We start from the raw sequence: 137,015 nt of genomic DNA on the forward strand, positions 1-137,015 counted from the left end.
GGCGGGCAGAAGGGGAAGCCGAATGAGATCGACTGGGGACTTACCGGCAGAAGTTGGGTCTTAGGCAGCAGCAAACCTTGTAGATCCCTGTGCCCTGGGTCAGAGGGATAGACGGGACTCCCACAGTGGACAAAGTTGGCTTTGATCCAGGCTGGAATGTGCTTGGCTTGTACATCAAAGACGCCAGGCCCACGGCCCAGCTGGCAGCCCACACAGCTCTCTGGTGGTTCTGGGGATCTGCACTGGGCTAGACACTGGGCAGGGGAACAGGGCCTGGGACACCCAGGAGCAGCCGTGGTGGCCAGGACCCAAGACAGCTGACGTCCAGGCAAACAGGACCCCTATAAACATCTTCCCAGCAAAAGCACTCTCTTAACATTTGTATTAGTGACCAGTGGATTTCCCCACCCAACTATGCAAAGGTCTTAATAATGGTCTGTCTTCATAAAGTTAAAAATAGCTTTCTCCATTGTTGATCAATTCAGCATTTTACTCTTGACATAATAAATGTGTTTACAGACGACTGGTTCCAGTTTAGCACAAAAAGTACATAAGTAAAAAAAAAAAAATGAGGTACAGAGAGGGGGGTCCCACAGATTAGAGACAGGCACCAGGCTCCAGGGCTGAGAGGCCCCTGAGGAAGGAGTACAGGAGCCTGGAGCCCGCTGGACCTGGGGCCTGGAGGCTCGTCTGGGAGCAGCCGAGGGCTCTGGGAGGCTGACGAGGGCCTCTGCTATCCTGGGGGAGCAACTGCGAGGATCTACCTAGAAATGTATGAAGCCAAGCAAACCTCATGTGGTTTGGAGTATTCGTGCTGTATTTAAGAATAAAACAGATTTTTTTTTAAAGGATAAAATCCAAAAAAAAAAACAAAGGACAAAATCCCAATCTGAAAATTTTGAAAAATTAAAACCTGGGACAGAAGAGGCAGCGTCAAAGCGTCTTCTTCTATGAAGTCCTCCTCCGCTGCCCGCCACCTTCTCCCCTTTCTTTCTTGCCCGGTGTCTCTGAGGGCAGGTGCTTCCGCCTCTGCCCAGGAGATGCAAGAACAGCACTCAGCTCACCCTCTGTCCCGCCCTCCAGCCCCTCCCACACTGAGAGCCCCAGACTCCTGCGCCCCCTGCGGGGACTCCCCCACAATGAAGTGAATCTCCTCTTGGTGCATCTGTCTCTGTACACCTGGGAGCAGGTCCAGGTGGGCCTCCTCCACCCTCCCTCCTCAAGCCCAGGGAACCCCCAGGCTCCTCTCCCTCCCACAGAGATCCAGTGAATTCGGTTCCAAACGAACAGCCCTTTCTGCGTCAGCCTGGGTGACATAGTAAGACCCAATGGATGAAATTAAATAAAGATAAAGTAGAATAAAGTAAGATGCTGGAGTTGAGGCCTAGGGTAGAGGCTTGCCTGGCACGTGTGAGGGGCCCTGGGTTCAAGCTCCATCATAGAAAGAAAAGAAAGAAAGAAGGAAAGAAGCAAGGAAGGAAGGGAGGGAGGGAGGGAGGAAGGAAGGGAGGGAGAGATACAGGGAGGCAGCCCTGGCCCTCGGCCTTCCCAGGCCCAACCTCAAGGAGTCTGTTTCCCAGTCACCGCCTCCTGCCTCCCTGTTGGCATGTCTGCAGCCATCTTCCTTCCCCACCCCCACTTTATGAATAGTCCTTATTCCCAAGAAGTAGAAACCACCCGAGTTAAAACCTCCCGGCTTGGAGACGACCCATCTCTCCCTGTTCTCTCACTGGGAGGTGGGAGACAACTTACCGGCTCCCAAGATGGGGACGTCCGGGTTTCCCTGTTCTCTCCTTGAGAAGATAAGGGACATGTCTGTTTCCTTGTCCCCTCTCTGAGAGACAGAAAACTGCCTTTCTCTGTTCCCAAGAAACCAACTTGCCTTCCTCGAGATCAGGGGATGCTTATATTGTGTCAGTCAAGAATAAACCTGTCCCTAATGCGTGGCCCTGATTCTAGCCTGTATAAGGTGACATTCAAGGGGGGGGGGGTGGCTGCTGCTGTCCCTCTCTCTGCTCAGAGCTCCTGACAGTAAACCCGCGTCTTATGCCCGGTATGTGTGTGTGATCAGTCCTTTCACACCCTCCTCCAGGGCACCAAAGCTAAGCCGTGCCCACCCCTCCCGTAGCCCCTTTTTCTTGTATCTCATAAATTCCTGGTCTGTTTCTTTGGATTTTTAAACATAGCCAAGACCCTTTTTCATTTTTGTAAAAAGAGCATATCCCCAACCACAAGCCTTAGCCCAGAGGTAACCAAGAAGGCCAAGGAGACACCAGCAGCTGACACAGGGTCACAAGGAAGGGATACATTTGCTCTGACCAAAGACAGGCCAGAGGCCTCAGGGTGAGCAGGTAAGCGCGGAGGGCAGGTCGCGGAGGACTCATGGCCAAGGAGATGAGATGCGCGGCCCGCAGCCAGGCCAGGGGAAATCCTGCTTTGCCACTAAGCTGGGTGGCCCCAAGCAAGTTACCTCAGTTGACTCCTGATTTCCTCATCCATAAAACGGGGAAAGCCGTAGCTGTCCTTCTACCTTGTCAAGTCATTGTGAGGAGTAAGTGCCATCAGGATGGTCCCCCCAGGAAACTTGGTGCTATTTCTGGGGGGCCACAGCAGGAAGGAGACACCCAGGGAGAAAGGGGCTCTGTCTGGGGACCACTGAGGGTGCCGTGGAGCCCATGGGGGGGGCTCTTCTCAGAGGGCGTGCTGTGGAAGGTGCCAGGGTCAGCAGGTGGGAGCAGGGAGACCGTCCCAGCCTTGGGCCAGAGTCCAGGACCTGGGCTGGGCCGCGGAACTCTCCAGAGCCCTCTGAGGACAGCTGGCCCCTTATCACTGAGGATGAGCCTGCCTCCCGCTCTCTCACGAGAGCCGTCGGCACCCGCTGTGTTCGGAAGCATTTTATGGAGACGATTGAGCCCCACAGTGGGGTCCCAGCCCGCGTGCACATCCTAAGTCCCATGGAGACCCTTCAGGTCCCTTCATCCCCAACTGGGAGTGGAGAGGAGGAAGTCACATGCCATGAACAAAAGTCAAAAGCATCAGATTTGCCAGTAAGGCTCTGAGAGCCCTGCGACCTACATTTTCCTGATCACTAAAGTAGACCATAAAGCCAGCCCCTAAGGCAGGAGGGAATGCTGGCGGCCACCCATCTGCTTTCCAGAAAGTGGGTGTGACACAACCCATTTCCTGTCCCCCGCCTGCTGAACACTCATCAGTTCTAACCAAATATTAAAAAAAAAAAAAAAATCTTTTTGTGTCTTCAGGAAACTTGCAACACGCACAAGCGGTGACTGGAAGCTTCCAGTGGAAAGTCACACGTCACTGCACAAGTGCCCTCTGTGGCGGGGTGCGGGGGTCTGATCTAGGCTTTTATCGCCTCTCAGCTGTTTTCCATCTCTGCAGAGTGACCGTGACTGACAGCAGCGGAGACCTGTCTATAGATGGGCCGATAACTCCTGCCCCCTCCCCCGGCCTCGCACCCCCCACGTACGCGGCTCTGTAAGTAGAAATGTGCCTGGTTTGGGGGGCTCTCCTTAAATGGGGTGTGACATCTGCTTGGTTCCCTTGTTAATAATGAATTGAATAAAATCCTTAACATGTGTTCCTTTTATAACTGCATGAGTTTATCCCTTTTTATAGATTTATTCTTGACAGCGTTTGGTGGAGACTGGAGGTAAAACCGTGCTGTGCCCGCATCACAGGGGCTGGGGACAGGGGAACCGCTGGCCACTGAGGGTCACTCCCACAGCCCTTCCTTCCTGTCCTCCAGCCCTTAAAGAGACTGGAGGGGGTTGGTCACCAAGGGCTGTTCTGCCAGGTGATGGCGGGTGATGGCTTTCATCACCTTGATGGTGGTGACACCAGGAACTGACTCTGCTCCCTACAACTCATGTCCCCACCTGACCCCAGCCTTATCTCCAGGGCCGGCCTGCCATGAGGCCGCCCCACGTCAACAACCCCCTTTGCCATCTCTCAGACTCATGCTCACCACTTCCTGGATCATTCAGAACTACCAATTGCAAAGAATCAACTTACCCACCGGAGAGCCATGGAAAGTTCTGGACTAACCACAGTCCGTCCAGAGAAAAGCAGGTTCTCAGTCTGCCTGTCCCCGTGCCCACCTCCACAAGGTAATTGCACACATTTGCAACTAGGAACACAGGACACAGAAGCGGGGCACCCTGCAGGACCTGGCAGGTCCTCGTCAATAGCAGTGACGGAGGCCTTCCCCACCTCTCCTCCAGCTCCCACAGCCTCCTCATGAAGCCAGCTCCCTGTGCTGTGCAGCCCCCCATCCCAGCCTGCCCTCTCTGAGCCCATCAGCTCCCTGGTGGCCCAGCTTCTCACTGGAGTCTCCCTCCCAGGCTCCGGTTTCCCAGCCACCCTGATCTGCACACGTGTGGGACGTCCCCCCACCTTGAGGACAACTAGACTCTCTACTTCCAAACCTCCACTTGCGCAGTCTCTCCATCAGATTTCTCCTCAATATTGATGGGTAGAATGGGGGGGGGGGGGGCAAGTACCGACTTTGGGGGCTGGGGTTGTGGCTCAGCAGTAAAGCGCTCGCCTAGCACGTGCGAGGCCCTGGGTTCGATCCTCAGCACCACATAAAAATAAATAAAATAAGGGTATTGTGTCCAACTACAACAGAAAAATAAATATTAAAAAGAAGAAAGCACCAACTTTTGTTTTTGAATTAAGAACAATTGAAAAAGAAACTATCACTTTTGTCCCCGTCACTTCCCACTTTGAAGGTCTGCTTCTAGTGTTCGTTGAGACAGGCCTCACTATGTGCCCAGGCCAGTCTCAACCTCTGGGGTTCGAGTGGTCCTACTGTGGGTTTCTCATTCCACAAAAGGACAGTGAAAACATCCGCACTCCATCCTGGTCTCCACAGGGGCCTTGGGGACCTCACCACAGGGTCCTGCCAGCTGCCCTGGCAGATTTGACCATGAGACCCAGACGCATGCAGCTGGGGTTTCACAAATTGAAACTGTTAGACTGAGAAGTCCTCTGGTGGCACTCCTCTTGATGAGTTCATAGACATGGTCCAGGTCTACCCCCTCCAAGCTTGACCCCAGGGAGTCAGCGTCACTTCCTGAACCCAGACTGTGTTCTTTTTTTCCTACAGTTGTAGGTGGACACCGTACCTTTATTTTATTTATTTATTTTTACGTGGTGCTGAGACTCGAACCCAGCTTCCTCCCAGGGGCTCGGCGGGCGCTCTGCCCCTGAGCCACCCCCAGCCCCGACATGTGTTCCTCTGTCCTAAAAAACCCAACAGGAGCTGGACGGTGTGGAATGGCAAGTTCGGTGACCTGGGCAAGTCTCTCTGGGAAGCCCCTGATGGAAGCCAGGTGTCACCAGCCTCAGGCCCCCATGTGGGCATGTGGGGGGCTGGGCAGCCAGTGTGGCGGGCACCAGATGCCCACAAGGACAAAGCCCAGGTAGCCTCTGCTGCCCCTGGGGTGCCCAGGGCCAGGTCGGAAGGCCTCCCCTCTCCAGGCAGAGAGCAAGGTGATTCCTTTTGAGCCTCTTGAAAGGGCACTCCTTATATGACACCAAAAGACTTGTCAAAAAATGACCCTCTTTATTTCCTATTCATGACATGACCAGGCACAGGGCGGACATCTGCCTCAATCTCCACTCTGCTTGAAGGTAGCCTTCCTCAACCTCCTGGACCATCCCACTCTCCTTCAGATGGTGCCCACACCAGCCCATGACCCCCAGGAGCCCCTGCAGTGGCCAGAGGGAGCGGGTGCCAGGGCCCTGTGATGCCCAAACACAGTTTTCGTTTATACATTTGAGACGCTGGCAGAGTGACTCCCCTCTAATATTAAAGGGAATTCCGCTCACCCCCATCCAAACAGCTTTTGGAATCATGAGATCCCAGTCTCAGGGCGCCTGAGCGGGAACCAAGACAGGCTGATTTGTTCAACTAACTCCACAGCTCTGCCACCCTTTGGCCTGAGTTCTGTGACCCACGGTGATTCTGGGTACCCTGCCTCCTGACTCTCCGTGTTCCGTATTTTACTGGCTATGATCACACTATTGCTCTTCCAAATCATCTTTATAATCCACTCAGCAAGTCATGAAATGTCTTTTTGTGAATGTTGCACTAAATGTAACTCCGACTTTGCAAAAAATCGGACGGTTTGGACCACGTGGTAATACGGGACCTTCTGAGCCAGTGACCACAGGTTCCCATATACTGAGGGATCTTACTTCAGCAGATTTTTGAAGTTTCATCCAGGTTCCCACTGGAATCATTCCTGGGTTCGTGAGATGTTTCAGGGCCGCACCCTCCACCCCTCCCCTTCCCCTTTCTCTCTATTTTTCTCTTGCTGTTTTATGGCTGATCTCTCCCCAAGCCATTTTATTTCATTTGAGTATTATCAGTCGAAGGCAAAGCGATTGACCTTTTGTGCGGGGAGATACCCAGCTCCTTCCTGATTCTTCTTTGATGAATGATTCTTCATTAGAGTTCACAGGTGCCCTGGCCGCACAGCGCTGTGAGCCTGCCCAGCCGGGAACGACGCTCTCTCTCATTTCTAATGCTTTTTTACTTATGGCTCCTGTCCAGTCGCATTAGCCAGAATGTTCAGAACAGCCCTGACCAATCTCAGAGTCTCCCCTGAGATTTACAGGGAGAGACCAATGTTTTCCCGCTCTCAAGACTTCCTGTTGACTTCTGAAAACCTTCTGTATCCCGTGGCTCTACACAGGACGGCAGGGATCACGCTCACGATCCACGTCCAGGGAGATGTCTCTGCCTCCTCCACCCCCACGTGGCCTCGTGAGACAGCGAATAACATGAACCGCCGCAAGGCTCCCGTGGCTGGACCCCGGAGGCCAGTGACAGGCTCTGACCCTGGGCCCCAGTGTCCCCGCAGCCCCACGAAGCTTTAGCGGGCTTCTTGCTCACTCTAAACCCTGACCCGCCTTTTCTTAGAGCATTTTCCTTAGAAAACTTAATATTAAAATTCTTCTTCTGGGCTGGGGATTCAGCTCAGTTGGTAGAATACTTGTCTCGCAGGCACAAAGCCCTGGGTTCAATCCCCAGCTCCACCAAAGAAAGAAACAAACCGATGCAGGTAAATCGTTTTTACAGCCTCCTGCCAGTTTTCCGACCTAGCACATTCTCCCCCAAGGACCTGGGCGCCCTCTCTCTGTAGTGTCATCACCAAGGAAGATGGCGGCGCCTTCTCGCTCAATCCCCGTGGGTGGGCGGGAGCCTAACTTCCTCTGGGTCCTTCCTTCAGGTTATAAAACCACATCAAGCCACAAGGGCACAGGAAAGCTTGCTTTTCCTTTGGGTGAGACCAGTTAGCGAGCACACGCGGCCCAGGATCCTCCTCACTCCCAGGTCTGAAAGGCCTCCCACCATCCTGGTCCTGCAGGGTGGAGTCCAGTCTTGGTCCTCAACTCTCTACTGCGATGGCATCAAATAAAGTCTTCCCTGTCTGATAACTTTGACGCAATTTTTGCTTGGACAGTGCCCACCTTGGTGACAAGAAACTGGCATGACAGTCCCTGGGATCCCTAAACAAGGGGTCAACTGCGCCAGGGACTTCTAACGTATAGAAGATTCATTTACAGGGTCTCTCCTTTAATTCATTGCACCCATTGATTTCCTATCTTGGTATTTATTATGGGAATGAGTTCTACTTGGTCTTAGATTCCTTAAAAAAAAAACTGCTGGATTGGATTTGCTGATATTTCACTGATGATTTTGTGCCTGCATTGATAAGTAAGTGTAGCCAGTAGATCTCTTTTTGTGTTGCCTTGATCAGACTTGGGGAACACGGAAGAAAAAGTTACAAACAAAAATAATAAAGAGCATTGCCTTACCGTTGGACTTTCAAGATTTAACACCATTTGAAAGTTCTGGTAAAGAGCATTTAATTGATACATAATAATTGCACATACTTATAGAGTATGCTGTGATACTTTGATGCATGAATGTGTAGTGCTCACGGTAATTATATATCCATCACCTTGAACATCGATCATTTCTTTGTCAAGAACATTCAAAATTCTTTCTTCTTGCTATTTTGACATATACAATGAATTATTGGGAAAGATAGTCAATCTACTGTGCTACAGAAGGGAATTTTTCCCTCTCCCCTTACTGGGTTTTTGACCCCATAACCACCCTCTGTCCACGCCACCCCACTCCCATATTCTTGGCTTCTCTCTAGTAGGGGAACACTCGAGCTTCTGCTTATATAAGATCAGCTTCCATAGATGAGGGAGCAGGGATAGTTCTGCCTTTCCCTGCCTGGGTACTTCATGTAGCATGATGTCCCCCAGCTACCGTCCACGGAGGTGATCCAGTCTCTGAGGATCATGAGTCTTTAAGAATTTTGCCGAATGTTCAGTTGAATCATTTATGTAGACCGACATCATTTTTGGAGCTATCATCAATTTTCATGAACTGTGTAATTTAGCCTGAACGATGTTTCACAAGCACTTGAGACAAGTAAATTATTCAAAGAGTCTTAATATGTGTCACTAAGAATAAATGGTGTGTTTATAGCATCAAGGGATCTCTTCTCCCGACCCCAGGCAGGAGTTTGAGTTTAAGCAAAGCAAAAATGGGAGGTGGGGGGTGGGGGTGGGGGTGGACTTTGAGCCCCCCGCCCTCCCCACCAGGTTCCGAGGAGCACGGAGCTGACCTCCAGTGCAGAGAGGACCTTGCCCCCCAGGTCCAGATTCTCTTTCTAAAAAGGGGCCTGCGTGCTTTCTCCCCACAATTCCAGGATGGGAAGCTGCACTGAACCAATTGGGAAGATTTCCCTCACCTCAACCTTCCCAGGTTCTAAGAAATCGCACAGGGATTATCTGTTATTTCAAAGTAATTTGCCCCCCAAGAACTCACAATTTTAAATGAGCTTAAAAACTTTAAAGAGCTTGCCCGCTAAGCCATGGAAGCCTGATGTATTCATAAGTGGTTTATTATTAAATAAGCTTTTCTATTTTTTTCTATGATTATGCTGTTTTCCGGTATTTTCCATTTAAAGGAGACTGTGGGTTTCCGGAAACACTCATCAGTGCCAAGGCAAAATATTGTACAGGTTGACTGTACATTTCATTTAGAGTTCACAAATATCAGCATCAAACTCCATGTTTTCTTACACTGTATGAACTTTCTCCCTCCCTGTGGCAGTATGTACTTTTTTCATTTGTACATTCTGTGCTTTTGCTTTCTTTTAAAATTCTGATAAGCTGGGCACCTCGGGGACACCTGTCATCAGAGAGACTAGGGTGGTCAAGGCAGGAGGATTGGAAGTTCAAGGCCAGCCTGGGCAACCCAGCAAGACTCTGTCTCAAAATAAAAAAAGGGCTGAAGATGTATCTCAGCGATAGAGCGTCTGCCTCGGGTGTGCAAGGCCCTGGGTTCAATGCCCAGTACCACCAAAAAAACAAGAAAAATGTAGACAAAGGAAGGATAAAGGCATATAAAATACTTGGAGAATAACGTTTTGGATACCTTCCCCGAGTACTGCACACGTGCACTCATTCACTCGATGTTTTCTAAACCAGGAGCAGAGAGAGACCTGGTTGTTGTAGCCTCCTGGGTATTAACATGCCACCTCACTGGGTCACTATGTCCATCCCCGGGAGCATTCCTCCATGGAACCTGAGAACTCAGGATGGCATGACCCACGGAGGACCCTGGGGGGTGCCTGACTTGCCCTGGCTCATCCCCGGGGTCCAGGTAGAGAAACTGGGAGGTGGTAGGCTGGTCCTGAGAAGGAGGGGACCGCAGGAGGGTCCACCGTGACTGATCGTAGGTGGCCCAAGGGAAGGGGACACAGGCTCGGAGCAGAGGCCTCTTCCACCAACATTCCAGAGACATAAAAATGAAAGGAAGTAGGAAGTGTGTGTGTGTGGGGGGGGCTCCTTCCTCAGAGATGGAGCTGGCTGTGGGGGGGAGGGGAGCTCCCTTGGCCCAGCACTGTGACAAACGTGTCCCATCAGGGATCACGATATTACACGGGAGTTCTCTTAGGGAATAATGGCGATGTCACATTGAAAGAAAAAGAAACTGAGAAAAACAGATCAGTAGGTAATTTACAGAAAAAATACAACTCGTCAATAAAAATGTCCCAGAACAGGACGTTCCCACTCGCCCTCTTCCCTGGCCACCCCACTCCTGGTCGGGAGAAACTTGTGGCAATTCAAACACGGTTTTTGGCATAAAAGCAGATCAGAGTTATGCTCTGACCAGTGCTCGGCACGGGCACATGGACCAGGGTTCGTTCAGGAAAGCCAAGCCCTGCACACATTGAGAGTGTGAGGAGTAAATGTGGCCCTGGAGGCTGACGATGTTGATGGAAGGGGAAAGAAAGCAAAGATGGGGGACGTTATGGCAAAGACCTCACCAGGTGGCTGGTTCTGGAGTTTTCATGAAGCTGTGAGCCTCATTCACACAGAGTGGCTACATCCGCTCCCTGAGAGCCATGGCTCCCCACCGCTCCTGCACTCCCCGCCAGCCTCCTGGGGTGCCTCATCTTCAAACAGTCCACACTGAAAAGGATTCTGGGAATTGTAGAAAAGACCGCAACTGGGGTGATGCCAATTGATTCAGACCAATCCACGCTGTCCACCTGGACCCACACGCCCACGCAACACGTCTCTAATTTCCAAATAGAGGCAGTATGAGGATCCAGCCCTCCTGCGTGAAACCAAGCTGCTCTCACTCTTGCCCCCAGAAGACCTCTCCAAAGTGTCATTTACCTCCAACTTTTCCTAACTCTGTCATGAAGCCCCCTCAATATCTTAAAAATAAATGTAGAGCCAGGCATGGTGACGCACGCCGGTAATCCAAACAACTCAGGGAATCTGAGCAGGAGGATTGCAAGTTCAAGGCCAGCCTCGGCAATTTAGGGAGACCCTTTGTCAAAATAAAAAATAAAAAGCGCTGGGTATGTGGCTGACTGGTAGAACACTGGCCTAGCGCCCAGCAGGTCTTGGGTTGTACTGCAGAGAAAAAAAGAAAAAAAAAATATATATATATAGAGAGAGAGAGAGTATCATATACCTGCATGAGATAAAGAAGAACAAGAAACAGACCTCAAAGGGCAAAAGACTCAAAGAAGAACAAGGCAAATTTAGGTGAAGGTATTTTAATGCTGGGTTTCAAACTGAAGATGTCTCTGGAAAATCCCTTGAAAGATACTCAAATGGTTCAGGTCAGGGTCACAAACAGAACTGACCTGGCTGCGTGGGCCAGGCGTCAGGTCCTCCTAGAGTTTTGATAAATAATAAAACAACAACATAGAGGAAGACTGGCCGGCCCCACTGCCCTCTCCTCGGCACCCAGCTCCGCGGCCTCGCTTGCCAGGACACTTCTCCCACGCCCGTCCCCTGATCCCCTGCCTGCTGCCAGCACCATGGCCTGGCTCTCCTCCTGGCTCTCCACCTGACAGGGTGACCACAGCGACCATCCCCCTCAGCCGCCTGTGCCCTGGGACTGCAGGTGCACCCCACCCCGGGCCACCACACGGTTCTCACAGGTGGCTGTATCTGGGTGATTCTTTCCTGTTACCACCAAACGTGGGGACAATACAATACATGTGTGTTGCGATGACCCCTGTTCTGTCCAGGTCGGAAGGGACCCTGAGCAGTGCGGAACGCCCCCGGCCTGCTGGGCTTGTGGCGGGAGCAGCTCCAGTGTCCAGCTGCAGGGTGGCGAGCCGCATGATGGGCCTTGGTCATCTCCTGTCGCAAGCCCTTCCTCAGAATCAGGAAGCAAGTGTCCGCTGGCCCACCAAGGCCAGTCCCGGCCCCAAGTAGGAAGCCACAAAACAGTCCTCCCCAAAATATGACAGACAAGGAAACATGTGGCCGCTCGGCCTTCCTTCCCTGGGCCCTGAAGCAGGGCAGAGAGTCACCAGGACCCAAGGTCCTTCTGCCCTTCTCCTTTTTGCTGCCCAAAGTCCAAATGATGATTATTTTCAGGAAACTCTTGCTTCTCAGCTCAGAAATGGCCAGAGGAATCTGCCAGCAGCTTTCTTCTCATAAATTTACCTTATAGTTTTCCACCTCTGATACCTGGGCCTTGTCATTCCTCTAAAATGTATTGTTCTCTTTTGAAATATGATTTAAGGTGAGACTCTTCCTCTCTCTCTCTCTCTCTCTCTCTCTCTCTCTCTCTCTCTCTCTCTCTTTCAGTGCTTAGGATTGAACCCAGGGTGCTCCACCACTGAGCCACATCCCCAGCCCTTTTTATCTTTAATTTTGAGAAAGGGAGGACCTCACTAAGTTGCCCAGGCTGACCTCAAACTTGCCATCCTCCTGCCTCAGCCTTCTGGCTTGCGAGAATTACCGCGTGCGCCACCTCACCTGCCATAAGGCAGACCCTGAAGCCCATCTTGACTTTTCTGCTGGGTGGGGTGCACAGCACACATTAATAAACGTTCTCATTTTTCTCTTGTTAATGTATCTTGTATTGCTGGAAACTGTCTCAGCTCCACAAACTTATAAGGGTAGAAGAAAATCATGTTTTCCCTCCTTTGTGACCCTTGTTCTTGGGCCAATAATCTTCCAAAAGTCTGAGTGGCTCCCTTTATGGATACAGAGACCCTTAGGAGAAGACGAGAAGAAACATTTACCCTCTGAATTCTTGGCAGTGTAGCAGGGTCCCTCCCCACAGGGGCCTACACTTCCCTCCCCTCCAGGGCTCTGGGTCTGCATGGGGGCTCAGTTCTGGACACAGAGCCCAGCTGTGTCAAGTCCGACCAGTGTTGACTCAAAGTTTCTTCACTTGACAGAGCAAAGCTTTGATAGGCTGCCCAACTGCATCCGTCCTAAGGACCCCATGGCTAATCAGGCTCTGCAAAAGGTCTCTCGGGTGGTACTTCATCATCCCTCTTCATTCCACTTCCAGTTATCATGCCACACCCCCCTGACCAAGGCCTCTCCTGGCTTCTCTTTCCCTGGGGCCCACTAAGTTCAGGGAGCCCCTTTCAAAGGTAGCATGTCCCGAGTCAGGAAAAGTGAAGCATGACTCACAGGGCCACGGGCCCAGCACATGTCCACCCAGTGTGCCCCTGGGTGAGCCCAAGGAACACACGCAGGTGCTCAGCAGATAGGCTGGAGCGAGTGCCGTCTGGGGGAGGGGAGATGCTTCCTTTTACATCCTTCAATAAAAAGAACCAAAATAAGCTATGAATAATTTTTTATTTTTGCGTGTGCTGTTTTCTATAACAAAACATGTTGCCTTTAGTAATCGCAAGTTTAAAAAAAAACAATAGAGCGATTAAAAATTGAGTTGGCAGAAGAACAGATAATCCCTGGGAGCCCGCTGCTTTGGGAAATCGCTAGGCTTTCTGGAAAAGCGTCCAGGTCACCTGCCAGAGGCCCATTTCCTTCCCCAGGCCACCCACTTCCTTCCTGGCCCGGCTCAGCCTGCTGCTGCCACCTAGAGGTTGGAGTCAGACATTACCTCAACCCCTCCGCCAGGGCTGTTCCCAGTTCTCATTTTAAGCCCTGGGATTTCAGGGTGAAGATGGAGATTTCCCAGGAACCTGAGGAGAATCCTGTGGGCGCATCTGTGCACAGAGCCCAGTGCAAAATGAGAACGCAGGGCCACCTTGTTAGAAAATTATTGAGAAGTTTAAGAACGTAACAGCAGAGCCAGGCGTGGTGGCGCACACCTGGGATCCAGCGACTCAAGAGGCTGAGGCAGGAGGATCCCAAACTCAAGGCCAGCCTGAGCAACTCAGCTAGACCCTGTCTCAAAATAAGCTAGCGATACTTTGCGCCCAGGTGTGTACATGCATGGGCGTGGATGCACTGTGGGGTGAACCTGTTTGCACAAGCACATGTGCCTATGTGCATGCAGTTGCTTAGGTGGTGGTACCTTGTTCATGCATGGCACACTGTGTGAGTGTGTGCGTGGGGGAGACAGCGGATCCGCGTGCCGAGACGTGCGGTGGTCAGGTATCGGCTCTGGAGAGGCTGCAATGGCAAATGAGCTGGCTCTCGGCACTTCGGCCTCTGTCCAACCTTGGGCACTCAGAGAGCACCAAACTCTTTCAGGACTTCCAGGCCACGTCCCCAGACGCCCCCACCTCCCTGGGGGAATGCCTGCCTGGAGAAGGCACAGGGTGCTCCAGCCAGCACCTGGCCACCGGCCCCTGACCTCCCTTTCTTATGGCGTTTACTAAAAAGGGCTGACAAGTGGCAAGTCCTCCCTTGTCCCTCCCAGATGGCTACGTCCCTCCCATAACTCAGGAGTTTCTTTCTCAAGGTCCTGGCAGCCCTTCCTTTGACACAAAACCATCAGGAAGGACAGGGCCTCTCCGACTCCCCGTCTCTGGGGAGGACGGAGGCCCAACTGTTAGCATGCTGGCTCCCTTGCCCTGTCCTTCTCCCTTTCAAACACCCATTCACCTCTGTGTCAACCAGAAAAAAAAGCTTGGTCCTTTCCCTGAGGTCAGTAACGTCAAACAAAAATTGCAAGAAGCCACTGTTTCAGATCCAGCTCCTGCACTCCACAGAACTGGCTAAAAATCAAAATGGAGTCACTCAGGCCAGAGCTGCACACGGCAGAGCTAAAATTAAGCTCTGAACACCCCAGAAATTATATTAGAGAGCTAACAGACAAAATTCCCAAACATGCCAGTTTCAATGGGCATGAGAAGGAAGTTCCTTGTGCCTTAATCCTGACACCAAAAGTCACCTCCAGTCCCCTGAAGTCAACCAGCTCCTCCTCTGTCCTGCCTTGCAACGAAGGCAACTTTTTTCAGCCCATTTTGGTCTCCAAACCAACCTCCTCCACCAGCTGCTGCAACATTATCTTTTATGGAGTGAAGTCTTGCCTGATTCTAGAATAGAAAATAAAGTTAATTAATATATTTAAATTGTGCACTATTTCCTCTCATAGTGATCGCCAGATGAAATCTGCTTTTGCCATTTTAACTATTGAGCAGCTGGGTTTCTCTGACACTGAGCCCCTGGACCACTCCAGGTGCTCGCCTGGCCCCCATGAGGACACTAAGTGGAGCTTGCCCAGGTGCCAGCCTCAGGGAGGTGGCAGCCAGGAGCCCTTCACCCCGCTGGTGGACCAGGTGAGGTGCTTGGATCCCCCTGGCTCCCCAGAGCTCCTGGTCGAGTGGTCATAGGCTTAATAATGCCCACTGCAATGTCCTCCTCCCTCTCTCCACTGGCTCCTGCCTCTTCCAGGAATAGCTCCTCAGCAAACCTTCGCCTGGGAATCCTAGGGCTCTCTTCTGGGGAGCCCCAATTCTAAGTCCACCCTCTGAGGTGCATCCCCAGCCACTCTGACTGTCCCCAGGGGCTGGTCTTGGAGAGTTTTGCTCGTTTCTTTGTTTGCTTGTTTTACCTCTCGGCATAGGCGGTGGCCCTGCCCACTCGGCCGGGAACCTGACTTCAGCCCCTACGGCTGCCCCCCATCTTTTCTTTCAGCTCCTCAATGGGCATGAGAATGAAGTTCCTTCTGCCTTAATCCTCACACCAAAAAGTCACCTCCGGGAACCTGAAGTTAGCTTCCCTGGTCTTCTTTTTCTCCTTCGAGGGTCAGTTTCTCTGTCCACGTGGGGAGCCTCAGGGGAACCTCTAAAGACTCCAGCCTCTGCCTTCAGCCTCCTTCTGTGGGGGGGAGGGGAGCACGGAGGTCCAGTGGCTTGTGGTCCTGTGCGGGCGGCCACCTGCAAGTGCTACTCGGGGTCGTTTTCCTCGTGGGCAGTGCGCAGCTTTTCCCGGGTTAACATGCATGAACGGAAGGACCTGGGAATCATGGGGGCTGGTTGCACGGGGGCCAGGCAGGGGCTTGGAGATGGCAGCGGGGGACAGGCTGTGGGAACAGGCTGGCGGGAGGGGAGGCAGCAAAACCCTCCACCTGTGACCTCCAAAAGACCCGGTCACCAGGTCACCAACTCCCTTCTCTCCCCTCCCCAGAGATCTGAAACCTTCTACCCTGCACAGGACCCTGTGCTGACGTGGGGATCCTGCAACCTTGACCTCAGGGGGCCTGGGGCCTGGGCTGTGCTTCCACAGCCACCCACCCCCGGGAGCCTCCAGGCTGTACCCTTCCTCCTGACGCTTTCTTCTTTGCACTGAGCTCATCAGTGTCCCCACTGTCACTCAACCCCGTCTCCTCCATGGTGCCACACACTCAGAACATAGTAGGCATCAGTAAATACTGGCTCACCAGAACGACACCTGGACAGGAGAAGCCTGGCCCACCTCCCTGGACAGTCCCCCAACCCCTCTCGCTGGTTGTAACACGGGCACCCCAGGCTCTCAGGAGGCTGGGTGCCCTCACTCAGGTGGAGTGGTGTCGTGCCAGCCACAAAAGCCATGTGCCCCCTCGTCCTGAGGTGGGCTCACTCCTTTGTTATCTGTGGGGGACAGGTTCCAGGACCCTTCCCCACTGCACACACCAAAATCCACGGAAGCTCAAGTCCTTGCACACCCCCACCCCCTGTAGAGGACTTCATGACTAATACACTGTGACCGCCATGGAAACAGGGTCCCTCTGTATTAAAGGAACCAGGATGAGGAGACCATCTGCGGGTGTGAGTGCATATATGATTCTTTTTCCGAGTGTTTCGATCTGTGCTTGGTTGACTCTGTGGACTCATAACCATGGATACTGAGGGTTGGTTGAATTTCTCTGTCCCCAGGTGGAATGCCCATAGCATTGGCCAGAGACTAATGGCCCTTTGGCAGGCAGCCTGCTCTACACATCTGTGCGAGTCAGCTCTGCAGTACTGTAATGAAACACTTGACATCATTAACTTATAAAGAGAAAAAGCTGGGTTTGGGCTCACAGTGTTGGGAGTTCCAGTTCCCAACCAAGTGGACTCGCTGCAGTGGGCCTCTGGGGGGGATGCCGGACAGCCAGGGGGGAGCACAGAGAGGGAGCTAACTGCTCACCTCGTGGCCAGGAAACAAAAAGAAGGGACCCGAGTTCCACAATCCCCTTCAAGGGCACAGCCCCAGTGACCCAAGAAGCTCACACCAAACCCCACTTTCCCAACGGTTCTGCCACCTCCCTAAGGTGCCCCCTTTAATACTGGGACCAAGCCTTTAATACTGGCCCTTGGGGACATTCCACACCCAAATGACAGCAACAGCAGTCCATCTAAGCACCCCGAGAAACACCACTACTCTTCCCAGGGACTTCCTGGGAATTGGGAGCACATTTTCTTGAGAAATCCTTACAATAACCTCCAAGAGGGACCCAGCTGGACCTCGACTACTACGCCCGCAGTGAGGCCCAGCTCTGACCGGCCAGAACCAGCTCTGACCTTCCCATGCCACCTCTTGACTGTGCACCCGCTCTGCTTGTTCCTGTTTATCGCATGGACAGCGACTCCTGGGGCAACAAAGGAAAAGGGTCCGCCTGCCGGGTGCCGTCACGGAGCTGGAACTTGCAAAGCAGGCAGCGTGGAGTGTTCTCAGCGTGGAGTGTTCTCATGGAGAGTAGTCATATATTTGTTGCGCGGAGCCTCAGTTTCATCATCCATAAAGTGGAGCTGTGGGTGGCAAGCAGGAGAGCGGGTGGCAATGCGGTAGGAAGAGGTGGCTAAGTGGTCTGAAGGACCCCTCCTTGTGGGGGCTTTGTGGCTGTTGGTTCCTAAGCGCTGGGCCTGCGATTGGGAGACACTGCCACCAGGGGGCGAGCTGGCCTCAGATTCTAGCCCTGTGCAGCTAGCTCTTCACACCCCTGTGGGGCTGGGGTGCCACCAAGGGAGGTTTGGGGACTGCCCAGGGCAATGGCTGGAGGCAAGCCAGGGCCTCTCCAGGTCCAGGTGCCTTTAAAGTGGCTGGTATTTGCTGACACCTACTATGTGCTGAGTGTTTGGCACCATAGAGGAGACAGGTTGAGTTATCCTTGGGTCACAGGGCTCCCAGAAGAGGAGGTGACAGTGGGGAACATGGACACAGCTGGTTAACTGTGTCCTAGCCCAGAGCATCCTAAGTGGCTTTTGGGGGTGAATTGGAATATAACACGAATTATGAAGTGGGTTCTGAGTCACTGAGCAAATGAAGCCCTTCCTGGATTGAAGGGTGAAGAATTTTTTACAATGTCACTTAATGCTCCCAAGACCTGGTCACACACCTCTGTGAAACTGTGAATCTCACCGTCCAGGGACCTCGAGGCTCATGAGGGCCAGGAATGCTGTTGGGAGGAGCACACCAGTGTTGCTTCCAGGTCTCCTTTAAGCTAAAAAAAAATTTTAAATGATATTTTATTTACTTCACCAGGGGTCACAGCTTCAGCACTTGGGGGGGGGGAGAAAGCTTGATTGAAAAGGCTTCCTCTGAATGTTCTGGAGGCATCTTTAATGGAGGCAGAGCCGTAAACCATGGCACACTGCTTCCCCCATGTCCAAATGGGAATTTCTCGCTCAGACCAGCTCTCCAGCATTGTGTCACTAGGTCACTCTCGGTGGCATTCTGAGTTCTCTCATTTGGAGGCGTCCTGGCAGCTCCCGCAAGGCTGTTTCCGAAAAGTGCTAAGTGGAACGTGACGTCAGGCTTCAGTAGCATCTTCAGGCCGCTCTCCGTCCTCTCCCAGGCGAACCCGGAGCGATAACGGACGGGCACTTCCTACGGCGGCTCCTTCTGCGGACAGTCACTTCCGCCCTTTGTGATGTACAGGGGGACCTCTGAGTGTGTGGCGTGTCCCTCACGATTGTCCTGACTACCCCTTTGTCTGCTCTCCTATTGAAGGACACGCAGGGTCCCTCCCGTTACAGCCCCACCACGGAGCCTCCATGCGTGCAGAGCTCGCCCTGCGCCCGAGGAAGGCCTTCTCCAGGTGCAGAGAGCATTTCCCTTTTGCCGAAGGCTCCCGGGATGTTCTTGGCTCCTAATTCATTGGATGCACGAGAGTCTTCGCTTCCCTCATTTTCGACTACATTTGCATTTAAACATTTGTCAATCTGATGCATTGTTTTAATTTGCATCTGATTATGTGGAATATTGAGCCTATTTTCAACTTCCCCATGCGGCTTCTTCAGTCATTAACCCCTTACATTCACCCAGGCTGCACACTCCTAGGAGGGGGACTGGGTATGAATTCGGGGCCCAGCCCGTTGGGCACCAGCTCTGCCTGCCATTCCTACCTCCCTTGGATCCCTCCTTGGAGCCCGATCTTCCCACAGTCCCACCCAACTCTCCTCCCAGTCCTGGGATCACAGGGACTATGAGAGGTGGGCGTGTGCAGGGTGGAGGTCCAGGGACACTGTGGGACCCCAGGGCGCCACACAAGGAGCCGGCTCAGATCGGTGCCTTCCTTTGTTAGCACCAGCAGGACCCACCCTCCTGCCTCTCTAGAACTTCCTGAGCCACCTGTAGCTCCCCAAATACACTATGCTGGGATTTGGTTCACACCGTATCCTCTGTCTGGGAAGGACACCCCTTTCAGTTCTCCTGAAGGTACCTGTCCATGTCCCAAGATTCATCTCAAGAGCTGCCTCCTCTAGGAAGCCTGGTGCATGACCAGCAGCCCTGTGCAGGTGACACCACGTTCTCCTCCTTGCTTTCCTGGCCCTGTGTGAACCTGATGCCTGTGTCACCTCCTGGACACCTAGTTACTGAGGTACCTGAGGGCAGGTGCCTCGTCTTACCACCTTTGCATTCCCAGCTCACTGGGCAGGGCAGGGCAGTGCAGGAGGAGGTGCTCTGTCCATGTTGGTCGCATGAGTGGAAGAGCCTCAGAACCAGCTTCTTTTGCATCAGACTGGAAATGTCTGAGGTCCAGGGCTGCATTGCACCCATACGGCCCTCCCCATGGCACCTAACAGGGCTGAGCATTTGTGAGGCTCAGAGCACATCTGGTGACACCAGGGCATGATCAGCTGGTGGAGTAGGAGATGGCTTCATTGGAGGCTGCTGCCTTGACCCAGCTGCCTATGGGGATGACCTTGTGCTGCTTCTCCGGCTTCTCCCAGCCTGTTCTTCACCTTCAGGAGGGGGTGACAGTGGCTTGGGGGGCTGGTGTCAGGATGAAGCAAGGTTATGTGCATAAGGCACGTGGCGCGTGAACAATTTTTTGCACCAGGATAGTGGAGCAGTCACTGCCTGAGCAGTGACCCCTTGGGTGACTCCGTTGTCAGGAGCCTGTGTACCAGGCACAGTAGCTACTAATAAGACGAAGTTCATGCAAGTTTGAGGCCAGCCTGGGCATCTTAGCAAGACCCTGACTCCCAGTAAGAGCTTTACAAGGGCAAGGATATAGCTCAATTGAATGCTCCCAGGAGGAGGAGGTGGAGGAGGAAGATCCAGCTTTCCCAGCACCAAGAAAAATCTAGTTACCCAAGAAGGAAGCAGCATGCTTGGGGCCTCATGATAAATCAAGCCAAACCACTTTCCTGTCCTGCACCCTGAACCCACCTCATCTTAGAGTCATTTCCTTTTGGGGGAAAGGGAGTGGTCGGGAGAAGAGTGGGAACATGGCTCCCCTTCTCCTGGCAATGACTGTGTGAGTTTTCCCTCCGCTTTGATTTTTCCACAGCAAGAGGGTCACCCGCTAGACGCTATTCCAGTGGTCTCCAGTGAACCCCATCCACCCAGAACGACTCCTCCTGGAGCTTCCTTGCAGAGTCCAAGTGTGACCGTGTGTCCCTTGGCCATGCTGACCTGTCAGTTCCACGTGCAAGCCTGGATCAGCCCTTGCACTTGGATCTTGGACTGTTGGAAGACTGCTGAGAACCAGAAGCCCAAGACAGCCTCAGAGAGAGGCCCCGGGGAGGGCCAGCCAGCCCAGCCTGCCCCAGCTGGGGTCCCCTCCCTAGCCCAGAAGTCACTGCAGCTGACGCACCAGGGCTGTGGGAGCCCAGGCCACCTTCACGACAGATGCCACCCGGAGCAGAAAGGAGGCGGGCTGCGGAGCCTGCCCTGCTGCACACGGCGGGTAATAAACTGGAGCACAGCAAACCAGGCCCCGGGACGGGAGCACGTGCCCAGTGTGCCCACCAGGACCTGGGTGGGTGAGCAGCGGGCACACTGGGCTTCAGACAGTCCCACCCAATTCTCCTCCCAGACCTGGGATCACAGGGACTGTGAGAGGTGGGCGTGTGCAGGGTGGAGGTCCAGGGACACTGTGGGACCCCAGGGCGCCGGGCAAGGAGCCGGCTCAGATCGGTGCCTTCCTTTATTAACACCAGCAGGACCCACCCTCCTGCCTCTCTAGAACTTCAAGTTCTTGGCTTTGCTCTTTTCTCCATATTTCTCTTCCAGCGCTTTCTGCAAGTTCATGTTCATAGCATTTTTCTGGTGCCACCGTCCTACAGAGAGGAGAGAGAAGCAGGCACAGGTCACCAGCAGCCTCCGGAGGGCCCAGGCCCCAGGGGTGACCCCTGGCCCCTCCAGGTCCACCCAGGGCTCTCAGGTCCACCCAGGTTTCTCTCCAGTCCTCAGGCCCAGGCTCCCCACCTACCCAGGTCGTCCGTCCTCCTGCCGTGCCAGTGGCCTACGTCTCGCACCGATTTCTCAATCACCTCCGGCGTGTAGGAGGCCTTCATGAGACTCTTGGTCTCCTGGGGGGGCCCTGTGGGAGACCGCAAAGAACACCTCAGTGTCCACAGCTGGGGAGGCTGGGCCTCAGTTTCCACTGCTGAGCTGGGTTGTGGCCGTGAAGGGGTACAGGGAGGGGCTCAGCGCAGAGCAGGTGGGGGTTCAAACCCCAGCTCTACTGTCTGTGGACAAGTGTCGCGTCTCTCAGCGCCTCAGTGTCTTCATCTACACCAGGGAGTAAAATTCTCTGGCAAAGTTGGAAAGGTTAAATGATTGGGCATTCAGCGGAGCATCCGACACGTGCTGTTTAATACCTGTATTTCAGAAAATTCATCTCAATACATAAAATTAAAGCCCAAGGAGGTAGGTACCATGGTCACAAGTTGGCAGAAACATCTATCAGAGGACCAAATCCCAAAAGATAGCAAGGACTTAAGTGACCAGAAACAGAGGATGGAGGGACAGCTCAGTGGCAGAATGTTAGCCCCAAAATACCCCATTCTCTACCCTTTTTTCCCCCAGTACTGGGGAGGGAGCCAGGGCCTCATGCATACAGGGCAAGTGTTCTATGGCTCCACCACTGAGCCACGCCTCCGGGCCACTAGACATTTTTTAAAATTTACCAAGTGCTAAAAACAGTTCTAGGGCCTTTATATGAACTTGCTTATTGAATCCTCTCACCCACCTAAGAAGTAATTATGATTACTATCCTCATTCTACTGCTGAGGTCACTGAAACACAGGATGGTTAAGTAACTCGTCTCAAGCCACACAGTTGGTATGTGAAAGGTCTAGGATCTCAACCCAGACCCTGTGCTTCAGCCCCACAGCTTAAGCTATGCTGCTCACGTGGAAAATTCAGGAACATACCAACCTCCAGACTGAGGAAGGAGTGGGAGGGTAAAGCTGAAGCCTTTGATGGTCCTTGTAGTGTTCATGAAAACCTAAATACCTTGATTAACTTTAGAAGTTGCTAGCCATGCCCATAAAAATCTCAAAGGTAACCACCACAGGAACAGGAAGAGCAGCAAAGGACACAAAGTGACCGAGAGGGCTCGGGGGTCAAGCAGGTGTTGAGCATGCGCGAGGCCCTAGGGTGGAGGCCCTAGGGTGAAGGCCCAGCCCCAAGTACATACGTGCAGGATTGAGAGGAAAAGAAAATTCAAGGAAATCCAAAAAATCAAAAGAAAACACAAAATAAGGTCATGGAAATAGAAACAAATCTATCAGCAAGTAGAATAAATATAAATGGGTACGTCCGTTGGTCAAACAACAGTTCATCGGACTAGAGGAGAAAACATCTTCCAGATACATGCTACTTAAGGAGCACTTTTTTTAAAGCACACAATGAGAAGATGAACCGAGGGATGGAAAGAGATCCAGCAACCAAATACTAAGCAAAACTAATCTGGGCCAGCTCTATTTGTAGCAGACAAAATAGACCATCAGGCAACAGCCTGTGAGATATTAAAAAAAAAAAGTTGCAATTCAATAAAGTGACGCGATAATTCTAAACTTGCTGCACTGAAATAATCTCCAAATAGAGCAAAACCAACAGAGCTACCAGGAGAAACAGGCAGATCTGCCAACACAGAGGAAGAGTGCAAGGAGCTCTCTCAGTAATTAATACATCAAGCACAGAGTATTTAGAAGGCGTGACAAAATCAGGGCAGAGTGAGTGACAAGCCTGCTCTTTTCTAGCAGATGAACGCAGAACCCTGGACTCAGGAGGTCATTTCAGGCACACACAGGTCATCTACAAAGGTGACCGCCAGTTGGCCTATAAGCACCCCTCCACCATTTCAAAGGACAGGACCCGTCCCGGGCTGTGTCCTCCTGCAGGTGTCCCGTGGAGCCGGAAGCCATGTTTAAAGCCATCTTTAGAGTCTGGTGTCTCTGACTGGACGTGCTTATGTAACAGAATGCTAAGTTTGGGCTGAAGCCTTCCTTCAGTCCTGTCCACGGTCACAGATCAAAGCCACCCAGAAACCCGCTCCTCGGATGGGACTTGACAGCAGGTGTCTAACAGGTGCTGTCAGATGGCTAGATACCGGAAAACCATCCGGCCAGGATAACCGGAGAGGGTTCCGCGGTCTTCAAGGTTCTGAGTCGCCCCTGCCCAGGTGGAGGTGGTGACCACCTCCCCCTTTCACCTCAAGTCTGATTAGTGGGGCCTTGTGAGGCCAATTCAGGAGGCTGTCTGAAGACAAGGGCTCGGGGGCCACCAAGGCTTTGACCAGCCATGGCCAGCCGTGCCCCACACTGCAGGATGCATAGATGTTTCTAGAGACCAGGTCAGCCAGTGGAGAGAGGATCATCCCAGAGCCCCGACCCCAGGCCTTCAGAGGGCTGATGGGTACCAAGAGGAGACGTGCTGCAGAGGACACCCCCAAACCTGAATCATCAGGAAGCCAGGGGGGTGCTGGCAGGATGGTGGATCCCTGGCCCTCAGAATGCACAGCATGGTCTCAGTGGGGGCTCTGTGGACCCCACAAAAACACCCAGGGAAGGAACGCTGGGCTCCAGGCCCCTGACATCAGACAAGATGGCAGGAACAGAAACACACCAGGCCACCTCAGGGCCCCACCCACCCACCCTGTGTCCTTGGGGCTCAAACTGCAGCCGGGAAAAGGTCAGCCCCAGCCAGCCCTGCACCAGGGTGGCCATCCACCTTCTCGGTCCTTCTTCTGACTGTGGTTCCTTAACCACATCACCGCTCGGACGTGCTTTATTAGTAGATCTAAGCATGATACGATTATTGAAATTTTATCTTAAAAACTCTACGGGCAGCTGCTGCTGCTGCAGTCATACTTTAGAAAGGCGGAAACAGGTAGAAAGGGAGAGAGAACTCGGCCCTGGGCACAGCCTGGGCTCTCAAACACCAGTTTCCTGTGATCTTAAGCAAGTTTTTAAATTGTTCCATGCCTCTAATTTTCTTTTTTCCTATCTGAAAAATAAAAGGGAATTGCAGCATTTACACCCAGGATTCTTGTAAAAATGAAACTGTCAAGTACTGAGAGCGGGGCCCGGCAGACACTGCATGTGGCCCCTAAAGGTAGCCGTTCTCACTACCCCAAAGAAGCCCCAGAGAATTACAAACGGTTACTGGAACCAATAGGTGAGCTGAGCATGCTTCTGGATATAAGATTAATATACAAAAATAAAAACCGCAAAGTGAGAAAACGTGACTATTTCTTTTTGATGCTGGGGATTGAACCCAGGGCCTCAGACATGCTGAGCACGCACTCCACCACTGAGCGGTATCCCCAGCCCCAGAACATGCAGTTTTTAAAAAGACCCCATTTCTAGTAAATGGAAAACAATTTTAATAAAAATAAGAGAGATTTTCCTAAAGAAATCTAATAAAAAACTGCACAATCTTTATAGAAAAAAAAATTACCAGGGGGCTGGGGATGTAGCTCAGTTGGTAGAGTGTTTGCCTTGCATGTACAGGGCCCTGAATTCAATCCCCAGCTCCACCACCAAAATTTAAAAAAAAGAAAAAAAATTACAAAATGGTATTGATATTAAGAATTTTAAATTAGTGGAGTTGTATACCAACCACATTTATAAATTGGAAATTTTATTATCCTAAAGCTGACACCCACCCCCTAAATTGAACTGGAGATTCAAATATACTTCCAATCAAAATCCCAGCCAGGGGCTGGGGATGTGGCTCAGTGCGAAAGTGCTTGCCTGGCATGTGTGAGGTCCTAGGTTCAAATCCCCCAGCACCAAAAAAAAAAAAAAAAAAAAAAAAAAAAACAAAAAAAAAAAACAACCAAGCTGATTCTGAAATGTGTGCACAAGAGGAACGCAGGCCACGGCCGCTGGTGGCAGTGGCGGGTGCAGGAGGTAACAGGTGAGCAGATGTCGGACTCCACCCAACACCTGGGAATTGAGAGTGTAATATCAGACCCCTGGACAGAGAGAGAGAGGGCTGGAAACCCATCCACACTCATGTGGAAACTTGACAGATGACTAAAGCCCCTCTGCTGGTCACTGGAGCAAGGCGGAACTCTTCAATAAGAGGAACAGAGATGATGGCTCATCACAGAAAGAAGGGATTAAAAACGAATCCCCACTTCACACCAAGGCAGAAATCAACTCCCGGCGGATTAAGGACTTAGATGAGAAAAGCAAACTGAGAAGCGGTTTACAAGAGTCTAGGAGGGATGATCTCCGTGACTCAGCACGGGACAGGATTTCTCCCACTGGCTCCTCCTGCGCTGTCCCTGTGTCTCTGTGTGCCCCGCGGCAGCTGTTCAAGACCAACGGCTGGAGATCAACCTCGATCCCTCCCTCACGCCCCACACCCACTCTTAGCACATTCACCCCAGTCCTCCTCCACCTCCAAGGGATGCTTCCCCACACCTTCCCGAGCACAGGGCGCCCTCCAGATTTGTGCAGTGCCCCAGCCTGGCTCCCAGACGGAGGGCTGTAGTTGGGATCTGTTACACGCTCCAGGGGCCCTGTGTAGGAGCTTAGTACCCAGCTTGGGGGTCCAGGCAGGTGGTGGAAATGCCAAGCGGTGGGGCCTGTGGGAGGTCTTAGATTGGAGGGTGTGGGACCCTGGCTTCCCTCTTCGTCTTTTGACGCTCCCTGCTGCGAGCTGAGCAGCTTCCCTCACTGCTCCTGCCTTCAGAGCTGCCTCTCCACAGGCCCAAAGCAACCAGAAACCAGAAACACCAAAACTCTGAGCCAAAATAAACCACTTCTCTTTATAAGTGGATTTTTTTTTCAGGTATGTGTTACGGTAACAGGAAGCTGCCTGACACACCAAGCCCCGGTCCCCTGTTCCATCTGGGATCTAGCAATCCCCTCTCCTCCTCCCTGTTTCTGCCCTACCTCTCCCTTATGTCTATCCACAGCCCAGCAACAGGAGTGATCCTCTCACTACATCACACTAGCCCATCACCCTGTTAAAACCTAGCGTGGCTTCTGTGGTAGTCAGCTTTCCGTCACTGTGACAAAGTACTTGAGAAAAAAACAACTTTAAAGGAGGAAAATATTTACTTTGGCTCATGGCTTCAGTCTGTAGACAGCCATCTCTGTTGCTGTAGACACAGGAGGGAGAGAACTTAATGGCAGAAAGGAGGCATGAAGGAGCAGCTCATGACAGCCAGGAAGCAGGGAGAGAGAGGAGAGGCCAGGGACAGGATACAGTCCCCAGAGAGACACACCCTCGCTTCAACTAAGTTCCACTTCCTACAATTTCCACCATTTTCTTAGAGTCCATTCAAACTATGAATCCATCACTGAATTAATTTGCAGATGAGGTCAGAGCCCTGGTGATCCCATCACTTCCCTGTCACCATAGATGCTCTGGGGACCAACCTTCTACATGTGAGTCTTTGGGGAACATTCCAGATCCAAACCATCACAGCGTCCTATCTTCCAGGGCCTTCGTGATCTAGCCTGCTGCCTCTCTGACCTCTCCCGCTGCCTTCCTGACAGCCCGGGAGCCTCACCCACCTTGGGCAGCAAGTGCCAGGACCAGCCCTGGAGGCCGGCCCCAAGAGGCCGTGCAGACGGGGCACAGACACAACACGCTGCAGGGTGAAGCCCTGGCACAGCATCTGCTGATTTCCAGGGTGTAAACGGGGCTCCTGGGCCAACTTCAGGCAGCGTTTCTGTGCCAATCAGTTCAGGGAAGTGGCACAACCAGCCCTTGTGAGCTGGTGCAAGCTGTTCCGAGCGGCTTCCAGCGCACCCTTGGCTCAGTGCCCACTGCCCGGCTGGGTGATGGGGACACAGGTGTTTTAAAAGCTGATTCTTTTACACATAAACATTATAAGTTTACAACTGGCCAAGAGAGAGGGGAGGGCAGGACCCCGGGGGGAAAAGGGAGGCCAATCTGCGCGGTGTCCCTGCTCCTCACTCCCAGCACCACCCCTTCTCCAAGCTCAAAGAGAAACCCAGAAAGGCTTCCCATGGGTGTCTGGTTCCTCCGGTGACGGGGACCCGTGCCAGGGAGGGGAGGCCTCCCAGGTCCCGGGCGCCCTGGCCGCTGGAGGAAGGGGGAGGGCTGAGGGCCAGAAAGAGCAGACCTTCTGCCAAGACACTGGGCTGCAGAGTGGGGACCGAGAGGAGCCCCTGCCCGCTGGCCGCGGACGCCTTCTGCACACCCAGGGAACCCTCGGGAATGGCCAGGGAAGTGACTGGCCCGGGGGGGGGGGGGGAATCTTTGGAGGCCGAAGAACACCCTGGACGTGAGCTCCCTTCAGACCACCCAGCGGGGGACACAAGGGGTCTCCATCCTTCCTGTGAATGGAGCTGCTGTGTCCCCGCTTGGCCACACAGGACTCCATGGCTCCACGAGAACCCTTTGTAAATGGCCCGGCCTCCAGGGCACCCTTCTGTCCCCCCCAGATGGGGCCACCCCAGGCTCTAGCTAAGAGAGCAATGGCCGGGCACTCTCCACGCGCCACAGGCCACGTGCCACAGGCCACGCACCACCTTCGCGTCTTCATGCAGTCCTGCCCACCCCGCTGAGGGCCACACTGCCCTTCCAACTTACGGCACTGAGGAGGCAGCTGAGGCCCAGAGAGGGCGAGGATCCTGCCTGGGGCCAGGTTCAGAGCTGAGCTTTGAACCCAAGAAACCTCATGTTGTCACTGTAACCAAAGGTGCCCGGGCCAGGGATGCCCGGGCTTCCGACTGGCAGATTAAGAAATCAGGGGTGTCTGGAGGTTCGGGGAGGGGCGTCTGGCAAGGGGGCAGCTGCATGGGCACCGGCTGGCCAGGGGACAGGATGCTCCCAGCGCCCCAGGCCTGGCATGGAGGAAGCCCTCGGCGTCTGGAGTGGGCGCCATGGGGTGCACCTTGGGCTCTTTGGCCCCACAGGGGGTGGAAGCCCCCGAGCCTCCCCTGCCCCACCCCCTGGGGACCACAAGCCCTGCCCATGCCCTTTGGCCTGACCTTGAAATAAGTTTGAGCGCATGTTGTAGCCCAGGTCATAGTAGTCTGAAAAGATGGAGGAGATTTCCGAAGAGCTCTTGGTCCTGCTGGGCCACGAGCTTGCCCTCCTCTGGCCCTCCAAGACTTCACCGATGACCCCTTGAGCCTGACGGGGGGCAGAGACCAGGGATGGCAACGAGCCCCAGCTCCCTCCTAACTCCTCCTCCCTCCAACCCCCCTCAGCCTGCAGCCCCCCACCAGCCCCCAGGGCTGGGAGCCAAAGAGACCAGGGAGGGGGCATCAGGAATGGCAGGACCCCAACTCCCCGCATTGAGCACCTACTATGTGCAGCCTCAGGAAGCGTCTTCATGGGGTGACACTACTTTTGCCCTCTTATAAATGGGGGAACTGACCCCAGGAGGCCAGACCTGCCCAGCGCACACAGCTAGGGAGCCCCAGAGACCCAGCTTGCCACTGCGATTGAGTGTCACAGGTCAAAGTCCTCCGCGTCCACCCAGGACAACTCCTCCCTGGTGCCCAGGGTAAACTGAGGCCCAGGAGTTGAGCTCAGGCCTAGGAAGCAGGGAGACCAGGTCTGCCTGGGGCAGCTGCTGACTCTGGCCAGTCCTGCTCCTCTAGGGGCCGCCGTGTCTCTACTTGCAAATTATGGGGAGGGGTCTTGGGAGCAGCTCTCAGCTGGCTCAAGGACACTCCAGGGCCATGGAGGCTAGAGAGAGAAGTGACACCTTCCCCAGGCTGAGAGGGGCAGTGTGACGCAGTGACAGTCAGCTGCAACAGCCACACGCCCCTCCAAGTGGCACAGAAGGTGGGGGATGGCAGTCTCCCAGATTGTCTGATGGGCCGAGTTGCTGGCCTCCAGGTGACAAATGGGCGGGGCCTGACCTGCAGTGTTCGTGAGCACAGTGGGACCCCCAAGCAGGTCCTCACCCGCTGAGCTCTGGCTTTACCCTTTACCCTCCTTCAAAAAGGAAGCGGTGACCCCCACCCGGCCTGGAGGTGCGATGAGGGTCAAATGGCTTCGAAAATAGGCCTCAAAGCCAGCACAGGAGGGACGTAGCCCCTGACTGAAGGCAGCGGAAGGCAGATGTCATCTCAAGCTTCAGTAGTGGCTGCCTACAGGGTACTCGGCGGCAAGAGTGCCAGCAGCCACTGGTCATGTCTGCCATGAAGGCAGGCTGGGAGCGAGGGGCAGGCAGGCCGTGAGTTTGTCACCCTGACCTAGTCTGACGGCTTCACTGTACCGAAGTCAAGACTGAAGCCCAGAGAGGCAGAGTAAGTTACCCAAAGTCACTCAGTATTCACGGGCAGAATCTGGATTCAAACCTAGGTCTGTCCACCCCCAGTAAGTGCCTGTCCGCTGGATGCTCCGTCTTTAGGAGACTCGTTCAGGTGGAAAACATCCAGTTTCAAACAAAAGGCTCATCATTGCCATGTCATCCAGAGCCAGGGCTCCAGAACCTGCCATCACAGACTGAGTCCCTGTTCCACACAACTGGGAAGGGGTAATAAGAGCACCTCCCCCAGGGTCGTTGGAAGGATGAAATGAGTGGTCACTGTGAGGAGTTTGAACCGAGCCCAGCACCTGGCACGTAGCAGGTGCTCACTAAACACTGCCTTCTAATCTGCTGCCCTCAGAAGCAGGTTCCTCTGTACCCTCACTGTGAGTCCCCACAAGTAGCCCTCCCCCACCTCCTCCTCCTGTCCCCTGCTTGGACACCTGCTCCTCAGAAACCAGCTGGTCCACCACTTTGCTCCCGAACTTGTGGCGGATGTTCTCAGGAACAGCACTGCTCTTCCGGCTCACGGGCGCCCCCCTGTGCTCCTGGGTCCTGGATTTGGGGCCTTCATTCGGCTGAGCCCCCTCTGTGCCCCCTCTCAGGGCCCTCGGCGGTGGGTCCATACACAGAGGTTCCCTGCTGGCAGTGCTCAGAGACAGAGGCGGGATCTCCGGGTGGCTGCACTCCAGGGAGCTGCCTTGGGTGCTCCTCAGGGAGAGGGGGACCTGGTACTTGAACTTGGAGGGGTCCAGGGAGTTGCAGGCAGCGCCCCAGGGGACTGCATCCTTCTGGGCCTCCTTGTTGTTCAGGTGGGCCAAAGTGGTTGCTCCTGAAGGGGGGGGAGACAGAGGGACAGAGCAGGAAGAGGGGCAGAGGCAGGGAGGGGGGCAGAGCCCAGAGACCCGGGAGAGGGAGGGGGAGGAAGGAGACGGGCGGGAGAAGCCAGTTGGCAGCCAGGCCCAGCATGGGGGTCCCCACGCTGCTATGGCCACCCGCTGGCCAGCCCTGAGGCCCAGCCTGTGACCTTGAGGAGGACTGGCCTCCCTGGGCTCTTGTCTCCACCGCATCCTCAGTTCCCTTCCTCATGGTGAACCTGTAGCCACCCACCCAGGGCCTCGGCAGCCCTGGGACTGGCAGAAATCTCGGCTTAGTCAAGTCACACGCCAAGAAGGAGCCAGAGCTAAGGCCTCAGCTCGCCAGCGTCCACCCCGTCCTCCCTCCAGCTGCCCACACATCCCCACCTGGTCTCCCCCCCCATCCTACCCCTGACCCCAGGGCCAGCAGATCCCTGCCCTCGCCCTGGCTCCAGACCAGCCAGGAGCGGCTCCCCTACCGTCCCCAGAAGCCCTGTAACGTCCCACCTCCCGGCCTCTGTGCAGGCTGCCCACTCCCTGGAAGGACAGTCCCTGCTTTTCTAAGTCAAAATCCCACCTTTCCTCCAAATGCAGCCAAGTCCCCCCAACACCCACCCGAGCAGCAGGCCAGCCGCACCCCAGCTCCCAGCTCCCGGCACACAGTGTGCCTCTCTCAGGAGGCTGCGCTTCTGCCTGCAGGGGGCAGTCGGCTGTCCCCTGCTAGAGAAGGGGAGGGTCACGGAGACCCCTGTGGGGAGTGCCCTGGCCATCACAGCAGGCACAGGGTGCATCAGGGGAGAGTGGGCGCACCAACGCTAAGGGGCTCGAGAGGCGCCACCCCCGTCCAGGCCGAGACGCCCATTTGCTCATCTGGACGCCTAGCTCCCCCGGCCAACCCGGGGCCGGCTGGCGGTCTGACCACCACTGCTCTCCCTTAGTGACGGGCAGTACCGGGGCCCCTGGGAACCAGCTGGACCACAACTCTGAGTCCAAGTCCCAAGGATGGTCCCTCTTTCCTTCCCACTCCACAAACTGGAGGCCGGGCCCCCACAGCCACCCCATCCTCAGCCCACGCTTGGGGACGTCCCTCCAAACGTTCTAGAAGGGTCCTGCAGGCCTCTTGAAAGAGGCTGGTCCTGCTTCCTTTGGTTATAAACAAGATCAGGTTCTGTGCGGTGCTTTGTAACTCGCTGTTAAGGAAACAGCCCAGAGCCCGGGCCCCCTGCCGACGGTGGCCACCCAACTGCGTGGCACAGGGCCACCCCGGGGCCTGGACGCTGCCCACTGCTGGGTGTCCGCCCTGCTCCAGGTCAGCTTTACAGAAAAGGCTGCCGAAGCTTCCCTGGGGCTCCGTCTCCCTCTCAGAGACTCTGTCTGCTGTGCTACCCCCACCCCGTGCTACCCAAACCTGGGCCTGGCTCCCTCAGGCCCTGCCCCGTCCCCCACCCAGGGCAGCCAGGTCCTTCACTGCATTCTCCCTGCAGAGTGCCTGAGACGAGGGACCTGAAATGGGGATGATTCCTGGCCACCCCCTGGGAGCCCCTCGAAGCCCCGGACGCGCCCTCGCGTGTCCCTGCACCCGTCTTACCTGTTCGGGGGCCTAGCTCCATGGACTCTTGCTATGGGACAGGTAATCCCAAGGTCAGTCCTGTAGACAAAGCAGACGTTCAGCGTCTCAGGTGACAGTGTCCATCAACAGGGTCATAGCAGAGCCCGGCCGCACGGCTACAGAGCCCCAGCGGCTCCTCCCCGCTCACGGAGCTGCTGCTGGTGCCCCTTGGCACACCTAGTCCCCAGGGTCCCTGGAGCCACCCATTTGCCTGGCACAGGGCCACCTCCTGGGCCCCTGCAGGCTCTGCCCTCTGTAGAAAGCCCTGGACACAGAAGCACCAGGGCCTCAGGGCCTTTGTCACCGAGCCTCGGGACCCCGGCTCCTCGCTCCCTGCACCACTATCCCCCCCGGAGCCCGAGCAGACCCCTGGCTGTGGCGCACATCACCCAGTCGCCACCCAGAATGACGTCCCCTGCAGACAGGATTTGACCCCTTTTACCAGGGAGCCTTCAGGGGGAGGGAAGGGAAGCGCCCAGCCAGCCTGGAAGGGCAGAGAGCGGGAACCACCCGGGACTCCTCCCTGAGGGCAGGCTTCCATCTTTCTCCCATTTCCTTATCTACATCCTCTTATCACTCATGGGCTTTGCCACAGTGTGAATGAACCAACAGCTGGCGCTGCCCGGCATCTCGAGGAGTAAGACCCAGAGAGGCAGAGAGACCTGTGTAAGTCACCCAGCACACTGGTTTGCTGGTAAGCTCGAAGCAGGTAGGAACCAGTTCCATTTTATTCCCTTGAAAAACTGCCGAGCAAAACACCCTATTAATTTTGAATTTTCCTAATTATGAGGAGGGGCTGCAGCTCAGCGGCAGGGGGCTTGTCCAGCCTGCCTGGGGCCCTGGGCTCCACGTGCCTCACCACGAAATATCCTGATTCTTATTTAATGATCGCACAGCTTCCGATACGACTCCCAGGGATTCCTACCTGGTGTTCTTACACGGTGTCGTCCCTCCCCTTGGGTGTGGGTCGGACCTGGTCACTTGCTCTGATCAAAAGGACATGACAGAAGCATTGGGATGTCACCTCCAGGTTAGGTGGGTGGCATCTCTCTTGGTTCCATTGCTCTGCAGGCGGCAGCTGCCATGTGGAGGGGTCCGCGTGGCAAGGGCTGAGGGTGGCCTCTGACCAACCCCCATGAGGAACATAGGCCCTCTGTCCACAGTCCTCAAGAGGGGAGCAGGTCCACCACCTGAGTGCCCTGGGAGTGGGTCCCTGGATGAGAACACAGCCCATGGCAGACCCTGAGCCAGGGGACCCCTTGGGTCCCACCAGGGTCCTGACCACAGAACCTGTGAGCTCCCTGACTGGTGCTCTTCAGGCACATGGGTCAAGCTGCCGAGCTGCGGCCATTGGTTCCCAGCAGGAGACGGCAAATACGTGGTTGGTACCAGGAGTTGGGTGTTGTGCCACAAACGCCTGAAATGTGGGGGGGCTGGGGACCGAGCGCAGGCAGAGCCTTGTAGGGTACTGAGAGATGAGGGCAGAGACCCCTCAGTCAACAACGGGCAGAAGTCTGGCCTGGGAGGGCGCAGAGGGGAACGAGGACATGTTACTGGAGCTCAGAGGAGGACGAGCCCTTCGAAGTGACAGAAACTTAGCTACATGGAGAGCGGAGCAAGATCAATGGGCTGCGGGGTTCAGTGTTGCCGGAGCCCCGGGTCCCCTCCCGCTGTGGTGACATGTGAGGGAAGAGCTGTCAAGCACAGGCGCCAAAGCATCACAGTGCTGAAGATCTCATCCTCTCCAGATGCCAAAAGATGTAAAATTAAGAAATGGCTTCAGGAGCCCGAGCCCGGTGGCTCAGGCCCGTCATCCCAGCAACTCGGGAGGCTGAGGCAGGAGGATCTCGAGTTCGAGGCCAACCTCAGCAAGACGCTGTCTCAAAATAGAAAACTAAAAAGGGCTGGAGATGTGGTCAAGTGCCCTGTGCTCAATCTCCAGTCCTGACAGAAAAAAAATTCTATTCAAAGAAATAAAGAAGGAAATAACTTCAGAGCAACGTGAGGAAAAGTGAGGCCAAGGGTGTGACCGACGGCCTGTTGATCCTGGAGTGATCCTAAGTCACACAGAGGTTCTGGGAGGAGACCAAGGGGAGGAACCTCTCAGCCCCCAGGAAGCCAAGGGTCAGCAGGAGCCCAGGAGGAGAAGGCGGCCTCAGCACTGTGAGCTCCTGGGAGTCTCACAGCTTTTGAGAAAACTGTGAAAATCACCACCAGCTTAGGGAGGGGCGGAGGCAGTGAGGAATGAAAAGGAGCCAAACCGAAAAAGTTAAAATAAACCCAGAAAAGATGCCCAGCCTGGGAGTGAGTGGACAGAGCAGAGCTGAGCACCACGAGCTTCCAGCCCAGACGGACGTGGAGCCGAGGACTGTCCACGGTCCCAGTTACATCAGAGTGGCTGGGGACCCTCGCTGCTCCAGCCCCCCCACCGCAATCGAATGGGAACAGCTGCCTGGCGCCCGTGCTGTACCCGTTGCCCGACGGCTCGGGCTTCAGGCAGATCTGCTGAGTGAGGGGAGCAGGTCCCCCAGGAGCCTGGGCGGCATCTGCACCAGATTCTCCGGGGTCAGCTGAGGCTGTGGGCAGGTGGGACCTAGAGGTCCTGAGCGCGGGAGCGTGGGCTGCAGGTGGAAGACACCTACGTCGTTGGGGACCAGAGGGTCAGCAGTGGAAGGCAGCCGAATGCCCCCAGAGGTCCCAGTTTCTTGGTGCAAATATCTCCCCTACTGGGGGGCTGACCTGGCAACTGCTTCTAGCCAATAGGACGAGGCCAACAAGAGGAGTGCCACCTCCTGGGTCCTGTTCCCATGCCGCCCTCTGGGGCTCTTCCCAGTCACATGCTCCGATGGAAGTCCTTGTCCCTGTTGAGAGCTGCCCTGGGAGAGGCCCATGCAGCAAGGAACAGAGCAGAGCGGGCCTCTGGCTGACAGCTCATGAGGAGCTGAGTCCAGCCACCAGGGTGGCCTTGGGGAAGGGTCCTTCTCTGGTTGATCCTTGAGCCGGAAGCCCACAGCACCTGACTGCAGCCATGACCCACCAAGGTCCACAGGACTGTGAGGTCATCGACGCTGTCATCGGAAGCCGCCATGTGGGGGGGGTGACTTGTTATGCAGTAAAAGATGCTGATACAACTCAAATGTCAAGCACCCCACATCCAAGAGATGGCGTCTTCTCGGGGACTCACCGAGGTGCGCACAGTAAACATGAACTTACCTGCCCAGGCTCAGAGAGAGATGGGGAAGGGGCTGTAGCTCCCCAGCACAGGAGAAAGAAATGGGGGGGAGAAAGAAAGGGGGGGGAGAGAGAGAGGAAGGAAGGGAGGGGGAGGAAAGGAGGAGGAAGGCGGGGAAGCCAGGGACAAGAGAGAGAAAGAGAGAGAAGCCAAACCACAGGACTTCACCCAGATGGTGCAGAGACTAAGCCATTCACACAGCTCCAAGTTAGTCAGTTAGTTCAAGTTCAAGTTGGTTCCTTTAGGTCAGATTTCCACTTCTGTCACCTACTTGATGTGACCCCCTCCCCACCCCCGCTCCCTGTCTCCCTCTAAAGTACTGCCCAGTACTGGACCAGCTGACGCAGAGAAGGGCGGACCCACTGCCACTTTCTGACCTGGAGTGAATGTCCCAAGAGATCTTGGTCAAGGAGGAGGGAGGGTAGGTCTGGCTGCAGCTGGACACTTGTCACTCACAAGCAGTTCTGAGTGGGGAGAGGACAGGTGACGTCCCAGCCCTGGGGAGCCCGGCCCCCTCACGGCTCTGCCTTACCTCTCCAGTGTCTCTCATAAGGTCGGAAAGCACGAAACCGCTCCGGGGCCACCGCAGCCTGAGAGGGCTGACCCAAACTGCACGATAGGGGGACAGACCAAAGGGTGGATGCTGAAGGGAGCCCTCCCAATTATTCACTGGAGTTGCCAGGGCAACCCCGTGGGGCTCTGTGACCTCAGAGCACCGGCCGGCCCGCCCCTAGGGATGAGGGGCCAGGCCTGAGGGGACAGGAGGGGTCTCTGTGTACCATCTACTCGAGCATCCAAGTGTCAGGCGGGGTGTAGACAGGGGCCACCAGGGCAGAGGACCTTCCTGGGGGCACAAAGCCATCAGTAGGGCGCGTGACTCACCTGCCAAGGGAACGGGCTCAGGGCTCGCAGGGGGCCCTTAGGGCTGGACCTTGAAGGGGCCTAGAAGCTCAGCAGAGGGACTAGGGTTTCCTCCCAGCAGGGGATGGAGCCGGGGCTGTGCACGCTGAGCACCGCTCACCAGGAGCTGCCCGAGCCCTTTGTTTTGGGTTTTGAGACAGAGTCTTGCTGAGCTGCCCAGGAGGGCCTCAGACCCGTGATCCTCCTGCCTCGGCCTTGCGGGTAGCTGGGTAGAGAGATCGAAGGCCCGGATGTGCTGAGGAGCAAAGATGCAGGTTGGAGGAGTGGGGAGCGGGCTCAGATATCACTGCGGCCCTGTTTTTAGGCCGACACACACGGTTCCTGGTGGCTTTTGGATTGAAGGCCTAAGCGTCCTGCTGGTCACCCAGAGGCCGACCTCAGTTCCTAGCTATGTGGCCCCACAGGTCCCTTCCTTCGTCAAACCAGCAAGGAAAAGAGAGTCCCCACAGAACACAACAGTCGTGTATGCCATATGCGCCAAAGTGCCACCTGCCTCCCTTGCCACATTCTGATGGCGCAAGCAGTGGCCACCCCCACTCTGAGGGAGAAGGTCACACTGGACAGGACAGTCCACCGGGACCATGCTGGACTCCTCCACCACTGTCCTTTGATCTTCTCTCACCTCGGCAGGCAGTGATCCTGGTAAAACCAAGGTAGAACCCTGTCCCTGCTCTAACCCAAACCTTCCGGTAATTCCCCATCTCAACTGGATTAAAAGCTGAACTCCCCTTTTACCGCCAAGGCCCTACCTCCCAATGGCCCTTATGGCCCCCACAGACCTTGGCCTGTCCTCCTTGGCCAATGCTGCCTTGGCCCATGGTGAACACACCAAGCACTGCAGCCTCAGGGCCTTTGCACTGGCTGTTTCCCCCATTGCAACTTCCTGTCCCTGGACATCTGCTGGACTAGCCTCTTCACCTCCTCCAGGGCTCTGCTCCCTGCAGAGACTGTTAACGGCAACCCCAAGTAAACCCTCAAGCTTCACTTGCTCTTAGTTGACTTACTGATCACGCCACTGGGCCGTATATTATTAATTTCCCGACAGCTTTACCGTGTAGCATATGGTGGGGGGGGGGGGGTAGGATGATCATGGTGGCCTCAGTTATCCTTGGGGACCTGAAGGGGACCTGTCACTTGTGCTAAAAACACTGACTCTTCAACTGGGGCCTACGGACAGCCAGTGGGCGCCCGTCTCTGTCCTCTGTCTCTGGTGCTGTCTTGGGGGCTGGGCCAGTCTGCTCAGCTCTGCATGTTGACCTGGGGGACTCTGGAGGCCCACACGACAGGGTTGGCTTGCTGAGCTGGACCTGCCCCGCCCCGCCCCTCCTGCTCAGGCTGCAGATGCCCGGGGGTCCTCACGGCCGACCGTGAACGGACTTGGCCTCGTGACAATCCTGTCCACCGCTAAAGACCCCCCAGCTCCTGGCAAGGCCAAGACAGGAGCCGGGATCGACCGTGAGGGTGGGAGGGGCCCGGGTCTGCGAACCTCCGCCTGCTTCAACCCGACGTGGCTGCCACCCCCAGCACGGCTGTCCCTCTCCTCCTTATCCTGAGCTTCCACCCGTGGCCACGGGGCTGAGAAGGTGGCCGCAAGCCCAGTCCCACTTCCCCCCTTCTCCCCTGCGCTGGCCCCTCAGATGCCGGTTTTCCTGCAGGATGAGCTTCAGGACCTGGGCTTGGGGACAGGGCCCCACGTTGAGAAGCACCTGGCCCTCCACGCCCTCCCCAGCACCATCCACCAGACACACAGTGTCCTGTGGTAAACCCGTGGGAGGTGGCAGGAGGACTGCTGTGTCCCCTGCCCAGCCCTGGCACCTGGATGTACCTGACCCACAGCAGGTGCCCTTAACTGTGCTGACGGAGCAGCTGTGACAAGAGGAGCAGATGGCGGCAGAGCCACCGTCACTCCTGAGGCTGCCCCCGAAGTAGCCTGAGGAGGGCCACCTGGGGCAAGGGCTCTGCAGAGCCTGAGGGCCTGGGCGCCAGGCCAGTCTCCACCAGCACCCAATCCGGGCTCAGACGTGGCCCTGCCCTCGAGGACTCTGTCTAACCCAGGGAAGCAGGAGAGGGACAAGAGGGCACCCCAAAGGGGCTGGAATCCTCCCTGCAGCCCCCCCAGCGTTTCAGGACTCTCTGGGAAACTCGGGATCCAGCCCTGTGGCCGCTGGCCTGGCAGCTTCCCCTCCGGGGGGGCCTCCCAACTGGACGCAGGCCCAGCGGCCTCCCAGCCCCTCCCCCATGGCGCCCCAAGGTCTGACTGAGCCAGGAAGGAGGCCCACGGTGGAGGCTGCTTGCCTCTTGCTTCTGAGAGGCCCTGGGCTCTGAGCCACCTTGGGACACTCACTTGGAAGGCTGGCTGTCCCCTTCCCCTCCGCACAAGGGGCTGGGCCCATGGCAGGAGTGGGGGATGCCAGGCTGGCCCTGGGCTCACCTCTCTGGCCCCCGTAGGTCCCCCATGCTCCAGGGCAAAGTCCACCTGACCTGGGGCGCGGGTGGCTGAAGAAGGAAGTGGCCCTTGAGTGGCTCCGGCAGCTGGGGAGGGGGGCTCGGGTGGCTTCTTGCCGGGTGGAGGCCAAGGAGTCTGGGGGTGAAGCGGGGACAGGGATGGGGTGGAGGGAGACCGCAGACGGGCTCTGGAAAAGGCGCTTTATTCCAGTGTGGGGGAAGGGCAATTCTAAAAACCGCGATCACCTGCCTGGCTCCGGAGGCAGGGTCCAGCCGAGGGTCACACAGGACCCCTGACCTGGCCGGAGCCGGTGCCCCAGGAGAGGCCGGGCTCAGGCCTTGCCGCCCTTCCCCTGGGACACGCGGGTCTCGGGGGGCGCACGGCGGAACCACTCGGACCAGGAGCCGTCGTAGACGGCCACGTCGGGCTTGCCGCAGAGGTAGGCGGCCAGGGCAATGTGGCAGGCAGTGACACCCTTGCGGCAGGTGGCGATGAGGGGCTTGGACAGGTCCACCTTCTTGCCCTGGAACATGGCACGCAGCTCCTCGGGGCTCTTCTCGAAGCCGTCAGCCGTCAGGAAGTGCATGAAGGGCATGTTGACGGAGCCACGGATGTGGCCGGAATCCAGCCCTGGGGGCAGAGGACAGGGTCAGGGAGGCTGGGGTGGAGGGGGCCACAGGCTTTGCACATAAAAGTGACATCTTCTTGGCGCCTTGTGGAGCTAAACTTGTTGCCAGCCCTAACTACGACACCGTGGCTGAGACCCCCGCAGCCTCCTTGAAGCAGGGGGTCCAGAGTGACTCCTGCTTGGGAGGACAGGGATGGATGAGCCTCGGCAGTCCGTCTCCACCAACCTCCACCAGCCTCCGCCGTGGCAGAGCGGCTTCCCTTCTCTGCACCTCAGCTGCCTCATCTGTAAAATGGGCTCAGTGGTATCAACCTACGTCACTGCACTGTCGAGAGGGACTGCCAATGCCACATGCTATGTTGACTAAAGAGCCACCACCGAGGCCCCCCCCTGGAGCTGCCAGCCCAGCAAGAAAGACTGACGTCAGGAAATGTCGCAAGCCACTAAGTTCAATGTCACTCCAGATTACAGATGAACACACCGAGGCCTGGTGAAACGAAGTGTCCCACCTCAGGCCACATGGACAGGTAAGACAGGCCTGGGGTCACCACGAGCCCCCTGGGTTTCCTTCTGGGCACACAGCTGTGAAAAGAGCAGGTGACCTGGTACCAGACCTAAGCTGAAGCCCAGCTCTGCCACTTACCAGCTGGGTAACCTTGAACAAGTCCTGCCACCTCTCTGGGCCTCAGTTTCCCCAGGGGTAAAAGAGGAGTGAGACTGCCCCTCCCCCCATGTGAGGAGTAAAGGCCACAGGGACAGCACTGACCACTGGGGCTGCCCCCACCCCTGCCGTCAGATGCTGTGGCTTCCTGCCACATTGCCACCTACGAAGACGGGGTCACTGTGGGCCCTTCAGGCCTGTGCAAGGTGTGGATAGAAGCAAATGTGTAGCTAGGCTGGCCCGGGGTCCCTTCCACCAGCAGGGCCCCTCTGCCCAAACTGCCTCTGGACCAGCCTCAGCAACTCAGCGAGACCCTGACTCAAAATAAAATCTAGAAAGGGCCAGGGACGTGGCTCAGTGGTAGGCACCCCTGGGTTCCATCCCTGGCACCAAAAAACCAAAAGAACAAACTGGCTTTGAAATAGCAAGAGGGGCCCAGGGTTTGGACGTGGACAGAGCCGGCCCCCTCAAGGCCTTGGGCTGCCAGGGACCCTCCTCCCTTCTCATACACCCTGCGCCCTCCGGACTTGGGGAACGGGACTGGGGCTCCACACAGGTTTGCCTCCACCTCTTGGGGCTCCTCCCCAAGTCCCCACGGCCCCAGTAAACCTGGACCATGGGAGGTGGGGCCAGGGTGGCAAGAGCGGGCAGGGCAGGACCTGACTAGTGGGACCAGGCCACATCCTGGTCTTCTGCACAGGCCCTGCCCTGCCAGGTCTCAGTCCCCTGCCTGTGGCCCGGGAGCCCCCATCTCACAGCCTGGGGGGAGTTTACCTATGACAGGTAAAAGCCCTGGGGGCCTGGGCACTCATCAGGCACCATGGGGTTCTGGGCCCCCACCCCAAGCCCCAAAGAGGATTGTGAAACTCATTAGCATAAGGTCCCTGGATGACAGACATCCGGTCCCTCTTCCTGTGGCAATTTCATCTTGCTTTGCCCCAGACCTGTGCCTGAAGCCAGCTGTGCACTAGCCCGGTGGCTCCGGGGTGACCTTCCTCCAAGGAACCCACTGTGGGCGCTTTCCGGGGCGGCTGGGGCGGGGTCAGTGACCCCAGGAGAGCACACACTGGGGCCTCCTCTCCCCACCGCCAACGAGGAAGCGTCATTGCTTATTTTCTGATTCCATTAAGGACCCCTCTTCTGAAAAAAGGTACAGTTGGGGGCTTCTGTGGAGCAGGGCTCCAGCCGGGGAGGGCCCACCTGCTTGTGCCCACGGCTCAGGGGCTGCCTGGGGAATCCCAGTGAGGAGCCAGCAGCCTGTGGCGCCAAGATGTACCCCTCCCGCAGAGAAGCTGGAGAGCAGCCAAGCGGAGGAAAGGCTCCTGTGCCCAAGGCGGAGTCTCCTGCTGCTCTCCGCCCATGTCCACTGTATCTGCATCTGCAGGCCCAGGGCCTTCCAGTCCCCACAAAAAATGGGCACAACATCACTTCTGGCACCTGGCACCGGGGTCCCCAAAAATGTGTTGGGGAGAGATTAATCGACCTTAAAGCCTGTGTTCTTTGACTACCCTGAGCCTCCCTAGAAAAGGAGGCTGCGGCAGGGGAATGGATGAGCTGATGTCCCATGCTCAGCTGCTCGAAGGTCTAGGAATTTATGTTCTGGTTTTGGCCAAGGTGTGAGTCAAGCTGGCACTCTTACATCTTCAGGCTGCCAATAGGTGTGAACGTTCAAGGCTAGGGAAACCTGTTTGGCCCTTCCTGCCTTCCTTAAGGACACCAGGGGATCCAGTGTGGGCAGCCCTGGCCCTGGAGGGGAGGGACACAGGCAGAGGAGCTCCCCAGCCCCGTGGAGCAGGGACCTTTCCCCCAGCCTCGTGTTTGCTCTCCCCACCCACAGGGGTGGCCTTCAGAAACAGCCCTGCTTTGATGCTGCCGACCAGGTCCAAGTCTTGGCCGCTCCGCCTCCTTAGAGAAGTCTCTTCTCCCACGGCTGAGCAGGATCAAGTCCACCGGCTTCTGCCCTGCCTCCTCCCTCTTCCTCCTCCCCACCCAGGGGGAGGTCAGGAGAGCAAGGCAGACTGACGTGCCAGGGCCACCCCTAGGTGCCACACCCAGATGTAAGCTGAATCTGAACAAGTCCTACCCTCTCCCTGACCAAAGGACTAAGGCACACACTTAGGCCAAGGGCCTCATCCAGCCAGGAAGTAGCCCTCTGGTCCTCCTGGGGTCACTCCTCCAGGGACACTCTGGGCAAAGCCTGTCCCTGACCTCCCTCCCATCTGGACGGCTGAGCCCGCGGTGTCTCCCTTATTCCACCCCAGGTTGGGGACCATGAACCTGACAGAGCCTCATGTGACTTTGTGTCCCCAAACATTTTGCATGGAGGTCAGCAGATCCTCTTAGAGAATGAGGGAGGGAGCCGTCAATGCCTCTAGGTGGCCCTGACCTGTCCTTTCCTTGCCCTCAATCCCTTTACAACCACCGTTGCATTGAAATCAGCACCTCCACACCCGTGGGTAGGGCTGACCCTATTTTGATGGTTTTATAAAGGGGACTCAGAGGTCAAGCAATTAGATTGAGGTCACAATGCAAAGGAGTGGCAGTGCTGAAAGGATTCACGTTCCCTGGCACGCCCCGTTGGGCACCAGAGGTGGGAGGAGGGTCACAGAGGAGGGAGCAATCAGGGCTCTCTGGAGGCATCACAGGAGCACGCCGTTTCCCTTTTCTATGCCTCGGTTTTCCCCTCTGTAAAATGGGAATGGTAAGGAGTGCGCCTGAACCACGTCTCTCCATTTCCCTGGGAGCAGGCTGGGAAACACCAGAGAACCAACTCCTTCTCTCCTCCCTCCAGGGCAGCCTGAGTCCCAAGAAGAAAAGGCATCTTGAGCCAAGGGCAGTGGGCGGCAAGCACAGGTGCCAGGAGTCTCTGGAAGGTGACCAAACGATCCAGAATCTCCTCCAGACCTCCAGAGAGCAGGCCCGGCAGGCGAGCAGGGGCCTGGGAGAGCGGGGCTGAGGGAGGCAGAGACCTCCTGGGCTGGCCCTGCCCCTGCCTCCCTGAGCCTCTGATGAGATGACCTCTCAGTCCCTCCAGCTCTGTGACTGGACAGTTTTCCCACATTCTCTCCCTGGGGCACACAAAGGAAGCAACACTGTTTCACAAGGTAGGCAAAATGTTGCACCAGAGGTAGATCCTGGGGAGTGGGGGGAGGGGAGAGCCACCGGGAGGTACAGGCTGGCAAGTTCTGCACCTGGGAAAGGCAAGACCCAAGTTCCCTCTAGTCAGGAGCTTCTAGACCTCAGTGGTTCCTGTCTGAGGTAGTTCCTGCCCTGAGCAATGCAGACTTCTGGCCTCCCTTCCACAGGAGGGGACTGAAGGGCCATCTCTCTGGGAATATCTAGCAAAGGGGATTCCTCTCTAGCCCTGGGGGGGGGGGGGGGGACAGATGGAGCGTATCCAGGTTTAGAGTTCTGGCTTAAAACAAGGCAGCTCTGGGCTCAACCCTGGCTCAGCCACTTGAATGAAGCACATCACTGAACGTTCTGACATACACACACACACACACACACACCCTTTAAAATGGGGCATTACAACTTGTAGGATGAGATGGGACAGTGACAGGTGTCTAGCATGGCAGCTCCACCTCAGGCCCAGCTGCTAGGAAAGGTTATCAACTGAGCTGTCCTGCAAACCTCAGCCGAGGGACCAGGGAAGCTGGGGAGGGAGGGGTCAGGAAAGGGTGTTGTAGATGGCTGGAGAAGCTTCTGGGGGACTACGTAAGCCCAGCGTGTCCTTAGGAGGCTCCCGTATAAATGCTGGCTCATGGGCATCATGCCCTTTGGTACAACCTAGTGCATGTGGGGGTGCCTGGAAGTGGACATGGGCAGACATCACCAGTCACTTCTGGCGATGCTGTGTCACTTGTCATCACGTGACTATCAAGACACACACATAGGTCGTCATGCATCTGAGCTGAAAAAGTGGTCAGGGTTAGGTGTATCCTACAGATAGAAAGACTGAGGCCTGCGTGGGGGGCCTGAGGGCAAAACCTGGAGAGGGTCCCAGTCACCCTAATTCCATATCTTCCTATTAGGCATAACTTCCCGGGGACCACTGGGACACTCACCTACTGCATCTGGCTCTGGCTCAGTGCCAGAGTACCGCCCTTGGGATCGTGAATCCACCAGCTGGAACCTTCTAGATTCCAGGTTCTCCAGGACCTGCTCATAGGTCTTGAGCAGGGAGCGGTCCAGAGTGGCTTTGAATATGGCTGGCTCTGGATGTGAGGGCTCAGATGTCACCGGGTGGCCCTCCTTCAGCCAGTTGCGGAAGCCACCATTGAGCACTGACACAGTGCGGTGGCCAAACACTCGGAACATCCACCAGACTCTGGGAGCATAAAAGCTGCCCAGGTTGTCACCATCATATACCACTACATGCGTATTGTTGCTGATGCCCAGGCGACCCACGTAGTCTCCGAAGTGCTCCTCGCTGGGCAGCATCATCTCGTAGGGCGAAGCCGTGTCCCGGCACTCCTCTATATCAAAGAAGGAGGCACCCGGCACATGGCGCTCTCGGTACTCCTTGCGGGCCTCACGAGTGCCCGGTGAGTACCAGGACACGTCCAGCACCCTCAGGCTGGGGCCCAGCTTGCCTGACCGGAGGGACTCCGCCAGCCACTTGGTGGAGACCAGGGCCCGGTAGAGCACCTGTTGAACCATGGTGTCTGCTCTGCGTTGTCACCTGGCGCAGATGGGAATCGGGAAAGAGACAAGCCTGAGCGCACTGGGGGCAGTGGGTGGGGCCTGGGTGGAGCAGCTGCTTCTCCCCGGCACCCCAGGATGCAGTGTGACCTCCCGGGGTGCAGCGGCGGTCTGCGGATTCCCAAGGACGCGCCCCAGCCCTCCCCGGCTCCCTGCCGGCGCGGAAGGGGGTGGGGCAAGGGTTTCTGGGCGCCGCCGTCGCTGGACCGGCGTCGGCCAGGGCAAACTCCATACTCGCCCTCGGGATCCTGCCAGGAAGGAACTGTGCTAACCGCCCGAGATGCGGGGCACCGGTCCTTGGGCTTGGACTCCTCTTTCCCCGGAGGGCGGGGCGGGTGCACTGGGAGAAGCTGCCCTGGAGTCCCCAGGCGCGCGGGACAGCGCCCTCGCCAGCCCTCCCGCCCCCGCTCAGCAGCCCGCCTCCAGGGTGCCCACTGTCCTCGTCGGGTCAGGGAGTCCCGGGCACCCCGCCCCGCTCTCGCCACCAGGACCCTCCCCTGGGCTGCAGGTGGCTGGACCCACTCACTCGCCCTGGCCGCCTCGCTGGCGCTCGCCCCAGCCGCTGGCGAAGCTGGCGCGTTCAAACCCTGAGCCGCAAGCTCCCGGGCGGCCCGCACCATCGTGCCACTGCGAGAGGGGGGACCTGCGCCGCCGACCGCCGCCCCGCGCCGCCCCCACTCCGGCAAGAAGGCCCCGGACGAGCCTGGGCTCCGGGTGCCTCTGAGACCCCAGGGGGCTGCCCCGGGCGCCGGGCGGCCAGCGGGAGGCGAGCTATCCGGCCTCGCGGCGCCGGCGTCTCCCCCCGCGGGCCCGGCCGGTGGAAAGCGCCGGCAGCGGCGGCTCCGAGTGGCCAGGGCGGTGGGCTGTGTCCGAGTCTCCTCCCTTTGGCCCATCGCAGGTTGGTGGCGGAAGGAGGGGACCCAGGCGGGTGCGGGGAGGGGGCGCCATGGCAGAGGCAGGGAGCCCGAGACCCGGGTAACTGCTGCCCGCCGCGTCGCGACGGCCGGTCGGTAGCGGGAGGGCTCTCCTTGGGGTGCGCGGCGCGGGACTTCCCGCGCGGCCCTAGCGGAGGAGGGGGCGCCGTCTGGGAGCGAAGGGTGGCCAGGGCGCACTTAATTCGCCCTAAGGGGCTCTGTCCAGGGCTGCTTGGGGTCGCCTGCAGGGTGGGGTTGGGGCGAGTGGTGGGAGGAAGGTCGCCCATAGGTTGGTGTGACCTGGTGCCACTTGGGGAAGGAGGGCGGGAGGAGGACCCTTAAAGCCATTCATAGAGGCCGGGGGAGACCCACTGACCCAGAGGCCCCCAGGAGAACTGGCAGAGGACTTGCCAGAGTGAAATGAAAGTAAACAGTCGGGGGCCTGCGGCCTGCCCGGTGGCCTCGCTGCCTGCTCCTAGGGTGTCACTCAGTTCCTCCAACAGTCCTGCCTAGCAGGACACGGAAGGCCCAGGAGTTGAGAGGGACCTAGTCCCAGCTCTAAGCCCATGCTGGGGAGCTGTCTTTGCTCTCCCGGCTCATTGCTGAAGTCACCACTTTTTAAAATATTGCATTTGTTTTTAATCGAACCTAGTTAATTCTAAATTTATAAAAGTTGAATTTTAACAGTGGTTGTTTAATAACCAGTTGGCAAAAATCCCTGAAATTTAGCCTTGGCTCTGTCTGGCAAACTGGGAGGAGGCCAATGCTATAGGCTGTTCCCAGCCCTGGAGTGTTATTCTCAGGATCCCCTCCCCGCTTTTTAACAATTGTCCTGACCTAATTTCTCACAGCTTCTTGCAAAAATTCAAATTTTGATAAGCATTTAACCAGGGAATCCTCTCTGCCTTGGGCTTAATGGTGGTGAGGGAGGTTCCAGGGGTGGTCAGGGGACCCCTGAGTGCCCACCTCGATGGGATTGGCAGAGCCCACACTTGACTTAGTGCAGTTATGTGCACCCCTGAGATGGGCCTGGGGCTACCCTGTATATCCTGGGGTTCTTCATCCCCCAGGTCCCCTTACAATGATCTTGGCCCACTGTGCACACAGGGACCTCATCCCTTCTTCTGGTCCCTGCCCTGCAGGAACACCCACAGCCTGCCCTTTCAGACCCTCCCCCATAGCCCACCATCCTTTGTGAGAACTGCCTGTCAATCAAGCAGGGGGTGCAGGACAGGATGACAGACCTCTGAAGTCCCACCCAATCCTAAAATTCTTGTGTGGGGGGGAGGGGGGTATTTATTTATTTAATTTTGGTACTAAGTATTAAACCCAGGGGCACTTAACCTTTTAGCTATATCCTGAGTCCTTTTTTTTTTTTTTATTTTGACAATGTCTCCCTAAGTTTCTGAGGGTCTCACAAGCTCCTGAGTGGCTGGGATTACAGGCATGTACCACTGCCCCAGGTCAAGTTCTAAAATTCTAAGATTCTCAATTTGCTGCCATGGGTTCAGGTTCAAGGCCACCTGAGAGAAAACTGAAAGAAATAATGAGATTTCATTAGGCCATTTTTAATGATTATTAAGACCCCATGGGTAGTGCATGACGGTGGCCCTTTTCCGTTTATTATTTAATCTTCTCTGTAAGAGTGGAGGTTGGCTGCCCCCTTGCATGGCCCAGATGTGCCCACCATCACACAAGCAGTTAGGCAGTCGTGTGGTCTTTGCACTGACTCTGGGGTGGGGCTCTCTGACTCCCAAACCATGGTGCTTTTTCACTCTGATTGAATCTTTGGGGAGAAAAAAGCAAGGGTCCCCAAGAATGATGGGGCTCCAGGAGCTTGTATGGTTCGCAAGTGAGACCAGCAGCACCCCAGTATTATGTAACTGTGGCACACCCCGTGGGTACTGGGATCACCCTTTAGCCAAAGCCCCTGGCACCCTCCTTATCCCCAAAGTCAAGTGGAAGGTCCCATTTGGGACGGGCCACCTCCTCCAGGAAGCCTCCCACCCCTGACCAAGGTAGCCGTCCTCCTGTCCGCATTGAGCTCCAGGCTTTCCTCAGTTGCTAGAGAAGGCTGCAGCCTGTCTCCCCCTGGGCCTGGCCAAGTCAGGAGTTGCTCAGAATCCAGCACAGGGCCTGACGCTGTGGGTGAAGTCGGTTCCTGACAGCCAGCTGTGATGAGACTGGGGTGGGGGCACGGACTGCTCAACAGGCTCTGCCCCGGGGCCAGCTCTGTGACCAAGGGCGGTGCACTTAATCCTCAGCTGCCGGTTGGCTCACTCAGAAGACAGGCCTTCTGCCACCACTGAGGCTGTGGCCCTAGCATGTGGTCTAGCCTCCAGGGACATTCCAGGAGCACTGCTCTCTACCTGCTTCGTGTCACTGATTGTGTGGATGTAAGGTCTGGGCCCTACCTAGGGTCCACCTGAGAGGGCCACATGCCCAGCCACCTCCCTGGCAGGGCCCTGCCTCTGCCTGGCAGGAGGGGTCCTTTTCTGTAACCTGCACAGAGGCCCCCTATGGAGCAGGGCACCAGCCGTCACTAAGTGGACTTGAAGTATTTGGGGAGCCTGCCCTGGAATGTGGGGACTGCCACTTCCCTGGGCTGGTGAGCTGATTCCCTGACAGCCCTGTCCTGCAAAGGGGCTGTCACTGTTGGTGCTGCTAAAGAAAGGCCAGAGAGAAAACAGGCTGGGCACAAACTGGCCTTCCTGGACTCCCAGAGCCAGCCCCAGGATGGGCAGCCGGTCTGGGCAGTGGGTCTGGACCAGGCTGCCTAAGGTGGAGCCTGTTGCCACCAGGACACTTTAGTGCCCTTCTGTGAACCTCTATCTCCCCTTCTGTGAAATGGTGACAATATCAAACCTCTAAGGTCCCTTGATGGACAAGTAATTGACAGTCTGCTGTGTCTGGGGCTTTTCTGGGGTATTGTGAGCAGTAAGTGATACCGGGCAGACAGTGATCCCGGCTCCCCATTCCTCTTGGGCGTCTTACTGAAATGCCTGGTGACCCAGTGAGGTGTTCCAGCGGGGCTTGCCGGGTGGGAAAGGAGGCAGAGGTGACTCTAAGGGAGGGGCTGAGACTTTGGCCTTGATTGCTTTAAAGTGTCAGTGAGCCTTCCCGCCCCTGCTCCCACCCCCCTAAGGGCCTGCCCAGCCAGCTGCATGGAGGGGTCTGCCTGACCCTCTCCTGGGGTTCCTGGTCATTCGGTCACTTGGAGCTGTGTACACATCCAAGGCCCCGCAGAGGGAGGCCCAGGGTGACCAGTCTGCTTGGGCTCCCCCCAGTGCCGTCTGCATTCCTGGACTCTGCCCCCAGCGGGCTCCACGCCCCCACCCACCAGGCCCCAGCCCCTGCTCCAGCCCAGCGGTGCAATCATTCCGCGCCCTGGGGCCCGCCTCTGCCTCCCTTCCCTCCTGACATCTTCCTTGTCGCGCAGGCCTGCAGCCCCAGTGTCGCCGCAGCCATGGCCGGTCCGCAGCTCTTCCGCGCGCTGGTGTCCGCGCAGTGGGTGGCCGAGGCGCTGCGGGCCCCGCGGGCCGGGCAGCCCTTGCAGCTGCTGGATGCCTCCTGGTACCTGCCCAAGCTGGGCCGTGACGCGCGCCGCGAGTTCGAGGAGCGCCACATCCCAGGCGCGGCCTTCTTTGACCTCGACCAGTGCAGCGACCGCACGTCTCCCTACGACCACATGCTGCCCAGCGCCGCGCAGTTCGCGGAGTACGCGGGCAGCCTGGGCGTAGGCGCCGCCACCCACGTCGTGGTCTACGACGCCAGCGACCAGGGCCTTTACGCGGCGCCGCGCGTCTGGTGGATGTTCCGCGCCTTCGGCCACCGCACCGTGTCGCTGCTCGATGGCGGCCTCAGAAACTGGCTGCGCCAGAGCCTCCCACTCAGCTCAGGCAAGAGCCGCCCGGCGCCCGCCGAGTTCCATGCCCAGCTCGACCCCGCCTTCGTCAAGACCTACGAGGACATCAAGGACAACCTGGAGTCCCGGCACTTCCAGGTGGTGGACGCCCGTGCCGCCGGCCGCTTCCGTGGAACCAACCCTGAGCCCAGAGACGGTAACTTAAAGGGGCCGGGAGGTGGCCTGGGGCTGGGGCAGGGCTGGCCTGCGCCCTGGCGCTTCCTGGCCCTGCCCTCCTTTTCGGGCCGAGGGCACCTTCCTCTCTAAGCCTCACTGTCCCCTCCTGGGCATCGGGCAATGGCCACTCCAAGCACGTGGAGAACCCAGAGTGAGAACCCCAGCGCTCCCACCCCAGTGCTGTGTGTGGCTTCAGTGGGGGAAGTGGGGGACAGTCCCCAGTTTGGTAAAGAAACCAAGGGATGAGTCCTGTCAGGTCCTTCTCGCAGCCGCGTGGGATCATGGATGGAGGAAGTCAGGCCAGAGCAGGAAGGGCTTCTCCCAGAGGGATGATGCTTGCAGCAGGGCCATGGAGAGGACACCAACAGGGTGGCTGTCGCTGGATTTCCCAGGGCACCATTTTTGACCCTATGTGAATGCCAGCTTCATATGGTTCACCTGAGAAGGGCACCACCTGGGTCCTGCTGCGTCCCCAGCCCACCTGGATTCAGAGCCCACCTCAGATTGCCCTGGCTGTGTGACATCCAGCAGGTCACCCAATCTCTCTGAACCTCAGCCCCTGCTGGTGTGCACTGTGAGCACTGGGGACATAAAGAGTGCAGTGAGAGTCTAAAGAGAGCAAGTGTGTAAAGCACTCTGCTCTGATTTGCACACCCAGATAAGCTGCAGGGGACGGGAAGTGATGTGATTAACGTATACTTGTCTGGCCATTTTTTTTTTTAGAGAGAGAGAATTTTTAAATATTTTTTTATTTTTCGGTGGACACAACATCTTTTTATTTATTTTTTATGTGGTGCTGAGGATCGAACCCAGCGCCCTGCACGTACCAGGCGAGCGCGCTACCACTTGAGCCACATCCCCAGCCCCACCATGGTGTTTTTCAGAGGTGGTTAGCATGTCCCCCATCCATCCACCCATCCATGGGTGACAGCTAACGGTACACACCTGGTGGGCTTGTTGACGGCTGAATCAAGCTAACAGGTGTGAAGCCGGCTCTTGCCCAAATCAGCGGGGACTGTCCCTGCCATGCCATCCCTGCTGAAGGGCACCGGTCGGGCCAAGTGCACCTGTAGTCTCCACATCAGTCCAGCAGGGCGGGTGCTCTTTGCTTGGTGGCCTGCTGGGTGTGGGAAGCCCTGACTGTAGGTGGCACCCTGGCTTGACAGCCTGCTCTTCGCCCCTCTGGGCTGGCTGGGTGATGCCCCTGACTGAGCCCCGCATCTGCATCTGTTCACTAGGGATGCATGGTCCCTTCCAGGGATCGGGACAGGGGTAGGTCAGCAGCTCCCCCTAGGTTGTCACCCCTGCGTGACACAGAAGCTGCCCTAGAGCTTTGCCCTGGAGTCTGAACCGCCCAGATTGGAGTCACTGGCTGTGCGGGTCCCTTTTGTTGTGAGCCCCACCACCCAGCCCCCATTCCTGGCTGAGCCCTGCTCCCTTTGCGAGTTCCCAGCCTCCCTCTGGGCAGCGTGGCTGCTGCTCAGTAGCCCCAGCTCTGGATGGCACCGGCTTACGCCTTCTCTGCCCGTGACAGTGACGAGCCAGGGCAGGCAAGACTTTGTGCCTTATTCTCCTCCTTTACAAAAGGGGAGGTGACGGTTGGTTTCCATAGAGGATTAAGGGAATAATGCTGCGAGGGGCTCCCGAGACAGCGTTCAGCAATGTCCACTCTGGCGCCCCCCCCCCCCCGCCGTGCCGCTGCAGGACTCGTCATGATGCCCAGCTGCCCAGCTCTTGCCTGTCTGTCCTGCCAGATCCAGACCCCTCGCCTGCAAGTGCTACAGGTTCTAGCTGGACAGAGGTCACACTGAGGGCTCTGGGGCTCCCAGGTGCACATCAGGAAGCCTGGGGCCCGCTGTGGCCCTGGGGGGGAGCCCATTTTAAGGGTCAAACTCCAGACAGCAGTTTGCTAGGTGCATTGATCCCCAGCGTCACTGTCTGCAGAACGGGGCAAACTCTTGGGTGCTGAGCTTCGTGTTGTGAGGACCCCGTAAGATGGTGCAGGACAGGGCTTGGCATCTGCCTGCCTGGGAGCCCCAACGTGCAGCCTCACACACGGGGTGCCCCTCACACCACCTTCCATCTCTTCTCTCCTCCCCGCTCTCCTCCACAGGCATCGAGCCCGGCCACATCCCCGGCACGGTGAACATCCCCTTCACGGAATTCCTCACTCAGGAGGGCCTGGAGAAGAGCCCCGAGGAGATCAGCCGTCTGTTCCAGGAGAAAAAGGTGGACCTTTCCAAACCACTGGTGGCCACCTGTGGCTCTGGCGTCACGGCCTGCCATGTGGCACTGGGGGCCTACCTCTGTGGCAAGGCCGATGTGCCCATCTACGATGGCTCCTGGGTGGAGTGGTACATGCGTGCCCAGCCAGAAGAAATCATCTCCGAGGGCCAGGGGAAGACCCACTGAGGCTGGGCAGGATGGACACCGACCGGCCAGCTCAGGGACACCTGACCACCAGCAGGGCCCAGCCTGGTTGCTCTGACTCTGCTTTGCCTGAAACAGTGTTTCCTCATCCGGCTCAGGTGGCATTCAGGGTGACATTGGAGACCAGGAATTCCATTGACTCAAGGGCTCCCGATGGAGGTGGGGGTGCCGGCAGAGGCACTGGGGAGGGGGCCAGAACCCCGAACCGCCACCCCACCCCGCCTGGTGCTGAGCTGGGGCCCCGCCTCCCTTCTGTTTTACTATTGAGGAAATAAAACAGCCAAGCACTGTCGCTGTGGGGCTGCCTGGGTGCCGTGTCCCGCATGCTCAGCAAAGGTCGCTCCACAGGGCCCCAGGTCTCCGGGTCCTGCCTGTGACCAGAATGCCCCCTGGCAAACACTCCTCCAGCCCAATGGTCCTGGGGTCTCTCTCTGACTTTTGGACTATGTAAGGTGAATTTCACTGTGACATGTTAGGGTCCCACCCAAGCCCCCTGTATACAGGGCATCTGACTCAATAGAGAGAGGTGTCCACAGCTCAGCAGGAGGCTGTCCCAGCCCAGCCGGAATGTTCTGGGGAAAGGCTGAGTTTGGCCAGTGGGGAACCTGGTACAAACTCTGGGAAGTGGCTCTTGCAGGCTGGTCTCTGGACTAGCTGGGTGGGGCAGCCAGAGGAGAGGGCGTCCTTTTTGCTCTGGGAGACTCTGCTGCCCGCTGCTCCAGGCTCCGCCCTCCGTGTTTAATCTCTGTGTAGAGCAGGGTGCAGGCATCTGAGAAGACCCCTGTCCCCCTGCCAGGACTTGGGCCACCTCTCCCCATCTTCCCAGGCCCCAGATGGCATCTCAGTAGCAAAACGCAGGCCATGTCAGTCATTCCTAGGGAAACCTTGGAAGTGACCTTGTCTGTTTCTTTCTCTGGAAACAAAACCAGAGAGAGGCACTGCCTTCCCAAGATGCATTTACAAGAGAGCCTGGGCCAGTTCCGGGGCTCCTGGTTCTGAATGCATTCATCCTCCCTTCAACTTCCCTCTGGTGCTGAATCAGTTCCCAAGTTCACAAGGACAGAGAGGCGCTGAGCCAACAGCACAGAAGCTTGGTTCTATAACTGAGACATTCAAAGGAGGTCCTGCCTCTCTGAACCTCAGTCTGTTCATCTGTAAATGGGGAAAATGATACACACCTGTAAAACCAGCAACTTGGGAGGATGAGGCAGGAGGATCACAAGTTCAAGGTTGGCCTTGACAACTTAGTGAGACCCTGTCTCAAAAACTAAAATACCTGGTGTTGTAGTTCAGTGATGCAGAACCACCAAATTCAATCCCTAGGACTGAAAAATAAAAATAAAAAAGTGGGGGGATAATGGAATAATGTCTACCTCACAAGAAGGGAATCCGGACAAGAACTGGTGCTGGGGGGAGAGACCAGTGAGTGCTAGAACTGATTTCCCCGCCTTCACAAAGTTTCCAAACCCACTGGAGAAACCAGTACCTGGTGTCGTATTTCCTCGAGAAATGGGAGCCCTGTGCAATGTTTTATTTACAACAGGCGAATTTTACAGGAGAGAAAAGCTCGAAGAGGTTGGGTGATTTGCCCAGGAACACACGGTTCAAAGCAGCCGAGGAGAGCTGCAGTTCTGGTGGTTTTCCACATTGGGGGATCTAGAAGCCCATGGAAGAAGTGGGTGCTGCAGGGGAGGGGAGCCTTGAACAGTGGTGTTAAAGCAAGTGTGTGGGTTAGGCTGCTTCCCCCCACCGGGCCCAGCCTCCCCCAAGGAAACCAGAGCTGATCCCAGCAGGGGCTCCTGTCTCCTGGGAAGGTCCCGGATGGGTCTGAACAGCTCAGGGGGACCTGCTCAGAGGCTGGCTAAGGCAGCTGGCCACGCTGTTCTGGGGTGCACAGAGCTGCAGTCTAACTGGCAGTTTTCTGGCAGTGCCCCAGGGCCGCGAGCTCAGTCCTGCCCCCTGCGCCCTGAACTCCTGGAATAATGAACCCCCCTACAGCCCCACCCCCAGTGTTGTCTAGACAGAAACTTGGGGCAAAGGGGATGAGGACATTTTGGTCCAGTTGGCAAATATTTGCTGAGCTCCCGTCTGCGTCAGGGACGCCTGGAAGTGCGTTTTCCGACCTTATCTCCCCAGCTGCGCTGGACGCTGCCCTCCCTGGATCTGTGACTCCAGGAGGGGATCAGGGTCCAAAGCCCCGACCACACAGCAGGTGGAGTAGCCAGTGGACCAGGAGAGTTGGTCCCACAGCTGCCTCCAGAGGCTGGGGGTGTGACAGTGAAGCCCTAGACATGTGTCCCCTGCAGGAAGGACCCCAGCTATAGCGGCACCAGGAAGCTCTACCATCTGGAGCTCCTGGGGATGAGTGGTTCCGGGAGGACAGAAGTTTCGGGTCAAGGGAAAGCTTTATTATTGTAAGCACCAAAATGTAACCTATCATCCCCCCAGGGGTGGGCTCCCCTGAAGCACCGTGGCTTTATTATTGCACGGGGCTGCTCTGTCCTGAACCAAGGGGCCCCAATGGAGGTGGGGGTGCCGGCAGAGGCACTGGGGTCCTCAGCGCCCTGAGCCTGCTTGCTGCTTGCCCCTCCCACTTATGGTCTGTGTTCTTGCCTGGCCATCCCCTGCTGCTCTGCGGCCAGCGCTCCCTGGTGAGCCAGCCAGTGACTGGCCTGGGCTGGCAGCCACGCACTGCCTCCTGAACCCAGAGCCCTGCACCCAGGCCTCTGACCCTGCTCTTCCCTCTGCCTGTCATCTCCATCTCAGTGTGCACAACTGCCACCAACAAGTCCCCATGCCCAGACCTGGCAGTGGCTCTGCCCTCCTCCCCCACGGCCCATCAACACGGGGCCCGTCGATTCCCACCTCCACCTTGGCCCAGGTCCCCCCAATGCACACTCCAGACACTTGAAACACGTCCAGCTTCACCCCCACCTCCAGGATCTGGGGGGCACCGAGGAGGAGGAGGACAGCCCCCCAGAGATGGCATCACACAGACCCCGGTGACCACGTGCTGAATGGTATGTGAGAGGTGGACACTGAGCAGCGGGGGCAGGTGCTTCAGGGTCTGAGAGGCACCTCCGTATGGGGCAATTATTCCTTGTGTGAATTCCCTGGGCTGTGTCCCCTACTCCAGGAGGAGAGGTGGCAGGGGACAGCAATCCAAAGAGCAGCCTCATCTCCCTGGCTGTGGGTGTGGGCAGGTGCCTCGATTTCCTGTCTGTGCAGGAGGGCAATCTGTGGGGTGGCCAGGCAGACGGCTGGGGCAGAAACCGCACAGCCAGCTCCCGGTAAATCAAAGTCTGCATTATCCCATCGCCTACAAACACAGGCACACACATGACACCTTTCTCACGGGTGAGGAGTTAGGCTCCCAGGGCCGATGTCCTCGCCTGGCCAGGTGTGCACTCCTGGGAACGGTCCCCGGGACTCTGTGAAAGAGCTGCCGTCCTTCTCTTCAAAGAATGTGGCAGCACCTGGCAGAGAAGAATTCGAGGAGGGAGGCAGGCCCCGCCGGGCTCCATCATCAGCCAAGCATGCCATAGATTGCAGAATCCGGAGCCCCAGAATGAGGTGGGCGGGCCTCTGGGAGGCCCCAGGGGAGCTGGCACCAGGCCTCCTGGGGGGGCCTCCTGGAGTCCTCTTCTCAGCCTTTCTCCCCCACCAGCCTCCACTCCCAGCCTTTCCCCATCTCTAAACCCTGAACGGCTGGAAATCCACCACAAGCCCATTGGAAAAGCAAGTCAGGTTGTGTGGCAGGCTCAGGGAACCTGGGGCTGTTTCCCGAGCGTGTGCAAGGGAGGGACTTTAGTGCTCATGTAACCCAAGGCAAGCTGTGGACAGGTGGAGCTGTACTCAAGGACAGGATTATTTATTTATTTATTTATTTGGTACTGGGGATTGAACTCGGGCACTCGACCACTGAGCCACATCCCCAGCCCTATCTTGCATTTTATTTAGAGACAGGGTCTCACTGAGTTGCTTAGCATCTCACAGTTGCTGAGGCTGGCTTTGAACCCACGATCCTCCTGCCTCAGCCTCCTGAGCTGCTGGGATTACAGGCGTGCACCACCGTGCCCAGCCTTAAGAAGTATTTACTAAAGATCCTAAAGTAAAATAGTAACATAGACAACTAGAGGAAGCTGTAGACCCAATATTTTTAAAATAACAGCATTTATTTATCTATTTACTTATTTTATTTATTTATGATGAGGGTTGAACCCAGGACCTTGTGTACACTCAGCTTGCATTTTACTGCTGAGTTACAACTCCAGTTCCTCAAAATACTGTTTGTTTATTTTTAATGAATCGTGGTGGAGGAGACAACTTGTGGACTCTGAATAAGTTTCAAAGCTCCCTGAGGATTCCTGGGCATTTCCCTCTCGGGCCAGTCCTCTTCTCCCAGCAGCCGCTGCTACAGCTTCTGTGTGTCATCCAGAGAAGATGTGTGCCTACACCATAGATCACATATGTGTGTATATGTTGACTCTTTTGTTGTTGTTGTTAATCAACAGCATTTTTTCTAATAGGGAAGCTCTAGAGACATCTCTACTAAAATCAGGAACAAGACAAGGCAAGAGTGACGGCTGTCCCCACTCCTGTTTCCTAGTGCATTGGAGGTGTCAGCCAATGCAATCAGACAAGAGAAATCATTAAAGACATAAGAATAGAAAAGACAGAGGGGAGACTCTCTCTGTTTTCAGGCAATACGATAGTGCACCTGAAATGCCCTTGAGAGTGAATAATCGAAATTACTCAAACAATAAAAGAAACCAGAGAGGTGTAAAATTCAATAGTCTCATATACTCAAACAATAGTTAGAGAAAAGAGTGGTAGAGAAAATCTCATAGCAACAACAACAACAAATGGATTTAAAAATACAAACATGATTGTAAGAAATATGTAAAAACTATTGAGGAAGACTTTACAGTAATCTCCTAAAAGACCTCAAAATAGATTTGAACTAATGCAAAGACATCACGTGTCATTACATAGGACAACTCAGCATCACAAAAATGTCAGTTGTTCCCAAGTCCACTGACAATTTGACACAGCTTTAATAAAACCCCAGTGAGCTGCCTGAGGGAGCAAGGGGAGCTGGCAGTTGGGTCCCCTGGAGAGTGGATGCAAGTGTAGTAGGAAAACACTGAGGGGGGCCAGCAAAGGACAGACCCTCAAAACTCCTTCTGTAAAACAGCAGTGGGCAGGGCACAGAGGTGCACACCTGTAATCCCAGAGGCCTAGGAGGCTGGAGCAGGGGGATCGAAAGTTCAAAGCCAGCCTCAGCAACTTAGCAAAACCCTGTCTCTCAATAAAATATTTTTTAAAGGGGCTGGGATGTGGCTCAGTGGTTAAGCATGCCTGGGTTCAATCCTAGGTACAAAAAAAAAAAAAAATTAGTGACTTGTGCATAAATAGAGCAATGGAACAGAACAGAGTCCAGAGACAGGCCCAGGTATGCACAGTGGAGCAGCATCGGAGACAGGTGCCTACCCAAGCCTTGGCACCAAGGAACTTGTTACTAGAGGTGCTGGGATAACTGACTGGCATCCAGAAAGAGGTTTGAATCCATGTGTCACACTTTGTAGGAGAGAATCCAAATAGATCAAGAATCTAAATGTAAAAAAATGAACCCAACCAAGTACCGAAAGGAAACATGGGCAAGCCTCTCTGTGGGTGGGAAGGCTTTATAACTGACTCCAAACCCAAGAACAACAAAATAACTCTGCACCAACTGACACAACTACAACACAAACAGTAAACAAAAACCCCGTTATCCAAAGGAAAAAAAAAGAACTAATGATATGGGAGAAAATATTTGCACCTGTATCACAAAGAAATAATGTCCCGACTAATCAAACACTCAAGAACTGAGGCAGTAGGGCTGCAGTTGGGGCTCAGTGTGGAGCACTCGCCTAGCACGTGTGAGGCACTGGAGTTGATCTTCAGCACCACGTAAAAGTAAATAAAAAACAAAGGTATGTGTCCACCTACAACTAAAATGTCTTAAAAACTGAGATAATAAAAGATTTTAAAAATCTTATTGGATAATGGCTTCATTACCTGTGAACAGACACACACACACACACACACACACACACACACACACAGATTCTTAAAGCAGCCAGCCCTTAAACAAACAAGAGGCTCTTCAACAGCAGAGAAAAGCATATTTAAATAGCATTCCTCACCTATCAGGATGGCGGAAATGAACACCTGGAAACACACTCCGCGTTGCTGAGGTTTGGGGACACAGGCATGCTCCTATTTGCCAGTGAGAACACAGGTGGGTTCCATCTTTTGGAGGGAAATTTGGCCAGTAAATGTGCTCACCTTTTGAACCAGCAACGCCCTCTCCTAAGACTTTGCCTCCGTCAGTATGAGAATACTCATGCTTAATTGAGGTACTTGTTTTGGCATTATTTGTGCATGTAAAATATTGGAAACAGCCTAAATGTTCATATCTATGCATAAGTCATACGAATGGTTGAAAAACCGGCAGGACATTCACACAGGGGACACCGGCCTGTGGCATGATGTGAAGTGGTTTCTAGGACAGAAGTTACTGAAAACCAGGAAAGCCGGAGAGAATCCATACTGTTCTGTGTATCCTTTTGTGTAACAAAGGGAAAGATGAAAAGGTACATGTATCTATTCATTTCTGCCAAAGGACACACTGAAGAATAAACCTGCCAGTCCAGGTGATGCTCACCTGTAATCCCAGCAGCTTGGGAGGCTGAGGCAGGAGGATCGTGAGTTCAAAGCCAGCCTCAGCAAGTTAGCAAGGCCTAAGCAACTCAGTGAGACCCCGACTCTAAACAAAATAGAAAAAAAAAAAAGGGGCATGGATGTGGCTCAGTGGTTAAGCACTCCTGGGTTAAGTGCTCTCAGAACAACAACGATAAAGAACCTGAGGCCTGAGGCAGGGGAAACAGGTGGTGGATGGAATCCGTGGGAGCGGCCCTTTCTTTGTGCAGTTTTGAAAAACTAAAAAAATCCATGAACAAAATTTTGGCAAGGATATGGGAAAAAGGTTCACTTTCACACTGCTGGTGGGACTGCAAATTGGTGCAAACACTCTGGAAAGCAGTCTGGAGATTCCTCAGAAAACTTGGGATGGATCCACCCTTTGACCCAGCTATCTCACTCCTCAGTTTATACCCAAAGGACTTAAAAATCAGCATATTACAGTGACGCAGCCACATCAATGTTCACAGCAGCTCAATTCCCAATAGACTATTGGAACCAACGTAAGTGCCCTTCGACAGGTGAATGGATAAAGAAAATGAGGTATATATACACAATGGAATATCACTCAGCCATAAAGAAGAATGAAATTATGGCATTTGCCAGTAAATGGATGGAAGTGGAGACTATTGTGCTAAGTGAAATAATCCAGGCCCCCAAAAACCAAAGGCTGAATGTTCTCTCTGGTGTGTGGATGCTGACCCACAACAGCGGGGGTTGGGGGGGGGGAGAAAGCATAGAAGTTCATTGGATTAGACAAAGGGGAAGTAAGGGGGGATGGGAATAGGAAAGACAGTGGAATGAATCGACGTCACTTTCCTGTGTTCATATGTGAATACACCACCAGCGTGACTCTATATCTACTGTCATGTGATCTAAAAGTTAAAAAAATTTAAAAAGAATCCATCAACACTGATGAAAGGGATGCAATCGAGTATAATACAAACAGAACCAAGTGAACTGACTCTCTTGGGGTCGGATGGCAAACTCCTCTGAATAGTGGAGACAATTCACCCTTAACCCCACCCCCACCATCTCCCCATCCAAGTAGGCCTTGAACGAGGAATTCTGATGTTTGGGTTGGTATCTTCAGGCCAAAGACAAAACAAACAAACAAACAAACAAACCTCGGAAAATAAATCTGGAGCTCTGTGGAGAAGGTTTGCTTCAGCGACAGGGTCCCCAGTATATCAAGGCCACTGGGCCCAGCGCTCCCTGGTGGAGACCATGGCTGCAAGGACTCGGTGCTGGGTGGGAGTCAGAGGGGTCAGGGAGCTCGGGATCTCTGGGGTAGATGGAGAAACGGGTGTGTGTGTGTGTGTGTGTGTGTGTGTGCCCCTTTCCTAACTCCACCCCATTCCCCCAGAGCGCCCTGAAGCCACCACAATCCAGCCCAGCGCTGCCTGGGGCTCAGGTCTTGGTTTTAAGTCGTCATCCTCCAGGAGAAGCACAGGGGAGCGTGGGGTGTTCTGTTGGTGGTGCTTTTGATCGTGTGTGTGTGTGTGTGTGTGTGTGTGTGTGGTGTGCCAGGGATGGAACCCAGGGCCCTGCTGGACCAGAATGTGAGGAAGTGCCCGGGTGGGACGGGCCCCCCAGGGTTTCAGTCTGGGAGAGGACGTGGATGTCGCAGGTGACACTACTGAAACATTGGGATGAACTTCAGGCTGCTGAAAAGGACTGAGGTGGCAGTGCCATGTGGTGTGTATGTTACCCCAATTTTTAAAAAATATCAAGTGTTTTATTCAATAATTTATTTTTAAAAAGGGATCAGGGCTGGGGCCACATCTCAGTGGTGGAGCACTGGCCCAGCAGGTACAGCCCTGGGTTTGATTCCCCAGCAGGGCCATCAATCAACGGAAGCCACCTCGGAGCGCTTCTGCTGACCAAATCTTAGGTGACTGAGTATCAAAATAAATAATAACAGATTGCAGCTCATAGAATCAATAAGAACCCAAGAGTCCATATTGATATAAATGAATGAATGAATGAATGAGGAAGGAAATGCCTTCCTTCCACAGCCCCCACTGGATCAGTGCAGAAGGAATGGTGGAAACAGGAAATCACAGTTTGGCGTTCCACATAGTCATGATCATTTCAGGCATGAATAGTCAGCGACTACTGAAATTAACGAGGAGATGAATTAGTTTGATGAGAAACAGAACATTAACATAGTCTCACTGCCCCTTTTCATAGGATACTGATTAATTCAAAGGGGAAACAAATCATCGTACAGCTCAGAAGCCTGACAGACAGCACCTCACCTGGGCAATCGGCCTTCACCCACAAAGAATGGGACCAGCTGACATCAGGTTCTTCCCAGTATGGCACACTGAGGACTCAGCACCATTTCTGTGGCATGTCAGGAATCTAGTTCTGAGGACATATCAGGCAATCCCATGTTGAGGGGATTGTCTACAAAACGAATCACGTGTACTCTTTGAAGATGAAAAATAAAGAAAGAGAAAGTGTTCCAGATGAAGGACCGGACAGCTGAGTGCTTGGGTCCTGGTTGGCTCCTGGCTGCTTCTAGTCTTTTCTTCTCTCGCTGCAGAGGACTTTAGCCAGACGAATGCGGATCTGAAGAAATCTATAGATGAGCTAAAGGAACTGTATCGACATTAATTTCTTGGCTTTTATCAATGCACTACAGAGTTATGGAAGAGAGTCCTTGTTTTTCAGAAACCAGGCTGAAGGGTTTGGGGAACAAAAGGTCATTAATTCTGTAGTTTTACGAAAAACCAGTTCAGAAAAACAGGAAAGTTTCAGGGAGAGAGAATGAAAAAATAACATTTGGGGAATTTTTTGGATCATTTTTGCAACTTTTCTCTAAGCCTAAAATTATTTTCAAAATTTAAAAAAAGATTCCGTCATTGTTTTGAGGCAGATTTTTCTGGTTTCATTTCAGCCAGAAATGAAAGTGCTCGCTGCGTCCACATTCTAAAATAAGGTGCTAGACCATCTAAAACAGCTCCTACAAATGAGGTGGTTAAGGACGCCTCTCGGAACACTGAGGAAGCTTGTGCCTCCTGTTCTCGGCAGACACAGGAGAGGTGTCCCCAGAAGCGGCTGGGGGGCAGAGGGCTTTCCACGGAGGCAGTTGTTGGAGGCTGCCCCCAGGGGGAGACATGGCTAGAGGGCCTCCTCAACCCACAGGCTGATGACAGGGGCTTCAAGGAGCCATCTGCAGACAGGGACATGTGAGTCCTGGACTCTGGGGATCAGAGGCTGGATGGGCCCCACGCCTGCAGGCCAGCTGAGTGTGGTGGCACACACCTGTAATCCCAGCAGTTGGGGAGGCTGAGTCGGGAGGATCACAAGTTTAAGGCCAGCCTCAGCAATTTGGCAAGGCCCTAAGCAACTTAGCAAGACCCTATTTCAAAGTAGAAAATAAAAAGGGCTGGGGATGTGGTTCAGTGGTTAAGCACCCCTGGGTTCCATCCCTAGTACAAAAAATTAAAAAGAGCCATCTTAAATCATCCGCAAAGTCACTCCAGAGAACCAAGGATGCCGGGCAAGGAAAAATTTTCCGGCCCTTCCCTTTTCTCCTACCCTCATCCCAAATCCTGCGAGGGGGGAGTTGAGGCTGTGGAAGGTGGAAGGGGAGAGCTAGGGCACCCTGGGGAGTTAGGATTAAAGAAATCACCCTGGGAACTGCTTGGTGCAGCTCCTCCGGATGCAGAGCTCGTGAATGTCTGGCAGCAGGAGCTGGAATCCAGCTGGACAGACCTTAGATTCTGGGTGTCGTGTGATCAAGCTGTGGAAATTGCGTTCACTGGAGCCAGAGAGACAGTGGGTGTCGGGAGAGGTTGATAAGAGGCCAGTTGTCACCGCCCCAGTCCTGAAAAGGGAATCAACAGGCGCAAGTAAGGCCATCTGGGCTGGCGGATAGGCGGCTGCTGCCCCTCCAGCGGCTCCACTAGGCGCGGGACAGGCCGGTGCGCCCCCTGCTGGCCAAGCTCTGTGGCTCCCACACTCGTGGCCGGGTGGAGACCCATGGGGGAGCCCATGGAGCGCCCTCTGCTGGTTGAAGCGAGCAGCACCCGGGCCCCGGTGGTCCAGCCGGCCAAGCAGACCCAGCCTCACTGCCGCCAGGGCTGCTGTAGCTTTACGCAGATGGGAAAAGGCACCATCTGGTGATGTGAACGCCACATCAATAGAGTGTGCAGTCGCTGTGGATCCTCTTTAAAAGAGCTCAAGGGGGCTTGGGTCTCATTCATATCCAAAACTCTAAAGGCCTGTACTCGAGGCAGGCTTGGGAACGTCCCTTAACACTTGGAGGAAGTTCTAGGTAAAAGCATCGGAAGATCTTGTTACAAACACTCAAGTGAATAAACCAGAGTTTGTCCTCACTGCCAATGATGCTTCTAAGTCCAGAACCTGCACACAGTAGGTGCACAGTCCTAATAGGTTGCACTGACTACATGTAATGGCTCTAAGTATTGAGCAAATGCCGTACAGTGAGGTTCGACCAAGATGAGTCCAAACTAGCCCGGTGTTGCAGGAAGTTATGGAACAGAGACTCCAACCCCGGCCCACGGAGCTCTGAAAGCTGCTGTTAGGCAGCAATGTCTGAGGCAGGTCAAACGCATGCTCTTTGGATACACTGCTCTCCCCTCAGGTGACCCGAAGAGGTGCCTGTTCAAAACCAGCAACACCCACACCAGCCCCCAGGCAGGGACGGGGATGGATTTGACTTGAGGAGCAAAACAAGAAGTGGAGGGGAACCTGAATGTTCTGACATCCTGAACCTGGGCCAGAGAGCTGAGAGCAAAGCCAGCAGGGATGAGTGACATCTCAGCCAGGGAACTGCCAGCAGGTGTGACGCCAGCCACTTAGATGTGGAGATGCAGCCGAGAGGATCGGGAGGTTCAAACCAGGACGAGCAGCCGTGGGCTCGGGTGGCGTTCCTGATGCGCTGGATACATTCTGTGTTCTTTCGGCTCTATTTGGAAGCAGAGTGACTTGCAGGTCATTTTAGGTCACGGGGGCTTAGCGTGAGGAAGTGGCAGTCATCCACCTTGGAGCCTGGGTCATTTGAGGGGACCTTTCTCCCTGCCCTCCCCTCCCAACCCAGGAAGGAGGAGGTGGTAGAGTTGGCTCACCCCTGGCCCATGGGGCAGCCTCCAGCTCAGGCACTGGTCTTGACACCAGCAGTGTGGCAGGTCCCTGTCACATGCCCTCATATCTGAAACTCTAAAACCCTGTACTCGAGGCAGGCTTGGGAACGAACAGGTACTATTATTGTTCCCAACTTACAGATGGGGAAACGGAGGTTCAGAGAGAGTAAGTGACTTTCCCAAGGCTACTCAGCTAGGAAGCCAGAAAGCTGGGCTGCTGGGTGGCATCCTAGTCTGGGAGCTGGGCCCCTCACGCTAGAAAATGTGTGGTGGGGGGTGCATATGAAAAATGATGGAGCGTGACAGTGCATGGTCACAGACAGGGCTACCTGGAGACCATGTTCCACCCAGCCCTCTCACACCATCTCCTGAACCAAACCCTCCTGGGGTCAGTGACAGCCTCTGGCATCTCCAGTCCCATGTTTCAGTGTCTGGCGCCTATTTGGGGCTCAGTGAACACAGAGATGGCTGAAAGCAGAATCAGTAGGAGGGAAGGGAGGGGTCCCTTTCCACAGGGGGCTGCAGCCCCTCCCAACCTCCTCCCCCAGGCAATGCCCCCACAGGAGCAGGGCTGTGGTGGAAGCTGCCAGCTCTGTTTAGGGCCCCGGTGTCTTGCACCTATTTCTTGGCTATGAGGTCCTTTCAGAGGGGAGGCAGGTTTTCCTGTGCCTGCTGGGGCCAGTGCTGGGGCCAGGGAGAGGTGGGCCCCTGAGGGAAGGAGGGGAGTGGGAGGAGCCTTCAGTAGACAAGCCTGGCTTCCTATGGCCCTGGGACCCTGAACTTGACCTTCCCAACTTTCACCCTCCAGTGGACTCTGTTTCACACTGACCCACCACTGGTCTCTTGGAGTGCTCTGGTTCCCCCTCCTCCAGACTTTGCTCTTTTCTTTTCCCCCACTGGACCCCCCTTCTCATCCCCTGAGCCCTTCCCTGGGCCCCTCCGTCTGAGACTTTTCACATGCTCTTTGGGGAAGGGGTCTCCTCCACTCCCAAGGCTGCAGACAGTCCCCTGTTCTCCATAGCCCAAGCTGCTCTTCTGAGCATCAATCAGGAACAGTGGCCAGCACCTCCTCCTCCCCCTGCTGGCTCCCCAACCTCTCTCCCCCCCTATCCTGCCTTCCTCCTTCCTAGTCACCTTGACCTGGCTCCAGACCAGAACCAGGGCACTCAGTTCAACTTCTCTTTATCCACCGCTGGGACCTCTCCCAAGGCATCCTACAAAAGCCAGAATTCAAACTGGCTTTGATCTAGGTAGAGCTCTATTCCTCCTCCCTGGGAATCTCTTCCAGAGATCACTGCCACTCACAGCAGACACACAGGAGAGGGGGTTCTCAGTGGTGGCCATGCCCCTGGAACCCACCGGGCTGGGCTGGCCTGCCACTCACGAGCTGTGTGAGTCCACGGTCACTTCACCTCTGTGGCCCCATGTGTAAAATGAGCATAGTGATCAAGAGATTGATGAATGACACATATGTGCACCCAAAGCACCTGGCGAACTGAAGGCGCTTGACCAACCTCAAGTCCAACTATGTTGAGCTTGAAGAGCTTCTGCGGAGGGAAGAGCCCACCCTCCACTACTGGAACTGGGCTGGGGGTGCGGCTCCGTGGAAGAGCCTGGTTTAGCACGTGGGGGGCCCTGGGTCCCACCCCCGTATTCCCCCTACACACACATATTAGGAAATACTGTACATGTCACAGGAATTCCAGGGAGAAGTTTCCTCTGTCAGCTCTTTGAGAGCCCGGACTGCACAAAGAAAAAGGCAATAAAAAGGGGAACAAATGGGAGGCTGTTTGCTTGGGGTGTCATTTTTCCCCAGGGTCCAGGACCTGATATCCCTAAACAGAAATGTGGTCCAGGGACTTCCCGGGGCCTGTGGGCGGGGCGCGGCGGGCCTGTGGGCGGGGCGCGGCGGCCCCGCGGCGCGGACTACAACTCCCGGCAAGCTCTGCGCGGGGCCGCTGGCGCCGAGCGGAGGCTGCAGACCGCGGCGAGCGATGAGGATGGAGGCCCGGGAGGCAGCGGCGGCGGGGGCGGGCGGTCGCGCCGCGGGCGGCTGGGGCAAGTGGGTGCGGCTCAACGTGGGGGGCACGGTGTTCCTGACCACCCGGCAGACGCTGTGCCGCGAGCAGAAGTCCTTCCTCAGCCGCCTGTGCCAGGGCGAAGAGCTGCAGTCGGACCGGGTGAGCCCGCGCGCGGGCGGGCTGGGGTCCCCGCTCCCCGTCCCCGCACCCCACACCCGCACCCGCTTTCCGACCCGGCCCGGCCGCCAGCGTGGGGCCCGGATGGGCTGCTTTCCGCGGAGCTGGAGGCGGGAGGGACTGGCAGCCGTGGGGAGGAAGTGGAACCGAGAGCGAGCAGTGTGCCCATTGCCGTGGCAACGGGACGACGCAGGCCGCGGCCATTTGGAGCCTGGAGCTCGGCCCTGGGTGGGGGCTGTCCCCTCGGGGGTGCGGGGAGGCGCCGAGGCGCCGGCAGGGAGGGCTGCTCTCCATGCAGGGCTCCCGCACTGGGCGCGGAGTTGCCCACACCTTCCTTCCCGGTGTGGGTGGCGGGGGGGGGGGGGGGGGGGTCCGGGAGCCGGCACAGGAGTCCTGGGGTGCTTTCTCAGCCGGGAGGAGGCTGGCCCAGAGGGCACCATGCCTGGGCTCCCACTCAGCTCTGCTGCAAACCGCCAACATGACCTTGGGCGAGACCCTTCCATGTTCTGGGCTCAGCCCCCTCCTCTGTAACCAGAGGTGCTGGTCTGGAGATGATCTCTCAGGTTCCCTGTCCCCTGTTTTGTGACCCGCTGATGCTGTGACCTTGGGCCAGTCCCCTAACCTCTCTAGAGTTGTCCTGATGCCCGCCCTGCCTCCCTGCAGGCTGCAAGTGTCCAATGGGAGGGCCGCTCCTTTAGGAACTTGTAAACATCCCCTGAAAGACAAGGGACCTGGTGAACAGGGAGCCCGCCTCAGGGGGCCCTCTAAGAAAGACATTCACTGGGCCAGGTGCCACTCAGACCTCTCTCCCTGTGTGCTCATGGTGACCCATAATTACGGGGTATGGTGAAGAGGCTCAGAGAGGTCAAATTGTTGGTCCAAGGTCACACAGTCTGGAAAAGGCAGAGGCAGGATTTGAACCCAGGTCCGTCTGACCCTCAAGCTTTATTACACATCATATCACTCTCTCTCCTGCTCCCCACAGTCCTATCCCTGGCCTTTAGTGAGAGCTGATGTGCCAGATGGGCAGGGGACAGCCTCACTCTTCTCACTCTGTGCCTTCTCCTCCACAGGATGAAACGGGGGCCTACCTCATTGACCGTGACCCCACCTACTTTGGGCCCATCCTGAACTTCCTCCGGCATGGCAAGCTGGTGCTGGACAAGGACATGGCTGAGGAGGGTGAGTTGGTCCAGGGGACTGGCCTGGGGCCCATGTCCTGGCCCTGCCCTCTGCAGCCTGCCTGCCATGGCCTCTGCAGAGGCCCAAAGCCCTGTCTTCCAGCTGCAGTGGGCACCTGCCTCCAGGGTCTCCCTCAGGCTGATGGGCCCGGGCTTTCCTGGGTGATGCCAGGGAGTGATGGAGACACAGGAGATAGAAGAGGCCCGAGGCCTGTTTCCTGGCAGGGGTGCCCTTCCGCCCTGGCCTCCTGGGAAGCCAGGGGTGGGGAAGGGTGGGAATGGCAATGGGAAGAGCTGCGGCTTCTTTGGCTGGGCATCGGGTGTCGCCATCGCCATCGCCGGGTCGGCCTGGTGAGGACTGGAGCCGGCAGGTGGGTGGGGCAGGGACTCTTTCCCAAACCTGCAGCCTCTGCAGCACAGAGGGCTGTGGGCAGAGGCAGGGGTGGCTGCTGCTCCTTGGCAGGGCTTGGCCCCTCCCAGGCCTTGGCAGCAGGCCCCTGTACAGGCCCACGTCGGGGCCTAACAGACAGTGGGGAAGCCGTGTCTGGAGAATGATCACTTAGAAGGCGTTAGCCAGGAGCAGCAGCTGCGGTCGGTGCCAGGTCCACTTTCCTTGGGCACAGGGTGTAGCTCTGGCCAGCTCACCAGCTGGGCCCGCTTGGACACGTCACTTTCCTCCACTTCTCCATGGGTGTCTCTAAAATAAGGATGGTGACCTGTATTCTGGAGAGCGGTATTGGGGCTGTGGTTGCCATGAGTCCTACACCTGTGGGCCCTGGGTCGGCCCATCCCTCTCCACTTTGGGCTACCATCTCCCCTTGCTGACCCCTGTGGCATCCAGTGATCTGTAGGCTGATGGCTCCCACAGAGCAGGGCTTCAACCTCAGAACTGCTGCAGGGATCTGGCCCCAGCCCCAGCCCCCGGGAGCAGACACCCTGGGCGTGGCCTGTCCCCAGAGAGGGGAGGTGAGCGCTACAGCTGCGTCACAGCCAGCGCCTATTGACAGGTTCCTGGGTTCTTTGAGCTCTGTGGTTCCAGCACCCTCAGACAGGGACTGGGGATGGATCTGAGAGGACTGTCTAGCTTTGTGACCTTGGGAATCTTACTGAGCTCCCTGTGCCTCTGCGCCCCCACTGGTGAGAGGGGGCCACAGCCACATTGGCCTCTTCGGGCCGTGGTAGAGGGGGCACAGCAGCTGGCCCTGAGGCTGCACAATGCAGGGTCAGATGTCTGCCCCACCAGGACATGGCTGGAGGACTGTCACACAACAGTTACTGACCACGTCTCTGTTAGGGCCTGGAGACAGCAGGGTGGGTTGGTCATTTGGAGTTGTATGTTGAGTGCTGAGCCTGGGTGCTGAGGCCTGGTGCAAAGCCTGGGTGCTGAGCCTGGGTACTGAGGCCTGGTACTGAGGCCTGGGTGCTGAGGCTTGGTGCTCCTAAAGCGCAGACACGCGTTCCTCACGGTTCCAGAGGCTGGGATTTTTTAATCGGGGTGCCATCGTGTCGGGGTCTGTCGAGGGCCCTCTTCCAGGTTGCAGATAGCTGACTTCTTGTCTGTCCCCAGGGATCCCAGAGGCCAGTCAAAGAAAGGACCAGAGGTGACCTGCTCTGCAGGACCTTAGGGAGGTCCAGCCCCTGGGCGCTCGTCAACTTCCCTGGGCCGGGTGGGGAGTGGCTTGCTTAGTCCCTCCAAGTACCTTAACTGTAAAGTGGGGACAGTGGTGCCTGCTTTTCTCATGTCCCCAGCACTGCGAGGTACACATGGGGGCTTTGCAGACTGTGAAGGATGGTGGTTGGGGGCACTTATAGAAGCATGCTCCCTTACAGTGGGACAGAGCCCTTGGGGCTGAGCGCTGGAGGGACCGAGCTCACTGGCTGTGGCCTGTTAGGGAGCCTCAGTTTCCCCGGTGCTCAGCGGAGGTGATGAGTGCTCACTTCCGGTCGGAGACTTCAGTGCCCTGAAGGATGTCACCTGAGCACAGGGCCTGGCCCCAGCATGTGTGACCCACCCGGCAGGGAGTGTGCCCAGAGCAGGAGGTGGGTTTGGGGTGGGGGACGAGGGAGGACGGGGCGTGGGCAGCAGGAGTGACCGCTGCTCTTGCCAGGCGTGCTGGAGGAGGCGGAGTTCTACAACATCGGCCCGCTCATCCGTATCATCAAGGACCGGATGGAGGAGAAGGACTACACCGTGACCCAGGTGGGAAGCAGGGCTGGGTGGAGGAGGGGCTGGGAGAGGCAGAGCAGCCTGGGTGGGGGACAGACACAGCCCCAGGCTGGGTTCTGTCCCTGCCTTGCTTGGCTTTTTTTCTGTGTGACCTTAGGCCAGTCACATCCCTCTCTGGGCCTTAATTTCCTCCTGTGGAATTTAGTGCCAAGTGTTGTCCCCACAGGTAGAAGGGACTTGATGTGAAGGTCTGGGGCCTGCAGGGGGCCAGGCAGGTCAGCCCGTGCACTTGGACCAGGCGGTCCTCCGTGAACACATCCCTGGCTGCTGGGGCTGGCATTTCTGAGCTTGGACCCCAGGCCTCAGTAACTGGTCTGTAGGAGACGGTGGAGAGGGGCCACCTCCCAGCCCCAGAGACTGAGGTGGGGAGGCTGTGTGTCCTAGGGGGTCTGGCTCATTTGATGACCCAGAATGTCTCCCATGCGCTGCCCGCCTTCCCTCTCGTGACCTCTGTGCTCAAGTGCTGGCTCTGCCACCCTCGAGTTGGGTGACCTGGGACGAGTAACTGAGCAGGGGGTGGCGGAAGAGTGGGCGAGATCACACGTGTTGAGCCCCTGGCACACAGTAGGTGCTCAGGCGCGGCTCTCTCCACCTCTCCTCCCCCATCTGCCTTCAAGGGCACATGCCTGGGGGGTGTGGGGGTGCGTCCCCAGGTGCCGTCCATGGGGTCTCTGCCCACAGGTGCCGCCCAAGCATGTGTACCGCGTGCTGCAGTGCCAGGAGGAGGAGCTCACGCAGATGGTGTCCACCATGTCTGATGGCTGGCGCTTTGAGCAGGTGGGCAGGGTGCACGGGTGCCAGGTGGGGACAGCAGGAGCCCTGGCTGCCAGCAAGGGGCCCTCTCTTCCTCCAGCCAGCCCTGTGTCCCCCGCCTCAGCCCCACCCGGGGATCTTCGAAGTCAACAAGACTAGGAAAAGCTGCCCAGGGCACAGAGTGGCCGAGGGGCGGGCGGGAGGCACTGCCTCAGCACCCCTAGGCGTCCATTCAGTCCTGGGGCAGCAGTGTGTGAGCAAGTGTGAGCAAGTGTGAGCAAGTCTGTGCCCGCGGACTCAAGGACTCAAGTGTGAGCCGCGGTGTGAGCAAGTCTGTGGCCCGAGCTGCAGCTCCGGTACAGGGAGCCTGGGCACACCTCCTGGGACAGATCCACAGGCACAGATTCCAGGGCCCTGTAGGGGACAGGCCGGGTCACAGGCGTCACTCCCTCAGGGAAGCCCCATGGGGGGTCCCCAGGGATAGTCATGGTGCCTCTGATGCCTCCCATCCAGTGGGGAGATTTTGTCCCCAGCAGTGTGCTCTGGTAAGACGAGCGGCTGGCATCCACCGCTCGGGCCTTCAGAGAACAGAGTCAGAAAGCAACTGAAGGCCTCGGAAAGGGTGCGGGGCTCCGGGGGCCCCCTCCCTCCTGCTGCGCTTCCATAACCCCACGGTCCAGCCCATGCCATCCAGCCCATGCCCACACCCCCAGAGTAGCGCTGCCCGAGACCAAAGACCAGGAAGGCTGGGCAGTGAGGACCGAGCCCAGCCCAGGAGCCACGCTGGCTCCCCCTGTCCTCCCGCCACGACACTCTCTGACCCTGGCCTGCCTAGCTCCTCTCCTCAGTGTCCTCGGGGAGGTGGGCAGATGGCTCCTCCTTCTCAGAACTGTCGTGAAAATTAGGCCACCAGGAAGGTTCCTCGCCCTGGCTGGGACCTCCCACAGGCCCTGGCATCATGCCAGCTGCTAGAAGGTTGCTACTTAGGTCTGTTGGACCCCAAGACAGGATGCCAGGGGGCCCCAGGTCCTAACCCTGCCCCTCCCCTTCCCAGCCGTGGGTGGGCTGATAAGTTTCTCTGCCTTCTGAGTGGGGGTCCCCGAGAGCTGAAGGAGACCCGTCAGTGCAAGGACTTCATCGGCCAGAAGGGGGTGTGCGGATTCTAGGGACCCTAAGCCAAGGCAGCCTCTGAGAGCCTGGCAGAGCCTGGCAGCTGCGCAGGTTCTCGGGACTTCCAAGAGGGAAGGGGCTGTTCTGTGGCGCTCACCGTGCGGGTCCCACCCAGCCTCGTCCTGGGGCTGCTGCAGCCACTCTGGGATCAGGGGACAGCATGCTTCACAGGCCTCCACCTGCTTTTGGAAACTGGATGCCTGGATCTGGGCTGGGCTGGGGGTGGGGTGACACCGCCACCCTCCTCCAGGGGTCAGGTCCAGGCAAGTCGGGAGGGGCACAGATGGGAGGAGATCCCCAGCTTCCTGCCCAGGTGCCCTCTGGAAAGCCAGGCTGGCAAGGAGGCTGAGGTGGGCCTGGGGGTGCGACCCACACCGCTCTCCCGGCAGCTGGTGAACATTGGCTCCTCCTACAACTACGGCAGTGAGGACCAGGCCGAGTTCCTGTGCGTGGTGTCCAAGGAGCTGCACAGCTCCCCGCATGGCCCCGGCTGCGAGGCCAGCCGTAAAGCGAAGGTGAGCCGCGGCCCTGCGTGAAGGTGGCGCCTCCCGCCCCTGCCCTCCCGCCATCCTTGCTGCTCCCTCCCTCCTGCTGCACCTCCATAACCCCATGGTCCAGCCCATGCCATCCATCCCATGCCATGGACATGTCTGCTCACACCCGTTACCCAGGCCCAGGCTGGGAGTAGTGCAAAGGGACCGCCCAAGGGCACAGCCAGGGACACACGATGCCACAGGTGTTGGGGCGTGAGGCAGAGTTGAACCAAGGGCTCAGGGCATGGTATGTGTCCGTGCAACCTCGGAGAAGTGCCATCCCCTCTCAGCACTTTTGCTGTGTTCTCTGTGAGGTGAGGACAGGCCACTTAACTCTCGCTGCCTCATGCTTGGAACTCCTGGGAACCCAGATGGCCAGCTTATTGCCCAGGGCTGATGTCCAGCCAGCCTAGGCCAGGACAGGGGAGCCAAGTCCAACAGCCCGGCCCTCACCAAGGCCTCCTGCTAGGCACTCTGCACCAGGGGCTCTGGGAGCCCCATGGGCACCAGCCCTGCTCCACCCTGGCAGGAGGTGGCCTTCCGCAGGCGCACCTGGCAGCCTGGTGCTGTGTGGGGAGGGCTGGAGTGGGAGGTCCCGTGCCCAGAGCCAAGCTGGTGGGAATTCCCATGGGCCCTGGTGCAGCTGGCGGAGCCGACACAAGCCAGGCCGGGAAGGAGGAGGGAGTGTCCTGTGCAGTGGAGACTGAGCTCTGGCTTCTTGTCTGTCTGCCGTCCTGTCCTGCTGTGACTCCTCTGCCCACCTCACCCACCCACAGGCTGGCGCCCCGGGCCTGGGATGCCACCTGTAGTTGCTGGCCTCCCTGATCTGGTCGGTGCTGCCCAGGGGCCTCCCAGGCCTCCTACTCTGGTCCCCTCCTAAGCAAGGCTTTTCCAGGCACCCTGCAGACACCCCGCTCCCACCCACGGCCCACGGGTCCCCACCGCCCGCGTCCCAGCTGCACTCGGAGCCAGCAGCCAGGCCGACCCCACGCTTCCCGGGGGACTGGAGACGATGGCGCAGCCTCTGTGGCTGCAGCCCTCTCTCCTGAGATGCCCCTCACTCTGCCCACCCTCCGCCCGAGGTAGGGGTCCATGGGGACAGCTGCAGCCCGCCTGGCCCCCTCGTTAGTGTCTACGCTCTTTCTTCCCTGGGTCACCGGCTGGTTCACAGAGCGCGGAGGAGCAGCTGGAGGAGCAGCGGCAGCAGGAGGAGGAGGTGGAGGAGGTGCAGGTGGCCCAGGTGCAGGTGGAGGCAGATACACAGGAGAAAGGTGCAGCCCGCCCCCAGGAGGATGGCCGCTAACCAGACCTGGGAGCCTCCGCCCTCCCTCCAGCCGCTGCCGGGCGGCCGGGCGCAGGGTTAGCTCAGCTGCTGGCCTGGCTGTGACGCCCTTCTCTCGCTCTCTCTGCAGCCCAGTCACCTCAGGATCCCGCTCACCTTCCCTCCCTCTCACCGCCGCCTCCTCCTCTGCTTCCCACTGGAGGTCCTGCCTCATCTCCATCCACCTCCTCCTCCTCCTGGATCTCATCTGCTCCCTGCCTCCTCCCCCTCTGCCCCTGCGCGGGTCTCCTCTCTGCCTGCTCGCGCCTCCACCCTGAGGCCGACGTGGCCCCGGCCTCCTGTGCCCTCCCCCCGGGTCCCCTGGCCCTGCGTCCCAGAGCGTCCTGCCTGCCGTCCCCCTCGCCCCTCCTGGCACCTCCTGCCCCCCAGCCTGGGGAGGAGGGGCGCAGTGTGGCTGCCTCTGTGCCGGCCGGCCCCGCTGGGCACCTCTGAGGCTGGCGCAGGCCTGGCCCTGCCCCGCCCTGCCCTGCCGCTTCCTCGCCCCTCACGTTTCCTCCTTGCAGGTTCCCGTCTGCGCCCCCCCAGACCCGAGGCTGAGCTGGCAGTGAGGGCTTCTCCTTGGCCCCTCGCCCGCCCCCAGAGCTGCCGTCCCTGGTTTGTAGCTTGGCGGAGCTGGAGGGAGGGGTGGAAGCAAGGAGGGCCTCCTGTCCTGTCCTTGGACTTGAGCCGAGCTTTCTGCTGACCTTCCCCACCCACCAGCTTCCCAGCCTGCCCCAGCCTTGGGTGAGGCTCTGAGAGCAGGAGGAGGTTAGGGTGTGGGGACCGCCCACCCTCCTGTGGGCAGCACCAGGCCAGGCTGGGGAGGGAAGGACAGCTGAAGCCACAGGCCTTGGCCTGGTCCCCACATGGCCAGGAGCTCCAGCGTCACTGTGTAGCACAGTGTCCTGTTTCTGGGGTGGGGACAGAAGCCAGGCCGTATGCGGTACTTGGCCAATGAGGAGCCAGCAGAAGCAGCAGAGCCTGGCACGCAGTCTCATCTGTGTGCTTGTGACCTTGGGCAAGTTGCTGTCCCTCTCTGGGCTTATAAAATGGGGACAGGCGGCCGCTGCCTCCTACTCCTTTCACCTGGGACAGCAGTGACCTGTGCCTCCCAGCCCCGCCCCGTCCCCGGCCTCAGCCTGGCCCCCCCAGCAGCCACCACGCAGCCCCACCCGGCCCGGCTCCGCCCTCCCTGCGTCCTCCTGGGTTCTGACTCACTCTGGGCCTCAGGCCTCCTCTCTTCCAGAAGCAGCCGCCACTCACTCGCCTCTCTCTCTCCCCCCTTCCCCACCCCGGCCTCCCTCTCGCCCTCTCCCTGTCTGCGCACCCCTCAAAACCCCACCCTGGTTTTTGCCCCCACCTCCCATCCTCCTGCCCTTCCCCCTCTTATTTTCTAGCTATTACAAGCCAGAGACACCCGGATGTGAGGCCCCAGATCACCTGCAGGGACTTGGGGTTCCCATCTGAAATCCTTTATTTTTGTACCATGGGGTGGGCCCCGGGCCCGGGAAGGAAGACGCACTCTGTCCCCTGCCACTTCTGCCTGCACCTCCGGGGCTGTGACTTGCCTCTGCCTCCAGGGCCCAGGCAGGGACCCACTGGGACCTCCCAAGGCCTGAGGTGGGTCCTGGGACCCCTGGGTAGAGCCACCTGCCCATGGCCTCGGTGTGGTGCTGCCCAGCTGTGTCTCCCAGCACCCTCTGTCCCCTCCTCCTCCAGGGGCCCCTGTGGCACGGTGACTGTGCTCCCTCCTGGCCCCATCACATCACCTCCTTGAGCCGCAGCCTCCTGGGGTCCAGTGGGGAACCTCCCCACACAGGGTGGTTGTGGGGTGCAGAGAGGACAAGGTCCCCGGGGCCCTAAGAGCCAGGGCTGCTCTCCCTCACCCCCCTTGGCTGGGAGGGCCTGGCCAGCCCCAAGCATGACATGCACCATGGAGACTCAGGTAGTGAGGGTGACGGGTGCAGGGTTGGCCCTGTCAGAAGGAAGGGACAGGCAGCTTGGCCTTCGCCTGGGCTGTGTTGCGCCCACCCGTGTGCTGCTGCAGGGCCCTGGCCTGCATGGGGCCCAAGTGGCTACGCAGGGAGAAGGGAAGGGGGACGTTCCTCCCTCTGCCCAAGGCAGGGTCTGGGTGTGATGGGGCTGAGCGAGGGGCCCCTCCGCACTGTGACTGCCTGGGATGGGCACTGGCCTCAGCTGCGCCCGCTGCCGCCGTGGAATAAAACCTGAAGAAACAGCCCGGCCTGTGGCTCCCTTTCCCTCTGGGCCGCTTTTGGGGAACTCAGGAGCTGTGGACCAACTGAGAGGAAGAGGCTTTCCCGAAGGGCCAGGCCCACCCCTCTGTCACTCACTGTGTGGTGGAGGACGGGTGGGAGAAGGCGAGGTCCTCTGCCCAGGGCCTTCAACACCTCCCATGCCCCACGAGCACACAGGCCCCCAGGCAGCCCCTCTGCCCCTGACTCCCCTGGCCTGCCACTTTGGGGCCCCTCCTTGTTGCCACCAGCCCTCACCCCAAGGCCCTGGGAAACGTGGACACGGGGCCTGCTGCCCACCTCCTCGAGGCTCTGGCCCTCGGCTTCTCTCCTGCCCAGCCAGCTTCTTCCACTCCCTCATCCTGCCAAGTCCCCGCCCCCTGTAGAGCAGTGACCCCTAGGCAGAGGCCATTCCAGGCCAGGGCTCCACAGGCTGGAGGATGTCAACACGTCCCCTGGGGACACACACTTCTGAAGGTGAGCTCCCTTTTTGTGTCCAGTTTTTGAGAGTCACGTGGGGGCTTTTCAAAGAGCATCAGGCCCTCCTCGCACTGGGCTTTGGATTGAAACAGTGGCCAACCAGGAACTGGCCTTCTAGCAGAGCACCCATGGAGAGTCCTGCTGTCCTGTTCACCCCAGAGCCAGAGAGGCTTGGCCCCTGCACACCCACCCAGCAGAGGCTCCGCACGACAACCCCCTCCCGTGGCCTTGCCCACCATGGACACCCTCCCTCACTTCCCCTTCTAGTTCCAAGCTTCCGGAGAGTTCTCTGTGCTGACACGGCCCCAGCCGGCCTCTGGGCTCCTGACTACTGCCCCAGGGCACACTGGTGACCCGCACCCATCCCCACTGCCCTGCCCATCCAGGCCCCTGCTTTCCATCCTGGGCTCCTCTGGCGGTTCTGCCTTATGGTGTCTCCTGCCCTGGAGCCTCCACGCCTCCCGCTGCTCTGCTGACCGGTTCTGAGGGGGCAGGTCAGGCTCCGGTCAGAGCTTCCTGGGCCAGCCCTTCGCTTCTGACCCCTTCGGGCTCCCCTCAGCCCTGCTGGCCCACAGCTTCTCTTCCCTGCACACTGGCCCTGCCTGGTGCTCCTCCCTGGCCTGGGAGGCCCAGCCCTGCCCTGGCCACTCGGAGCCCCAGAGCCCCGCTCCTCACACCCTCAGGCCAGCTGCCTGGCCTCCAGAGTCCCAGCTTCCCCGGCCACACTGCGTCCCCACTGTGAGGGGATCTGTGGTCTCAGAAGGAGCCTGACGCAGGAGGAGCACGTGACAGGCGTCCTCAAGGCCGCAGGGAGGGGCAGGCCAAGGACAGGCTCCAGGCTCTGCTCAGCCCTGTAGTGGGGACAGCCTTTTGGTTTTCCCCTCAGATTCTAGAAGGAGCCCTTCTGTCCTTATCCGGTCTCCGATTCCGGCCTGAGGTCTTTAAACTTGGCTTCCCTGGGGTTTCTCGCAGGGCTTGGGCAGGTGGCCTCCACTGTCCCCCTGGTGGCCCTCTGGACACCTGGCAAGCAGGCTGAGCAGGAAGCAGGACTCCGACAGTGGGGCGGGAGGCCAGCCGGTGCTTTATTTGTGGGGGTGGGGGGTCTGGCTGGGAAGCCCCAGTGGCAGGCAGGTGGCTTGTGGCCCTGCAGCTGGGGCTGCCCCACCCTTTGGCTTATGGTGGCTGCAGTCCCACTTGGCAGTCTCCCAGTCTCTGAGGGTCCCCTCCAACCAGGCACTGTCTACCCTCACCCCCAAGGGACACCAGAAGCTTCTCAACTGAATCTGCCCTGTGGAACCAGTGTCACCCAGGTGGCTTCTGCCTGGGATGGGATGGGGTCTCATACTCCTACCAGGGACCTAGGAGCCAGCATCTTGGCTGCTGAGCCCCTCCCCACCAAGTCCACAGTGAGGAGAGGACACTGATCAAGGTGAAGGGCCTGGGCCCTCGGGAAGTCCTGGCCCCTGCTGGTGGCCTCCTGCCCCCTTGTGCCTCTCACTGGGGCAAATGGCAGGGAGCAGGCTGGGGGGCAGGATGCCATCTCTTTGCCCCCAGAATACTCGTCGCCTTGTCCAGGGGGCGCCCTGGGCTCTGTCCTAGGCAGGAGATGGCCCCCACTGGGCACATAGCAGCCCCTCAGGCCAGTGCCTGCTGGATCCAGCCGATCACTCCTGTGATCCGAGTGTAGACGCCAAAGTAGTTGGGCCGGCCACAGCCCAGGCCCCAGCTGACCAGTCCTGCCAGGAACCAGCGGCCACTGAGCTCCTTGCAAACCAGGGGGCCACCAGAGTCACCCTGAGGGGGAGAGAGGAGGCAGGCGCATCAGGGTAAGGGTTTGCCAGGTGGTAGGAAGTCAGATTCCTTTGGAAACTGTTGGGGACAGCCCGGCCCTGCCTGGCCTCCGTGGGGTCCTGCCTGTCGTGGGAATGTGGCTGAGTCCTCATCCCTCACCCACCCTCCCAGCCTCCTAGTGTCCACTGTACCACCCAGGCCCCAGCCTTGTGGCGGGCAGGGGCAGCCTCCTGGGCCTCAGTCTCCTCATCTATGAGGTGGGCACAGCCATCTTTGCTGGGAGGCTCTGAGGCCCCAGCAGGCTGATGTGCGTGAAGGGCCATGACCTGGGTGGCAGGTGGCAAATGGCGGGTGACATGAGCATCACCCTCCTGCCTCTGGCCCATGGGCCGGGAGTCACCTGGCAGGCGTCCTTCTGGCCTTTGCGGTAGCCGGCGCACAGCATGCGGGGTGTCACCTGGTAGTGGTAGGCCTCTCCGCACAGGTCCTGCGGGACCAGCTGCACGTCCACCTTCTGCAGGACGTTGCTGGTAGGGCCTGCCAAGGGGCCAAGGGCGGGGGAGAGATGTGAGGGCCCAGAAGTCCCATTCACCTTCCACCATCTCCTTGCACCCAGCTGCTCTGCCATCTCCTCGTCCTGGCTCCTCTGCGGGGCTAAGCCCCCAAGCCTGTCTGCACTAGTGTCTTCCCCAGCTTCCCATCCCATCAAGTGCCTCCTGGCCCTGCTCTGTTGCGCCCCCTGGTGGGGCTTCTAAGCACCCACCCAGGCGAGCCCTTCCCGGCCCAGAACCTCTCCGGGAGGGCTGTCCTGATCTCCTGGGATCCCTGACCAGCACTGGAGTCCTCAGCGACTTGGTCTCATTCGTCTAGGGCAGGGCCCAAGTGTTGGGGTTTTGACGCCCCCAGGTGGTTGTGAAATGCATTTGAGGAGCCAGAGGCCCAAGATTCACACAGTGGCCTGCAAACCCCTGCTGTCCCCCCACAGCCCTTGCCCAGTCACACTGCCTGCCCCCCACCCCGTCCCCCTGGCTGGTTGCTGGTCTGTCCCACAGTCTTCCAGCCTGACACCTGCGCCTTCACTGAGAACACCTCCAGTTCCCCTGGACACTGCTGACCACTCCTCCAGGCCCCAGCCCTCCCACCCTGCGCCATGTCAGCCACACCACCCCTCCTCCAAGAACGTGCTTTCAGTTTCGATCCCTGTGCCCAGCTTGATGCCTGGTGTGTAGTAGGTGCTCATCTATGTCGTTGCTTGAACAAATCAGTGAACCAAGTCTAACTTTGCCACTGTTCTGTGAGCAGCTAGGACATGTGACTTTTCACCTGAGCCTCAGTTTCCTCATCTTTAAAATATTTCTAGGGGCCCGGGGATGTGGCTTCGTGGTAGAACTCTTGCCTAGAATGTGTGAGGCCCTGGGTTCCATCCCCAGCACCGCGGGGGCGGGGGCACCCTCCCTCCCTCCTGCCTCCATGCTGTCAATCATTGTAGACATTTTGCAGCCAGCACCACCAAATGAGGGCAAGGCTGTGGCTATGCCCGCTGATCCTCTGTGCACAAAACCAAGGGGCTCCAGAGAGGGCCAGCTCCCCTCACTGAGGTCGGGAAGGGAGAAACCCATTTCGGAGAGCGGCAGGAAGAACCAGGGCCCTGGAGGCGGGCAGTCCTGGGTTCTAGTCTGCAATCCCCTCTGGCCAGGTGATTTCCAGCAACTGCTAAGTGACTCTGGGCCTCAGTTTCCTCATTCCTAAAATGGAGCCATTGCACCCTCCCCTGAATGGGGTGGACTATATGAAATCACGTCCCCCAAATTCAGTCTACACGTGGGAAATGCTAAACATTAAGAACCTCCCCGACATGCCCTGCCCCCAGGATTTGCGCAGGAGGCGTGCGCAGGAGGGGTGGCGTTCCGGCCTGCTCCTTCGCCCACACAGACGCCCATGACCTAGTTTTCCTTAAAAGCCTTTCCAAAGGGAAGGGAGAGGCCCGGTCATATTAAATGATGAAAATCCAGCCTGACTGAACCCCAGACCTGGAGGCCTGGGGGCGGGGCCCTGGGGCACCTGCTCCGCCCTCCTTCAGGCCCCAATAGGGTGGGAGACCTACCCTTACCCCGTGCCCCGCCCACCGCGGGTCCCTGCTTACCCCCCTCGCGCAGGGCGCCCCAGCCCGTGATCCAGCAGTGCAGGCCGGGCTCGAAGAAGTGGGAGCGCGCGGGCAGGCAGACAGGGCGCACGGTGGCCGAGCGCACCACCGGGTGGTCGAGCTGCAGCAGGGCCACATCGTAGTCGTGGCTGTCCTCCTCGTGGTACGGATGCAGGACCAGGCGGCTCACCTTGAAGGACACCTCGCCAGGCCAGCGCGAGTTCTGCCGCACCTTGCCCAGGAACACGGTCCACAGCGCCGGGGAGGCCATGCTTCGGGGCGGGTGGGGAAGGTGTGGCTCAGCGCTGCCTCGCATCAGAGAGCCCTGAGACAGCAGCTTCCCACCTGGGACGCCTGGCCCACGCCCGCCCTCCCTGCCCTCCCAGCCTGGTCGGTGGTGGTCGGAGCTAAGCGCTGGCCTGCGCTGCCCTGGCCTGGGCTCCAGCCCCAGCCTCTTCCCTCCCTGGACAAGTGCGCCTGTCCAGGCCTCACGCCCTCATCTGTGAGATGGGAATGGCTTTTTCCACTCTCATGTCCCCAGGAGAATGCAGGTGAAGTATTAGCCAAGCACTGGACAATATTTCCTTTTTCGTGTGTGCCCACTTTGCAGAGGGGCCGCCAGGAACTCGGCTTGCTTGTGGGGAGGGGTGGATCTGTGCAGAGGAATCAGGGAGGCGGACCAGGCCCCCTGAAGGGTAGGTCCACAGCCTTCCTTCACCCTGAGGGCACTGAGGCGCCTGGGAGGGGCTCAAGGGAGCCTGGTGGTCAGAGTGCACCCAGAGAGGGTAGGTACCTCCATGCCCAGCAGAGGACAAGAGAGCGGGCCTCTGCAGCTCGAGGGGCCTGCGGGGCCTAGAGCCCTGACCTGGGGTGGAGGGTTCCACCTGCCACACAGACGGGAAAGAGTGCAGAGGGGCCGGGGAAAGTGATGCGGGGCTTCCTGCCCTGCCTACCACCCCCTTCCCAACTCAGATTGTGGCCGGGGTGTCAAGGCTGATGCCCGGCTCAGGCCGCCTCATCCTCTGCTCAATCCCCAGCCTCCAGCTCAGCCCCTGGCACGTAGTAGGAGCACAGTAAACATTGCTAAGTGAGTGAATGACTCACAGACCCAACTTAAAGACACCAAAGGGAAGCACGGGACTTGAGCCAGGTGCCCAGCAACCAGGGGTTCCTGGTGGAGCCGGAGCCAGGTCGCAAGGGTCACAACAGCCTCTGTGTCCAGCTCCCACTCGTCCTCCCCGCCCCACAGCTCTTGTGGTCTAGCCCGTGTGGCCTCCTCACCTGTCTTCCTGGAAGCAGTGCGCAGCTGTGACCACCCAGCGGTCAGCGATGAGGGCCCCCCCGCAGATGTGTCGACCCCGAACCTGGAGGCTGGCCTGCCATGGCCACTCACCCTCGGAGGACACAGCCCCACCCACAATGCGGCTGGAGGGGCCCTGGAGGCCACAGTCTGGAGGGGGTGGGGAGCCGGTGAGACCGGACGGAGGAAGAGACATAAGGGCAGGAGTCCCTCCCAGCCTCCCCATGGGGCCTCCAGCCTCCCTGAGGCCCCGTCCGTGCGCAGGTGCTGGTGGGCAGCTCACCGCAGTGGCGCTCATCCGAGCCGTCCCTGCAGTCGGGCCGTCCGTCACACTGAGGGTTGGGCTTCTTCACGCAGCTCCCATCCTCACACCGGAAGGTGAATGTCCCACATGGCACTCCTGGCGGGGGACAGGGCAGGTCAAGGAGGGCACATCTTGGAGCCCCAAGGGACCTTCCGGAGTGGGTCCAGGAGGACGGTGTGGGGAGAGCCAGGAGGAGCTTGGGAGGTGGGTATGTGGACTGAGGGTGCCTGCCTCTCCCTGAGGACTCCTCTAAAAGGCTGCACCCCCAGCAGCCCCCCACCGACTCTGACTGGTCTGCCCAGAACAGGGCTGTGTCTCCTCTAGGAACGGAGCCCCTGGCCACAGCGTGGCGCCCCTCCTCCTGTGCCGACCCTGAAGGTGGAACTGGGCTCCACTTTTAGACTAGGGTCCCCAGAGCAGGGCCAGCCTTGGCTGACCCGTGAAGGCTCCCTGTCCCTGCCCTGTCCCTGCCCAGCGCCCACTTGCTCCTGGCTGCACTTCACCTCAGAGCCCGCGGCTCCCACTGCCTGCCCCGCCCCGCGCTGCCTCTCCCCCTTTAAACTCCAGCCCTCCCCAAGGCCTGGAGCCTGCCTGCCCTAGGGAGCGTACCACACCCCAGGCTTCCCACATCACTGGACGGACACCATGTCCAGGTTCTGGTCAAAGGAGTCACCAGTCATGTCCTCCTACTGACAGGTGCCCCTGGAGGGCGGGGGCCATGTCCCCAGTGATTTTTATTCCCACTCCCCTAAGCCCCGCCTTGTCTATCACTGGGCAGGCTGCAAGGTTGGTTGACTGGTCAGTTACAAGGATGGGTGGATACATGAGTGGGTGGATGGATTGGCAGATGGATAGGTGGGTAGGTGGGTGGGTGGATACATGAGTGGGTGGACGGATTGGCAGATGGATAGGTGGGTAGGTGGGCAGGTGGGTGGATGGATGGGTGGATGATGGATGGGTGGGTGGATGGGTAAGTTGGTGGATAGATGATGAATGGAAGGATGGATGGATGGGTGGGTAGGTGGAGGATGAATGGGTGGATGATGGATGGGTGTATGGATGGGTGGGTGATGTGTGGATGGATGGGTGGATGATGGATAGGTAAGTTGGTGGATGGATGGATGGGTGGGTGGGTGGATGGGTGAATGGGTAGGTGGGTGGGTGGAGGATGAATGGGTGGATGATGGATGGGTGGGTGAGTGGGTGGGTGGGTGGATGGATGGATGGGTGGATGATGGATGGGTGGGTGAGTGGGTGGGTAGGTGGATGGATGGGTGAGTGGATGGATAGATGGATGGATGGGGTGGAGGATGAATGGGTGGATGATGGAAGGGTGGGTGGATGGGTGGATGGATGGGTAAGTTGGTGGATGGATGGGTGGGTGGAGGATGAATGGGTGGATGATGGATGGGTGGATGATGGATGGGTGGGTGAGTGGATGAATAGATGGATGGGTGGGTGGAGGATGAATGGGTGGATGATGGATGGGTGGGTAGGTGGGTGGGTGGATGGGTGGATTCAACAGTGAACTCCCAGAACAGTCATTAGGAAAACCAATAAATGCGTAGTTCAGTGGATAGGGGGAGAGATGGTTGGATGACTCAGTAGATAAATGAATGATTTTATCAATCAATGGATAAACATGGTGATGGGGGAGACCAGAAGATGGATGGATGGATGGATGATGGATGGACAGACGGACGGATGGGCAGTTGGACAGGATGGGCGGGTGAGTGCACAGACACACTGATGGATGAACTGGCACAGGTACAGAAAGTTGATTGATTGTTTGGTCCCGAGAGCAGAAGCCCTCGCTGGGGACGTGTGCTGAGGGCTGGGAGCCCGGCTGCCCCTTGGGTCTCCCTCCAGATCCCCATGGGCCCCGCCTACCTTCTTGGCACTGCTCTTCGTCACTGCCGTTGAGACAGTCGGGCTGCCGATCACAGACCCTGGACAGTGAGACACATGTGCTGTCCTCTTGGCACTGGAATGTGGCTCTGCACACTGAGGGGACAGAGAAGGGCCAGTGGGAGGACACCCGAGGACCAGGCTGGGACTTGGCCGTGGTGCCCATGGAGCGTGTGTGTCCTGGGAGAGGTCACAGCTCTTTCCCAGCTACTGTGCGCTCGAGTGTCACCACAACCCCATGAGACACCCCATTTCGTTGGTACAAGCAGAATGAAGTGACTTGCCCAGCGTCCCCTGGCTGAGCTAGAACTGGAACCTGGATGGTCAGTGTTCAGGGAGGAAGCCCCTCCCCAGCATGGCGGCCGGGTCAGCCTACAGGGGAGCTTCTCTGCCTCCTCCTGCTCCTCTCCCCTCCGACTGGAAACTCTGATGGCAGTGGAGGGGGACATCGGCCTGGCTGCCTGGACCGCGGCTCTCGGGCCCAGCAGCAGGAGTCAGGGCTCAGGTGTTTTTCCAAGAAAGCCCTGGCCTAGGGGACCACCAGGAGTCCTCCCTGGGCTGGGCACAAGAGCTGGCAGCCTGGGCCCTGGAGAAAAGGGACGAGGACTCCATCTGAGAGTGGAGAAGACTTGTCCCCAGGCTGCCCTGACAGTGCCTGCCCTTCCTGATGCCCCCCGCCCTCTCTGATCCTTCCTGGACATCTGGCCAGACCGACAGCTGGGTGTTGGCCTCGTGGTCAGAAGCCCTGAGTTGAGAGTTGGGAGACCCGAGTCCCAAGTTGTCCCTGCCACGGCCCCACAGGGTGGCCCTGGTGAGGCTCCTGCCATCTCAGCTCAGTGAGAGCCCCAACTCTCGGGTGCCAACAGGGGAACTGCAGGTGCCAGGTGTCGGGGCCTCAGCTGGCACTGCGCAGGGCAGGCAGACGACCGAGGGCGAATGGAGGCTCACCACAGTTCCTCTCGTCCAGGCCGGTGGGGCAGTCCTTGATCCCGTCACAGGCCGGGACACAGAGGCCGTTCACAGAGCAGAGGAACTCTCCAGGGCAGGCTGGGCCACAGGAGGCCACGGAAGCAAGGAAGGCACCGTTAGCACAAGGATGCGCCCACACGCATGTGCATACACGTGCATGAACAGGTACAGGCCGGTGTCCGTACCCAGACATGCGCAGGCGCACACGTGTGGGCAGGCGTGAGCACGCATGTGCCTGAGGACGTGTGGCAGCCAAGCACGGGCACGCAAGCTACACGCACACGTACGCACAGTCGGCCAGCCTGGTAAGCAGCAGGGAGAGGCACAGGGTCCCGGGTCCCCTGCTGCATGCTGCTGGCCGTACTCACGGTCTGATTGGTTGTACAGGCCGTAGTGCACCTGCACCCCGGGGCCCGTGAGCGAGATCTGGGAGGTGAAATTGATGGTGATGCCAGCCGTGGTCACCACGGGGATCCTCTCGGCATAGGGCTGCAGGGTGCGCAAGCCACACAACCTGGGGGGGGGAACCAGAGACAACTCAGGGACACACGGCTGGTTTCCCAGTTCAAGGGAAGGCACAGTCTAAGCCCCTGTGCACAGATAGGCAAGGACCGGGCTGCCAGCAGGGACAGGAGCTGCACCAGCCCCAGATCCTGTCTTGATTCCTCCTGGGGATGTCTGTTCACCCTCAAGTCACCTCTAGAAAGCAGCCAGCTATGTTCCTCCCCTGCTCCAGAATGTTCAATGGCTCCCTATTGCCTAGGGAATAACAGTCAAAGTCTAGATTCTCCCCGGCACCAGGAGCTCTGAGACTCTGGCCAGTCAGGGTCCTTCCCGGAGTCTCGCTTTCCTTCCTTATTATAAATGATTCCTGCTGACCTTGGATCCGACAAAAGGCTCCTGTGTGCCAGCAGGGGCAAACGGTCTTGGCTGACCAGTCTCTAGACAGGGGAGGTCACTCCCCTTGTTCCTGGAAAGGCCTGAGAGGCAGTGCTCCCCAGTCCACCTTGTCCGCCTGCTGGGGCTGCTGGCAGGCTCCCCGGGGCCCTCTGGCTTGATGGAAGGACGGTCCTTCCACGAGGACTCCTAGTCTGGAGCTGATGGACATTCTCCAGGCACAGCCACACTCAGGTGGGAACACACCTGCCCAGGTGCTCCCTCACGTCCTACTGAGGCCCTCCCCATCAGGAAGATGCTCAGTTGGAAGGCCAGGTGGGACAGCCACCACGGGAGGTGGAGCCGGCCCCAGAGAACAGGCCTCACACCTCCCCTCACAGAGCAGGTGCAAGCGGCCCTGGGAGATGGGGCCCTCCCTAGAGCAGCGGGGTCCCTCCGTCCCCGGTGGGATACCCTCACAATACAAATGGGGACAGCCCGTCCGCTCACGGGATTCCCCAACAGGCACAGAGAGAAGCTGTTTGCAGCGGGGTCCCGCAAGGAACCCAGGCCCAAGACCTCCAGAGAGGGATGAAATGCTCCAGCCAGGAGCGTAGTGGACACCAGAGGCCAGGGACAGCCCCAAAGTATGGGGGGACACCCCACAACACACACGCCCCCGCCAGCTGGCCACCTCATGCCCAGAGCCGGAACTTCCGGAACACCGCGAGCCGGACACTCAACAGCAATCAGTCAATCAACCACCAACCAACCCCCAACGAGCCTCCGGAGCAGGCCCCAGGCCTCCCCGCACCCACCTGGCCGGGAGGACCTGCTCTCAGCCCACTTTTCCACAGGGCGCTGTTGAGGTGGAGCAGAGTCCTGCTGCTCAGGACCCGGCGGACCGCTGGCCTGCTGGGCATGAAGCCCCCTGGCTCATCCCCCACCATGAGCTCTAGGGACCGAGCCCCTTGAATGCCCCTCCAGGGCCTGGCCTAGACTCAGGCCTCCTGAGAGTCCGTCTCCAGACACCGCGGCCTTGTTCTTGACCTTGCACCCACGAGCAGTCCTCAGGGTGCCATCCGGGGACCCCTGAGGATCCAAAGTCATTGTCATAGTGAGACCCTGTTGTTGGCTTCCGTCACAGTGATACGGCGGAACTTTCCAGACGCCACGTGAGACATAATATCATCTAGTGCGGGCAGAAGCAGATGCCAGGGTCAGTGTGGGCTCTTAAGCCACTTATTAAAGAAAGTTGCAAAATGTGTAAATGACTCTTCCCTGTCGCCAACGGTTTTTGGCTTGAGAAAACATAACTGATTTTCCACAAATGTTTTCCACATGAACACATAATAGGCTGATTATTATTTTAAAGGAGTCATGGTAGTCCCCCTTTTCCACTGGGGTCCCTTCCAGGACCCCATGGGTACCTAAAATCATAGATAGTACCAAGCCCTTGATGCCCTTCCTCCCTGTTAATACTTAGATGAAGTTAAACTATCAATTAGGCACAGTGAAAGATTAACAATAACTAATAATAAGCTAGAAAAGTCGCATCAATATGCTAAAATTAAGTTACTTAAAGCTCAGGAATTATTTCTGGAATTTTCCACTTGATATTTTCAGACCTTGTGACAGTGGGTGGCTGAAACTATGAGCAAGAGGAAACAAATGTAATAACTATTTTAAATGATCTTGGGTGAATTTCTAGCATTGTAATTATAGCTGTATGACCTTCACATGCAAGACCTCTGCTCCATAATTTTAATTGGAGTAAAGGGATCCCAAGATAGAAAACAGTGATAGAAAACGAAGGTCTTGCACCTAGATGCCCCCAGCCCCAGCTGCACCTGAGGGGCACCTGGCACCACCAGGGGGCGCCCAGGAGCAAGCCCAGCCCTTTTCATGCTAAGACACCAACCCGTCTGTGGTTTTTAGTGGGACCAGCGGGCTACCACGGGTTGTTACTCCTGAGGCTGCCCAGGAAGTGGACAGAGACACTAGGGGATGGAATAAGGGCAGGGGAACAAGGAGTCAAATGGATCCCTAAGAAACGTAGATTCGGGGATGCCGGGTCATTGATCCCATGGAGAAGCTGTGGGACCCAGGGGGAAAACAGAGCCCCGTGGAAGGGAACGGAACATTTCAACCTAGAGAAGCTGCGTGGTTGCCTGGGCCTTGGGCAGGGCCTGAGGCACCAGTGCCACAAGCAGGATGTCCCCTCTGCTGGCAATGGGCCGCGGCCGCGCTCCCTTCCCCGGGTTCCTGCACCCCGCAGGAACCTGTCCATCACGGCAGCCTTTGGTGCTTGCAGTGGAGCAGGGGCTGGGCTGGGGTCGTGGGAAAAGCCTCTCCTTACCGGGGGCCAGACAAGCATCCAAGAGGCCCTGTCCACGGCCTCTGCGTGGTGCACCCTGGACACAGCCTACCCCGCCCGTGCAGGGCTACAGTTAGTTTAAGTTAGCAGCTACTTCACATGATAACGGTAAGAGACCCTGAAACACTGGCTGGGACGAATAGCCAGGGCCCGTGACCCCGTGAGCCTGGGCCCTCTTCTCCCCAAGCAGCCTGCCTCCTGGAGCCTGGTCCCCGCCTGGCCAGTTGCTCATCCTGCTCCTGCCGCGGAGGCTCCTGGGGGACGCCTGGCCTCTGGCTCCCCTTCCTCCCACCCACCAAGGCCGCCCAGGAGCACCCAGAAAGAGCTGCGGCTGCGCGCCCTGTGCCCCGGGGCTGAGCGCTGGGTGAGGGAGGCGCTGCTGCCCTGCGCCCTGCTGTCCCGCCTCTCTGGCTTGGGGCATTCTGTCCTTGCCTCACCAGATGGTGAGCGGGGACCCTGTCCACCGTGCCTGCCGGCAACCGCAGGAATGGGAGACTCCTGGGTGGGTGGAGAGGAGGGGAGCACTCATTCCGTCCTTCCTAAGGACAGGCTAAAGGGAAAGAGGGACAGGAAGACCGGCACTAACGCGGGGACGGCAGTGTCCCGCCCAGTGGCCAGAGCCCTGGACCTGGCCTTGCAGAACTGAGTTTGAGGTTTGGCACCTGAATGGCCTGTGTGGCCTTGGGGACCGGATCCTGCCTCAGACAGCTTTAGGTCTCGTCAGTAAACCGGGCGACAGAACCCCTCGTGCCGTGTTTTAGGAGCAATGACTGGGACAGCACAGGGCTGACAGGCAGGCTGTGGCCATCTGGGAACATGGGACCCAGCCTCCACCACGGCCAGCACCAGCACAGTGTGGCCACAGGCACACTGGCCGCCCAGCACCTGGGTGGGGAGCAGAGAGGCCCCCAGAGCCAGGCTGGCCACAGGGGCCCCGTAAGCCCAGCCGCCTGACCCCGGCCTGGCCTCCAGGGTTGGGAGCCAGTGGAAACGGCTTTGCAGGTCATAGGAGAAGTGACATCACAGGAGAGGAAGCCAGTGAGGGACAGGTTCCCGGAAAGGGGGAAGCCTGCACTGCGGTGGCACCCAGGGAGGTGGCTTCTGCGAAACCCAGCAGGCTGCGGCTGCACCTCAGGAGGACGGGTCCCTCCACTGCCCCCAGGCCACCAACAGGATTGGGGGCTCAGTGGATCCCAGCACCAGGAGACACTGGGTCTAGAGAGGTCACAGGTGACAGGGCAGGCTCAGGGCAGCCGGTGATGGGCACCAGTGTGCCCAGCCTCTGGAGGCCTGGCGGGCATTTCCTGTCCACTTGCCCTGAGGGCTCAGGCACCCTCTCCCCTGACCACCCCTTGCCTCCTCACCAAGAAGCCAAAGGGCTGGGCCTCCCCACCCTACACCCCGCGCCCCACGCCTGCTCCCCCAGACCCGCCCACCTCTCCACCCACGCCAGGTTTCCCAACAAATGCTCATGCAGAGAATTTCCCAGCATCAGCCCAGAGTGATCAAGAGCGATTGTTATCAGCACCGAAGCAGCCGGGGCACAGCACTCCCCAGCACACGGGGCCCATCCATCCCAGAGCCTCAGAACAAAACCAAGACCCAGGGACCACCAGGGCAGCTGCCAGGCTCCTGGGAGGCAGCGACCCCCTCTGCCCTCCCTTCCCATGGGCATGCAGGAGCCTGGCGAGGGGATGAGGCTCCACTAGAAGACCCTGGCCCTGAGTTATGGTCTGGAAGACAGGGCTGTGGCACCCCGGGGTTGCTCTCAGAGGAAAGGACAAGAGGGACTCTGGCACTACCACGGCTCCCACCAGCACAGAGCATGGGGGACAGCTCAGCCGAGGGGGAGGCAGGTGGCACGCGCTATGCAGATCCGCAGACCTGTGCCCACATGCTCTGCAGCAGGCTGCCTGGGCTCAACTCTGGCTTACAAACTGGGTGTTTTTGCACTAATGACTTTGCCTCTCTGTGGTTTGGGGTGAGTTCCTGGAATTCATGTGTTAATGGTATTTGGAGGTGGGACCTTCAGGAGGTGATTGGGTAAAGCGGGTTCCATTCTCATGAATGGATTCATGGATTAATTAATTAATTGTTTAATGGGTCACCTTGAGAGCAGTTGTCTCCATGTGACACCCTCCACCATGTTATGATGACATACGAGGCCCTCACCAGGTGCTGGTGCCATGCTCTGGGACTTCCAGCATCCAGAACTGTGAGCCAAATAAACCTTTTTTCTTTAGGAATTATCCTGTCTCAGGTATTTTGATACAGTCAGAGAAAACAGAGTAGGACACTGGTATAAGCACTTACTTTCTCACTGGGTTGATGGGACTGAAGAAGACAGTACCATGACCTTATAAGCCTCAGTGCCCAACTAGTACAGTGAGAGCCAGGTAGCAACGAATGGTTGGTGTCACACGATGCTTCATTATCGAGACCTGTGTGTGCCAACATTCTCTATGCATTGTCTCATTTAATCTTCAGCACGGGGGGGGGGGGGGGGGGATCTGTTTCACATCTCCACCCTTTTATAGGCAGTGCTGGGGATAGAATGTGAGCCTCATGCAAACCGGGCAAATGCTCTGCCACCCAGCCACACCCCTAGCTTGGGGCACATTTTTGAGCTGAGTTCTGAGTGCTGAGAGGGAAGACCTCACCCAAGCAGAAAGCAGAGGGCCCTGGCCGGCGGCCTCCCACTCCAGCCCCTTCCACCTCACAGCCCCGGCCGGAATGAGGTTCCTTGGGGGCTGGAGATCAGCGACGGCTTTCTGCTGGGCAAACCTGAAATCGGGGCCTGGGCTGCCCGACCCTGTGCTTCCCAGGTGAGGACGGGACATCCAGAGTTCCAGCACCTTCCACCCACAGGAGGCCTGGGAGCTGGGAGTGAGGGTGTGGGGACCTGCCAAGCTTCACCCTCCTACCAGCCCCCACTTGGCCACACCCCAAAGTCCCTCCCAACACGGAGCAGCACAAGAGGCCGAGTCCTGTGCCTCCTGGCCTCAGGGTCTCCACTGGACAGAGGGGAGGGTTGACTCAACCACCCGTCCAGCCCACACGTCCCCAGTTCGGTGGGTCTCGAGAACTCCGCAGGGCCCCCCCATCCTACTGCATCTGTCTTGCTGCCCACAGCTGGGCCATTAGAGCATCATCCATTTCAAACAGACTTTCCCCATCTCTGTTCCCACTCCACACCCCCCATTACCACGGAAGCTCGTGAGTTCTGGGCCCCCCAGCAGCCAGCCCTCTGCCTGCCTGCTCGGGCGCAGGAAGCAGGCCCCCACAGGGGCAGGGTGTGCACCTCTATCCTGCATCCCACTGTTCGTGGCCTGGGATGGGTGGGGGGAGGCCTGACTGGACCCCTCTGGGTGCCATCTAATCCTCCTGAGACTCCCCTGGCTCTGGGAGACAGAGCAGTGCCATTCCCCGGGTGTGGGGCCAAAGGACTCGCCCTGTGCTGAGCACCGAGTACCTGTGCTGGTCCTGGTGCCTTGCGGGTGGAGCTGCCCTGGGGTGGGGCTAGGGAGTGGACCCGGGGAGTGGACCCAGGTCCATCCGCCCTCCTTCCCAGGCCTCCCTGAGATACCAGAGTCAGCTCTAGTGGCAGGAAAACACGTCACCTTCATTCACAGAACTGTGAATCATAGACCAATCTTAGGGTTACTCTGGGGACGCTGGTGGTGACCTCCCCCTTATCAGCTTGAGTGAGGAAGGAGGGCCCCTGAGGGAGCTCCGTGAAGGAGCCGGGCAGCCATGCCGAGGAACACCCCCGGTCCCCTTGCTAGGAGTGCCTCTGCTCCCCAGACAGCCCTGGCCCTGGTCACACCACGGGCATTTCGTGCCCTTTCTTTTAGTCATGGTCCCTGATAAACTGCAGAAAGCCCGGACAGGAACGTCATGTCCCTTGAGCATTGTCAATCCTGTCACTTTTGTCAGGACGGTCCTGTCTGATGGGATCAACCAACAAGCAGAGCGCAAGTGCTGGCCACGGGGACACCAACTGCAGAACCCAAGAATCCTAGCATTCTAGAAACTTCCAAATGGAAGAGTGGAATATTAGGTGCTCAAAATCTGTGAAGCCCAGAAATCAAGAATTCTAGAATTGGGGCTGGGGCCGGGGCTCAGTGGCAGAGCACTTGCCTTGTGCATGTGAGGTACTGGGTTCGATCCTCAGCACCACATAAAAATAAATATAATAGAAAATAAACGCATTGTGTCCATTTACAACTAAAAAATAAAATAAAATAAAAAGAATTCTAGAATTGCATCCTAAAAAAATCCCCACCTGTTAGATCCCCAGAGTCCCAGAGTGGGATGGGAAGGCAGAGGCCCCCTGCTATTAGATGTAGAGTCTTCTGTCGATGTCCCTGACACAGTGGCCCTTCTCACAGGGAGGGGAAGCATCCAAGGCTCTGTGAAGGCTGCTTCCAGGTCCCTCCTCCCTCCCGGACCTTTTCTCTCCCACAGAGTTGCCGGGGAGGGCCTCCTTCCCTCCAGTGGGTTCCCTCCCCTCCCGGCCCTTCCCCCAGTCTGGACCTTGCTTTCCTCCCTGGACAGGATGTTCCCCATGGCCCTGTTTAGATGCTGAGTCCCCACCCTCTGGATTCTCCCAGATGAAGGGGAACGTTCATGGGCTCCCTGCCTCCCATGGCCTGCCCCACCCACCCTCAGGACCAGCAGGGGCCCTGAGTGGCTACCCCAGGGAGCACTGACCTGCATTCTGCTAAACCCCAGCCACTCTGACCCTGGTGACACCCCTCTCTTAGCCAGATCCCTCTGTCTACTGTCCCCCCCTCCCAGAGGGGCTGGCTGCTTCGTTACTACAAGAGGGGCCAAGGGTGGAAGCAAAGAACAGGTGAGTGTCCTGCAGGGGACTCACGAGTGGGAGCAGTCAGCACCAGAGATAGTGTCTGTCTTTGGCTGTGCCTGGGGAGTCGGGAAGAGGGATGAGGTGCCTCGCAGGCACTTGTTGGGTCTGGGGGCCCCTGAGTGCCTGGGGACCTGTCTCCCGCCTCATCCTAGCGATGAACTCAAGGTGCCTGACACAGGACTACAGCACCCGCGGAAATGCACCCTGCGGCTTCTGAGGACAGGTGTGTGACTGAGACCCTGCGGCAGGAGAGGTGGGGCCGGGGCGGGGCCGGGGCGGGGCCGGGGCAGGTCCAGGGCGTGGCCTGGTAGGGCCGGCGCGTGGCTGGGACAGGGCTGGGGAGGGACCAGGGAGGGGACCAGGCGGGACAAGGTCCAGAACCAGCTCCGGCCTGCACCAGCTCCAGCCTCCACTAGCTTCCCTCAACTGCCCCTGGAGGCTCGAACTTGGGCTCCCAGAGGGGTACCTGGGGGGAGGGGGAGAGTCCTGGGAGGCGGTACCTCCGGTTCTGGATCGTCCACTGGCCCTGGGTACACGGCAGGTCGTACTTCTGCCTCCGAAGCGCGTAGGCATCAAACCAGAGGGCCAGGCCGTAGTCCAGAGAGGGCACCTGGGAGGAAGGAGTGGGTCATCCCGCGACCCGTGGGAGGGACCACGCCGCGACGCCAGCTCCCCAGACAACACTGGGAGAGCGCCGGCGGCAGTCACTCAACAGACATCCCGGTGACCATCAGGGAGACCCTGGCTATGCCCCGCCCCACCCTGGCGGTACGCAGACCTCAACCTGTGGGCCTTCAGCAGGACCAGACCCTGCCCTTCCTGTCCTGTGTCCCAGAGGCCTGTGGAGTGCTCTGAACAGAGGGCGGGCGGCAGTGGGGGCAGGGCTCACCGTGATGTGCCAGGAGCAGTGGGTGCTGGGAGAGTAGTAGCTGGGGAAGTAGGGTGTGCTCAGCACGCCCTGCGTGTCCAGACGGCCCTCCAGCGTGACGTTGACCTGGCAGGCTGGGCAGGAAAACAGGTATTAGGCAGAGTCCCTGGCCAGGAACCCCTGTACTTCCCATTGGGAGGGGGCAGCTTGCAACCTACACCTAGCCCCCACCCTTGTGCTTACATGAGCATGAGCCTCAGACTCCTCGTCTGTAAAGCGAGGGCATTCGTAGTTCATAGCTCATAGGGCAGCTGGATAGATTATATAGACAGGAAATGCCCAAACAGCCTGGCACGTAGTAAGTGCTCAGTAAACGTGAGTTACTGACATCAGTACCCAGCACTCAACAGTTCACAGAATGTGTTCACGACTGCGCCAGCCTCACGGTTATGATGTGAGGGGCACTTTCCCCTCTTCAGAGATGAGGTCCAGAGGGGCTGGGTGTAGCTCAGGGAGAGAGACTTGCCTAGCGGGCAGGAAGCCCTGCATTTCATTCCCAGCTTCTCAAAATATGAAGGAAGAGGTTCACAGGACAGCAGCTACTTGTTGGAGCCCCTCTGTGAGAGGCTGAGGGCCAGGGCTCAGGAGCAGGGCCAGAGGGCTCAGCTGCCCTGGCCATCTCTCCTGGGGGCCAGTTTCTAACCCCCCAGTTCCCCCCCACACTGTGCCAGAGGCTCCCAAGAAAACCCAGCCAGCTCTCACACCCCCACAGGGCCAGCTGGGGACCCGGGTCACTGTCAGAGACCCCGAAGTTGACCAGGAGAGGCAGGGGACCCTGAGTGGGAAGGAGCAGAGGGGAGACAGGTAGGGAGAAGGAGTCATGGGCAAGTGGCCCCCTCTCTGCCGGCCTCCTATCCCCAGCCATGGGAACGGGGCAGTGGGCTCTGCCGGCCAGGGGACAGCCGTGGGGTTGGGGTGGGGAGGGAGAGCCAGGGCAGCGGGGGGGAGGGTGCTGGGGAGGGTCAGTGGGCGCCTGGGGCGGCCTGAGCAGTCGCCCTGCTGTGGGCCGGGATGGCCAGGGCTCGGCCTTGCTGGAAACAGACCTGGTCCACAGTGAGCAGGAGTCGGAGGGAGCCAGAGAGCAGGGGTCGGGGGCTGGGGAGGGACGGGCCGTAAAAGAGGGGAAATGAAGGGGGAATGGAGGTGGAGAGCAGAGGGGTTTCCAGAACCTTCCTCCCCGACCCAGCCCCACTAAGGTGAAGAGGCCACAGGGAGGGCCCTGGGCTTCTGTCCCCCCGGCCTCTCACCCTGGAAGGCCACTGGCTGCACGGAGAGCAGGAAGGGGTCGTAGTAGCTGTGCAGGCCCTTCTTCCAGACCACCGCCATGACGGCGCCCGACGCCAGGACCTCCAGCACGGGCTCCTGGCGGCTGCAGCCATAGGCCCTGCGGAGAGAAGGGTGGCCATGGCGGGCCAGGGTCGTGGGCCCGGGGCCAGGGGGCCTGCAGGCGGCTGCTGGAGGCTAGAGGAGGGTGCGCAGGGGTCTGGGCAGTGGTTCCAGGCCCAGGTTGTGATGGCTGCTGTGTGCACATGGTCAGGTGCCTGTCCCTCTCTGGGCTCGGGGGGGCTGACCAGAGGCCCTGCAAGTCAGGCCAGTGTCTGGGGTAAAGAGGCAGGGGTTCCCCAGACGATGCTTACGGCTCCTCCCTGAGCACCCCAGGTCCACAGCCCGGGCCACCGCCTGGGAATCCCCGTGATACCCGGGTGATACTGACAGCAGCCAGCGGGCCCCTGAGACCCCCCACACCCTGCCTCCTGGCCTTGCTCTGGGCCGGGCAGGAGGTGAGTGTGCTCCGGGGATTCTGGGGCACCTCAGGCGTCCCCCAGAGCCTGCTGCCTGAAGACTCCGGCAGGTGACGGCGTCTCAGAGCCACAGCTTCAGAAGCCCAGAATGTCAGCCCTGACGGTGCTTCGGGGGCTGCCGGGGCCACCGTCTGCTTCCAGAGGGGAACTGAGGCCCCACTGCGATGGCAGGGACAGGCCCTCGGCATAGCTGTGACAGCGGGCCCTTCCCAGGACGTTGGTGCCCCCGTCACGCCCCTCTCAGACAGGGGTGTCCCCAGCTCACCAGCCTCTAGAGTCCTTGCTACCCCATGGACCAAGTCCCGGGAAGCTAATCACTTGCCTCCCGATGTCCCCCCAGGTACTGGCTCATGCCTACTGTGTGCAAGGTACTGACTGCATGCCTATTGTGTGCAGCCACATGGCCTCGTGGAGATGGGGCATGGTCCGGGTGTGGCAGCTCCTGGGCAGGGAGTCTGCCAAGCGGCCAGCACGAGCAGCTCCAGCCTGCAGCTGGCCGGGGGCGGGAGGAATGAGCCCAGGCCTCCCAGTGAGCCCAGGGCCCGGAGGGTGGGTTCCCCTGGCCCTGCCGCAGCTCTTGCAGGACACGGGGCAGCTCCTGTCCCAGGCGCCCCTCCCTGCCCCCTTCCTGGCTGGTGGCCTTTTCTGCCTCCCTGTCCCCGTCCACCCTGGTCACCTGGCAGGTTCCTCTCTCTGGGGTGTGGGGTGGGATAAAAGGAGGTGAAGAGACGCCAAGGTCTCTCATCTTAATGGTGCTTTAGCCTTCATCGCCAGGGCTACCTGACTAACTGTCAGTGGAGCTCTTATAAATAAACCATGAACATCAGAAACAGCCTGTGGTCACACTGGAGGAGGCCCACCGTCTGTCACCGCCAAGGTCCCCCCGCTCCCGCCCTCAGCTCAGCCCTGGGGTGGAAGATTGAGGACCCAGGTCACTTAGATCTTCCCCCAGGATCCCAGATAGGGACAGGGCTGAGCCGGCAGCCAGGCCTCCTCCCCAGCAGCCGCCTGGGGGAGGGGGACACCCAGAGAACCCCAGGGGAAGCCCAGGATGGTCCCCACCCTGGACCTGGAAGTCAGATGGTGTCTGGCTCCTCTCACTTCCCAGAGCCCTGCAGGAACCAGCCCACGCACACCCAGATTGAGGTCACCACTGCAGGCGCGGGGAGGGGGGGGGTGCAGCCTCAGAGCTGGAGACTCAGCCGCCCTGGGGAGGGGCGGCGCCCAGCTCACCCAAGGCCCGCCCTGGAGCTGAGCACCAGGTCCCTCCTCTGCCGAGAAGCTGGCGCTGCCGGGGAGACACAGAAACGGCCCCAGCCTGGGTCTGGCACAACTCAGTGGCCCCGCTGCCCGGCCAGTGTCCCCACCTCGTGCGGAGCCTCGTGCACCCACACACCTCTGTTCTCCTGGTGGTGGTCGCCAGACTCCTGGAGGCCAAGGCCACTTCCAGTCCTCCTCCCTGCCCACTAGCCCTGCCCTCTGCTGTGCCCATGTCCTAAGACCTCTGCTCAAGAACTTGCAGTAGCTCCTACTTATCAAATATTAAAGTCCAGACTGGTCGGGGACTCAGTGACTGTAACAGGTGGGTCCTCCAGACTGTATAGAACGTAGTCCCTAATAATATAATATCACTACTAGAATAGACCTTGCAGAACGTGATGATGGCGTGCATTTGGGCTGTGTGAGGATCGTGGCACAGAAGGTCTGATTTAAATTCTCATAAACATTCTGAAAGATAAGCATGTTTGTACTCCCTTTTTAGAGGTGAGACAACTGAGTCTCAGAGAGGCAACTTAACTTGCCTTAGGGCACACAGCAAGGAAACAGCAGAGTGGAAGTGTTGGAAGTCCAGGCTGCTGCCAGACTAAAATCTTCTAACAAGACATGTGGCCTTCCAGAGTGGACCTTAGGGGTCACCTAGAACAACTGTTTTGTTACAGATGGGGAAACTGAGGCTCTGGGAGGGGGAGGGGACTGCCCACTGCCTCTCCTTCCTCCCCACCCCTGCGTCTAGTCTTGCTTTCCCCAGGTCACAACAGCCCCCGACTCAGCTGAGCATGACCCTTGACCTTCACACACACACACACACACACACACACACACACACACACACACCCGGGACTCACGAGGTGATGAGCCTCTTCTCCAGGGGCCCAGGCGCATCGTACATGGCCAGCCTGTCACGGCACTCAGGCAGGGTCCACTCGAGCCGCAGTTTGAGCATGAGGTCCTCGGGGCCCTGCAGGTGCCACAGGCAGCTGGAGGCCAGGTGGTCGGGCCCCTTCAGCCGCAGGGCCTGGCCCCGGCCCACGTAGCCATAGCGGTAACAACCTGGAGGGGGAGAGGGGAGAGCCCTGGCCCCGGTCAGCCGGGAGGCCCCAAGCTACGTGGGGTGGGGAGGAGCTGGGCGGGCTGGCCCGGCCGGGGGTCCCTGTGCCCGGGGGTCCCTGTGCCCGGCTCCTGCCGCTCCCCTCTTCAGTCCCCCCACTGCCTCCCCGTCACCGTCCTTCACGCGGCCTGCTGGGCTGCCGGCCAGGGGAGGGCAACTCCTGCCACATCAGCTCATGGAGCCCTAGGTCTGGGGTCCTCTGCTCACTGCCCAAGTCCCTGGGCCTCCATGTCCCCATCGGGAGACAGAGGACAATGCCACCCGCAGGGACTTCCCGGGCTCAAGAGGATGTTGGGCGCCATGCACACAGTAGGTGCCCAATAAAGGCAGGTGGGTGTGGGGGAGGGGAGGAGGTGGCAGTGGGGAGAAGTCCTGTGACCTGTCACCCTCAGGTGCCCCCACTTGACGCCCCCTCCTCCGTCACCCCGTCTTCCCGGGCCCACGCCCACCCCAGGGCCTCTTGGCTGACATTTCATCCACGAGCTCTGCTGTGACTCCAGAGCTGGCGGAGCGGGACCTGGCACCTCCTCCCGCCATCATCCAGTGGCTACTGAGCACCACGCGGGCTCCGTCATCGTCCCCCACGGGGCACACACTATCTCATTTAAACCTCCATGAGCCTCACAGGCAGGGAGCTGGGGGCTCTGCCAGGAAGTGGAGGGACTGAGGAATGAACCCTGGTGACTCTGGGCCAGTGGCTTAGCCACTTGTGTCCTGGTAAAAGGACCCAATAATAATCCCTGTCACACCTCCTTCCCTAGTGGCTCTGAGGACTCAGAGGGGAACAGAGGCCAGTGCTCTGCTCTGAGGCTGCAGCCGGTGGCTCAGATCACTGTCCCCAACCCCTGCCACCCTGACCTCCCCAGACAAAGAGCTGGGGTATCAGCCTGGGGGAGCAACAAGCCTCGGCCCTCTGCCTCCTCAGTGGTGCAAGGCCCCTGGCGGCTCCTAGACACTGTGCCCTTTAAGTCCTGCTCCCACCCGATGCTTTGCTCTTGCTATTTTAATAATTCCTTTTAATTTAAGGCTAATAATTCAGTGTGCCCTGAACCTAGCACAAAGTACAGTGCCAGGGTGAGCACGCCAGGCAGAGTGTGCTGGCATGCGGGCACCTGGGCACGCAGGACACAGGGCCCAGGGCATCGAGGCTGGGCCAGGCCGGGACGGTGAGCCTTGTCGTGCACTAACGTTCTTCTCTCCAGTCCCCTCACTCGCTTTCCCCAACTGACGCCCACAGACAGCTACCCTGGAGGCCACCCCAAGTGCACGGAGCAACAGAGGGGCTTGCTGTCTGTGACCTTAAAAAGAGGTCACTTTAAACAGACAACTGACGGAAACCTCAGGTTTCCCCTTGCGAAAGCCGGACCCTGAGAAGGCTAAGGTTTCTCTGAAGCCCTTTAGAGAGGAGGTTTCTTCTAGACCACAGGCTGCGTGAGCCCAAGCCCTGGGGACGAGCAGCCTCGGGCCGTCCACCTGCTTCTAGGTTTGCACGGTCACCAGTGTATCTCGGGGTGCAGGGCCCCCCATGAGCATCAGCACCCCGGGGCTGCTCATTGTGACACATCTTCCTGAGCTGCGGACAAGACCTGTGGGCGCCACCCAGGAGGACCCACAGGGGTTCCAGAGAGCCCAGAGTTTGAGAACCACTGGAGTGGATCTGTAAAAGCATCCTTTCCCTGACCAGAAATTAAGCCACCAAACACAGAAATAAAGCAAAAGGACTACTGGACTGAGAGTCACCTGAGAGCACGCTAGAGCAGAGCTTCTGAAGTGGGGCCCAGGGTCCCTCTGGGGTCAGGTCAAAGCCCTTTTTGGAATAACACTAGGGGAAGGGGTAGCTGGGGTCCTCTGCAGTGGAGGCCGCCAGGGTCACGGGGTCCGGAACATCACAGTGGAGCATCCCACGCGAACACCCAGCAGCCTTCCCCTAGTGGACACTGGGAGGCCACAAGAGGCCCCTGGGTCACTGTCCCAGTTACATTCACTTGGGGGAAAATAGTTATCTTCTATAAAAAATATTCAGTTGATATCAATGGCTTATTTTGTATTATAATACATTTAAGATGAAGTGACAGACTATTTTAATAATTTGTCACCCACAACCCATGTAAATGAAAGCCCTTTGCAGTCCCCAATAATTTCTAAAAGCATCAAGGAGTCCTGAGAGCAAAGGCTTGGCCGGCGTGGCCCTGGCGGGGGGACCGTGGAGGCCAGAGAGTGAGCCTTCGGGGCTCTGTGAGCGAGAGGCTGTACACAGGTACTTCCAGGACAAGGAAAGAAGCAAGTTCGTGCAGGAAAAAAATCCTTCCCCACCCACGGGCCACACTCCAGGCGGCAGCAGGCCGAGGGGGTGAGCAGGTGGGGCTCGCCCACCCCTGTCCACCGGCGTGTGCCGGGAGGGGTGGCCCCGACCTCCCAGGACTGTGAGGACCCAGTCCCAGCCCCCATGAGGTTGTAGGACGACCCTGGAAGACTGATAGGCTGCAAATGATTTGGGTTCCGCCAAAGCACTCAACCCAGAGGTGACCGTTCTACTGCCTGGTGGACGGCAACCGGCTTGGTCTAACCTGGTAACCCTAGGCCAGAATTCCAGCTTTTCACAGATGATGGTAGGCAGGTAGGTAGAGAGAGAGGTGGGTAAATAGAGAGATAGGGATAGAGAGGTGATGGATGGATGGAGAGAGAGATGGATGACAGATCACTTTCTTGTATTCTTGATCCCTTATTAATGAGCCTTATTAATGAGATGCATGCTCACTATGTCTCTGTATGAGAATCATAATTTAAACTTTTTGAAAATCGTGCTTGGCCTCCAGCCCACCCACTAAGCAGCTGAGCAGCAGGACAAGGGAGGGTCAGGAAAGGTGTGACTGGGATTTCTCTGGGATTTCTCTGCTCCCTCTCTGAGAAGGGGCTGAGGCGCGCACCTCGAAGTCCGGGCTGGTGGAAACTCTGGACAGTGGAGGAGGAATCTGAGAATTCAGGGGTTTGTGCTCGGGACCATCAGGTACGGTGGCCCAGGTAGTGCATTGCACGACCCCAGGAGCAAGCAGTCCACGGACAACAGTGTGGACAGCGCCCCAGCCCTGTGCAACCGGGTGGCCCAGCTGGCACGGGGCTTCTCAGGACTGGGCAGGAAGACTGGGGGAGAGAGACAGGCGACTGTGACATCGCAGCACCAGGCAGGACGGGAGGGGAGGGTAACCCAGCAGAACTGTTGCCTCCAGAAGACCAAGTTTAACCCCACGCCCCTGCCCTGGCACAGCCACCTCCTGGGAACATGGCCAGTGGGTCCAACTCCGCGACAGAGAAGCAGAGTCACGCACTGTGCGCCCCCCTGCAGGCAGCTGTGGCACTGTCCACACGGCTGGAGCCCCCTCCCCACAGGCCACACGGGGGCCCTCCCTTCCCCCACGGCACCCTGGGTGGCCAGGCCGGGGCTCCCTGCACCCACGAGGGAAGCCAGGTGCCCAGCACTGGACCAAGAAAAACCGAGTCCCCGGGAGAGCAGGAGGGACCGCCGGGCAGAGGCCGTACCGAGCGTGGCGTTCAGGGCGCCCACGTCTTTCACGCTGGCTTCTGTTAAAGGAAATGGACAGTCAGCAGGGGGGAGTGAAGCAGAGCGCGGCGGGTTCAGGACCAGCCTGGGGACGACGGCTGGTGCCTCTGCTGAGTGTCCCCAGTGCCCCACCCGCCCGCTGTCCTGGCTCCCGGGTCCCCGGAGGGCCTGGCCCACAGCAGCCCAGCCCCAGCAGGGCCCCGCCTGGACCCCCGTCTCCCGTGCCCTACTGACCCAGGATGACCAGGCCCTCGGGGTCCACCTCGTACTCCGCCCTGTAGGGGGCCAGCGCCGAGCCGTTGGAGAGCAGCTCCTCCACCAGCAGTGCCCGCACCACCTCGGGGCTCAGGGACGGCCGGTGGCGCTCGGGGACTTGGAGGATGAACCAGAAGAAGCAGGTGAGGGGTCCCTCCCTAGGAGAGGCGGGCGTGAGAGGTGGGTCTGGCCCCAGCCCCCTGCGCCAGCGGTGGCCCAGGGACCCCGAGCGCCCGCTACCTCCCGGGCGTGGCTCCCGATCTCGCCTGGGAGCCACCTACCTGCCAGTGAGGGAGATCCTCGGCCACCACCCCCAGCAGGCGAGGACACGGGGCGGGGGCTGAGCTGCATGGCACCCACCAGGTCAGGCAGCAGCCCCGGACGGGGCCAGGTGGGCAGGGCTGGGGTCATGCGCTGGGGGAAGTGGGGTCGAGAGCAGGGGGCCGGGTTCCCGCTCGGGGCCTTGGCGTCCCCATTAAAAGCATGAGAGACCCGGGGTGCTCCTGCCCGTTCTTTGGGTCTGAGGTCCCGGCAGGGGCCGCAGGGCAGGGGCCACTCACCCAAAGGAGTAGACGGAGCTGGCGTTGTAGTAGGCGCCCAGCTGGGTGCTGGTGATGAGCTCCGCGAGCTGCGGGGAAACACAGCCTGGGCACCCCGCGGTGCAGGCCTGGGTCCCCCTTCCCCTCCCAGCCCTGCTCCCTCGGGGGCCTCCGGGAGGGACTTTGCTGTGGTCACACAGCGGCCAGGGCCCTGCCCGGGCACCACCTCACCTCGCTCCACCTGCAGCCCTCCCCACGCCCGGCTGTCACCCCACCTGCCCCAAGGGACCTTCTGGCCCCCTGCAAGCCACCCCTCCACACTGAAAAGCCCCCCTCGGCTCCTGGGCCCTCCCACCAGCGATGACGGGACATGGTGTGAGCAGCCTGGGGACTGTCCCCACCAGGCCAAGGAAGCTGGGACTCCCTCATCCCGTCCAGCTGACCTGGCTGAGGCAGGCACCCTCCACAGCCCTGCTGGGCCGGAGCAGTGAGAGCCACCGACCCCGGGAAGAGGCCCAGTCAGGGTCCAGTCCTCAGGCATTTGACCCGGGAGCCACTAACTCGCCCCTCTGCAGCGGGTCCCTCACAGGCCGGGGCTGTGCCCTGAGTGATCCGCCAGCTGGCCAGGTCCCGCCGCCCGCACCCACAGCCCCCGCGGCCCTCCCTACCGTCCTCTGGGCTCTGGCGGTCTCACTGCGGAAGACGCTGGACTCCCTGCGGGCGAGGTCCTGGGAGAAGTGGCGATTGAGCACGCGGAAGCTGCCCGAGTACACCTGGCTGACCGTCACCTCCGCCCGGTACCCTGCCCGGGGAAGCCAGCAGCGTGACCTCGGAGGCCTGTCCTCCGACCCCTGCCTTCCGACCCTCTGCCCAGCCCCAGGGTCCTGGGCTCCGTCTGAGATGTCGTCACCATCATCAGTGTGGCCTTTATCACAGTCACCGTCATCTCGGTCCTCCAGAGCTTATCTGATGACAAACTAGCTCCCAGGTGCCAGGGAGGACAAGGCCCACAGACAGATGCTGTCCCAAAGGCTCCCAGTGACAGGATGACCCAGGGACCGACCCTGGACAGCGAGAAGGCCAGGAAACCCTCGTGGGTGAGGTCAAGGTCATGGTCAGCGCCCCTGGGCATCCTCCGCGCACCAGCTGTCCTGGATTCCGCAGGTCTGTGCTAAGCCCCCACCTCCTGGGCACCTCCCCTGACTGACAGCTCGGGAAAGACAGACACCGCTCCCGGACCGCCCAGCAGGCAGGAGCCGCCCAAAACGGCGTCCCACCAATAAGCACAAGGTGCGACACAGGACACAGGCCTGGGCCACAGTGACCCTCTGGCTGAGCTGTGAGGACTGGGTAACGTGAACTGGGAAGAAGTACAGCGTGGCGGAGGTGGGGTTACAGCATGTGCAAAGGCCCTAAGGCAGAGGGTCCTGGTAAGGGCCAGGCTCAGAGCCCTTTTGGCTGAGCAATGGGGGCGGGGAGCAGCAGGAGGCTGCGCCGTCAGCGGGCAGGCTGGAGTCTTAGCCCACAAACGGAGGAAACCATGAAAGCCTTCAATCAAGGTGACGACAGCAAGTTTCCATTTTGCACAGACTGTTTTGACTGGTGTCGAGTGCGGTTCACAGCCCTGGTCTGTACTCCTGTTCATTGGCTCAACAAATATTTACTGAGAACCTACTAGAAACTGGCCTAAAGCACTTGTGAATATGTCACTATAACAATTAACAAAACTATGAAGGACACATCCTGCCCCTAAGAACGAGTCACCTGGCAATGAGGACAATGAACCACCCAGAACACTCCGGAGGGAGCAATTGCTGCCAACTCGGGGGCTGGTGTTGCAATACAGAGACCAGGGGAGACGCTGGCAGGGTGGGCCAGGATGCACGTGTGTGCCCAGAGCAGCCCAGAGAGGGGCCAGCAGGTGCAAAGGCCCCGAGGCAGGAGCTTCCCGGGTGTGTTTCAGGAGCAGCCGAGGGACTGAGGGCGGGGCAGGAGGTGAGCTGGGGAGAGGAGAGGCACGGAGGGCTTGCCAGCCTGGGAGGATTGGGTTTGCCTTTGAGTAGGGCGGGGGCGTGGCGGGTGATTCGCCATCTGCAATGGTCCCTCTGCTGTGCTGTTGGGAAGGGCTCTGTGGAGTGGCCGGCCAAGCAGGGAGACCCCAGGAGGGAGTCCTCCAGGTGAGGGCAGCCGGACCCCACTGTGGCGGTGGAGAGTGGGACATGGGCTGGCTGGGGGCTTGTTTGGGGGCTTGTCGGGTTTCTGGGACCTTGGTGCTGGTGGGGGACAAGGGGAGAGTCAGAACCTGGCAGGTGGATGCGGACCAGGTTGGGGGAATGTGTGCATTCTGCAGTGAGGGGCTGCGAGGCCCCTGGACCTCCAGGAGGAGGCGAGGACCCCCGTAAGAGTCAAGCCCAAAGGAGACCTGCACAGGCAAACGGGGGTCACTGTTAAGGACATTTACGGCTCAGGTCAGGGGGCGAGAGTGGGAAAAGTGGGTGAGGGTGGGAGGAGAGGCCCCAGAGCAGAGGACCCAGAGAGGAGGGGGCTGAGGGGAAGGAACCGGGTCCAGAGGAGGGCATGAGCCTTGGGCCCAGCAACGCACACCGAGGACCGAGACCTGGACCCTGGATTTAGCAACTCTTTAGACCCATTTCTGCACATAATAGGTGCTCAGTAAACGTTCCTGGAGTCCCTGCATAGAGGTTTAAACCAGGGCACCGAGGCCACACTCTGTCAGGGACAGCGGTTGGAGCTGGGGAGGGTGGAGCCAGATGGAGGGGAGTGGAGCCCAGGGCCCCTCAGCAGCCCCTCCCAGGACTTTGCCGTCATGAGGTTGGAGGGAGTGGAGAAATGGGGCGGGGGCTCTGATGGACCCCCTCTGGGGCCACTGTGTGGGCTCAGGGGCCCCCAGGAGAGCTGGCCTTGGACGGGGCAGGGAGGTTGGCCTCTGGGTGCAGGGCCAGGAGGCAGAGCACCTGCAGCCAGAGGGCCGCCGTCACCTGAGGGCCACCGTCACCTGAGGGCTTCTCTTCTGGGGGTTTGTGCTCCCACCAAAGCAGTGGCCAGTGGGCAGTTGGGGCCGGTGTCTGGGGAGAGGCTGGGGATGGGACTGGTGGCACTGACAGGCGGCTCAGGGGCAGCAGGGAGCCCGGGAGCCAGATCTGCCTCCCCTGGCTCTGGGTCGGCTCTTGGCTCCTCAGGAGCTGTTCCTGCTCTGTGTCCCTGGCCACTGGCCACTTCCAGATGTCAGGGCACCACCGTGACCCACCTCCCTGGCTGGTGCCCTGTCTGTGGGGCCGCTGGTCCAGGGGGAGGAGCACTCCAACGGCTCCTGCACCCTAATCCCAGAGGGGGGCGGCCCTCCCCACTCCAGCTCTCAGCCCTGGGTCCCCCCGGCCAGCACCAGGGGCTGGAGGAATGGGCTCCTCGGCAGAGAGGAGGACTGGCAGGTGAGCTCCTGTCCTCAGCCCGGGGCTCCGGTTTACCCCGAGGACTAATTACCCGCCGCCCAAGAGGCCTCCCAGCCCTGGGCTCTGTGGGGCGCTGGCTTCCTGCCCACCCTGAGGCTCCCTCCCGCTGCTCGGCTCTGAGCAGAATCTATGAGTCAGACCCAGGGACGCCGGGTCCCCCGGGAGCTGGTTCCAGACCACCGTCCCCCAGGCCTCGCTGAGCAGGGCCCAGGTAGACCCATCTCCCCGACGGCTGCTCCAGAGTGGGCCCCGTTCCTCTCAGTGGGCCTGAAATTCCACCCTGGGATGGAGCCACACCAGGCGACCTCTGCGGACTGTGTCATGGTCACCCAGACAGGCCAGGCTGACCCCTCTAGGGCTTCTGGGCCCCCAGCTTCTGCTACCCTGGCACACGCTGCCTGCATTGTCCTGTCTGGCTCCACAGCATGATCACCAGAGCTGTCCCCAGAAGCTGGCCCCGAGCCCCCACGACGGAGGCGCCCTCACTGAGTGGGTGGATGGGGGGAAGCGTCTCCTGCGCGACCCGGGGTTGCCCAGCGGCTCGACTGCAGCGAGCCGCTTCTTCCTGCCGTCAAGAGCTGGAAGCTGATTCGATCCCCACCAGTTTCAGGGAAAGACCCGGAAGATGCTCAGGGGCACCGGGTGGTGGTGGAGGGTGGAGAGCTGCACCCAGAGCAGGGCCCCAGGCTCCGGGGGGACGACTGAGGGCCACGCTGTCAGGCAGGGATAAGGATGGCGTCCCCAACCTGGCCTCTCAGCTGCCCCCTCACTGCACCCACACGCTGGGGCCTGGAGACCCAGAGGTCACAGAACCATGGTCCCTCCCTGAAGGACACATGGCCGGGCTCAAGTGAGCAGAGGCACTAATTGGTGGCAGCCACCATGAGCCCCTCTGGGCCTCCTGCGCTGGGAGTGCGGCCGGCTGCCAGGCTCAGGGCCACCCAGGAGGCCAGCGCAAGGGAAGGCGTGTTTACAGCCAGGTCTGCGGGTTCCCAAGAACCGGGAGCAGGGGAGCCCCCTTCCCCGGCTGGGGGAGGGGCTGCAGACCCAGCCCCAGGACCAGCCAAGGGCCGGCCAGCAGGACCCCCGTGCAGGACGCAGAGAGAAAAGCCTGCCCCAGGTCACGCAGGGAGTGGCACTGCTGAGCCTGGAGTCCTGGTCTGTCCTGTGGTCTCCCCCGGCCACCCCAGTCCTCCCGGGTGTGCCGCCCACGGGGCCCAGCCGTTACCTAGGAAATACCAGAGCATCACCCCCACGGAGGCCAGAGCCACCAGGGCCAGCCACAGGGGTGCCAGGCGGAGGGAGTCCCGGACCTTCCTCTTGGAGTCCTCAGGGCCCTGGAACGTCCCCTCTGGCTCCGCGTCCTCACCGTCACCTCCATCGCCCTGGCCGCCCGCTGCCTGGGGGGCCTCGGCCACCGGCATCCTGAGGGGACAGAGCAGAGCTGGACACAGACTGGCATTCTCCAGGGAGCCCCAGCAGGGCATGCCCCTGCCTCCTGAGTGGAAGGGAAACGACCCCAGGTTTCCCTGTGAGGCAGCTCGGGGGAGGAAGGCGAGCCTCAGAGGACGGGTGGCACAGCTGGCCCGGGCCTGGCCCAGCCACCCTTGCAACCCACCGTGTCCCGATGGTCAGAGGGGAACCACGCGCTCCCTGCCTCCTGGTCCTGCAGCAGAGCTCCCGGAAACCCGGGTGCAGGAGGGTCCCCGGAGCCCGAGCCAGCGCTGTGCTGGACGGGGACCCACCTCCTACAGGGAGCACCATCCCTGTCCCCTCACTCCCAGCCTCGGGGCCGAGGAAGGGAACAAAAGCTAGAAACCATCGAGTGTCCACAGGAGACATCGCCCGTCACCTCACTTAATCCTGGGGTCACCTTGGATATGGGACCGTGGTCCCCATGTGCTCTCCCCCCACCAGGCCCACTCTGCATGGGCCTCTCACACATAGGTTTCTCATTTAAACCTCCAAATGACACTCAATATTCTGCACCCATTGTACAGATGAGGAAACTGACACCCAGTGTCACCCGTCAACAATTCAGTCCAGGGTTTTCTCATTGTGATTTGAATATCTGACACTTTGAAAAAAAAAAAAAAAGCCCAGAGAGGCTGAGCCCATGACCCAAAGTCACGCAGCAGGCAAGCAGGGGTTGAGCCCAGGTGTCCACCGCTCTGCTCCTTTCCCTACTCTGTAAATGAGCTGTTAATTAACAAATCATGATCAACAATGGTGTGTCGCCCCTCGGTGCCCCAGGCTGCGGCTGTATCTATCTTCAGATGCTCCAAAGCCAAGTGCTGACTGCTTGGCTTCTCAGGCAGCTTTTCCTGTGGTCCAGCAAAGACCCTTGGCCATCTATCAGTGCCAGACCCTGGAGCGTGGGTCTCCTCTTAGGGCCCCATAAATGCCACTGTGACTTTCAAATGCACCCTCAGAATCAGCGTTGGCAGAAGCTGCTGTGGATTCACCCACGTTCCCGACACCTCCCGCCCGGTCAGCAGCGGCCTCCTGGAGAGGCCCAGAGGTCTCCCTGCCTCTCAGCCTGTCCACCAGCGCATCCTGCACCTTGTCACCAGACAAGGTGACAATCACTCGCCTGCTCAGACCCTTGCATGGCCCCCAACCTCCTACCATCCACCCCCTTGCCGGGACATACAGGGCCCTCTGGGGCTGGTTCCTGTCCTCCTCTCTCACGGCCCAAACGCCCACCGTATTCGTCACCTCTCAGGCCATGGAGTCTGGCTTAGTGCCACCACTCCCTGTGCTGGACCTTGGGGAGCCCTCCCTGGGTCACCCACTGGCCATGTCCCAGGGCTCCAGGGCCCTGGCTCCCTCAGGCACCCCCTCCCTGGGCAGCCCTGGATCAGACCAACAGCCCGCCCTGTCCCTGGGAAGGAAAGCAGGGACAGGTGGGGGGTGGCTCAGGTCTGCGTGAGGCCCTGCTTCCCCCCGTAGCTCCACAGAAAGAAAGGCAGGGCCTAGGTCACGGTCACCGCGGGGGAACCCACCCAGGGCCTGCCTCGGAGTGGAGGATGGACAGAAGGAAGAATGGACGGAGCAGCCAGGCCTCCGCCGCCCAGCGCGGGGCGCGCCCCTGCACCTCACTGCGCCAGGAATAGGCGTGGGCGGCTCCGAGCCAGGCCTGGGGACAGGCTGGTCTGCACAGGCCTCGATTCAGTCCCCGTCACTTGGTTTTTACTGAGCACCTGCTTGGAGCCAGACTGTGCTGGGCACCAGGGGCTCACGGTGAACAGGGAGACCTCATCCGCACGCTCCAGGGGTGACGGCCAGTTGTGAGGGTGACCACGCAGCCCCCCACTGTCATACAGCAGCACCCCGCAGTTCCCAGGGGCCACCCACCAGGAGAGTCCATGGCTCACCTTTCCACGTGCCCCCAGAAGCCTCCCTGCCTGACACCTCCATGACCATCCAAACCACTAGGCTTTCACCTCATGTCACCCTGGTCACGTCATCTGTCACTATGACTCCAACAGCCGACAGTTACCTGACCACAGATTCACACAAACCGCCAAAGTGTCTTCCCCACACACCCAAGCTCACGAGCCTCACGCCCCCACCCGCCCAGAGCACGTTCCGCCCCTCCTCCTCCTGTAGCCACCCTGACCCAGGCCTGACCCCCGCCGTCTCCTCTCCCCTCAGCTGGCCCGGGCCACGACTCTCCCTCCTCAGGTCTTTGCTCAAGGCCACCTCTCCAGGGCCACCGTCCCTGCCCACTCCCTTCTCTCACTGAATCTTTATAGCACTTGAGACCTGAATCGCGGGTGGGCTCTGTGTCCCGTGTCCCATCCCAGCTGCAGGCTTCGTAAGAGCAGGGCTTTGGTCCAGCGGCACGGCCCGTCCCATGCAGGACTGGGCAGGGAGCGGACACTCAATGTGGGTGTTTGGTTTTGCTCTGCAGTCCTGGGGACAGCACCCAGGGCCTCGTGCATGCTAGGCAGACGCCCCATCACTAAGCCATGCCCCAACCTCTTTTTTGTTTTAGTCTTGCTAAGTTGCTACCTCAGCCTCCCACGTCATGCGCCAACACACCCAGCCTCAGTTGTTTTTGAAGGAGTGAATGGTTGTATCCCAGTTCCCTCCCACACAGCCCCCAGGTGCCGTGTGGCCAGCCCACTCCTCCCTCCTCCTTGTTCCCTGCCACCTTCCCATCCATATGACATCGGCCTTATCTTGCTTATGAACTGTATTAATGGACGAGGAGGGGCAAGCCCTGGGCAGGACCATGGGTGGCTCTGCAGCTCCTGCACATCTCCTCTGCTGCTGAGCTGCCCTCTCCCTCCACCTTCCGCCTGCGCCCCCACCTGCTGACCCGGCCGCCTCTCCTCCTGGCCGCTCCCCCAGGTATCACAAGAGGGGAACCCCCTCTTCCCTGCACCGTCACCCGATGGGCACCTCTTTCCCCTGACACTGAAAGGAGGACCGGGTCCTGGTTGCCATGGCAACCTTCTCCTTGCAGGAGCACCTGGACCCCACCCTGGCTCTGCTCCTCACTCTCTCCTCCCTCCTGTCCAGGAGAAGGTCCTCTGTCTGCCCACTGGACATCGTGCCCACTGGGGTGGGGCAGCGCCTCCCGCAGCAGGCGGGGCTGACCTGGATCGACCCCCACCTGCGAGCCGACTGCACACCAGCCTTGACCCCGCAGTGTCACCCGGCACACTCTATTCCAGCTCTGTGGCCTGCTGTCGCTACTTGATGGCTGGGGACACCAGGGCACAGGAGTGGACTCACCAGCCAGGGCAGCACAGAGAAGGGTCGAGCAGGTGCTCTGCCCTGCATCCAGGAGGCGTGGTCGGGGCCTCGGGGCCTGGAGGAAACCCCTGCGGGAGCCCCTGGGCTGAGTGCAGGGCACAGACTGCCACGCTGCCACGCAACAGCCCACCCACACCCACACGGGCACAGTGGAGGCACGCGGGCCACACCTGTCCACGGCACGCAGACCAAGACACACAGCCTGGCCTCTCGCACGCAGAGGCTGAGGCCAGCTTGGAGCCGTGCAGGGGCCTGGACTGCACTCAGCCACAGGGGCAGCAGGGCTCTGGATAGGGTGACACTCAGGAAAGCCCCAGGGCAGCCGGACGTGGAGGGGGCAGCATGTTCAGACGGCAGGGTGGGGAGAGTGGTCACCCGAGAAGTCAGGCCTCTCCCTGCCCCTGCCCACCTGGTCCGGGCCAGCCAGCCCTGGGGCCTGCACTGCCCCCGAGGCTTGCGCACGCCGGGCTCGCTTCCCTGGCTGCCCAGCTCCGAGCACCCCTGGCCTCTGCTCGCAGGTGCCGCAGCCGGAGGCCCTGCAGGCCCAGCCTCGGAGCAGAGCCGTGGCTCCAGCTCCGGGAAGCAGGTCGTGGCTCTCGGGGGGCACCTGCTCCCCAGGCCATTCATGAATCCTGGCTCCCCAGCCCGAGGCCCCTTACCTTCAGGCGGGGCAGGTGGGTGCTGGGCCCGCACTCAGGCCGCCGGCTCCTCTGTTTGTCCAGGCCAAGGTCTCTCCTCCCCCTCCTGGCCAGCCTGGGGTGGATCAATGGCCCAGAGCCATGGCTGGGGTGCCTGGCCCTTGTCCCCTGTGGCCTGTGGCCCCAGGCTCCATAGGGCTCCTGCTGGTGTGGGACAGCGCCGTGACTGCGCACAGGTGATCAGGCAGGAGGCTGGAGACACACCGCCCGCCCCACCACCCAGGCCCACCCCCAGGCGCCCGGAGGCTGGCAGGCAGGTGCAGGAGACCGAGCTCTCCCCGGGGACCGTTGCCTGGTGACACTCCTCCCTGACGGCAGCCCTGTCCCCAAGAGCAAGAAGGGGGGTGGGGGCTGAGGACTGGGGGCTGTGCAGACGCCCAGGCAGGGAGGCACAGGAGTTCAAACCAGCCCACTCACCTGGACAGTGGGACCAGAGAAGCCACCGGCCCAACAGAAAAGGAGGCCGGTCCCGCGGGCCTGGGCACAGGGAGGAGGAAGGGAAGGGCGGGCTGGATGCCTTCTCCGCCAAGCTGGGCCTTCTGTGAATCCATAAATTATTTTAGGGAGCCCTGCTGTCCATGATGGTGGCCACATGTGGCTCTTGAGTGCCTGGAATGTGGCCAGTGTGAACTGAGACGGGCTCACGGAGAAGACGGGCACCAGATTTGCAAGACGCAGAACAAAGAAGGCGACGCCCCACCGTCGAGTCTCTGTCCACCACATCTTGAAATCACGTTCTCACTCTCGGGAGAAATCAAATTCTTTATTAAATCAGTGTCACCTGCCTTCCTGCCTTGTGTCCGTCTGTTCCGATCGGAGGAGGCACGCGGCGGAGGAGGCACAGGGCAACTCAGACGGCAGAAGGCACAGCGCCTCCTCCTGGCTGCACACGACCTGAGTCACACTGGTGCCCAGTCACAGGCGCACGCGGGGTCACGGCGTCCCATCCGTTCGGCTGTCCTTCCTACCCCTGTGCCCCTGCCCTCCCTCCACTCCCCTCTGTCTGATCCAAAGGACTTGTGCTTTTAAATGTGACTTCAGGGGACACTTAAATGCCAGGTGCCGCTCACTCGCGATTCCAGGGAACGGGGCACCGCAGAGCTGAGCGTGCCTTGAGTGGGCACCAGGGCTCTGGCTGTGCACAAGGACTTTTGGGTGTGTGGAAGCATGTGGCGTCCCCACCTGGGACCCACATGCTGTGGACACATGGGCTCAGGGTGCATGTGCAGCACGGGGTGTGCATGTGGGTGGTGTGTAGGCTGTGGGGTGCACAATGAGTGTGCAAGGCACATGGATTAAGGTGGATCTGGGGTGCGGAGTGAGGGTCAAGGGCCAGGGGCACGTGTGTGAGTGTGGAAGCGTGGGAGGGAGTGTGAGGTGGGCATGGCCGGCGGACACAGGATGGGGCGGGCACCTCCCTGGACTCCTGCCCAGGCCCTGCCTCTCCTTACCTCACTGTCCCCACCGTCCCTGCCTGGGGGTTTCTCCTTCTTCCCTGCAAACCCCCTCCCCAGGCCCAGCCCCCACCTCAGACTTCCCAGGGGGACTGGAGCTTGGGACAGGAGCAGGGACATGTGTGGTCACAGGCAAAGACACCCCAAGCCCCGCCTGTGTGTCCACCTGTCCTTTAGAAGGTCAAGTGGCCCAGGCCCCTGGCCCCCAGGCTGGCAGCTGGGCGGTCTGGAAAGCAGCTCTTGCACAATCGATGTCCTCTGTGCCTGGTGGCCGCCCAGCCATCGACCCGCCCAGCCTGGGAAGGGGGTGGCGCCAGGCCCCCGGGAGGGCAGCAAATGCTGAGGAGGCTCGGGGAGCACGGGGGTCCCAGCACGGGGATCCCAATGAGCCGTGGGCTCGGGCAGCCTGCCCCACAAGGTCTGCCATGGGTCTAGACAGACAGCTGTCCCCACAGCAGGGGGACGCGCTCACACACAGCGGGGTGAAGGCCTCGCGGCTCCCTGGGTACCTGTGTTTCACACCGATGCTGACTCTCAGCCTCTGCGGCCCTCTTGTCCCAAGGGCCAGAGAAGCTTCTTAGAGGCCTGGTCAGTGTGGGTTGATGGCCAGCAGGGGACACAGCAGGCCTGGCCTAGTGAGACAGGGACAGGCCTCCACCTGATGTAGTGCCACACTCAGGTGACAGATCTGAGGGTTGGGGAGCCAGAGGACCTGGCTGACATCCCAGTCCCTCCACGGGCTGGTGACCCAGCAAAAAATGTCACCTCCCCAGGCTGCCATCTCATGGCCTCAGGAAGGGGGTGACAGCCGGATGGTTGGAGGCAGAGGGTATAACGTGGACCTTTAGCCCACTGGGACTTGTGTTCTTATAAAATGGGGACTTGGACCTGGGACCCTGCACACAAGGACGCCGTGTAAAGATGGTGGCAGCTCGCACAGCAGCTCTGGAGCCAAGGAGCCACCGGAGGGGGCCTGGGACAGGAGCTTGCTCACAGCCACCACGGGAGCAGCCGGCCTGTAAGCTGCCAGCCTCCAGGATTGGAGGCCACGTTGTGCCGGCCCGGCCACCCTGCGGGCGCTCCTCTCTGCATCCTGAGCGAGCGCACGCGTGGCCGCATGAGCGGGTGCTGGGCAATGCCACACCCCAGCTTCTCCCTGGAGCCCTGCACACAGCAGGTGCATACTTGTCGTCCACCAAAGAGGGCGCACAGCCAAGAAGTCTGCACCCTCTCCATCAGGGCCTTCCAGCCTAAGGACGGAAGCCAGGGATGGACTCGTGGCCTCTCGGGCACCCTGGAGGCAGGGGGACAGCGCCTGGCACCCGGGAGGGGCCAACAGTGGGAGAGTGAAGGAAGGACTTTGCTGTCAACTCCTTCGAGGACATGTCCTGCACAGCTCACAGCCAGGCCGCCAGGCTCCGGAGGGGAACGGCGTCTCCACTCAGCCGAAGAGGAGCCTGAGGTCCTGGGAGAAGCTGACCTGTGGGTCCTCCACCCATGGGTGGGAGCGGAGCTGTCTCCTAGGGCTGCCGCGGCCTTCGAACGGCCACCAGCTGCGTGTCGCACAAGAGCCACAGTTTATTTCGCAAAGTTCCAGAGGCCAGAAGCTGAAGTCAAATTGGCAGTGTCCGTTGTCCTTCTGAAGTCCCCCCTTGTCTCTTCCCAGTTCCTGGTGGCTCCGATCACATGGCTTCTCCCTGGGAGGCTGCGGCTCCCTGTCCAACTTCTCCTCCATCAAGGTGTCCCGGGGTCGCCCCTCATCAGGGTGACCCTGTCTTAACCTGCTCACGTCTGCAGAGACACCGTTTCCAAATGAGGCCACACTCATGGCTGAGGGTTAGGACTTGTGTGTACTTTTGGGGACGGTTCAGCCCAGTAACAGGCAGGGTGGGGACAGGAGCCGGCGGCTGCTGGGTGCTCCGGGGGGCCCCTGGGACCCTGGGTCCTTGTCACTTCAGAAGCCTGCTCTTTCTGCCACCCCTCAGCCCTCCCACAGAAATGCAGGTGTGACTGGCGCTGGGACATGGGAGGGAGCCACTCTGCTGCGACCGGGAAGGGAAATGCGCCGTTTCCTGGATGTGCCTTTCCCCCAAGTCCCCAGAGGCCACCTCTATCACCTCTGTCCAGCGCCTGGTGCACCCACTGCGACCCACTGACTCATCCATGCAACAGGTGTTGAGTCTCTAGGCGGTGCCACCCACCAGGCAGCCCCCAGGGCACTGAGGGGCAAGGCACCTCCCACCCCGAGGAGCACAGAGCCTGGGGACAGATGCGGGTGGCCCTGTCTCCACACTGGACACGGAGGGCAGGGGACCCAGCAAAACCTGGGGATGCTCTGTGGTTGCCCTGAGGGACAGATCAGGAAGGAGACCTGGAGGGAGGCCACCTTCTCCATCTGCACAGGACTCACAGTCCCTGAGGGCCCTGAGGCCCTGCTAACCAGCCTGTGGCTCTCCCGTCTCTGTGTCCCTTCCCCATCCCACGCCACCACTTGGGGGTCTTGGCTCGGGCCTCTGTCTGACCAGGCTGCGTGGGCAGGGCAGCAGCTGCTAATCGGGGGCTAGAGGTTGGAGAGGTGCTGACGCCATCCTCGAGGGGACCCAGAATGAAACTGCCTGTGTCCCTCAGCCTGACCTCAGAGAGGGGTGGGGCCTGCCCAAGGTCACACAGCAAGGCCGAGGCAGGGTTAGGACTGGAACCCAAGCGACCTGATTCCCAGTGCCCTGATTCCCAATGTGCTGTCCAAAAATAAATTCTCAAAGCAGATTTTTAAAAAGGTCCAAGGGACACAGAATTTGCTAAGAAACTTCGTCCTGACGGGACCCCATTGGTTTGCTGTCACACAGCGGAGGGGGTTTGTGACTGTCCACTTGCTCACTGGGCAGCGCCCTCAGTCACTTCCTCCCCTCATGAGGCTGAGACTGTGGACAGGGCAGCGCCAGGGCCCAGCCAGCCAGGTGCACAGAGGAGTGCAGGATGCGGGGTCCTGGCCGCCTGTTCCTTGCTGCGTCCTGGTTTCCTGGAATCAAGCCCAGGTCCCTCCCCGCACCCTGCCCTCAGCTCATCAGCCCAGGGCTTCCTGCCTCCTGCCCCCGCCCCGGGACAGGAGCAGCAGGTGCGTCACAACCCCAAGGGTGGAAAATATCTCTGAGCCAGTCAGCCAAGGGGACGTCCCGGGGCTGTCATGAGGCCAGGTGGTGGTGAGCTCCAGTTGAATCAACTCCCCCCCCCCCCCCCCCCCCGCAGCCAAATTCAATGGGTGGCCTGAGACAGGACGCCATGCTCTAGGGGCCTCCTGTTCCTCACTGTGAAACAGGACTCAGAATCTGCATCTCTCCGTCTCATGCTGCCGTGAGATCAGCTGAGGTATTAGACCTGCACATGCTTTAAAATCTGGAAAGACCAGGGCCCCTCTGAGTGCTACAGATTATGGGTTCGAATCCTTGCTCCACCATGTTCTGGGCTGTGTGACCTCAGGCAAGTCACTGGACAACTCTGAGCCTTAGAAGAGGACCTCCCTCAGGCCATGTTGTAAGGACAAGCCAGTTAGCCTGATGCTTACAACAGCGTCTACAGCATGTCGGTGAGAATATTCCACCGTGACCCTCACAGATCCTGGTCCCCACACCTAGCCCCTCTTCCACTGCCTGTTGATAAACCCCCATGGCCAAATGGTGGCTGAGAAACTGCATGATCAATCCCTGCCTCTTCCCAGCACCACAGCCAACCACCCATTTCTGAAAGTGCAGGAGCCCAGGGGAGCGCCTCCTGCCCCGGCACCCGGCCCTCCTTCCCTGGCAGAAGTCTGCAGAGTCTCTTGTGCCTGGTGTTTCTCAATGCAGGCTGCACCGTGGGACCGACTCTCCCCATAGCTGCCATGCTCCTGAATCTGCCCAGGGTCTGGGCACAGGTGGCATCCTGGGTGGTTCTGACAGAGGTAGCTCGAGCAGGGGCCATGATCAGCCGACTTGGGGCATATCAGAGAGGCTCCTGGAAGTGGGCGTGTCCACATGGGGTCCTGAGGTGTGGGTAGGAGTCCAGGGTGGATTGTTTGGGTGCAGATGACCTCAGACCCGGGGATCAGCAGGCACCAAGCCTGAGTAAGTTGTGGTCCCCACTCTCACCCCCCACACCTGGCTTCCAACCTGGAAGTGAAACCCAGAGTCCCAAGCTCACGCCACAATCTGTGCAGCACATGGACTCACAGCTACCAGGTCTAGGATGACAATTAGAGACCATCCAGGCTGCCTGCCCAGTCACCGGTGGGGCCATGGAGGCACTAGAGCCGAGGGGGCACCTGTGTCTCCCAGGTCGGGCACCACAGCTTTAAGGAGCCAGGACAACAGGGAGTCACGGCAGGCTAAGCAGGGTGTGACATGGCCAAGTGTGGCTCTTAGCAAGACCACCCCGGAAGGGCCCCGAGTGGCAAGAGTGGAGGGGCAGGTAGTGGGGACAGGAGGGCCCGGGAAGAGGCTAAATAGGGACCCTGTGGCCACGTCCATCCCCAGATGCGCTGAGCTCAGACGGGCCTTCCTCTTTCCCAATCACTGCTATGGACCAGGGTGTTTTTTGCTTTTTCTAAGTTGGCTGCCAGAACACAGATGGAATTCTGCTAGTTTTCTGCCGTGGGCAGGATCTCTGAGGCAGCGCTGTGTTTGCCGTGGGCCAAAAGCTCTGCAGCCCAAAGCAGCTCAGTGAATCTGGACTCTGTTAACCACCAGTTCCCTTCTTCACCTCCCGGAGCCTCGGTTTCCTCATCCTTAGAATTGAAAGACCCCAGCCCCATAACCTGAGGCCTTGTTGCAAAAGTAAAAGTATGCAATAAACAGGCACAAGTACCGGATGAGCTTACCATATAACCAGTTGAGAAAAGCACTGCACCCATATCTCAGGACATGCTTGAGCTAACAGGAACAGATAAGCAGGAACAGAAAGAATGGAATGTAACCCTGTAGGTTTTCCGAGAACGTATAGTGAAAAGCAAGTTTACCCTAATGCTGGATTCAAAAGAACCAATGAGATACCTGTTAGTGTGCTAGGCAGGAAACAGCTCCCCTCACCCTAAAAAAGAACTGTACCCCAAAGCCCGGTGTGCCAGTACACCAAAGCTTCGGCTGAGGTTTGGCTGTGCACCCGCAGGCGCCTGTGTATTAATAAACTTGTCTCTTGCTTTTGCAGCCAGTGTGACACGTAGTTCTCTTTTGGACGGGGGATTTGAGGGTCTGAGGGTCTTTCATTTTGGAGGTTCCACCGAGATCCCTGTCCGGAGGGACTCTCGGCATCACTAGGAGGTAAGCTGGCCAGCTCGAGCTATTGTGTTGTGTCTGTGTCGTGTCGTGTCTATGTCTGTGGTGTGGCGCAGCGACTGTACGATTACGCGTGATCGCTCCGTATTCTGAGGCAGCTTGAGAAGGAGTTGACGAACTCGGACTTCTCCCCTGCCCCCCTGGGAGACGTCCCAGGGGGTCATAAGGGTCCATTTTCTCTTTTTTTGGGACCCCCAGTGTTTCCAAAGGATACACTGTTTCTGTAATTCTTTAATTCTGTGAGTAAAGGGGAAGTGCCGGCTCCCCTTAAGCCGTCGGATACTTTCGGTTTGTGCCAGAAACGCGCAGCGCTCATTCGGTACCGCTTTCTTTTGTGTCTGTCCTCTTGACTCTCTATTTCCTCCTACCGACGAAAACTAATATGGGACAATCAATAACAACTCCCTTGAGCCTCACCCTTGACCATCGGCGGTATGGCGGATCTGTCCTGTCCCTGTTCCTCCCGGCCCCTCCACCCACCTGTCCTCTCCGCCCTCTGGCCGTCTCCCCTCCCAGGAGGGGAAAGGGGTGCTCCAGCGGGCGCGGTGGACGGGCTGACGGAATCGGGGGTCTTCCTGGAGACGGGCTGCTTAGAAATGTAGCCCAAGGCGGGTGATAAATTCCATCTAAGGCTAAACACTGAGACTAGGAAAGCAATGTTTTCTTTCCCTCCCGTAATCGGCTTGAATGCAAATAGAAATGCCTGCTGGGGATCTAAGAACTTTGAGATCTTGCTTTAACTTTTCTCAAAACCCTGTCCTCATTATTAAATTGGCATTAATTGGCTTTGGGGATGGGAGCCAAACTTTCAGTCATAAGTTCTGTCCCAGACCGAGATTCTACACCGAGGTAAGTGCACGCACCCCATGTCTGTTTGAGGTGCATCTTTCTCTCTCTTTCTTTCTGGAGGTAAGGTGGGCACCCGACGGCTACTTAAAGGCAACTAGTGCAGCCGCCACTCTTCAAGACTCGGGTGAGAGGTTTCCCGGCCTAGGCAGCTCTCAATCACCTGTTCTGTACAGAGCAGGCATGTTGGGTTCTGCCAAAGCCGCTTCCAACTTTTCTGTCTGGGCCCAGAGAGCAATTGGCGTGAGTACACAGTGTCCTGAATCCCGGTCTGCCTCGGATGCGTGGAGGTAGAGGAAAGAGTTTGGAACAACTGCGGAATTCCGGTCTGGGCTACCCTCAGATGTATTCCTAAGGTCCTTTCTCTTGAGCCCCCTCCCGACAGCCCCCAGGGGTATCTGAGGTGATCGGTAGATGAATGGCACTGAGGGAAAGCCCCAATCGCATTTGCCTCCTTATGGGCTACGCAACACTCCCAACCCCGCATCCATTCCTCCTGGATGCTCCCCTTCTTTCTCAGGTTAGAAATGTTAGCAATTCAAGTTGTAGGACTGTAAAAGACATAAGATAATTAGTAAACTCTGCCCAGGTTCTCTAAGAAGCGTAGATAACTTTCAATAGTCTGTTTTACCGCCCCAATGTTTAAAATGTGCTGTGTTCCTTAAGCTGCTAAGAGAGACATTTTTAGAGGGAAAAAAAAAAAAAAAAGGCAAAGGTGTCTTTTACCTGAACTCAAACTAGATTAAACCAAAGAGTAAATTGTATGGCATTTACCAATTACTGGCCAGTCAATTTTTTCTAGGACTTTTGCCTTTTCTTAGATTCTATGTTTTTTGAGCTCATGATTTTTATTCTACAGACAAGTTAATGTTTTTCTGATAAGTTCTATTTTTGATCAACTGGAGTTTTTTTAAACATTGCAATGAGATTTCACCTGAGAAAGCCGCAAGGCCTTTTGTGTTATGTGTTACTCTTGTTATGTGTTGTATGTCAGTATGTGTGTATGTGTGTATGTCCATATATCCTGCAGTGATATGACAATTAACAGATGAGGAGCGCTCATAAAAAAATTAAAAATGGATCCAAATATCTTTGATTCACGTGATTCAAATGGTTCAATTTAGATTGGGTAAACAGATAAAAGTAAAGATGTCTTTAAAATTAAACTTATAAGTTTCTCTAGGTGTTCAAAAAGGCCCTAATAAAATGTTAACTTTGCTTAAATTTAAAAGTTTACAAGTATTGTTTCAAAATGTGAACAAAAGGAGGTTAGTAGATAAAAAAAGCGAAACTAAAAGGTTCTAGGTATGGAACTAATAGAGAAAAAAAATTGTGTTTCTAGATAGGAGAGTCTATATGATTAAGTAATTAAGAGGGTTTAAGTAAATGATATAAAGAAGGTCTGTGTAAGTTTTTGAGCAAGTAATCTTAAAGACATTAAACAGCTGGTTAAACAAGTGCTGTCGTTTTAGAGAATTGTGCTATGTTATTTCTTTAAAAGCTAAACTTGGTAAATATAAAAACATCAATGTAATTGGTGCCATTAATGTGTTCATATCTTCCAGGTATACAAGTCTGTAAGGTAGAAGCTTTAGAAAGAGCATTATATCAAGCTGGTATTCTAAAGTTGTATGGTAATTTTAGGCTTAAAAAGAAAAAAACATGTTGGAAATTTATTTGTCATTTGTGTTCTATAACTGGACTTGTTATCAGTAAGATATGTAAAGTTCTATGTTGCTTTCTACACTGAGATACAATTTAAATGTATTTTTAAGTTAATGAGAGCCTAATCTGGGTAAAGGTTTTATTATAAAACACAAAAATACTTTGCTACTTTCCAACAAGAGGTTAGAAGCTTCCAGCCTTCCTTTAATTCATGTTTTAGATGTGATATTATGTTGTGTTAGCTAATATTCATGTAAACTTGAGCAACAATTTATGTAAACTTTGTAAAATGATGTCTAAAAAGCAAAGATCAGCTTCAGAACTATAGTATTTAAGATTTATGAAGAGCCCCGCCTTACTTGAGATAAGGCTCTATGTCCCATCTCACTACATGTGAAGGTGACTATGAAAGAAGTAGGCCAGATTTCAGTACATTTAAAGTTGTGTCCAAAGGTTAGTTTTTGTCACGATTGCCAGGATCTCAAACAGGGGATATACTCCACCAAAATTCAAGGTAGCTATTATATGAACTAAATGTTTTTACTCTTGATAATTTTATTTTATAGTTTTCTTATAAATGATTTAAGAATTGCCTGTTAATGTATTAAAGAGGTACTGCTTTAAGAACTCACAACCTGGGTTAATTTAAGATAATGAGTTATAGAGAGTTGCCACCTACAGGATAGAGAGATAGACATTAAAGCCCAGTACTCTTAATATAAGGCTGTTAACTTATTTGCTAGATGTTTAAGATTAAGTTTTAAAATTAAAAATTTGGCTCTTGCCCTCTGAGTCAGTCTGAATCAGGGGATAGGGAACTTTTTCAAAGGGCTCTGCAACTCTAGGCCACATAACTTCCCGAGCAGGGAGATTAATGAGACCAGTGGAGGGCAGAAGGCCAATCAGTGCATTTGCTGTAAAGAGGAGGGTCATCAGAGAAGGGAGACATCCCTGATGCTTCTGAGGGAAGCCACATGGTCAAGCAAGGCCTGGACCCATCCTAGCGCAAATGGCACTAGCAGAACTGAGAAGCTGCTGTGAAGTTCCCGAGGACTCCCAGGATAACTCAGCTGACTGTTAACAATAGGTAGAACAAAAGTCAGTTTGACTTGCTTCATCTTAAACACTTAGCAAAGACAGTCAAAGCCAAAACACAGCTATTCCTGGACATTTTAATAATAATGATAGTTAAATGAAACTTCCATAAATAAGTAAACTGGAGGCTACAAAAGAGATTCTCAGACAAGAATGCCTGATAACTATCAAAAGAAACTGCCAGAGTAGTTTTTAGTTTAAGGCCCACAGATATTCCTAACCTACACAGGTAGGCTTAGTGTTTGCTAGTATGAGTATCCAGCCCTAGGTAACAGAATTAAAGATTTCTATTAGACACAGGTCATACTAGTAAAAGGATTTTGCAGGATCAGATGGCATTAGATTATTAGACTATATCTTAAGAAAAAGAACGTACCCTAAATGTTAGTTGTTGTGTTTACATCCCTGACATTTCTGACAATGTGACAAATATCCTTAAAGATTTACATGCTCAGATGGAAGCCATGTCCTCAACAACTTTGTCGTGAAAACAATATCTTAGCTCTTAGTTCCTGGTACTGCCTGATGGAAAACATTGTTAATCTTTGTCTTGGTCATCATACTCATTGGCATATTCCTGTGCTGTGGCATTTATTACTGCATCAATATGGTTCCAGTACTAATGAGTTCTTGTTTCTCTTATAGACCACCTATCATTCGAATGGCCCTCCAGCCTATTACTTCTCAATTGGACTTTTATCATGGACCACTCAATAGACCCGATATTTTTAAGGGGGACTCCAAACTGCTTGCCCCACGCCATCCCTTTTCAGCCTGAAGAAGCCAGAAAGATTCTCTTTGTCCCCCTTCCTCACAGCAGTAAGGAGTTCCCAAATTAGGGGGGAAAATGAAGCCAGATTTAAAGTTAGGTAGTCAGTATAGTTAGATAAATCGGGGTCTAATATCGAGTGAAATCTAAAATGGAGGCCATGCTGAAATCGATTCTAGGAAACGCAGGACAACTCATAGTAATCAGACAACAATATGCTCCACTGGCAGAAATGAAAAATGAGACCTTCCAATAATTATGATTCAGTACTTTTAAGATTAAAAGCCAGTCAAATTTAGCAGTGGGGGGTTATATATCAACTTTAGTGACACTAGTGTTAATAAGTAGGAAAGGAGGTCTTTGTGTGGCTTTAAAAGAGCAATGTTGCTTCTAGGCAGACCATACTGGGGTGGTCCGCGAAACTATGGAAAAAGTTACTGAAAGGTTAGCAAAAAGGCAGAAAGAATTTGAAGCACAACAAGGATGGTTCGAACAGTAATTTAACAAATCCCCATGGCTGACTACTTTGCTATCCACCTTAGCGGGTCCTTTAGTTATTTTACTGTTAATCCTGACATTCGGGCCCCGCATACTTAACAGACTAGTACAGTTCATGAAAGAAAGACTTCCTGTAATTCAAACTATGGTTCTCACTCAACAATATCAGCTACTCCAGCAGCAGGCAGGGTCACAAACAAACTTAGTCTAAGAATCTGAACAGGCGGAACAATGGATATAAGATTCTATCCATGATATAGAAAAAGGGGGGAATGAAAGATGCCAGCCCCATAACCTAAGGCCTTGTTGCGAAAGTAAAAGTATGCAATAAACAGGCACAAGTACCGGATGAGCTTACCATATAACCGGTTGAGAAAAGCACTGCACCCATATCTCAGGACATGCTTGAGCTAACAGGAACAGATAAGCAGGAACAGAAAGAATGGAATGTAACCCTGTAGGTTTTCCGAGAACATATAGTGAAAAGCAAGTTTACCCTAATGCTGGATTCAAAAGAACCAATGAGATACCTGTTAGTGTGCTAGGCGGGAAACAGCTCCCCTCACCCTATAAAAGAACTGTACCCCAAAGCCCGGTGTGCCAGTTCACCAAAGCTTCGGCTGAGGTTTGGCTGTGCACCCGCAGGCGCCTGTGTATTAATAAACTTGCCTCTTGCTTTTGCAGCCAGTGTGACGCTAGTTCTCTTTTGGACGGGGGATTTGAGGGTCTGAGGGTCTTTCAGAATGAGAAGCAAAGAACTGCCCCTCGGGGTCAGGTGATGAGAGGCGCCTGGGGAGTGCCTGGAACAAGTGCCCTTAGCCCTTTACAGTGGGCCCCTGGGTCATCTGGGGTTTGGTTGGGGGTTCTTTTGCCAGTGGGCTGGGACTCAGCAGGGAGAAAGGCAGAGGGGATTATTCACCCCAGACCTAGACCTATAATTTTCTTGGGAAAATTGACGGTAATCTGCTTGGGAGTTGTGGGCGCTCAGAGTTGCCTAGATGGGATCTGGGAGGTGGAGGAGGAGCAGAGATGGGGGGGGGGGGGTGCGAAGGAGCGATCCAGCTCCACAGGAAGGAAACATGACCGGCTGGAAGCCCTCCCCCGCCTCTTTGCTCCCATCCCCCAGATCTGCCTGAGGGCCTCCTGCTTCCCCAGCTGGTGCCTGGTCCCCAGCTGGTGCCGGCCTTTCTCCTGCAATCCAACCCAGGGGACCTGTCTCTGCCTCACTGCTCCCACAGTTGCCAGCTGCCTCCTCCTGTCCCTTCTCCCCAAGGTCCATGCTCTAATCCCCACTAGATGTGACACAAGGTGACTGTGGCCCATCACTCCATCACCACTTGGTGTAGGGTGACACCTTTCTGGACTCCCCACCAGCTCAGGTCTCTCACTGGGCTCCCTGGGCTTGCCTGCTCAGAGACACCTGTCAGCCTTCCAGTCCCCACACCCTCAGCCCACAGCGCTCCCTGCCTGAGAAATAGGAATCGGGAAAAATAAGAACGAAGGAACCTAAGAGGTTATGTGGCCCACAGGTGTCACCGGGTGCCACCTCTGATCAACAGGAGGTTGCCTCTGGAAAGGCACTGCAGGATCGAAAGCTGCATCCAGGCTCTGCAGGAAGATCTGTGATCCATTAGCAATGTCTGCCACGATGGAGTTTTATGAATGTCAGGGATGGCCACCCACAGCCTGGTCTTCATTTTTATTTTTATTTTTTCAGGGCACTGAAATAGATGTGTGTGTGTGTGCATGTGCATGCAAGCCCGTGCGTTCACATACAGATAGATATAAAGCCATCAATCAAGTGAACCCTTCCCTAAGTACAGACCTGTGCAGGATGGGCTGAGGGTGCTGGACACAGAGTAGGAAACCCTGCTCCTGAGACATGCCCTTTATAACCCTTTTGCTTGGGCTCAGGCAGCAAATTTCCATTTGGTCTTCAACTTCCCCCTCTAGACTGAACTGAGACAACAGATTTCCATCAGGCAATGGATTTAAATACTATTTTGTTTTTTTGTTTTTTACTTTTTACAGTTAGCTTTTATTTACAATGAAACCCATTTTCCCCATTTACAGAAGCAGTTTTCCTTAAATAAATGAATTTGAACAAAAATAGTGAAATGATTTAAAGAAAAAAAAAATATGATGATGGCCGAGCGAGCTCATGAAGAGAAAGAGATACACACGAACGGCCAGGACTTGAGAAACAGAACCTTCCCAAGGACTCTTCAAAGCTGTGGGGGCCAATGTTATTACCATTGTGGGGATAAGGAAACTGAACGCAGAGAGGTTTGTATTTTGCCCTGGAACACACAGCAGAGTGCCAACGGGGAGCTCAGGAGTGACCAGACCAGGACCTGCAGCCCAGGACACACAGCAATTTAAGGCAGAAGGTGAGAAATGACACCTGTGTGATTCAGCCCTTTCCACAGTGAAGATCCAAGACTCTCACAACCTCAGGGAAGGGGAGTTTATTTTGGCCTAAAGAAACAGAAATGGTCAAGAGCGCCCTGGGCAGTTAGAGTTTCTGTGTCAGGATCCCGATGCCCTCAGCTCACGTGGTTCCACTCCTGGGAGGCTCATCCATAAGCACCTGCTCCCAGAGGCCGCCCTCCCTCCCGGAATTCAGACTGAGAGGTTATCTGATTGGCTAGATAAGGCTACGTCTCCCTGATTGGACAGAGCTTCAGCCTATGGGTGGGCTTGTGGTCAGGCACCCAATCAGCTGCGAGCGGGACCCATAAGAAGCGCAAGCACTGGGTACCCGAGTCAGCCGGCTGCGGCCTGGCCTCTGCCCTTTGGAGGAGCGAGGCTGTGGTCACCCCGGTGTGACCAGTGCCCAGGGCAGAGGGCAGAGAAGCAGAGGAGTGGCAGGAGCACTGGGAAGGACGGAGCCACTTGAGTGGGCGGGGAGGGCTGCGCCTCTTGCTGGGGCGGGCTTGGCCTCTGTGCGGGATCCTGCCCTTCATCAGCTCGTCCAGGGAGCCCGGGGGGTGCGGGGTATCAAGTGCAGTGAAAAGACACTGAGGGCCCGCTTTCTGGAGGACAGCTCAGCGCGGAGCAGGCGGCCCCTGCGCAGCGCCCCTTGGCCGCGCCAGGGTTTACTTTCCAGCAGGCCTCCCTGGTGAGTCCGTGAGGCCACCGTGGAAAGATCGGCAGCGGGCATTCTGCAGGGGCGCTTTGTCCATACTTGGGCCACATTTAGGATGCAGCCTGCAAGCATTCTGGGCTCAGGAGAAAGCCCCCCCCCCCCCAAATAAGTAACAGGGCCTCTTTCTCCAGCCACCTCGTGCTCCTAAGAGTGGGTCCTTTCCGGTGGAATCTGGAGATTTGGGCACATTCAGGAAGGCGGTGTTTCTCCCCAGGCAGAAGCAGAACTGGCACTGGCATTGAAGGATGCAGCGGAGGCCAGACCAGGTGCAGGAAATACCACATGCAAAGTTTTGGGACACAAAGCAGCTCCAAGTGGCTCAGTAGGACCCTGGTGAGGGTCCAGATGGGAAAATCCTGATACGATGCTGGAGGGGCAAGTGCCAGGCCAAGAAATGGAGCTGGGCAATGGGGAGCCACGCCAGGTCTCGAGCAGGGGAGGGACCTGGCTACATTTGTATTGTGGATGCGCACTTGTCCTGTGGAGGATGGACAGGGGAACCAGGGAGCAGCAATTGAGTATGTGGGGCTGGGTGGGGCCATCTGGATGGAGATGTCTAGGGGCAGCTGGACACTAAGCATCCTCAGCAGTGGATTGTCCTCAAGGACAGAACTGGCCCCTCTGCAGGCCTGGCGCAGTGGCTGGCTGGCCTTCCCCCACTGGTCGTCAGTCTACACCAGGTGAGCTGGGTCCTGATCCTGGAGTTCTTGGAGGGACAGGTAGGCATCCGTGTTCAGGGCCAGGCCGGAGCTAGGGGCTCTGACCCAGCCTTGCCCAGGAGGGCTGGCCGGGCAGGAGTCGGCTCCTTCCCTGGGGCCAGGGGCAGGGTCCTCCCTCCCAGCCTCTCCCAGGACTAGCTCCAGGGAGGACTGGGAACCCACCAGGTTGGGGGCTGCCCGGACAAGAGGCCCTAGAGACTGGGTGCCCCAGTCTTGGGAGGCTCCCTCCTGCAGGGAGGAGGGCGGCCTCTCTGCGCTGGCCCCATGGCCCCCGGGGGCAGTGTTGGGGGAGCCTCCGAGGAGACCGGGCGAGAAGAGCAGCAGGTCATCCCCTGGGGGGAAGGTGCAGTAGGCATCCTGGTCCCCGTTCGCGGGCGGCAGGGGCGGCAGGGGCGACCCCGTGGGCACCCCAGGCCCGCCCTCTTCGGGCTCCTCCTCCGCGCAGGGGTCAAAGGTGAAGTACACCTGACAGGGCTCGATCTCCAGGGCGTCGGGAAGGTGGAAGAAGAAGTAGCCCTGGTTGGTGAAGCAGCTGGTCTGCGAGTGACCGCTGGGCGAGGGCGAGGGCGCCTTGTCCTGCTGCAGCAGGAGCAGCTGTGTGGCCTTGGTGTCCTTGTCCAGCACTTCCAGCGGCGAGATCTCGGCCGCGGGGCCGCCCGGGCTGAAGGAGGTGGAGGGCAGGGGCGAGCAGAGCCACTTCTGCAGGGAGAAGGCCCCGCCAGGGTGAGGCCGCGGTTGTCCCTGCGGGCCCCCAGGAGGCCCACCCCACCCCTGGGCTCTGCACAACCCTGGCTCACAAGGGCCCAGGGGACTTCGGTGTGGGCACCTGCTTGTGTCCAGCTGCCACAGCAGGGGACAGAATCCCCAGAGTGCCGTGAGAGTTTGCGTTGACCAGGCCCCCAACTTAATGGCAGCAGGGCCCAAGGGCACATCCTGGGGGAGAAGCCGGTCCTGCCCCGTGTACCTCAGGCCCCAGCCCCAGGGTTATCAGGCCACGGGGCCACGGGGCCACTACTGGCCTGCCCGCTGATTGGGCTTGTGCATACGGGTGTGTGCATGAGGGTACACTTCCCCTCCCCACGCCAGGCCTGGGCCAAGGACACAGTCCAGATGGCCCAGGGTCCAGGCTGCCTGTCACAGGCCAGCTGGGGCAGAGCCAGGACCCAGGAAACATCCCTGTGTTAATGGGAGGGACAGCGGGCCCTCATTTTCTTCTCCCTCCCAGTGCCCCGCAGCCCCTCACCCTCCCTGTTGAAAGCAAGTGCCCACCCACAGGTCCCAGCTACTCAGAAGCCCACACAGTCCTGGCGTGGAGTGGGGAGACCCAGGTTCCAGCCCCAATCCTGGCACTTTCCCGCTGTGTGACCCCAGGCAGGCCACTACACCCCTCTGAGCCTGTTTCCACAGAGGTCAGCCACCTCTTTCTGACGCCTCACTGCCGTCTGTTGGGTCAGCGAGGAGATAGATGTCAGGTAAGAAAATGGAGGTGGCTCACGGAGCACAGCGTAGAGTGTGGGCTGCAGAGGTCAGGGGACAGTTGATCCCTCAGGATGAGGCCCAGTGTGACCTGCCGCAGGGTGGATGAGTCAGAGAATCCAGCAGCCCTGGGTCCTGGGAACCCTCAGCAGCGGGGACCGGGGGCTGCCCTGCCCCTGACAGGCCCGAGGGTCCAGACCTCCTACTCAGGGGACTGACGGAGCAGCAGAGAGCCTGGCCCTCCTGGGCCTTCACTCTGCCTGCAGGCCTGCGGGACACCTAGGAGAAGCCCAGCCCCTGCACACGCCCATGTGCACACACCCACATGCACACACCCACATGCACAAGCTGATCTGTGGGCCCGGTCAGTAGTGGCCCTGTGGCCCTGTGGCCTGGTAACCCTGGGGCTGGGGCCTGGGGTAGCCGGGGCAGGACCGGCTTCTCCCCCAGGAGCTGAGGGGAAGCCTCGCTAGCCCTGGACCTCCTAGGGATGTCCCCTCCCCATGCCAGGCCTGGGCCAAGGACCTAGCCCCAGGGGTGACCGCATGGCCTCCCCTCCAGGAAGGAGCTGACTCCGGCCTCAGGGCACCCTAGGCCCTCTGAATCGGGGCTTTGGCTGGAAGAGGCATGGGGGTACGGGGACAGCGGCCCCCAGCCCATCGCAGCCCCCAGCCCAGTCGCAGCCCCCAGCCCCTGCTGTGGTCCGACACGCCCTCGAGCCTGGCCTTTGACGCCGGGGGAAGGGCTCTAAGGGTGACCCCACGCCCCCCTCAGGGGTGGGGTAGCTGGAGTTTTGCAGGTTCCAGGAGGGACCCCTGCTCGGTCCTGAGAACACACAGCGGCTCCTGACAGCAGGCCCCGCACGGCCCTCTTGTCCCCCACCGCCCTCTGACCTCCTGATCTGGGGCCCACGTCCGATGGGGGGGAGCAGAAGCCCCTCCCAGTCCCCGGGCTCCTGAAGCAGCTGGGGCTGGGGAGGGCGGGGCTGGGGCTGCAGGTAAAGCTCAGGTGTCCCCCTCTGGGCTGCCTCTTCAGAGAAACCACGATCTAGGACCCCAGGTGGCTGAGGACCTGCTGATGTCTGTGATAAGTGGCAGGCTGCCCAGGGGCCAGGGTGGCAGACAGTGGTCCCCCTGGTCCCTGGAGCACTTCCCCGGGCCAGGCATCGTTCACACGGCAGTTCACACAATCCTGTTTGCTCCCCACCGTACAGGTGAGGAAGCTGTGGCACAGAGAGGTTCTACAGTGAGCCCAAGGTCACATAGCCATGTGGATGGCAGGTACCACAGCCTGAGGGTGCCCGTGCCAGAGACAGGGACAAGAGCCTGCACCTGACTGGGGACATCACACTTTGGCTGTGCCCCCTCCCCACCCCACTGTCCCCACTGTGTGCCTCCGCTCCTACCTGCAGGTCTCCTCCGTGCTCGGAGCTCAGCTGGGAGAAGAACTCTGAGGGGTCTGGGATGCGACACTTCAGAACCTTCTTCAGCCTGAACCAGGGAGAGGAAGGAGGGTGAGGACAGGAAGTGGCCACAGTGTCCCCTGCCAGAGCCCACAGCTCTGCGGACAGGTCACAGGCCAGGCCACATTCACCCAGTCATGCAGCCAATATGATCAAGGCCCCACTGCAGAAGGATGCTGGGCGGGTTCTGGGGACACAGGAATGGCCACCAGAGAAGGTCCCTGACTTCCAGGTGCTGACATTCTGAGGAGGAGACAGACGTATACCAGGCATGTCACAGTACCACCATCCTGTGGAGCAGAGTGTACTCAAGAGGACGTAGAGGTGGGCAGAGATCACACAAGCCAGAGTGGTCAGGGTTGGAGGTGGCTGGTGCAGAGTGAGGCATGAGAAGGGAAGTAGGAGAGAGTCCTCCTAGTCAGGGATGCCATGGGTAATGGTTCAGGTTGTGCACTGTCCAAGGGCATCTGGCTTTGATGGGTGGACTGGACAGTGAGTGGGGGGCTGAATTCCAGCCCTGTTGTTTGCCAAGCTGAGTGTCAGAGATCTGTGTGCATCTGCCTGAGGAAAAGGGCACTGTTTTCTTATTTGCATTAAAGTTCCAAATGGCTGGTGGAGGCCCTGGACCGTCAGGGTGTACTCCAGGAACAGTGGGAAGTCTCTGAAGAGTTTTAGATAGAGCATGACCCAGGAATGGACTGAGGAGACTGAGAATGTCAGAACCACCACACTGGGCCCAGATCAGGAGAGTTGGGCTTCCACCCCAGCCTCACTGCTCCTGAAGTGTGACCTCAGGCAGGTTGAAATCCAGTGGCAGCCCCTGACTCGCTGCCTTCCCTGACTGTGGAGAGCCAAGAGGGATGTTGCAAATGGACACATTTTGGGCACAGCCAAGGGCTGTCTCTCCTTTCAGTAGCACCAGGGCTGACCTCAGGGGGCAGTGTCCCTGGATAGAAGGGTGGCCTCCTCACTGCCCTTCCACACAGCAGCGAGAACCACAGCCAACAGCCCTGGTCCCAGGCCACCAGGCACACAGCACCAGGTCCTCACTGTGGCCTTTTTTAAGACCCCAGAAAGCAAACACGGCCCACAAGTCCAGGTTCAAGGTCAGCCTCCCTCTGGGCTCTGGCCACATCGGCCTCCTGTGGTTGTGTTCCTGGGGTTCCTCCCTCTTCCTACCCAGGGCCTTTGCACCTGCCATTCCTCTGCCTGCAGGGCTCCCCGTCCTCTCCGCCCCACCTGGGAAGCTCCTCCTTCAGATTCCAAGGGCATCATCCCCTCCTGGGGGACACGACCCCTGCACCCCCAGCCGAGGTCCCTCTCCCTGTCACCTGCTCCTGACTCCTGATACCTGCCGTCCCTGCCTGCGTCATTGCCTGTTGGTTAGGAAGCACCCGCCTCCTCACTGACTGCCCTGGGAGCGGGGAACAGGCCCGTGTCTTGCCCTCGTGTTCCCAGCACAGAGAGGGCTGGATGAGTGGATGCGCAGCCTGGGCAGACCCCGCAGGACCCAGCAGAGAGGACGCTGCCCAGGGCAGGGCTCAGGAGCCTCCCCGACTCCCCACCTGGGGCCGAGTTGCAGGGCAAGGCCAGGTGTTGGTGGGGCCGGCCCTTGGGACAGGTGCAGGTGGGGCAGGGGCAGGGGCTCAGGGCAGAGCCAGCTGGGGGGAGTGCCGCTGGGTAAGAGCGTGAGGAGGCAGAGGGCCCTTCTTACCACGGCCCGATGTACCCGAAGTTGGCCAGGAAGTAGACGGAGACCATGAGGCCCACAGCGACCCCGAGGCCCAGGATGGTGTGGCTGAACCAGGGCAGCGGCAGGGTCTCCTTCCCAGGGGCTGCCCAGTGGGGAGGGAAGCAGGAGACGGGTCAGAGAAGAGGCCCGCATCCTGCCCGGCGCCTGTGCTGGGGGCTGGGGTCCCGCTGAAGGCCACCCCTCCAGGAAGCCAGGTGAGACGCTTAAAGGAAATGACACTCCAGAGCCCCTGGGCTCGGCCCATCCCACGGGCCCACCTGGGGGCACACAGGGGGCCTGGCCTGGCTTGAGCCTGAACGTCACAGGGTGCCAACCCGCCCTGCACCCGCCACGGGCCATGGAAGTCCCTCCCCTGGGTGAGCCCTGTCCTCGCAGGCTGCAGCAGGAGCCAGCAGGGGCCTGGGGGCAAGCTCTGCGCCCCACCCGCTGCCCCAGAGCCACCCCAGGTGCCCGCAGCCCCGGTACCTGCAGGCCTCGTCCTGAAGGCCAGCGGCTGGCTCCAGGGGCTCCACACGGTGTGGTCGCCTCGCCGGGGCCTGACCCGCACCTGCAGCTCATACGGGGTGCGCGGGGTGAGCTGCTCCAGCCAGATCCATTGCTGCTGCTGCCTGAGGCTCAGCAGGGCGGCCTCCTGGGCAGGGGAAGGGCGGTCAGCGTGGGGGGACGGTCCCCACTGCCCACGGCACCTCCCACGGCTGAGCCAGGACGCTGGCCCGGCAGCACCCGCCCTGATCTGCCACCCTTCTCCCAGCCTTCCCGATGACTCCCTGACTGCCCAGCTGCTGGGTCCCCAAGCCCCAGGGTCACCCTGACTCCCTGCAACCCCCACACTGAGCCATCTGCCCGTGGGTGTCTCCACCAGAGGCCACCTGGGGACCTCCACTGGAGTCCCATCTCCGCGAGGAAGAGGGGTGGCTCCACAGGTGCCCACCGCCTCGGACGCCTCTTTTCCTTCTTCCTGTCCCCCAGACACGTGGGCTGCGTCCTGCCTGTGAGAGGCATGACGTCCTCTGTGTTTGGAAAACACCAGAGTTCCAAGTGGCCCTCACGGTCTCTCTCAAATGTCTGTCCCTATAGTTCCCTTGATGGCCCTTGTCAATCCATGTCCCCATCTCGCATCCTCGTGTCTGCCTGCTGCCCTCCCTGGGAGCCTGTGTCGGAGTCCCCGAGAGTGGCCAGCTCCCAGCCTGGCCTCCCAGGCTCTCCCCAGTGTAGTAGGTGCTCAGTAAACGAGTGCAGAGAGGGATCAAGTGAACAGAGGAGTAAGTGGGGACCCGCGGCCCCACGGACAGGGCACTCTGGAGCGTGGAGAGGCTGCTTCGTTGCCCTCTGAAGCCACACGGGCAGACGGGGTGGGCAGCAGCTGCCCCTTGGCTTCATGGGTCTTGCCCTGGGGGCTGCCTGGATGCACCCCCGCTGCATCCCCAGGTGGTGGGCAGCACCACGCAGCGGGGGAGGTGGGGACAACTCAGCCACCCGCCCCTGCCTGGGGCTGCCAGGATGTGGCTGAGCTGGAGGACAGACAGGAAGTGGACATGCAGCAGGACAGGGAGGAGCCAGGTAGGCCGGGCCGGGCCACCTCCTACCTCCCAGCTGTGGCCCGGGGACCGTGTGCGGACCTCGAACTCCAGGTAGGACTCGATGTAGTGGGAGACCAGGGAGGTGCGCCAGGTCACGTTGCATGTGTGGGTACCAACCTCGAGGACCTGGAGGGAGTCGGGGGCCAAGAGGCGCACTGGGGACAGGAGAGAAGAAGGGACAGCTAGGTGCCTCTGGTGGTGACAGCAGGCCGGACCTCACCGGCACCCCCGCACCGATGACCCTCCCTCCTGGCCGCCGTCCCTCCCCTCCCCCATGCTCAGGGCTGTCCCCTCCTGCAGGTCCCTGCTCAGAGCCTCCTGGGCCTCCTGGCCACCCGCCTGCTGCTGTCCCTCCAGCACTGACCACCCATGGCGCTAGTGTCTGCTGTGGCTCCCTTTTCTGTCTCAGCCCCGCAGAGGGCAGGACCTGAGGTGCCCGGGGCCCTGGGGCCTGGAATGGCCCCTGGTTTTCAATGTGATGGTCACAGGGGATTCTGAAGCCCAGCTGACCCTCCTCTCTGGCCTCAGGTCCGTGCCGACTACGTGCTGAGCGGCTTCCTCGACTGGGCTCAGAGTCCCTCACCACTGTGGCCAGGCGGCTCTGGGTACCTCCGGAGGAGGGGACGGGGCTCAGCACGCCCCATGTCTGCACCCTGGTTCTCGCCACCCAGCTCTCCCCTAGAGAGGTCCCCCAGGTCAGAGGAAGGGGGTGGCCACCAGCCACTTCCAGCCAACCTTCCCAGAGCCCTGCTGGGCACAGGCCTGGTGCCAGGTGCTCAGAGAGGAGACGGGAAGGGCAGCCACTGTGCCCTCGGGCAGCCCAGGGCCAGCGAGGCAGTGACACGTCAGATGGCTGAGCTCAGGGTGGGGCGTCGGGGGGGTGGCTGGAGGAGGGGACCCTCGCAGCCTTCAGGTGGGGGGACCTCCCGGGTGGGTGGCCTTCCAGGTGGGTCCGGGGCTCAGAGGCACTGCTGGTGGCCCGGGTTCAGGGACAGGCTGCAGGGTGGGAGCCGTTGGCGGGTGGTGACGGGGACAGAGCCCTGCAAGGCAGGAAGGGGCGCCCGGCCCGCAGGCCCTCACTCACTTCTGTGGAAGGGCCTGAAGGCCTGGCTCTTCAGCAGGCGCCACCGCCCGTCCTCCCAGCAGACCACGCTGATGTTGAGGACGTCCACCGCGTTCACGGGCTGGGACTGCAGGGAAGAGGGGCCCAAGTGGCTGCCAGCCGCATGGGGGCTCGGGGACCCGCCTCAGGTCAAGGCCTCCCACACTGCTCCCAGGTGGCCTGCGTGTGGCTCCAGAGGCCACGCCTTCTCACTGTGACCTGTGGCCACATTGCCTGTCCCCTGACCCTCGAGAACCCACAGAAGCCAAGGAAGGTGTGGCCTGGGTGTCCCTGATGGAGAGTGCCCAGATGCCACCCGGGATACGGCCACGAGCCCCCCAGAGGCAGCCAGGCCAGCAGCCCCCAGGGCCAGTCCCAGCTGTGCCCTCCCTGGCTGTGACCTCGGGCAGGGGGCCCAGTCCTCTGACCCTCCTTTCTTCATGAGTGAGAAGGGACGGTGCTGGGCCACTCACGATGGACAGCAACAAAGCCAAGCGCCCGTCCACGCGCTCCAGCCTCACGAGTCCCCTCCAGGGAGCCACCATTACTGCTCCCATTTCACAGAGGGGACACCAGGGCACTGAAGTTGCCCAAGGTCGTCCATCTGGGGGACAATGCCACCAGCCCTGCTGTCCACCTCAGTCCCCAGACGTCCCTATCACCCTGCGTGCCCAGCCCTAGCATGAGTCCCCTGTGGGTGTCCCATTACTGGGGCTGTCCCCATTTGACAGGGACGATGGGCGTGTCGCAGGACCCACAGAGCGCGGGGGACGCGGCCTGGACAGAGGCGCATGGCCTCACTCGCCCAGGGCAAGCCAGGCCAGGCTGAGCTCTGACCCGGGTCCCCTCCCTCCTGCCGCCGCCTCCTCAGCCCCGGAGCCGTGGAGGTGGCCTGGCCACGCATGTCAGCTCCAGGGCCTCTGGAGACCCCGTCCGGAGCTGGACCCCAGCTTCACGGCTGGGCTACTGACATCCGGCTTTCCGAGGACCAGGTCACAGGCCCAGGACGCCTGCCCGCCCGGGGACAGCTCACAGGTCTTGTTCCAGGGCCTGCAAGGCAAGAGGGTGTCCTGAGGAAGAGGGAAGGGCCGCGCGCTGGGGGGACCCCTCTCCGTCCTGGGCAGCTCTTCTGCCGCCTGGAGAGGACCCGACCCCCACCTGCCCCCCAGTGCTCCCTGGGGCCAGCGCCTTCCCCGCCCTCGTGAGCCATCCAGAGCCCAGAGCTCCGCGGGGCTCAGGGTGCCGTCCTGAACTTGGCCTCCAGAGCCCCAGGACTCAGTGCCCACCAGGAGCCAGGCCCAGGCTCCGCCGGCCTCCCGCTGCCCACCCCGCCCCGCAGAGCCCACTCTGCCCAGCCTCCCTGCCTCCCCAGCCTGCGGGGACCAGACTGCACCCAGAGACACCCTCACCAGCTCCCTCCCAGCCCCCGGGTCCCCAGACACTCCCTTTCCCTGTCCCCACAAGACAGCACTGATCCAGCTAATGGTTCCCTGTCCCCACAGCTGCCCAAGGCGGGGGAGTCCTCTCAAAATCCCAGCCCACAATGGAGCCCAGCCTCGGGGAGCAGGAGGCCTTCCGTCAACCCCAGACACCTGTCCAGCTCAGGGCCACCCCAAGGCTGCGGCCTGGACCCTGGCCAGGCTCCAGGTGCGAACAGCTGACTGGCCACAGCAACCGTCAGACCCCCGTGACTCCGAGCCTGCCTGCCCTAGGTTCTCAGTGGCTTCCTGGGGCCGATATGCAGGACCCGGTGGCTGTCAGATCCCAGCCCAGAGGTCCTGCTGCAATTCCAGGGGGCCACACTCACCGGACGTTGGACTTGGCGTGGAGCTGGCAGGACGCTCCCTGCGGGCCCCCCTCCCGGCTCCACTCGCAGGAGATGTTGGCTTTGGAGTTGTAGAAGCACGAGAGCTGTGAAGCGTCTGTGGGCAGGCGGGTGGTGAGCGGAGGGTCGCAGGGGGACGAGGGCAGGCCACCACCCTGCTCCCGCTCCCTGCGCCTGCCAGAGGAGGAGGGGGCGACTCTGGCCCGAGGAGAAGGGATTCAGAGCCTGCCCGGTCCCATGGCGAGGAAGGGCGAGGAAGCAGCCTCTCTGTGGCTTGGAGAGGCAGGTCCTGCAGCAGGGACCAGCCCAGGGCCCAGCGGGGAGGTGGACGCCTGCTTCCCCGTTCCTCCTCCCCTGCCTCCTGCGACCCAGAAGCAGGGACCTGGGAAGGGTTCTAGAGGCCTGGGCCCCCTCCCCAGGGAAAGCACAGCCAGATGCCAGGGTCCTCACCATTCACCACTGCAGACGTCAGAGGCAGGAGGAGGAGGAGAAGCAGACACCCGGTCAGAGTAGGGGCTGCCATCACCTTCACGAGGTGGAGCTGGGGCAGGGAGCCCTGGCGCTAGGGGGAGAGAGCAAGAAAGTGAACACCACCCCTTGGGTACCCTGCTCCCCACCTGCCCTCGCAGCCCCAGGGCCTTTGCACCTGCTGGCCCCACCCCCACACAGGCCACTCCTGTCCTTTGCATTCCTGCTCAGATGTCACCTCCTTAGAGAGGTCCTCCCTGAGCACCTGTTACTTGCCACCCAGCATTGTTTGTTGACAATAGTAAGTAAATCTCTATCCTTGGGAAATGTGTTCCAAGACCCCGGGTGGGTGCCTGAAATCGCAGCGTGCCAACCTCTACACACTAACTCTGCTTGTCCTGTGCACGCACATCTATGATAAAATCTGAGTTGGACATTGGGCGCGTAAGAGATTAGCAACAGTAAAATAAGACAGATGTTTAGTCCTAACAATAAACCGCAGCAAACATTATTTGAATGTGGTCTCCCTCTCTCCCTCTCTCTCTCCCTCCCTCTCCCTCCCTCTCCCTCTCTCCTCTCCCTGTGTTTCTCCATCTCTCCCTCTCTCCCTCTCTCTCTCCCTCCCTCTCCCTCGTTCTCTCTCCTCCTCTCTCTCTCTCTCTCTCCCTCCCTCTCCCTCCCTCTCCCTCTCTCTCTCCCTCTCTCTCTCTCCCTCTCTCTCCCTCTCTATCCCTCTCCCTCTCCCTCTCC

The 137,015-nt window shown here is 58.4% G+C and overlaps 6 protein-coding genes across 13 annotated transcripts in view; 2 read left to right on the forward strand and 4 right to left on the reverse strand.

Annotated features, from left to right (window-relative positions):
- Positions 1-21,162: 21,162 nt before the first annotated feature.
- On the reverse strand, positions 21,163-32,467 carry CIMIP4 (ciliary microtubule inner protein 4). Its single transcript, XM_081311599.1, has 5 exons — positions 32,138-32,467; positions 30,136-30,524; positions 28,419-28,563; positions 21,422-21,532; positions 21,163-21,269 (listed from the first exon to the last, which is right to left on the reverse strand). Exons 1-5 carry the CDS (start codon positions 32,157-32,159, stop codon positions 21,172-21,174), a joined length of 765 nt encoding a protein of 254 aa, XP_081167725.1. The 5' UTR covers positions 32,160-32,467; the 3' UTR covers positions 21,163-21,171.
- A 6,476-nt stretch (positions 32,468-38,943) lies between these two features.
- On the reverse strand, positions 38,944-45,411 carry TST (thiosulfate sulfurtransferase). The gene is made up of 3 exons (XM_081309201.1): positions 45,277-45,411; positions 44,114-44,730; positions 38,944-39,387 (listed from the first exon to the last, which is right to left on the reverse strand). The coding sequence occupies exons 2-3, from the start codon at positions 44,706-44,708 to the stop codon at positions 39,089-39,091; spliced, it is 894 nt and encodes a 297-aa protein (XP_081165327.1). The 5' UTR covers positions 44,709-44,730; positions 45,277-45,411; the 3' UTR covers positions 38,944-39,088.
- An 89-nt stretch (positions 45,412-45,500) lies between these two features.
- On the forward strand, positions 45,501-52,467 carry MPST (mercaptopyruvate sulfurtransferase). Of its 4 annotated transcripts, none has more exons than XM_081309205.1 (3): positions 45,501-45,648; positions 49,104-49,725; positions 51,859-52,467. In XM_081309205.1, exons 2-3 carry the CDS (start codon positions 49,131-49,133, stop codon positions 52,155-52,157), a joined length of 894 nt encoding a protein of 297 aa, XP_081165331.1. In that variant the 5' UTR covers positions 45,501-45,648; positions 49,104-49,130; the 3' UTR covers positions 52,158-52,467. The 4 variants fall into 4 exon arrangements, with proteins under 4 accessions (XP_081165331.1, XP_081165330.1, XP_081165328.1 ...); XM_081309204.1 differs by having other exon boundaries at positions 45,614-45,725; XM_081309202.1 differs by lacking the exon at positions 45,501-45,648 and adding an exon at positions 45,669-45,756.
- A 13,512-nt stretch (positions 52,468-65,979) lies between these two features.
- Positions 65,980-75,658, forward strand: KCTD17 (potassium channel tetramerization domain containing 17). Of its 5 annotated transcripts, XM_081309727.1 has the most exons (9): positions 65,980-66,219; positions 67,311-67,419; positions 69,527-69,618; positions 70,327-70,422; positions 71,958-72,083; positions 73,273-73,372; positions 73,514-73,585; positions 73,947-74,037; positions 74,820-75,658. In XM_081309727.1, exons 1-9 carry the CDS (start codon positions 66,034-66,036, stop codon positions 74,887-74,889), a joined length of 942 nt encoding a protein of 313 aa, XP_081165853.1. In that variant the 5' UTR covers positions 65,980-66,033; the 3' UTR covers positions 74,890-75,658. The 5 variants fall into 5 exon arrangements, with proteins under 5 accessions (XP_081165853.1, XP_081165854.1, XP_081165852.1 ...); XM_081309728.1 differs by lacking the exon at positions 73,514-73,585; XM_081309726.1 differs by lacking the exons at positions 73,947-74,037; positions 74,820-75,658 and having other exon boundaries at positions 73,514-73,940.
- A 134-nt stretch (positions 75,659-75,792) lies between these two features.
- Positions 75,793-107,058, reverse strand: TMPRSS6 (transmembrane serine protease 6; the record flags this gene model as incomplete). The annotated part of the gene is made up of 17 exons (XM_081309725.1): positions 75,793-77,948; positions 78,346-78,482; positions 80,089-80,360; positions 81,370-81,538; positions 81,672-81,788; positions 83,583-83,696; positions 84,549-84,647; positions 84,938-85,083; positions 93,193-93,302; positions 93,582-93,694; positions 94,868-95,004; positions 97,549-97,753; positions 101,349-101,390; positions 101,605-101,783; positions 102,186-102,253; positions 102,833-102,966; positions 106,863-107,058. The coding sequence occupies 17 exons, from the start codon at positions 107,056-107,058 to the stop codon at positions 77,790-77,792; spliced, it is 2,397 nt and encodes a 798-aa protein (XP_081165851.1). The 3' UTR covers positions 75,793-77,789.
- Positions 107,059-124,786: 17,728 nt separating this feature from the next.
- IL2RB (interleukin 2 receptor subunit beta) overlaps positions 124,787-137,015 on the reverse strand; it is a 16,584-nt gene continuing 4,355 nt past the window's right edge. The window contains exons 2-10 of the mRNA XM_081311228.1: positions 136,248-136,359; positions 135,780-135,894; positions 134,944-135,022; positions 133,955-134,060; positions 132,877-133,025; positions 131,756-131,921; positions 131,252-131,372; positions 129,481-129,565; positions 124,787-127,298 (exon numbers count right to left, since the gene is read on the reverse strand). Coding sequence (XP_081167354.1) covers positions 126,552-127,298; positions 129,481-129,565; positions 131,252-131,372; positions 131,756-131,921; positions 132,877-133,025; positions 133,955-134,060; positions 134,944-135,022; positions 135,780-135,894; positions 136,248-136,320 — 1,641 coding nt within the window. The 5' untranslated portion in view covers positions 136,321-136,359 and the 3' untranslated portion in view covers positions 124,787-126,551. The remainder of the gene's footprint in view (positions 127,299-129,480; positions 129,566-131,251; positions 131,373-131,755; positions 131,922-132,876; positions 133,026-133,954; positions 134,061-134,943; positions 135,023-135,779; positions 135,895-136,247; positions 136,360-137,015) is intronic.

The sequence above is a fragment of the Spermophilus citellus genome (genome assembly GCF_964194105.1).
Source record: "Spermophilus citellus genome assembly, chromosome: 10".
Taxonomy (NCBI): Eukaryota; Metazoa; Chordata; class Mammalia; order Rodentia; family Sciuridae; genus Spermophilus; species Spermophilus citellus.

Coding starts and splice junctions, on each gene's coding strand:
- KCTD17 (XM_081309726.1), top strand. CDS start 66,034: ATGAGGATGGAGGCCCGGGAGGCAGCGGCGGCGGGGGCGGGCGGTCGC. Junction 72,084..73,272: donor AGGCCAGCCGTAAAGCGAAG/GTGAGCCGCGGC, acceptor GCTGGTTCACAG/AGCGCGGAGGAGCAGCTGGA. Junction 73,373..73,513: donor GGCAGATACACAGGAGAAAG/GTGCAGCCCGCC, acceptor CTCTCTCTGCAG/CCCAGTCACCTCAGGATCCC.
- MPST (XM_081309205.1), top strand. CDS start 49,131: ATGGCCGGTCCGCAGCTCTTCCGCGCGCTGGTGTCCGCGCAGTGGGTG. Junction 49,726..51,858: donor CAACCCTGAGCCCAGAGACG/GTAACTTAAAGG, acceptor TCTCCTCCACAG/GCATCGAGCCCGGCCACATC.
- TST (XM_081309201.1), bottom strand. CDS start 44,708: ATGGTTCAACAGGTGCTCTACCGGGCCCTGGTCTCCACCAAGTGGCTG. Junction 39,388..44,113: donor GCCAGAGCCAGATGCAGTAG/GTGAGTGTCCCA, acceptor CTCTGCCCCCAG/GGCTGGATTCCGGCCACATC.
- CIMIP4 (XM_081311599.1), bottom strand. CDS start 32,159: ATGGAGCTAGGCCCCCGAACAG. Junction 28,564..30,135: donor AGCTGGTTTCTGAGGAGCAG/GTGTCCAAGCAG, acceptor GCCCCCCGTCAG/GCTCAAGGGGTCATCGGTGA. Junction 21,533..28,418: donor GCGCTCAAACTTATTTCAAG/GTCAGGCCAAAG, acceptor GGTCTCCCACAG/GGCCCCCCCAGGAGACCAAG.